This window comes from Ovis canadensis, chromosome 9, assembly GCF_042477335.2.
Source record: "Ovis canadensis isolate MfBH-ARS-UI-01 breed Bighorn chromosome 9, ARS-UI_OviCan_v2, whole genome shotgun sequence".
Taxonomy (NCBI): domain Eukaryota; kingdom Metazoa; phylum Chordata; class Mammalia; order Artiodactyla; family Bovidae; genus Ovis; species Ovis canadensis.
In genome coordinates this window covers 27,747,779-27,891,957 of record NC_091253.1, presented here as the reverse complement: position 1 = coordinate 27,891,957, position 144,179 = coordinate 27,747,779, and the positions used below count along the sequence as shown (strand labels likewise).

At 44.7% G+C, this 144,179-nt stretch overlaps 2 protein-coding genes across 2 annotated transcripts; both read right to left on the bottom strand.

The window, feature by feature from the left end:
- Positions 1–75,445: 75,445 nt before the first annotated feature.
- On the bottom strand, positions 75,446–115,265 carry LOC138446318 (ninein-like protein). The gene is made up of 17 exons (XM_069601191.1): positions 115,080–115,265; positions 109,513–109,609; positions 104,669–104,829; positions 104,116–104,171; positions 101,268–101,469; positions 100,488–100,637; positions 98,903–99,070; positions 97,286–97,422; positions 95,947–96,084; positions 93,623–93,687; positions 92,425–92,764; positions 91,007–91,040; positions 86,698–86,758; positions 86,409–86,608; positions 83,048–83,980; positions 76,821–76,867; positions 75,446–75,687 (listed from the first exon to the last, which is right to left on the bottom strand). The coding sequence occupies exons 1-11, from the start codon at positions 115,263–115,265 to the stop codon at positions 92,685–92,687; spliced, it is 1,440 nt and encodes a 479-aa protein (XP_069457292.1). The 3' UTR covers positions 75,446–75,687; positions 76,821–76,867; positions 83,048–83,980; positions 86,409–86,608; positions 86,698–86,758; positions 91,007–91,040; positions 92,425–92,684.
- LOC138446157 (EH domain-containing protein 1-like) lies at positions 114,092–142,946 on the bottom strand. The gene is made up of 3 exons (XM_069600934.1): positions 142,798–142,946; positions 142,040–142,455; positions 114,092–115,491 (listed from the first exon to the last, which is right to left on the bottom strand). Exons 2-3 carry the CDS (start codon positions 142,430–142,432, stop codon positions 115,396–115,398), a joined length of 489 nt encoding a protein of 162 aa, XP_069457035.1. The 5' UTR covers positions 142,433–142,455; positions 142,798–142,946; the 3' UTR covers positions 114,092–115,395.
- Positions 142,947–144,179: the final 1,233 nt, after the last annotated feature.

Here is a 144,179-nt window from a genome sequence, read left to right as displayed (position 1 = left end):
AAGGCTGAGTACCAAAGAACTGATATTTTCAAACTGTGGTGTTGGAAACTACTCTTGAGAGTCACTTGGACTGCAAGGAGATAAAACCAGTCAATCCTAAAGGAAATCAATCTTGAATATTCATCAGAAGGACTGATGCTGAAGCTGAAACTCCAATCTTTCGGCTACCTGATGTGAAGAGCCACCTCATTGGAAAAGACCCTGATGCTGGGAAAGATTGAAGGCCGGAGGAGAAGGGGATGACAGAGAATGAGATGGCTGGATGGCAACACCGACTCAATGGACATGAGTTTGAGCAAACTCTGGGAGACAGTGCAGGACAGAGGAGCCTGGTGCGCTGCAGTCCATGGGGTCACAAAGAGTCAGACAGGACTTAACAATTGAACAACAATGATAACAAAATGATTTTCACAGTTTTCTCACCTGGCCCTAATTTGGGTTCTCATCATCGGTCTCAGGTACCTTTGGAAATGACATCCCCATTCTAGCAATCCATCAATTAACCTACAGCTTGTACCAGCGGCACTGGAATAACTGGGTGTTTGCTGGGAGGATAGAAGTCCCTCCCCAGACCCATGGGATGTGCAGCAGGTGGCTTTGACTCCTGGTGCTTCGCTCCATTCCCCTTATCTCACTGCACCATATCCTTTGCCTTGAAATGAAAGGTCTCACTTGAATGTTCCCTCTGGAATCTGGTGTCCTTTCAAATATCAGAGCTAGGTTGATCTTTGCAGAGTGTGATTCCCGGCCCCTGTGTTTGATCCCTTGATTAACTTTGGCCAAAGGGATGTTCATAGATGTGATACTAGCAAACTCAAGGAAGATGCTCAAATGGGCATGGCCATTTGAGGTCACTGTCATTTCCGTGAGGGCATAATGGAGCAGTCTGATGGAGGATGAGTGAGAAGAGAGGCAGATTGAGCCAGAGTTGCTGCCGCAGATAAGCACAACTGAGCTTAGAGGACAGGGGGCAGCCAGCCAACCCTGCACTGGTAAGTAAGCAGCACCAGAATCAAGAGTCACCCAGGGAAACCCAGACACAAGAGCAAAAAAAGCCTCTGGTTGAATGCCCTGAGAATCTGAAGCTGTTTGTTACACAGCATTATGATAGCCATAGATAGCATATACACAGGAAGTCTACATCAGCCCATTAGCGTGTCCTGGGAGTGTGACAACATGTGATGGGCCACCAGAAAATTACATCAACGTGGCCAGAGTTGTCTTCAAAATGCAATATGAACAAAAACCCAGCAAGTGAGGCTCTTCGGTGAATTCTAGATCTCTAGGTTTGTAAGCAAAACCTACCTGTGAAATTCCCGGGGCCACCCTAGAGAGAGGTTACCAACCAACTCTGAGTGCTTACTATGTGTCAAGAACTTTTGTAGCCACTTTCATGTATATTTTCCAATTTCTCTCAAGACAGTTTACACGAATTTAGTGCCCAAAATGACCCTGAGCGGCATTTGACAGGTGATATTTTACCCTCCATCGGCACATGGACTCCTTTCATAATCGCCATCACCAGTTTGGCCTTCTGACCCTGGCTACCTCCTGGCTGGACTGAACAATCCCAATCTCTAGCTTAAAATGGAAACAAGAACTGAGGACTTTGTAAAAATAGCTTTTTAATATATAGGTGTCCTCGGGGGTTCCAGAGCATATTTCAAGATAGAAACTGATAAATGATGCTAACAATGGGCAGAGACTTTGCTCATTCAGTGCAGAAATTGAATTTCCCTTGGTCCTTGCACTGTTCCCCAGCCAGGTGTGGAACAGATGAGGCCAGTGACTGTCTTAGAAATAAGGATCGACCGAAATGTGTTGATAATTTGCCTGTCTCTTAGAAGAGAGGTAAACAATTCAAGCCATTACACGGCAATATCTATTTTAAAAACAATCCTTTATTATTTTGAGCAGCCTTGAAAAGTCCCTCAATGCAACCTGGTTTAGCTGAAGAATGACATATTTCATTTTTCATAGGAATAGATGGGACTTAATATTGGACTCATTACACCTCAGTTAGGTGAGCACAGCCTCCATGACCCTTGTGTAAAGACAGAATGCATATCTCTAAATGTTTTGCCAAAACTGTCAACCTTCACTCCTAATAACCATGCACTATTTATTTTTTAATGATAAACATCTACCTGTTTGCATTTGTAGACATATTTGTCCCACAGATAAGATTAGATAAAGAGAGATCACAAGCATGGCACAGGAGAACTCCAGGGGAAATCAGCACATGTCATGATTCCTGTCCCATGAAAGGATTTCAAGGTGCCAGAATCACCTTCCGCTTGCTGAAAGGTGCACCTGCTGGAACCTGTGGCCTTTTGACATCAAACTTGGGTACCATTCCCTCTCTTTTACCCCCGGTCTCTGAGGAAGCAGAGAGGGCCTGGAACTCAGGGATGTGTGTATGACAAAGCATCCAAGCTTTTGCACAAAGCCACCTGCCACTCATGGCACCTGGTCCCATCACTTCATGGGAAATAGATGGGGAAACAGTGGAAACAGTGACAGACTTTACTTTGGGGGGCTCAAAAATCAATGCAGATGGTGACTGCAGCCATGAAATTAAAAGACGTTTACTCCTTGGAAGAAAAGTTATGACCAACCTAGATAGCATATTCAAAAGCAGAGACATTACTTTGCCAACAAAGGTCCGTCTAGTCAAGGCTATGGTTTTTCCAGTGGTCATGTATGGATGTGAGAGGTGGACTGTGAAGAAAATGAGCGCTGAAGAATTGATGCTTTTGAACTGTGGTGTTGGAGAAGACTCTTGAGAGTCCCTTGGACTGCAAGGAGATCCAACCAGTCCATTCTGAAGGAGATCAGCCCTGGGATTTCTTCAGAGGGAATGATGCTGAAGCTGAAACTCCAGTACTTTGGCCACCTCATGGGAAGAGTTGACTCATTGGAAAAGACTCTGATGCTGGGAGGGATTGGGGGCAGGAGGAGAAGGGGACGACAGAGGATGAAATGGCTGGATGGCATCACTGCCTCAATGGATGTGAGTCTGAGTGAACTCCGGGAGTTGGTGATGGACAGGGAGGCCTGGCGTGCTGTGATTCATGGGGTCGCAGAGTCGGACACGACTGAGCGACTGAACTGAACTGAACTGAACCTGCCACTCAGGGTGGATGTTGGTGAGGTGAGAAAGGGGGGTAGGTTTACATCCTTTCTAACATTACTTTTTTCCAGAGAGCAAATCACTTTGGCCAGGTTCTGTCCCTGGAATTGCTGAATTTTCCATCTCATCCTAATCAAAAGAATCAGAGTATGATTTATCCTCCAGAAGAGGAGATATTTTTAATTGTAGGAGAGCTTAAAGCAACCATCTTGCTTTCTTTTTTTCTGGTGGATGGGTAAAGGGGGAATTAATTTGTCTTTTCCTCAGGAAAGTGCCAGCTGCAAAAAGGTATTTCCTAACTCCAGCTCAGAGGTTTTTTTTCCTGCTCTCTTTCTAAAAGGGAAATTCCATTTGTCACTGTTCTCCCTTGACACAGCCAAGCCAAGTTTGTTACTGTGGACATGAAGCAACTTTCAACAACAGAATAAACAGTGAGCCTCAAAAATGAAGCCATGTGAGCAATTAAAGACTAGGAGGGAAAGTTGCTGCCAGTGAGGGAACTTGGGATGCATCCTGTCTAGAGCAGGCTGTGTTTTAGTGTTTCCTTTTGAAGCTGCAGTCTGTCATGTACGTGAAAAAGCAAAGGGTGGGGTGGAGGGATGGGGAGGAGGGAGTTCTGAATGTGTCACCTGTGGAAAGACCACCTTGCTTGTTCACTTCCGTGCCATTTGGAAGAGCTATTACAGGCTCTTCTGGGAGACATTTAAAAACCTCTTCACTAATCTTTCTGAAATTTCCAAAATTTGCCCCAATTAAACTGTCAGAGGGAGAGACGTACCTGACAAATGTCTCTGAGCGGCTGTGATGCTCTGACAGTGCGGAGTTTGGCACCTCCTGGTGCTTGTGGCCTCGAGAAGCAGATGTAAGGGAAGGCGGAGAGGATCCTCAGTCTCGACATCAGATTCTGGAGCCTGAAGAGGTGCATTCTTGGCTAATTGATGCATTCTTCGTCTCGTATCCGGCGATGCCCAGTGAATATCTCTTTAGTTCTCAGCAGACTCTTTATTGGTGGTATCGCAGTTAAGACAAGGGCTCCAGCCTCTCCTGATTTAGCCATGAAATTCACTTATGAACTGTAAACTGCAGAGAAGGACAGTCGTCTCGTAAGACAGCCCTTGGGAGGGTTTAGTGGGACAGTTTGCACCAGGCACAAAATGGGCCCTGCTCCACAGTTTCCCTGAGTCAGAAAGAAAGTGCAGCCTTGAATCCTACTCCTGTGGCTCTCTTTTCCTCTGGCGACCATGCTGTAGGGCAGGTGGCAGTCTGCCCTACTGTAGCAAAGATCCTGAAGATGAACCCAAGTCACTCCAGAAGTGTGTTCCAAAGTTGAGGTTCACTGAAGGTCATGGGAGATTGAGTCTGAACGGATTTCAGACTCCAATCCATTTTCCAGGCAAGAATATTGGAGTAGGTTGCCATTTCCTTCTCCAAATCCAGACAGCCCACTTGATTTCTATCGGGATCTGACTCCTTAGCCAATCCAGGACAGGCTAAGACTTATGGGATTAAGGGGGACTGAATCACTAGCCATCACCAAAACTCCAACTTATGTAGAAGAAGGAGATAGATAAGACATCTAACCTGCCCAAGGGGACCCACTTGGATCCTCAGGGTCCCCTTAGTTTCCCTAATTCAGTAACTCAACCTTTCTTCATTCCTCCTCCTTGACTTCCTCTTTCATTCTGACTACAGCAAAACACGATCTCTTTTCATCAGACATTTATTTTTGCCCTGAGCATGAAGCTACTGTGGTAGATGCAAAAAGGATTATTAAATGGTCTCTCACCAGGAAAGACATTGTAAGTGAGAGAGACAGGGTATAAGCAATGAATAAGCTACAATCTTTTTCAGCAATTACAAGTATAATGTGAGGCACCTCCTGGCTGGTCCAGTGGTTAAGACATCGTGCTTCCACTATGGGGAATAACAGCTTTGAACTCTGGTTGGGGAACTAAGATCACACATGTTCTACTGCATGGCCAATTAAGAAAAGAAAAAAACAAAAAAACAAACCCAAGTATAATGTGAGATATCCTAGACCCAACTCTCACCAACATGTGGCCTTGGGCAGGCTAATTAACTGCTTTGGGAATCCGTGTCATCACCTGATAAATTAATAAGATAGCCCCCTTTCCTGATAGGATTTGAGACTATGGATCTCATTCATGATGTTATCAATGCCACTGTTTTGCGAGACTGAGAGCTTTCTAAAGGAGGGTATTGGGACCGCCAACCCACATGTAGTTCAATCAGCAAGTACTTACACAGAACCAGGCAAGACAGCATGGGTCTGGGCTGGTTGATTTCATAAGAGGTGGCTGATCCTTAAAAGCCTTTAATAAAAGCTACTAAGTGGAGGTTCTTGGAGGAAATGAAATTTGGTTCAGTAAATACAACAACAACAACAACAAAAATACCTGGATTTGAATATTTTGAAAAAGTAGCTGCCATTTCTGTCAGACCTCTCCACCATGACTCGCCCGTCTTGTGTTGCCCCACGGGCATGGCTTAGTTTCATTGCCATAGCTCAGTGAAACTAAGCCATGCCTGTAGGGTAACCCAAGATGGGCGGGTCATGGTGGAAAGGTCTGACAGAATGTGGTCCGCTGGAGAAGGGAATGGCAAGCCACTTCAGTATTCTTGCCTTGACAACCCCATGAACAGTATGAAAAGGCAAAATGATAGGATACTGAAAGCGGAACTCCTCAGGTCAGTGGGTGCCCAATATGCTACTGGAGATCAGTGGAGAAATAACTCCAGAAAGAATGAAGGGATGGAGCCAAAGGAAAAACAATACCCAGTTGTGGATGTGACTGGTGATAGAAGCAAGGTCTGATGCTATAAAGAGCAGTATTGCATAGGAACCTGGAATGTCAGGTCCATGAATCAAGGCAAACTGGAAGTGGTCAAACAAGAGATGGCAAGAGGGGACATCGACATTCTAGGAATCAGCAACCTAAAATGGACTGGAATGGGTGAATTTAACTCAGATGACCATTATATCTACTGCTGCGGGCAGGAATCCCTCAGAAGAAATGGAGTAGCCATCATGGTCAACAAAAGAGTCCAAAATGCAGTACTTGGATGCAATCTCAAAAATGACAGAATGATCTCTGTTCGTTTCCAAGGCAAACCATTCAATATCACGGTAATCCAAGCCTATGCCCGAACCAGTAATGCTGAATAAGCTGAGGTTGAACGGTTTTATGAAGACCTACAAGACCTTTTAGACCTAACATCCAAAAGAGATGTCCTTTTCATTATAGGAGACTGGAATGCAAAAATAGGAAGTCAAGAAACACCTGGAGTAACAGGCAAATTAGGCCTTGGAATGTGGAATGAAGCAGGGCAAAGACTAATAGAGTTTTGCCAAGAAAATGCACTGGTCATAGCAAACACCTTCTTCCAACAACACAAGAGAAGACTCTACACATGGACATCACCAGATGGTCAACACTGAAATCAGATTGATTATATTCTTTGCAGCCAAAAATGGAGAAGCTCTATACAGTCAAAAAAAACAAGACCAGGAGCTGACTGTGGCTCAGATCATGAACTCCTTATTTCCAAATTCAGACTCAAATTGAAGAAAGTAGGGAAAACCACTAGACCATTCAGGTATGACCCAAATCAAATCCCTTATGACTATACAGTGGAAGTGAGAAATAGATTTAAGGGCTTAGATCTGATAGACAGAATGCCTGATGAACTATGGACGGAGGTTCGTGACATTGTACAGGAGACAGGGATCAAGACCATCCCCATGGAAAAGAAATGCAAAAAAGCAAAATGGCTGTCTGGGGAGACCTTGCAAATAGCTGTGAAAACAAGAGAAGCGAAGAGCAAAGGAAAAAAAGAAAGATATAAGCATCTGAATGTACAGTTCCAAAGAATAGCAAGAAGAGATAAGAAAGCCTTCTTTAGCGATCAATGCAAAGAAATAGAGGAAAACAACAGAATGGGAAAGACTAGAGATCTCTTCAAGAAAATTAGAGATACCAAGGGAATATTTCATGCAAAGATGGGCTCAATAAAGGACAGAAATGGTATGGACCTAATAGAAGCAGAAGATATTAAGAAGAGGTGGCAAGAATACACGGAAGAACTATACAAAAAAGATCTTCATGACCCAGATAATCACGATGGTGTGATCACTCACCTAGAGCCAGACATCTTGGAAAGTGAAGTCAAATGGGCCTTAGGAAGCATCACTACGAACAAGCTAGTGGAGGTGATGGAATTCCAATTGAGCTGTTTCAAATCCTGAAAGATGATGCTGTGAAAGAGCTGCACTCAATATGCCAGCAAATTTGGAAAACTCAGCAGTGGCCACAGAACTGGAAAATGTCAGTTTTCATTCCAATCCCAAAGAAAGACAATGCCAAAGAATGTTCAAACTACCGCACAATTGCACTCATCTCACATGCTAGTAAAGTAATGCTCAAAATTCTCCAAGCCAGGCTTCAGCAATACGTGAACCGTGAACTTCCTGATGTTCAAGTTGGTTTTTGAAAAGGCAGAGGAACCAGAGATCACATTGCCAACATCCAATGGATCATGGAAAAAGCAAGAGCGTTCCAGAAAAACATCTATTTCTGCTTTATTGAATAAGCCAAAGCCTTTGACTGTGTGGATCACAATAAACTGTGGACTATTCTGAAAGAGATGGGAATACCAGACCATGTGATCTGCCTCTTGAGAAATCTGTATGCAGGTCAGGAAGCAACAGTTAGAACTTGACATGGAACAACAGACTGGTTCCAAATAGGAAAAGGACTATGTCAAGGCTGTATATTGTCACGCTGTTTATTTAACTTCTATGCAAAGTACATCATGAGAAACGCTGGACTGGATGAAACGCAAGTTGGAATCAAGATTGCCGGGAGAAATATCAATAACCTCAGATATGCAGATGACATCACCCTTATGGCAGAAAGTGAAGAGGAACTAAAAAGCCTCTTGATGAAAGTGAAAGAGGAGAGTGAAAAAGTTGGCCTAAAGCTCAACATTCAGAATACTAAGATCATGGCATCTGGTCCCATCACTTCATGGGAAATAGATAGGGAAACAGTGGAAGCACTGTCAGACTTTCTTTTTCTAGGCTCCAAAATCACTGCAGATGGTGACTGCAGCCATGAAATTAAAAGATGCTTACTCCTTGGAAGAAAAGTTATGACCAACCTAGATAGTATATTCAAAAGCAGAGACATTACTTTGCCGACTAAGATCTGTCTAGTCAAGGCTATGGTTTTTCCAGTGGTCATGTATGGATGTGAGATTTGGACTGTGAAGAAGGCTGAGTGCTGAAGAATCGATGCTTTTGAATTGTGGTGTTGGAGAAGACTCTTGAGAGTCCCTTGGACTGATGGACGTGAGTCTGAGTGAACTCCAGGAGTTGGTGATGGACAGGGAGGCCTGGCGTGCTGCAATTCATGGGGTTGCAAAGAGTCAGACACAACTGAGCGACTGAACTGAACTGAACTGAACTGAGCTGCCATTTGTCAGTGGGAGAATAAAGTCAATAGCAGAGAGGGGATGGATACTCACAATCTCCATTGTTGTGTAAGATCTAAAATCAAGTCTCAGTGTTATGCCTTAATGTTATATTGACATCTAGAGAAACCAAGGGAACTTCAATGACCTAATTGCAAGTTCAATGGCCCCACCCCTGCTCCTGTGGATAACGTCTCACAGACAAACAGCCCTCTCTATCAGAGGGACCAGGCACACCTCTTGCTTACTCCTAAGTAGAAGGCCTTGGTTCTCCGCCAGCCTGTGGAATTATTCAAACAAGCCAATCAGAACCTCCTAAGGGAAAAGGGGGACACCTGCCCCTCCTGATATTGCAAAGCCTGCCTCCCATACCCCGGGATGTTCATTCTGCTCTCCAGCATAAGCTTCCTGGCACACAGTGTGCCCTGACACCCACGTGTTTTCTTCTGTGCTGTCAGTATGCCTGATTAATAACCTGCTCGTGCTGACTCTCACTGACTACATCTCAAACTTCTGCAGCCCAGAGAGGATCACTGCACATGGAGAAAGCCATCAGAGGCAGGAAGGTTCCGCGGAGGAGGCACAAGGGTGAACTTCTAGCGAAGACAGCTGCCTCCAGAAGGACAGAGTAACAAACAACCCCTCGATTTCCATCTTCCTGAAGGTTTTTGGCTCATTCCAGCAAGAACCCTCTCCCCAAATGGTACATGCCTGTCATTTTATAATGGAAACCCCTAGCGAAATCTGATCCATTTTACAGAAGTTTTCTAAGGACCTTTTTAATCCATAAAATAAAGCATAGTGTTCTTTTAAATATGACCCATAAACAGACAATGCATCTACTAAAAGATATTATTTTCTGTGCTGTCTCTATTTTTTGGCTCCAATTATATTGCAAACTATTAAAAGCCAGGAAGCTCAACCTTTCATTTTCAGTGCTCTTCTTTGTGGAATCCACTATATTAACTGCATTAACCCAGCTGACCTTTGGTAAATATTGATTGAATCAAATTAAACTGAAGGACAACCTCTCTCTGAGTGCTATTTCAGAATTACAAACTTGGTATCTACACAGTGAACTTGGGGGCAGACTTCCAGGAACTTAAGAGCATGTGAGACCGATGAACTTTAGTCCCTGAACAGCTGCTGAAGCTGAAGCTCCAATACTTTAGCCACCTGATGGGAAGAGCTGACTCAGTGGAAAAGACCCTGATGTTGGGAAAGATTGAAGGCAGGAGGAGAAGGGGATGACAGAGGGTGAGATGGTTGAATGGCATCATCGACTCAATGGACATGAGTTTGAGCAAGCTCCAGGAGATAATGAAGGACAGGGAAGCCTGGCATGCTGCAGTCCATGAGGTCATAAAGAGTCGGACAAAACTTAGCAACTGAACAACAAAACAGCGTCACTCATCCAGTGCAAGTGAGGGATGTGAAGCAAAGAAGGCTGTGGTCCAAACACGGAGCTTGGAACCAGTCATGGTCTGAGTTGACTGTCACTGGTACCTTTATTCCATCGAAGTTTGAGTGGGACTTGAGACCTGGACATCTCCATGTGGATATGCTCTGGCCGTGTCTTCAGTATGTTCAAAGCTAAGCCTGTTGTCTGTCCCCCCAGGGAATCTCTTTTTCTCTTTACCCTACATTAGCTTACTCTTGGCTGATATTCCCAATAGCCTGTTTCTCCTTCTAACCCATTCTGCTCCATCATTCCATACTCACATCCCAATGCTTAAAAACAAATCAGTAGCTTTTCATGGTCAGTAAGAGGGTCAGTATGGTGATCTATGTATTTACACACACAGATTTGACATTTCTAGGTAGGCATAAGATTTCCTGTTTTGTGTATTAGAGTTGACAGGACTTACCCAGCCTCACAGAAACCACTGTGAGTTGCAAATGAAACCCAGATCTGTTTGATGCTGGGCACAGATTGTTCAAAGAAGTCCCTATCAATAATATTCTCATCTATCATCAATTCCTACATTTTCATCTAGCAATTAAACATTATTGGCCATCCATTGGATTTATTTTGCCACGAGCGCCCTGTTTAAGCAATTAGTGCCATTTAAATCATGATGACCAAACTACTCAACTCAATTAAATATTTATTGAGCACTTAATATGACAAATAAAATCATTAATAAATGTACAAGGACTTCCCTCGTGGTCTAGTGGTTAAGACTTTGCCTTCCAGTGCAGGGGGTATGAGTTAGATCCCTGGTCAGGAAGCTAATTTCCCACATGCCTGGAGGCCAAAAAACCAAAACATAAACAACAGAAGCAATATTGTAACAAAATTCAATGAAGACTTTAAAAATGGTCCACATCAAAAGAATTTTAAAAAGATAAAAACAAATGGATGTAGAAATAAAATGGGAACAGACTGATCCTTCAGGGAAGCAGAAGGCTTGGAGAAGGTGTATCTGTGTTAGTAGCTCAGTCTTATCCGACTCTTTGCGACCCCATGGACTGTAGCCTGACAGGTTTCCTCTGTCCATGGAATTCTTTAGGCAAGAATACCAGAGTGGGTTGCCATTATGAGATAATTTTCAAAGCAATGCATCATTTGAGCTGAGCCTTGGACATTTCTTAGAATTTTGACATGCAGAGTTGAAACAAACTGGTATTGAAGACAGAATATCACCCTGAATACAACTCTAATGTCCCCAGAAGGCAAGTTTGACCAGAGAATTGCCCATGTATTGAGGCCCAAGCACAGGAATTCTAAGTGTAAAGACTGGAAATACAACCTGAGACTGAGTTTGAAGAGCCTCTGCTATGCTCAAAGCTTTGATTACAAGGGCCAGATTCCAAGTGTTATATTTGCATTTTAGAAAGTTTGGTATGCTGGCAGTGTGGCTGATGGATAGAAGGGAAGGGAGAAAGGAGCAGCGAGACTTGTTAGGGGCTGAACTGCCAGTAGGGAACAGGAAAGGGATGAGTGAGGCCCGGTTAGGGTGGTGGTAATAGGACTTCCCTGGTGGCTCAGATGGTAAAGAATTCTCCTGCAGTGCAGGAGACCCAAGTTCGATCCCTGGGTTGGGAAGATCCCCTGGAGAAGAGAATGGCACCCCACTCCAGTATCCTTACCTGGAGAATCCAATGGACAAAGGAGCCCAGTCCATGGGGTTGCAGAATCAGATACAACTGAGTGACTGACACTTAACAATAGGACTTCAGGGAATAAGATCCGTCTAAGAACTGGTTCAGAAACAGAAAGAGGAGTAGATGGAGGAGTCTGGGAGACAATCCCAAAGTTGTGTTTTGGATGATGGATGGATAGTAGTATTGTGGAAAATGTATTATACAAGAGGAGAATATTTAGCAGAGAGGTAACTAGTGTCTGGAGAACTGTCGGACTCAAAGATTGTGTGTGTGTGTGTGTGTGTGTGTGCAGAAAGAGAGAGGGAGGGAAAGGAAAAGAGAGAGAATGATGGAAGTCCACTCTAGAGAAGTCTTCTCAGCTCTCAGCAAGAAGCAGTTTTGCCGCTGAGGGACATTGGGAAATGTCTGGAGACGTTTGGTCTTGGAGGGAGTGCTCCAGACATCTGGTCTAAAGATACCAAAATTCTTCCCCCACACAAGAATGTGTGAGAGCTCTTGCATCCCAGGGCTGTCTAAATTTCCCATGTTAAAACCTTACATTTAATTAGCACCTCTGACTCCAATGGCAGGCAATCTGCCTGCAATGCAGGAGACATGGATTCAATTTCTGGGTTGGAAAGATCCCCTGGAGGTGGGGATGGCAACCCTCTCCAGAATTCTTGGCTGGAGACCACCATGGACAGAGGAACCCGGTGGGCTGCAGTTTATAGGGTCGTAAAATGTCGGACAGGACTGAGCGACTCACACTTCCACTTGTTTTCTATTACCATTTCCTATATACTATAAAACTGGATATATAAACTATTTCCAGTGTTCTTAAGGATGTAGGAGCAGAGAGATATTACTTGGAAATCAGAAGCTACCCAAGAAAATATCTAACCCTCTTGATAACTTTTTTCCCGAGTGTGCGTCAGAGGCCTTGACTCCCATCATGTGATTTTTTTCATCCTATCTATGGGAAGAGAGGATATTAAGAAATGAAGATCACTATTCTTAAGCATGACAGATCAAATTCACAACCATCTTTCCCATAAAATACTTGCCTTTCTGAACAAAGGAAATTTGAGTATTGTTTTAATTTCTCAACTTGTTTGATGTACACATTTTTATACAGTTTAAGAAGAAATGTGTCCCTTTGATTCCAAATAAGACAGAAATAAGTAGAACATGGATTTTCCCATAAACTCACAATTCCCACCTTGAAACGGTGTAGCAGGTAGAATTTTGGTGCCCCAGAGATATCCTGCCTCTAATCCCCAGAACCTATGAAGATGTTATTTTACAGGACAAGGGGGACTTTGCAGGTGTGATTAAGGAACATTAAAATGGAAAGATTATCCTGGATTCTCCAGATGGGCTGATGTCCTCATGATCTTCCCTTAAGCGCTGACAGTCTGTTCTGGATGTGGTCAGAGAGAGATACAACTGCAACGTGGCACTAGTGGTGAGTCTGCCTGCAATGCAGGAGGAACAGGTTCAATCCCTGGGCTGGGAAGATCCCCTGGAGGAGAAAATGGCAACCCACCCCAGCATTCTTGCCTGGGGAATCTCATGGACAGTGGAGCCTGGTGGCCTACAGTCCACGGGGTGCCAAAGAGTCAGATATGACTGATCAACTGAGTGCACACACACACACACACACACACACCAGTGACAGATGAAGTATGCTGAAGATGGAGAAAGGCAACACAAATGATGGAATGCAGGTGGCCCCTAAAAGATCCCAAAGGCAAAGAAATGTGTCTTCCTCTAGAGCTTCCAGCAAGAAGCACGGTCCAGCTGACGCCATGTCATGCTGAGACCCATAACAGAATCCTGAACAACTGTCAGATTTGTGCCATTTCAAACTGCTGAGTTCACAGAAATTTGTTACAGCAGGATATTGGAAACACCGTAGAAGAGTAATAAAAAGAGACCGGGAAGTCCCTCTCTCTGCTGCAAGTAGCTGGGTTGGATGTGTGGTTTCTGGGCTGTTTGGCTGAGGACAAGCCCTGGTTGGTCAACTGCCTGTGATCACCAGGCTTGGGCTGAAATGCACTTCACTGAGCCCAGACGTTCCTCAGAGGCTGAATGCAGGGGTGGGGCTCTCTGATTAAGGAGCACAGAGCAGGAACCCAGTTCATCTCTCTCTCCACTCGGTTTATTGCCAAGAGGCACAGAGAAATGTTTTTCAAAGGACAAAAGCTATTTGGGCAGTTGACCTGTAAAAAGAGGAGGATAAAACTCTTGGACTGATCTCTGTCATCTGATGTCCTGAAATTTGGTCTATTATTTTAAGAAAAAAATCAAAGCATGGTTACAGCCATGAAAAGAGCTTTCTCACCAACCTAACTGATCTCAGAGGTCTACAAATTCAAATTCTGAGATAGTAACTGATTTCCCTGGGGTCATCTAGTAAATTAGGGAGATAAAAGACCAGGAACATAATCCCTTGCCCCTCTACTGTCTGTATTTTACTAGCCTGCAGTGAAAATTGGAAAATCTATTAAAGAGACAGACCCACTACAATACATAGCACAGGAGATCATTTAGAGCCTAAACTAATAATTTCAACACAGCAAGCTAGGTAATAAAAGTTGTGTGTGATGACGGCTTGTGGAACTTTTAGACAAGGTCATGGGTGGCCAATTCATCCCCTAGTCCCTATAGGAGCAGGATCCGTTTCAACAGAGGGGACAAATACACCCATGAATGTACCCATGAAAGTTCATGCCATCACTCTATGAAATTGTAGGGCACCGGAGCCGAAAATAATGTGGGCTCGAAATCTGTAAGGAGAAACAATCAGATCTTGACTTGGCAGCCAATGAATGCTGTAAGGTAGCCTGGCCCAGGAACTTGACCTCTGGAATCCTCAGTGTGCTCATTATAATAGCACAGCCTCTGCAAAGTGATTGTAAGGATTTATTCATTCAGTGACCATGAAATGAAATTACATCAATGCACAAATGTCATACAGTCGTTCAATAAAGAGTTCTTTTTGAATTTTCCCCTAACACTGAAAAGAAAGCTTGATAGAACACACACTGTAGGCTTACATGCTGCGTGCTAAGTCACTTCAGTTGTGTTTGACAATTTAAGAGCCTATGGACAGTAGAACCCGCCAGGCTCCTCTGTCCATGGGAGTCTCCAGGCAAGAATACTGGAGTGGGTTGCCATGCCCTCCTCCAGGAGATCTTCCCAACCCACGGATCAAACCCATGTCTCTTACGTCTCATGCACTGGCAGGCGGGATCTTTACCACTAGTGCCACTTGGGAAACCCCCCAGCCCCCAGGAGACAGGCTTGGAGACCGTTTGTATGGGGTCTTCGTCTGGCTCTTCTTTTCTTGGAATCCCTGTTCATCAAGATTGTGGACTCAGAGCTCCATCTCGTGGGCATCTGTGGACTTTCCCTTTCTTTCTCCAGACTAGAAAGTCTAACAAGGTAAAGGCTTCCTCTCTGCAGAGACGGAAGATACAGAAAACAAAAAACAGCCCCCTGACCTCAAGAAGTAAAATCCTTCTGGGAGAGAAGTCCAGGTCTGTGGCTTGCTAATAGAGAAAGAGAAGCCCAGAAGCCAGGAAAGCTTCAAGAAAAGTATTTCCAACTCACTGGGGAAATGTGTTTAGAGGAGTGATTGAGGCTTCCTGGAGGAGATGGCAGATAATACAGACAACAAGTATTGTGCAGTGCTCTGGCCCCGCATTCTTCTAACTACTTTGCATGTACCAACCCATTTAATCTTCACAAAAATACAGTGAGTACCTAGGGAAAGCTAGTCTTCAAATCCAGGTGGTCTGACTCTCACATTCAACTTCTAAGCACTCAGCAATAAATGGTAGCTTCTACCAACTGCATCAGTTCAGTTCAGTCGCTCAGTCAATGTTCGATTCTTTGCGGCCCCATGGACTATAGCACACCAGGCTTCCCTATCCTTCACCAACTCCTGGAACTTACTCAAACTCATGTCCATCGAGTCAGTGATGCCATTCCACCCTCCCATCCTCTGTTGTCCCCTTCTCCTCCTGCCTTCAATAGTTCCCAGCATCAGGGTCTCTTCAAATGAGTCAATTCTTAGCATGAGGTGGCCAAAGTATTGGAATTTCAGCTTCAGCATTGGCCCTTCCAGTGAATATTCAAGACTGATTTCCCCTAGGATTGACTGGTTTGATCTCCTTGCAGTCCAAGAGACTCTCAAGAGTCTTCTCCAACACCACAGTTAAAAAGCTTCAATTCTTCAGCACTCAGCCTTCTTTATGGTCCAACTGTCACACCTATACATAACTACTGGAAAAATCATAGCCTTGACTAGATGGACCTTTGTTGGCAAAGTAATGTCTCCACTGCACAGTGAAAGTGAAAGTGAAGTCACTCAGTCGTGTCCGACACTGCGATCCCACGGACTGTAGCCTATCAGGCTCCTCCATCCATGGGGATTTTCCAGGCAAGAGTGCTGGAGTGGATTGCCATTTCCTTCTCCAGGGGATCTTCCCAACCCAGGAATCGAACCCGGGTCTCCCGCATTGCAGACGCTTTACCATCTGAGCCACCAGGGAAGCCCACTGCATAGTAGTCTGCATTTCAAATTAAAGATAGAAATTGAGATAAGCTAACATCCAAGTTCTTGACTCCAAATTCCATGATTTCATATGAAAGAAACTACATTTGTTCAACCCAGCCATGGCCAATGGATCAGATCTAAAGATATAATTGTGAGCAGATGAGATGGTGAGATTGGTTTGGAAGTGAAGTTACATTCCATGGGGAGGAAGTGATCTGGGTAAAATATGGCTGTAGAAATAAACAGTGATTGAGGGAAAGGGTGGCTGCTGATGAAGGGTGACCATGTCACTAGGTCCCATGGAGACTGATGTGGCAGGGAGAATGGGAGGCATGTTTGCAGAGTCCTGATGGTCAGGCTCTGCGGGGAGGGGAGAGGCACTGGAGACTGAGGCGTGGATTCAAGGTTGCATATCAGCTTTTCAGGAGCTAGGACCTCAGATAAACTGGGCATTTACCAACTGGGCATCAGAACCCCAAACTCAGACAGTGGCTTCTGACATGGGGAACATCCTGGTGAAATCCAGGAACAGCAGCAAGGAGGAGGTGTTAGAGAAAGAAGCAGGGCCAGGTGGGAAAGGAATGGGAGACGGAACAAACGGACTTCTGTGCCTCAATGTAAGATTTTCATTCTGAATGTGACAGAAAAGCATCCAAATGTTTGGGGTAGGAGAGTGGTGTGGTATGATCTATGTTTTTATAACGGACTTTTGGACTCAGAGGGAGAGGGAGAGGGTGGGATGATTTGGGAGAATGACATTCTAACGTGTATACTATCATGTGAATTGAATCGCCAGTCTATATCTGACGCAGGATGCAGCATGCTTGGGGCTGGTGCATGGGGATGACCCAGAAAGATGTTATGGGGAGGGAGGTGGGAGGGGGGTTCATGTTTGGGAATGCATGTAAGAATTAAAGATTTTAAAATTTAAAAAATAAAAAACTAAAAAATAAAAAAATAAAAAAATAAAAATAAAAAAAAAATAAAAGATTCCACTTACAACAGTATGTCTGAATCTGACAACAACATTGTACAGGGAAGAAAATCACAGCGGCAAAGGTAAGTGCTGAATTCCTTCTTTCCAAGTGGGCATAACTCTTCTTTGCTCTCAGAAGTCAGGGTGCTAGTTGCTGCGGAGAATAGCTGGTGTCTGGCAGGAGCAGGAGGAAGTTTGAGGACCAAGAAGTAGGTTCTCCTTCTTCGTCTGGAAGCTAATTGTAAGAGGTGTTCAATTTGTAAAACTTCATCAAGCTGGGGGCTTGTTGTATGTGTACTCTTTTTGTATTATATGTTAATATGAAGTTCAAAAGGAGATATTCCTCTGGGTCATATGTGGGTAAGAGATGGCAGAGCAATCAGACGGGAAGCCCATTAAGAGGCAAACTCGGTCAGTTTGGTGATAGATGGTGGGGATAGGACTAGGTTTTCTGGCTGCAAGTGATAAAAGAAAAGTGAAAGTGAAGTCACTCAGTTGTATCTGACTCTTTGCAACCTCATGGACTGTAGACCACCAGGCTCCTCCATCCATGGAATTTTCTAGGCAAGAGTAATGGAGTGGGTTGTCATTTCCTTTTCCAGGGGGTCTTCCCAACTCAGGGATTGAACTCTGATCTCCAGCGTTACAGGCAGATGCCTTATCATCTGAGCCACCAGGAAATCGCTAGTGGTAAGAAGCTGTCAAAATCATTCTCCCCACCTCCATCCCCTTCATCACCTATTCCAAGCCACCATCATCAGCCACATACCCTACACACAGCCTTATTGTCAGGAACTTAGAGAAAATCTGAAAACTGCTTCTCTAACCTATATATACCATTTCTAAGTATTTTTAGTGTGAAACCAAGACCACTGGAAAGGAGACATTACTTTTCACAAATGGGCTGGAACTTAAAGAGATGAGAATTTGTCCTAGATATTGGTGTTCTTATAAACCATATCAATGACTCAGAGCTGCAGGCTATAACTATTAGGTTGAATGAATATATCATACTTTCGTATATGTGAAAGCTCCTAATTAGTTCCCAGAATATAGGGAGCAAAACTTCTGGTTCTGAGGATGAAAAGAAAGCCAGTGGACTGAATGATTCAGCAAACTCCTGTGTTGAGTATTTTTCCTCTCACTCTCTTATGAGCAGAGAGCTTGAACGTAGTAAGTACACAGAGCAAGTTATCATTAATCAAAATGAAAGGAAGCTTGTCCTAATGACGATCTCACAAACAGCTCCTAAAGAATGATCATCCATTATACAAATCACAGCCTCTTTCCTCTTGGTAAATGAAACAGGCAAAAGTGAAATAGCCATCTAACAGCAGTCCCTTTTATTTCCACCTAATAAAGTAAGGTCTATGATATGTCTTGTCTTATGATGCATACAATTTAAGCAGTTGTAAGTCTGGGCCCCTGCAATCAAGCTGAATAAATCTAATCTAAGTTTTCCCAAAGTAGCTTAAAAGGGTGTGTTTTGAAAATGGACTCGTTTGGAAAAATGCTAGGTGAGCATAAATTAAAGAGGATTATTATTCCCAGGGTGCTGTGGAGTAAGGCACATTTTGACTCTCCTGATAGCTTAGCTGGTAAAGAATCCACCTGCAATGCAGGAGACCTCAGTTCCATCCCTGGGTTGGGAAGATCCCCTGGAGAAGGGAAAGGCTACCCACTCCAGTATCCTGGCCTGGAGAATTCCATGGACTGCATAGTCCATGGGGTCACAAAGGGTCAGACACAACTGAGTGGCCTTTGCTTTCACTTGCTTTCCAAAGGGAAATGTGTTTTCTTCCCATCACACTGACTATAGGACTTCCAATCCTGTGCGCATCATCTTCTAGAGTTAATGTTTCCTGAAACCCACTAACACTTAGCTCTTTAGACTAGATTTTGTCAGAGACACAAATATCTCTGCTGCTGCTGCTAAGTTGCTTCAGTCGTATCCGACTCCGTGCGACCCCATAGACGGCAGCCCACCAGGCTCCCCCGGCCCTGGGATTCTCCAGGCAAGAACACTGGAGTGGGTTGCCATTTCCTTCTCCAATGCAGGAAAGTAAAAAGTGAAAGCGAAGTCGTTCAGTTGTGTCTGACTCTTAGCGACCCCATGGACTGCAGCCTACCAGGCTCCTCCTTCCATGGGATTTTCCAGGCAAGAGTACTGGAGTGGGGTGCCATTGCCTTCTCCGCAAATATCTCTAATCTCATATTAAAACTAAAATAGTCATTACTAAATGTACTGACCAGCATTTAGTTCCTAGGGCCTGAGATGCAAAGCATGGTAGAAATCATTGCATGTAAACCTTCGCTCTTGCAGATACGGTATGAGCTCCAGGTTAATGCAAGGACTTGTCCACATTCAGCGCTGCTGTGGCAGAGTCCGGCTGGATCCCAAGTTTCCTGTCTGTGGCCAGTAGAATTTCCAACTCCCCAGTTTTGGTGGCATCTTTGAATAGTTCTATATTGAAAAGGACAACAATGCAGAATTAAGGTTCTATAATTTAAAACTGTAAGTCACCTGAACGACAAACTGACCCAATCATTCAAGTGTCAACTTTAGATAAAACATATAAAGTCTCTAAATCAGTTTCTGCATTTATAAAAATGTTGAAAATAATGTTAATAGCCATCTACAAAAGTATGATGAACACTTTTATGAAATGGATATAAGAATATTTGAGTGAAGCATGTGGCACTATCCGACACATAATATGTACCAAAAAATATTCCTTAAAAGTAATAGAGGTAATATTTAAGAACATGATAACATAAAATCTGGTGGATAAAGCTGCTTAAGTGGTTGATAAACCCTATACACACATTTGGAATGAATTTAAGGACAGATCAATAGAATTCAATTTGAAAAATGGAGAGAAAATACACTGGAAAAACAAATGAACAGAATTTCATGGACCTTTGAAATAATAACAAAGGGGCCTAACATTCATATTAGGAGTGTCATAAGGATAGGGGAGAGAGAGACAGAAGGATGAAAATTTATGTAAATAAATATCTTCACCCTTCCGGGAGGAGCTACCCCACGTCTGAGGTCAGGGGCTGCGGCCGGGAGGAGACACTGTGAGTCCGAGGTCGGGGAGGCGGCCGAGAGGAGCTACCCCGCGTCCAAGGTCAGTGGCCACCGGGAGGAAACAACCCGGGTCCGAGGTCAGGGCGGCGGCCAGGAGGAGCTACTCTAAGTCCGAGGCCAGTAGCAGCTGGGAGGAGACACCCCACATCCGAGGTCAGGGGCGGCCGGAAGAAGCCACCTCGTGCCCGAGGCCAGGGACAGTGACCCTGAGGAGCCACCCAAAGCCCGAGGCCAGGGCCAGCAGCTGGGAGGAGCACCCGAGGAGCGGTGGCTGCGCAGGCACAGGACAGCCTAGAGGAGCTATCCCATGCTGAAGGTCAGGAACGGCAGCGGTAAGGAGATACCCCTCATCCAAGGTAAGGAGCAGTGGCTGTGCTTTGCTGGAGCAGCCGTGAAGAGATACCCCACGCCCAAGGTAAGAGAAATGCAAGTAAGATGGTAGGTGTTGCAAGAGGGCATCGAGGGCAGACACACTGAAACCATACTCACAGAAAACCAGTCAATCTAATCACACTAGGACCACAGCCTTGTCTAACACAATGAAACAAAGGCATGCCTGCGGGGCAATCCAAGACGGACAGGTCATGGTGGAGAGGTATGACAGAATGTGGTCCACTGGAGAAGGGAATAGCAAACCACTTCAGTATTCTTGCCTTGACAACCCCATGAACAGTATGAAAAGGCAAAATGATAGGATACCAAAAGAGGAACTGCCCAGGTCATTAGGTGCCCAATATGCTACTGGAGATCAGTGGAGAAATAACTACAGAAAGAATGAAGGGATGGAGTCAAAGCAAAAACAGTACCCACCTGTGGATGTGACTGGTGATAGAAGCAAGGTCTGATGCTGTAAAGAGCAATATTGCATAGGAACCTGGAATGTCAGGTCCATGAATCAAGGCAAAGTGGAAGTGGTCAAACAAGAGATGGCAAGGGTGAATGTCAACATTCTAGGAATCAGTGAACTGAAATGGTCTGGAATGGGTGAATCTAACTCAGATGACCATTATATCTACTACTGCAGGCAGGAATCCCTCAGAAGAAATGGAGTGGCCATCATGGTCAACAAAAGAGTCCGAAATGCAGTACTTGGATGCAATCTCAAAAATGACAGAGTGATCTCTGTTCATTTCCAAGGCAAACCATTCAATATGACAGTAATCCAAGTCTATGCCCCACCAGTAACACTGAAGAAGCTGAAGTTGATCGGTTTTATAAAGACCTACAAGACCTTTTAGAACTAACACCCAAAAAAGATGTCCTTTTCATTAGAGGAGACTGGAATGCAAAAATAGGAAGTCAAGAAACACCTGGAGTAACAGGCAAGTTTGGCCTTGGAATGCGGAATGAAGCAGGGCAAAGACTAACAGAGTTTTGCCAAGAAAATACACTGGTCATAGCAAACACCCTCTTCCAACAACACAAGAGAAGACTCTACACATGGATATCACCAGATGGTCAACACCAAAATCAGATTGATTATATTCTTTGCAGCCAAAGATGGAGAAGCTCTATACAGTCAGAAAAAACAAGACTGGAAGCTGACTGTGGCTCAGATCATGAACTCTTTATTGCCAAATTCAGACTGAAATTGAAGAAAGTGGAGAAAACCACTAGACCATTCAGGTATGACCTAAATCAAAAACCTTATGATTATACAGTGGAAGTGAGAAATAGATTTAAGGGACTAGATCTGGTAGAGAGAGTACCTGATGAACTATGGATGGAGGTTTGTGACATTGTACAGGAGGCAGGGATCAAGACCATCCACGTGGAAAAGAAATGCAAAAAAAAAAAAAAAAAAAATGGCTGCCTGGGGAGGCCTTACAAAAGCTGTGAAAAGAAGAGAAGCAAAAAGCAAAGGAGAAAAGGAAAGATATAAGCATCTGAATGCAGAGTTCCAAAGAATAGCAAGGAGTGATAAGAAAGTCTTCTTTAGCGATCAATGCAAAGAAATAGAGGCAAACAACAGAATGGTGAAGACTAGAGATCTCTTCAGGGAAATTAGAGATACCAAGGGAACATTTCATGCAAAGATGGGCTCAATAAAGGACAGAAATGGTATGAACCTAACAGAAGCAGAAGATATTAAGAAGAGGTGGCAAGAATACACAGAAGAACTGCACAAAAAAGAGCTTCATGACCCAGATAATCACAATGGTGTGATCACTCACTTAGAGCCAGACATCCTGGAATGTGAAGTCAAGTGGGCCTTAGGAAGCATCACTATGAACAAAGCTAATGGCGGTGATGGAATTCCAATTGAGCTATTTCAAATCCTGAAAGATGATGCTGTGAAAGTGTTACACTCAATATGCCAGCAAATTTGGAAAACTCAGCAGTGGCCACAGGACTGGAAAAGGTCAGTTTTCATTCCAAACTCAAAAAAAGGCAATGCTAAAGAATGTTCAAACTACTGCACAATTGCACTCATCTCACACGCTAGTAAAGTAACGCTCAAAATTCTCCAAGCCAGGCTTCAGCAATACGTGAACTGTGAACTCCCAGATGTTCAAGCTGGCTTTAGAAAAGGCAGAGGAACCAGAGATCAAATGGACAACATCCGCTGGATCATGGAAAAAGCAAAAGAGTTCCAGAATAACATCTATTTCTGCTTTATTGTCTATGCCAAAGCCTTTGACTGTGTGGATCACAATAAACTGTCGACAATTCTGAAAGAGACAGGAATACTAGACTACCTGGCCTGCCTCTTGAGAAACCTATATGCAGGTCAGGAAGCAACAGTTAGAACTGGATATGGAACAAGAGACTGGTTCCAAATAGGAAAGAGTATGTCAAGGCTGTATATTGTCACCCTGCTTGTTTAACTTATATGCAGAGTACATCATGAGAAACGGGCTGGAAGAAGCACAGGCTGGAATCAAAATTGCCGGGAGAAATATCAATAACCTCACATATGCAGATGACACCACCCTTTTGACAGAAAGTGAAGAGGAACTAAAAAGCCTCTTGATGAAAGGGAAAGAGGAGAGTGAAAAAGTTGGCCTAAAGCTCAACATTCAGAAAACGAAGATCATGGCATCCGGTCCCATCACTCCATGGGAAATAGATGGGGAAACAGTGGAAACAGTGTCAGACTTTATTTTTTGGGCTCCAAAATCACTGCAGATGGTGACCTCAGCCATGAAATTAAAAGATGCTTACTCCTTGGAAAAAAATTTATGACCAACCTAGATAGCATATTCAAAAGCAGAGACATTACTTTGCCGACTAAGGTCCGTCTAGTCAAGGCTATGGTTTTCCTAGTGGTCATGTATGGATGCAAGAGTTGGACTGTGAAGAAGGCTGAGCACCAAAGAATTGATGCTTTTGAACTGTGGTGTTGGAGAAGACTCTTTTGAGTCCCTTGGACTGCAAGGAGATCCAACCAGTCCATTCTGAAGGAAATCAGCCCTGGGATTTCTTTGGAGGGAATGATGCTAAAGCTGAAACTCCAGTACATTGGCCACCTCATGCGAAGGGTTGACTCATTGGAAAAGACTCTGATGCTGGGAGGGATTGGGGGCAGGAGGAGAAGGGGACGACAGAGGATGAGATGGCTGGATGGCATCAAGGACTCGATGGATGTGAGTCTGAGTGAACTCTGGGAGTTGGTGATGGACAGGGAGGCCTGGCGTGCTGCGATTCATGGGGTCCCAAAGAGTCGGAGACGACTGAGCGACTGAACTGAACTGGGATGTACACTCATACTGTTTATTCTTCCTTCAGTGCATTTCATCCCATTTCTATCTCACAGCATTCCAGTGTGTTAAATTAACAATAGTGTTTCAAACCTAAACAGGCTTCACTCTATCCTAGTCACTAGCGACTTTCTACTCATTGTTTGAAAAAAATCCTGCCAAAGGCCATGCCCATATATTTTGCGCACCTCCATCAGCATGAGATTGAACACAATGGCCAAGGGCTCCCTTCTAGCTCCACCCTCATTTTCAGAACCAATTCCTCAGCTCTTAAGAGTTGTGACATATTTATAAGGTAGCCGACAAAGACTGTGGAGCCTGAATCGGCTTTAAGCATAGTTTACCTCCAACAATGACTAGTCACTACTTTCAGCATGATGAGCACAATGAGGACACAAATGGGTTGAGCACTGATTCTGCAGCGTCCTGTCTCTGGGGGAGCAAGGACAATTTCCTTCTTCTTTTTTAATTCAGCAGTGGATTTTCCAGACATAATTATTTGGTCTCTACTCTGTGCTTTCTGCCAGCAACTCTCAAAATGTGCTCTGTGGGACAGTAGTTCCCTGGCACATATATGTGTGTCATAAGACAGAAAGGTTTCTCAGCCATACTGCCTTGAGAAAGTCTGGGCCAAATAATGATAAGGAGCTTGCTACTGCAGAACTCCTTAGAGCTTTCAATACACTACATATGTATAGTTTACATGTAGAACTTTCAATAAGCTATATATATAGTTTATTATTATATATAGATTATATATAAGTAATATATTATAAATATATTATATATTATAAATTATATTATATATAAAAGAAATTATATAGTTTCTAATTATTATATATGTAGAGATTTTAATAAACCACATATGTAATTTACTCTAGCATTTTATTATATATATAATATACATTTATATAAAATATATGTATATCTTCCTATAAATTCTTGATTCTGTATCTAACTTGAACTATCTATCTGAATATATAAGAAGCATCTTCAACTTTAACATGGAGAAAACATACATTTTGATTCTTCTTTCCGCAATGCTCAATCTTCTTCTTGAGTTCTTCCTTATTGGCAATACCATTTTCCAGGTGCTTAGGTTAAAATCTTTAGTATTATCTTTGACTACCCTCTTTCTGAGATATAAACTCAAAAAATTAAATTTCTGCCATTTCATACATTCAAAATAAACCCCAAATCCACCCCATCTGAATTAGACTAAATTACCATCATTTCTAGCCTGTGCTAGTAAAATAACTTCTAAATGGTCCCGCTACTTCTAGAATTGATATTCTTTTTTTGATTAATTTTTACTGAATATAGTTGACTTTTTACTGGAGTACAGAGGAGAAGGGGATGACAGAAGACAGGATGGTTGGATGGCTTCACCAACTCTATGGACATGAATCTGAGCAACCTCCAGGAGATAGTGAAGGACAGGGAAGCCTGGCACACTGCCATCCATAGGTCACAGAGTCGGACACGACTGAGTGACTGAACAACAGCAGCAAGTTGCTTTGCAATGTTCTGTCAATTTCTGCTGCAGGATGAAGGGAATCAGCTGTATGTTTACATATAGCCCCTGTCTTTGGGGGCTCTGCTTCCCATTTAAGTCACCCCAGAGCATTGAGTAGGGATTGACACACATGCATTGCTGATACTATCTACAACACAGAACTGACTCACTTCCCTGTGTGCTCCGTGTGGGACTTGGAGGGGAGTCCTTTCACAACGTAAGTCAGCTCATTTCTACTCCTCTAATCATAATCTTTCATGGTTTTTTTTCATATTCGGGATAAAATTCAAAACTGTGGCCATAGATTTCAAGGGCTAATATCATTTGGACCCTAGCTATCTCTCTCACCTGATTTCCTGCTAATTTTTTTCCTTCTGTTGCTCCTCTCCTCTTTTTCACACGTGCCAAGGGCTCTGCTATACCAAGGATTTTGTATCTGCTGTATTCTGGGCCTGTGATGTGCCTTTCCTTCCTATTTTTGTGTTTCACTCCCCTTCTTTATTCAAGGTTGCTTATTCACCAGCTTTCCCACCGAGCCTGTCTAGAATCTCATCTTTCCTTACTCTTTACCCCCTTTTACTGATTTAATTTTTCTTTCCTTGGGATTAACTCCTACCATCCATTGTTATTTCTTGTACCTATGCCCAATTTTTGTTTGCTGTACCTTGCCAACTAGAATCTAAGCTCCATGGGAACAATGACTTTGTATTAACAGTCACTTTCCAAGCTCCTAGAAGTAGACCAGAGACATAGTAGGCATTTAATAAATAAGTGCTGAAAAATAAACAAGCCCCACGTGATAATTTGAATTCTTTAACACAACATTTTCTCAGCAAGTTTAAAAGTAATGCCTGCCCTACCCCAGAAGAGCTCTCCCTCCCCCCCACCCGCCCCCTCAGAGATCCTTCTTTTTAATTCTTCTCTAAGTCCTCAGCCTCTGCTTCAAATAAAATTACAGGATGCGTGCTTTGCAGGGAAGCCAATTTTATTACTTTATCTAGAGTGACTGCCTCGGTCCAGCTTTATCTGTCCTACACTGACTTACACCACACATCTTAGGTCTATGTCATCACCAAATGAAGCATAGAATCTTGCTAAGAACAGTCACAGTCCATTTGTTTTTGACGGTCCTTTGTAAGAATGTGATGAATATAAACCTTGAAGAAGGTTGTTAGGTGTACCTTCCTTCTTCTCAGGAAATACTTTAGATTACCAAGGGTTTTTGTTTTTTTTTTAATCTCTTTTGAAATAAAGCGTGGAAATAAATATGGAAATAAATCCATACCGATAGTTCTGCTCTCGCTCAAATGATGGAGACAATCACAGGAAATGGTAATGTGTTAGAGGCTGAGGATTCGGAGAAGTGGAACAGCAAGAGGCGGGGAAGGAAAAGGAACAGAAGGAGGAAGGAGGAAGCAAAGGAGAAGGAGAGAGAAGGAAGGAGGAAGGAAGAAAGGGAAGAAGGAGGGAAGAGACTAAGGCGAGCAGAAGAGAAAAACAGGAGGAAATCTTGAAGGAACTGTGAAGAGCGATGATGAAATAATAATTTTCTAACAATGACAAAAGGAAGAAGAAAGGAGTACATTACCTTGAGAGAGGAGATGATAAGACAGAAAACGGAGGAGAGGTAGAATCTCTTCTTATTCTACAAGGTCCAGCTTCCTACAAAATCATTACAATAGTCCTAACAGACTAACGGCAGTCTCTGAGGAGGGAAATGAAGAGCAGGGGAAGGGCATGTTTCATGGAGGAGAAAGCTAGACTCGAGATGTTCCTCCCACAGTCTGTTGCAGCAGGAGGTGGTTTGAGATAGAATTTGAAGTCAGCTGCCCCCATCTACAAAGCTCCTATTTTCAGTGCTGTATCTACCAGCTTCCTCTCATTTTCACACACAATAATTCCCTTGAGTGTCCAGAAGCTGAATCTGTTATATAGTTAATAGGAAAACAAACAAAAAACAACCACCTTCCAGTGGGAAAAACAGAAAGCGTTCATGGCTGATTTGTCAGAAGGAGGAGACAAAGGAGCCAATGAATCCAGAACCACTAGAGGAAGCGAACAGACAAAAGGGAGGAACCCCAGAGACTACACTGGCAGATGGGTTCATTAAGCAACCCTGCACTGTATGAAAAGGATGCTAATCACTGCAGTATTTCCACTCCAAACGAGGAGAGTGAGTTGCATACTGAGTCCTCTCCACGTGAGCTTTTAGAAAAGGCTGATTCTTCGTAGACACCATCAGAGCTGCCAGCACTCACCCCTGGGAAGCCATGGTCTTCTGCGAGGCAGCCCAAGTCCCAGCTCTGATGCCAGCTGTCACACCAGCGGGTCTGCTTCCTTTCTGGAAAGCTCAGAAAATGCTGGCTGTGCGTCCTGGAGGTGGAGGTGTGAAGAGGATTTTTTCTGCATGGTCACAGCAGGAAATTGGAAGAGGAAGAAGACAAGGGTGAGAGGGAATCTTGTATCAATTACGTTTAAAATATCTAGCACACACCGTACTATTTCCGAGTTGACATTTGTCTATTGCATAGACAATAGACTGCCGGGAGCCAGCGTGAGGAACTCCGCCCGTGGCAAAGGTCATGAGAAAGGAGGCTCAGCATACACAAAGGCGGGATCGAGCCTCAGGAGACCCCCTGTTACAGAGCATCTACCCCCAAAACCAGAGTCTGCCTGCTTTACTGTGTTATGCTTTCCACCTACTCTTCTAACATTAACAGGGGGTTGTTCCCCCACCACCTTTTTCTGGAAAAAGTTAATTTAGAGCTTTTAGATAATAAGTCTCCTGGGCATAATAAGAGTGTTTCAATCCAAAAACCCCTCTGATGGCTTTCTAGCCTGCCTGCTGGACTCTTACAGCTGCACATGTGATTGTTTGTGGCCTCCCGACTGCGAGAGGCACAGGAGGCTTAAAACATCCTAGGAATGTAGGGGCTTCTGAGGAGTCAAAATAATTAGAATAGGACTCATTAAGGGTTTCATTTGTTGAGCCAATACTTCCTGCCAAGTTTTACTATATTTTATTTGTAGATATAGTTGGAATATAGAAAAAACAGGTGGTAGCCCTGGTATTAGCAACATTAGATCTTTGAGTTAAGTACTTTCTTTGTTATAACCCATTGCATCTTTATTCTATAGGAATGTAACTTTATTTAGTATTTTGAGGGTGATGAAGATTAAGGAAAAACACTTCAGGGGGAAATGAGTTTTCTGGTTGATAGACATTTATCTAGGAAGAGAGCCATAAAAATTTTAACAGGCCTCTTGGCCAGAAGATAATGTAAACCACCTGAGACCTTTTGTATACGGGAAGGTATGCAAAAGGAAAGCCTGGTCTCAATAAGCGTCAGGACTGCTGCCCCTGCATAACTCTGCATATTCCATTATTTCTTTAAGTACAACTTGGGGTATATAAGCTGCTTTTGAAAATAGGGTCTTGGGTCTGGCACCAATGCTTGGCTCCCCCATGTTGTTCTTTTCTCCCTTTTGGTTGAATTCCCATCTGGAGCGTGGAGGCTCACTGAGTATACTTATTTGCCCTGGCTTCTAAGACCCACGTGAGAGGGAGCCCAAGGCAGGGCACCCTCCACTATTCAAGTGGGCACCGGTGGCCTACATAGACGGTGCAAGTTCCTTGTCTTGGAACTTTATTGGTTTTCCACATAAACCAACTTATTCAGCCTCTTTTCTCCACTAATTTTCCTACTACACTATTCTTCCCTAATCTCTCTTTATATTTCTAAATAAATGTTTTTCCTCACCAACTCCATCCCCACTTTGAATTCCCTGGATCCACCAGGGCTGGACCCCAGCAAATGTGGTAACAGATCTAGTACCTCTGTCAAGCTAACAAATGAGTAATATAAATATGAATAATCAACTACGTCCTTCGTCCTTCACAGTTATTACTGTCCGGTTTTTGCTTTGAGAGGAGTTGAACTACTCATTGTTAAAGAGAAATTATCCTTTCCTCTCTGAAACGTTTGTGAACCATTCAGTTGGGTGTGGTGAATAAAATACTTAAGGATCTAATACATAAAAATGAAATAGGCAAAGCACATTATTTTTCCACTCCCTTTCTCAAAGGATGGTATATTTTGTATTTGCCCTGATTTTATGTCTTGACTTCATGTACAATTGTATATAGATATTTTTAGTTGAAATAGAGTAGGACTAAAAATATTGATATAATACTAATAAATCATGTTGGTATGTGTGGTTGTCTTCTGCTTCTGTTAGGTCCATACCATTTCTGTCCTTTATCGAGCCCATCTTTGCATGAAATGTCCCCTTGGTATCTCTAATTTTATTGAAGAGATCTCTAGTCTTTCCCATTCTGTTGTTTTCCTCTATTTCTTTTCATTGATTGCTGAAGAAGGCTTTCTTATCTCTCCTTGCTATTCTTTGGAACTCTGCATTCAGATGCTTATATCTTTCCTTTTCTGCTTTGCTTTTCCCCTCTCTTCTCTTCACAGCTATTTGTAAGGCCTCCCCACACAGCCATTTTGCTTTTTTGCATTTCTTTTCCATGGGGATGGTCTTGTTCCCTGTCTCCTGAAATGGTATGGACCTAAAAGAAGCAGGAGAATTTGGAAGAGGTGGCAAGAATACACAGAAGAACTGTACAAAAAAGATCTTCACGACCCAGAGAGTCACGATGATGTGATCACTAAGCTAGAACCAGACATCTTGGAATGTGAAGTCAAGTGGGCCTTAGAAAGCATTACTACGAACAAAGCTAGTAGAGGTGATGTAATTCCAATTGAGCTGTTTCAAATCCTAAAAGATGATGCTGTGAAAGTGTTACACTCAATATGCCAGCAAATTTGGAAAACTCAGCAGTGGCCACAGGACTGGAAAAGGTCAGTTTTCATTCCAATTCCAAAGAAAGGCAATGCCAAAGAATGCTCAAACTACCACACAATTGCACTCATCTCACATGCTAGTAAAGTAATGCTCAAAATTCTTCAAGCCAGGCTTCAGCAATACGTGAACCGTGAACTACCTGACGTTCAAGCTGGTTTTAGAAAAGGCAGAGGAACCAGAGATCAAATTGCCAACATCCGCTGGATTACGGAAAAAGCAAGAGAGTTCCAGAAAAACATCTATTTCTGCTTTATTGACTATGCCAAAGCCTTTGACTGTGTGGATCACAATAAACTGTGGAAAATTCTGAAAGAGATGGGAATACTAGACCACGTGACCTACCTCTTGAGAAACCTGTATGCAGGTCAGGAAGCAACAGTTAGAACTGGACATGGAACAACAGACTGGTTCCAAATACGAAAAAGAGTACGTCAAGGCTGTATATTGTCACCCTGCTTATTTAACTTCTATGCAGAGTACATCATGAGAAATGCTGGGCTGGAAGAAACATAAACCGGAATCGAGATTGCCGGGAGAAATATCAATAACCTCAGAGAGGCAGATGACACCACCCTTATGGCAGAAAGTGAAGAGGCGCTAAAAAGTCTCTTGATGAAAGTCAAAGAGGAGAGTGAAAAAGTTGGCCTAAAGCTCAACATTCAGAAAACGAAGATCATGGCATCTGGTCCCATCACTTCATGGGAAATAGATGGGGAAACAGTGGAAACAGTGTCAGACTTTATTTTTGGGGGCTCCAGAATCACTGCAGATGGTGACTGCAGCCATGAAATTAAGACGCTTACTCCTTGGAAGAAAAGTTATGATCAACCTAGATAGCATATTCAAAAGCAGAGACATTACTTTGCTGACTAAGGTCCGTCTAGTCAAGGCTATGGTTTTTCCTGTGGTCATGTATGGATGTGAGAGTTGGACTGTGAAGAAGGCCGAGTGCCAAAGAATTGATGCTTTTGAACTGTGGTGTTGGAGAAGACTCTTGAGAGTCCCTTGGACTGCAAGGAGATCCAACCAGTCCATTCTGAAGGAGATCAACCCTGGGATTTCTTTGGAGGGAATGATGCTGAAGCTAAAACTCCAGTACTTTGGCCACCTGTGCGAAGAGTTGACTCATTGGAAAAAACTCTGATGCTGGGAGGGATTGGGGACAGGAGGAGAAGGGGACGACAGAGGATGAGATGGCTGGATGGCATCATGGATTCGATAATCTGGGTGAATTCTGGGAGATGGTGATGGACAGGGAGGCCTGGCGTGCTGCAATTCATGGGGTTGCAAAGAGTCGGACATGACTGAGCGACTGAACTGAACTGAACTGAACTGAGCTGTGTGGTTGTCACATAGGATTCACAGGAGATTTAAATTCACCATTGTCAACGTAAAGGATTAATGCTATTTAGCTTCTTCATGAATCTATACCATGAATGAAGAGCTTGTCAACATATTTCACTGAGGGAACTACAAGGATGATAGGCATAATACTATGCTTCAACTCAGGGATTTCTAAGCATTGCTCACAATGCAGATCAGATTTTCAACATCAAGGTTTTTCAGTGTCCTTGAACAGCATTTGTTTTGTTGTTCAGTTCAATTCAGTTCAGTCGCTCGGTCGTGTCCGGCTCTTTGTGACCCCATTGAACCACAGCACGCCAGGCCTTCCTGTCCATCACCAACTCCCAGAGTTTATCCAAACTCGTATCCATTGAGTCGGTGATGCCATCTAACCATCTCATCCTTTGTTGTCCCCTTCTCCTTCTGCCTTCAATCTTTCCCAACACCAGGGTCTTTTCAAATGAGTCAGCTCTTCGCATCAGGTGGCCAAAATGTTGGAGTTTCAGCTTCAACATCATCAGTCCATCCGATGAACACCCAGCACTGATTTCCTTTAGGATGGATTGGCTGGATCTCCTTGCAGTCCAAGGGACTCTCAAGAGTCTTCTCCAACACCACAGTTCAAAAGCATCCATTCTTTTGTGCTCAGCTTTCTTTATAGTCCACCTATCTATTCTGTATAGGGAAGAAAAACACTCATGAGTATAAAACTTGTTCACATAGAACGAGTGTATGAATTGTTATCTTCCTGACCCAGGCATCAAACCCACATCACTTCCATCTCCTGCACTGGTAGGCAGATTATTTACCCACTGTGCCACCTAGGAATCGATATGCATTTCAAGAACCACTGCCATCAGCTTCTCCTGTTCATGACGGATGTAGGAGAAAGAACACTGGAAGAAGTACTCGTAAGTGTGTTATTTAGTCAAGGAACTGTTATGCTGGGTACTCCAGTTATTACTGGGACAAGTCAGTTCCTCCAATGATGATAGGTATACCTGGAAAATTCTGACAAGTTCATGGGATGCGATGTCTACATGATAAACGTGTTCATCTTATGCCACTGCTTCAGGTATGGCTGCTTCAGCATGAAGGACTGCACTTAAAGGGATGCCTACTATTCCAGCTCAAGCAACAGATACTCAAGTGCAGATCATTGTCCTTTGTTGAAAATGATCAGCAGTTTGTCAACATATTTAACGTACCAGAGCAAGCCTTGGGATGCAACTCTAAAAACAGGTTAGGCCCTCTTTTTGCCAAGCCCTGTGATAAAATACAAATCAAAAAAAAAAAAAATAGCAATGATTTTGTCAGGACTTTCCTCACCTTTTCTTTCTGGATGGCAGGAAGCAGACACTGAGGCCAGATGACAACAGCATTTAATTGTGAGCTAACACTGGGTGGGGTGGAAGCTCATCACTCCAGTAAGAATGTGGCTCAGTTAAACCGTTTGACTTTCATTCACTTCATGTACATAGAGTTCTATAATTCTTCATTAAGAAATTCAGTAAGTTATACTTCCTTACACCTTCACAATCTCTTGGTTTACACCAATGTCAATTCCTAGTCCAGCACTTATACAATGAGTGTTACAGGTAGTAATAGTGCATAAATGATGATGAGCAATGATAGGAAGTTTATTTCTTTTCTGTTTGACTTCTTTATTTTTATATAATCAAGCAGTGAAATATACTTATGGATGTGAATATTTTAGTGGCGTGTATAAATAAATGTTGACTAGTGCTATGATAACTCATAGTGTTGGCACAATAATTATCATGGTATTATGTCTTTTTCATATATTCCTTTTGAGATTCTGTTCCATTATATGTTATCATAAGATATTCAATACAGTTTCCTAAACTATACAGTAGGTCCTTGTGGTTTCTTTCATATATAGTACTATGTAGTTGTTAATAATTCAAACAAAAACTGGTACACAAATATTCATAGCGACCTTATTCACAATAGCCCAAAGGTAGAACCCATTCAAGTGTCCATCGGTGGGTGAATGAATATGCAACACAGGGTATATTCAAAAGCTTGAACAGCATTCTACCATACAAAAAGATAAACTGAAATGGTTCTGCCACTGTGCAAGACATTACAGAAATTACTCCAAAACTAACACACGGAATAAACAGATATTTCGATTCCAATTCATGCTATGTACCCAAAGTTTTGGAAAAGGGGCTGAAAAAAATGCATCTTTCTGCAGTCATAGTCACAACAGCACGATTCACACTGGCCAACAAACAGAAGCAATCTTAGTGTCCACGGACAGCCAAGTCCATAAACAAACTGTGGTATGAACACAATGGAATCTGATTCGGCCCTTCAAAGTCGGTAATTCTGACAATGCTACAATGTGGACGAACCTTATGGTCATTATATTGAGTGAAATAAACCAGACCAAAAAAGGACAAACGTTCTGTAATTCCATTAGTATGAGGTATCCAAACAAGTCAAATCCAAAGCCAGAAGAAGCAGAAAGTGATTCCCAGGAATCGAAGACAGTTCATGTTTCATGGAACCCACCCAGTTTGGGAAACTGACTTCCTGTGATATCTCCAAAACCAATTATACAAATAATTGGAAGCGATATCCAGTCAAATGAATGTAGACATAATTTTACAATTTACACCAACCTCACTCAAACTTCTCAACAGACAAAAAGCAAAATGTTTGGGAATGCATGTAAGAATTAAAGATTTTAAAATTTAAAAAATAAAAAACTAAAATTAAAAAAAAAAAAAACTGTATCTATGGTACCTCAGCTTTGCTTAAAACTGTATCCACAGTACCTTAGTTTTGCTTATGAAATTTAACAAGCAAACAAACAAACAAAATCCCAAAACAAAAAACCCCACCAAATTCTATCCAAAAAAGGACCTAAAATATATAACATGAACTTTAAAAAATTATAAATTTAAACTGTGAAAAACCTTATTCACAAAACTTAAACACAAGCCACAGAAAAATATATTTACAAAATACATATTTGATAAAGGATTGTACTCCAACTATACCAAAAAATCTAGAACAACCAACCTCATTTAAAATGTATAAATCTGAACGCCTGGCCAAAGAAAAGATACAGATAGTAAGTTAGCATATCAAAAATACTCAAAATCATATATCATTAGGAAATTACAAGTTAAAACAACAGTGAAGTAGCACTGCACACCTATTAGACACAGTAAACTCAAAAAAGCAGGGGTTGGGGGGAGTGGGGCTTCTCTGGAGGCTCAGTGGTAAAGAATCTGCCTGACTATGCAAGACACTCAAGTTCGATCCCTTACCCAGGAAGATCCCACATGCCAGAGAAACTTAACTGGATTTTTCCACAGCTAAACAAGGCTCACCTGTGACCTGAACACTACATGTCTAGCACTTACTAAACAGCTTTGAAAAAGTGTCCAGACAAAAAGTATCACACAATTATACACAGCAGCTCTACTTGTAACAGCTAAAAACTTTCAAATATCAGGATGTCTTCAGTAGATGACTGTGTAAGCAAATTGGGATACATCCAAAGTGAAGGGGAGCAAATGCTACCCCCAAATATACCTCTTCAGCATGAGAATTAGTGGGACTTAATTAACTTTTTTAAGAGGACACATGATCATCTCTGACACCCAAGTTCAAGACAGCTCTTCTGTGAATCACGTTTACAAGAGAAATCTCATTTTAACGGAATCCTCGGTATATACCAGACAGAAGGATGACAGTCTTGTGAAACTCTTTTTTTTATCAATAGGGAAAGCTAAGACGTAAATCTGTACAACAACCATACCCTTCCTTTCCTTTGGTTTTATTTTTTAAATATTTGCTTGTTTTTTTATTTGGCTGCGCCAGGTCGACCTTCGTTGAGGCAAGCCAGATATTTAGCTACAGCACGCAAACTCCTCGTTGTGGCATGGGAGATCTAGTTCTCGGATCTCGGAAGGAGGCCAGGAACCTGGGCCTCCTTCTTTGGGAGTGTCCAGTCTTAGCCACTGGACCACCAGGAAGCCCATGTTTTCTGTTTTTAGATGAAGATGGTATCTAAGGTGATATCTTGGGCCATTTCAGTCACTGACTCAGTTTCCTGAGTTTCTCTAAAGCACGCACAAGGTACACATTATTAAACTGGTTTGCAAAACATGTAAAGGTAGTTCATACTACAACACTGTATGCTTACAAATATTTAAATGGTGAATGGCATGTTATTTATTTTTAATTACTATGGGGAAAAAAAAGAATGCTGGATTCATATATATTACAACATGAATAAACATTAAAACCATCTTTAGTGAAAAAAATCCATATAGAAAAGGCCACCCAGATCCAATATTCACCATGTCTGCTTTAAATCCATCAAGTTTGTCCAAATAACTGAGAATTTCAGTAACACTCTTTAAAAAAAAAAAAAAGGATGAGGAAAACCATGGGAAGAAAAGATATATTCATACAATTGAACAATTGCTGAAAGGGAAGTGGGGCTGTGGATTACATTATAATGTAAAAACCATATGATTTCCTGATTTTGGAGGTTATGTGCTGGTTCTGCAGGAGAAGGCGCCATATTGGATAAAACACATAGAGTATTTCAATCTGAAATGAAGATCCAATATGACTTGATTACTCAGAGCTTTTGTGTCATAAAGTTTCATTAAAGTATAAAAGAGATAGTGAAAGCTGCTGACCCAGACTTCAGACAGGGGCAGTAAGAGTACCCCCTGCTGGTCTTTCAGTTCAGTTCAGTCGCTCAGTCATGTCTGACTCTTTGCAACCCCATGAATCGCAGCACACCAGGCCTCCCTGTCCATCACCAAATCCTGGAGTTCACTCAGACTCACGTCCATCAAGTCAGTGATGCCATCCAGCCATCTCATCCTCTGTCGTCCCCTTCTCCTCCTGCCCCCAATCCCTCCCAGCATCAGTCGTTTCCAATGAGTCAACTCTTAGCATGAGGTGGCCAAAGTACTGGAGTTTCAGCTTTAGCATCATTCCTTCCAAAGAAATCCCATGGCTGATCTCCTTAGCCAGATGTTATCCAGCCACTAGCAGTCTGCTAAGGAAAGAAAGGCAATGTCTCAGAGAATGGCACCAGGCCTCTCACCCACAACATGCATTGAGATAACATTGGCAGCAGGTGAGTCATCCCAGGCCATAAAATGATTGACATGAATCTTGAAGAAAGGCAGATTTCCAGGCAAATATATTGTTTCATTAACATAGATTAGGAACAAGGTATGAGTAAGACATACTGGTTTGTCAAGTCAGTTCTGAGCCTTTAGGGGGAACTGACCTGAAGACAGAGTCTAGCGGAAATACACAGTATTTAACATAGCTTAAGACAAACATTTCCTTATGAAACAATGCATTGCTTAGCTTAAGGTTTGAGAAAAGTTAAGTTTAGGCGGAGCCAGGAGTCATCATGGCAACACAGAATTTTCAGAGAAACCTCCTTTTAAATTTGTATCGAGAAGGGGAAAAAATGTAACACTAGTTTGTTTCCTCCTGCTGCTTGAGAGAGAAAAAAGTCTGACACTTGCAGCCTATTCCCTCTGTCTGGAGAACCCCCGGCCTTCCTGCCTGTTACCCTCTCTTGGGCCTTTAGGAAGCAATACACAAGCTGACCCTAACATACACGTGGAATGACAAGGGACTCCAAAGAGCCAGAACAATCACGTGAATCTGCAGTTCTAAGGTCCTCTGGTGTGCTGTGTTAAGTCGCTTCAGTCACGTCTGTCAGAGCCCGCCAGGCTCCTCTGTCCATGGGAATTCTCCAGGCAAGAACACTGGAGTGGGTTGCCGTGCCCTCCTCCAGGGGGTCTTCCCAACCCAGGGATCGGATTCCTGCACTGGCAGGGAGGTTCTTTACCACTAGCACCACCGGGGGCAAAAGTGCCTAAACGGAGATCAGGGAAACCCCGTTAGGAGAAGGGACTCAGGGGAAAGGAAGTGAGGGAAGGAGACTCAGTCACACTCAGAGAAGCCCGGCAGGGAGTTCTGCAGGTGGAAGAGGGGAGGAAGCAGGCTGGAGCTGTGTAGAAAATGAAAGAGGCAGCTAACGCAGGGGCCCCCAACCTCGAGGATCTAATGCCTGAGGATCTGAGGTGGAGCTGATGAAATCAGACTAGAAATAAGTGTTCGGTCACTCAGCCGTGTCCAACCCTTTGTAGCCCACCAGGCTCCTCAGTCCTTTGAATTCTTCAGGCAAGAATACTGGAGTGGGCTGTCATTTCCTTCTCCAGGAGATCTTCCCGACCCAGGGACTGAACCCGGGTCTTCCTCACTGCAGGCAGACTCTTTACCAACAGAGCCACCAGGGAACAGAAATACAAACAGAGGCACAATAAATGGACTGCACTGGAAACATCCCCAAACCTTCCCCCACCCATCTGTCAAAAACTTGTCTTCCAAAACAACTCCCGAGGTCAAGGAAGGAACGTCAAGTGTACTCGACTGTCCCAGGTTGCTGGCTTAGGGAGATGCTGAAGCAGGGGTGTCCCAAGAGGTAGAACCTCCCTTGCGTGGGGTCCTCAGCAGACCTCCAATAGCCTTGGTGATGAAGGGAGAGATTTGTTTCATTTTCAAAAATATCCTTGTGAGATAAACTTAAAACTTAGCAATTCTCTTACAGTCTTCCTAATAAAATGTTTTCTTTCGTTACTGATCTGTGAAGTATCAACTGTGACAATCACTGTTCTAATACACCTCACAGTTTTGCTGATGCTATGGATATAATTATGTGGAATTGAACTTATTCAATAAGAATGATGAAGCATCTGCACAGGCCCAGCACTTTCCCAGGGTTGGGGAGCATAATGAAAATACTCCGTAAGATGCACAGCTGGTAGGCACTTTCTTTAAAAAAGCCTTTTACATTTCTACCCATAGTTTATTCTCAATGTCCACACTTGCCAATTGATGACCATGCTGGGTGGGAAGCTCATTAAAAACCCAGGAGCCAGGGTTCCTGGAAGGATATCCCATCTTCCCTTGGACAGTCCTCCACCCTCTGTGGCTCTCAGTTTCCTCCCTGGCAAAATCATGGACAACTGACTGTAATTCATTCCTGGAACCCAAGCCTATTGAGGGGGAGGGGACATATTACTCCAAGACCTGGATGAGAGACCAGATTGAAAGAAAAATATGTCTTCGCTGGTTTTCAGTCAAACAGACAGACACAATGAAGGAAGGAGCCCCTGGCCCTGCAGGGTTTGCCTAGGGGTCTAGTCTGGGAAATTCTTACACATCAGGAGATGGCTCCAAGCTGGATTTCCACCAACAAGAACATCCATACAAAGGACAAGCCTGGAGAGCTCTGTGCCCATCAGCCACAGGAAGAGACTGCCTCCCGACAGCCAGCAGCATTTACAAGTGACCTCATAAAGCCTTTGCCAAACTACAGGGGCACCTCTGGGCTTTCTGTTTCCCTCACTTTTCTGACTCTTTTCTTAAAAAAAAATGCACATTTCTTCATAGAATGCCACAGCGGAAGGAAAATGGGCCTTCAATTTTTAGACCTCAATTTGCAAAAAACTTGGAGCTTTTTTTTTTTTTTAATTAAAGCACCACATAATTTAAAATTTTTACACGTTCTAATTATTCAGTTCCAAAACACCAAACTTACTGCACAGGGTCCCCATGGAAAGGCCCCCTCTCAGCAGGACAGCCCCAGATTCCACCATGAAAGGGCAGCAAGGTGCCCTCATCCCCTCTTTTCTGCCTGGATGGCCACCAGGTGTTTAAATCCATGCACCCTACTAAGTTTCTAGGGTGCAACTCATGGTGGTCAAGGGCCTGCTGGGCTGCACAGTGCCAGAAGCAGGGCTGGACCAGCCTGCCAGAGTAAGGGTTATGAAGTCCCCGCAGGTGAAACCACCAGGCAGGATAAATCCCTTGGACTTCCAGAAGGCACTAGGCTGCTTGGGAAAACCTGCCCAGGTCTGAGCTTTATGCAAAGGGGTAAAGCGGTCAAGGCCTTGACCCCAAAGGCGAGGCCTTTCCGTGACCGCCACGTTAGGGGGCTCCGAGACTGTGCCAACAGAGAGGGCGGAAAACGTGGTTCCCTGCTCCAGCCAGTCCCAGTTCCCTTACCTGAAGCCTGCACCCCTCCTCTCCGCTCACTGGATGCCAATCCATAGAGACCCAGGAGCGCACGAAATGGGCGTTCCCAGCCGCAATAGCGACCCCTGAGAGCACAACTGGGACACCCCGCCTCTGACGCGCTCCTGGTGCGTCCCCTGCCCGCCCGCACCACGCGCTCCTGGTGCGCCCCGCCCCCACACCCACTTCCAGGAGAGGCCCGCGGGCCTCGCTACTGCCGCCAGGTGAAACACAAGGACGAGCAAATCCACCCCACAGAGAAAACCCAAGCTTTTTACCAGCTGATCTGTCTATGATTCAGGGATAAAACTATGACTACAGAAAGGAAAGATGACCTGACCTAGGATGGCCATGATATTCTATAGAGCCAGACAAAATTGGTTACAAGGAAACTTCTTTTTTTCTTGGAAACCGAAAAGCTGGGGTTTTTTTGCATATGCAATTAAAAACAATTAGCTTGTTACAAAGACCTGCCTAGGGCAAGGCTTGAAGTTAATCCTTGCCACAGAATTCAACAATTTCCCTGGTGGCTCAGACAGTAAAGCGTCTGCCTACAATGCGGGAGACCTGGGTTTAATCCCTGGGTCGGGAAGATCTCCTGGAGAAGGGAATGGCAACCCACTCCAGTATTCTTGCCGCCACCTGCCTCCCCCACCCCCAGAAAAAAGCGGCTCAAAGAAATATTTTAAATCTCAGGCGGAAAACTAGAAGATCCCTTGTCTGTCTGTCTGGATTTATGTATGTCTCAGTGTGAGTCTTCTGTTTTTTGATAATATTGCTCAAGTTCTGAGTTCCTATTTAAATGGTCTCAAGAAAAGGAAGCCCTTACAAATCAAACAGTTGGAAATACAAGAAAATATTGACCTAAGTGAATTTCAGATTCATGTGAACTGGGAAATAGTCAATATTAAATATCTAGTATTTTTTTTCACTACTCTACTATAGACATGTCTAAGAGTCATTAACATTAAGCACAAAATTCTCATAGTGTCTAGGTTTATTATAAGTTAAAAATTGCTGTATTGTTATATCTGTCACAAGCTTGTCAACAAGAAAGTGCCTCTGCTGCTGCTGCTAAGTCACTTCAGTCGTGTCCGACTCTGTGCGACCCCATAGACGGCAGCCCACCAGGCTCCCCCGTCCCTGGGATTCTCCAGGCAAAAATGTAAATGTGATATGAGCTTTTAGATAAACTATTAACAATAATTATACTCTAAAATTTGTATTTTTATAAATATATTATTATTATATTCTAAAAGTTTTTCTCAACATTGAAACTCTGGTGTCTAACACAGCAGCTGCCTCATGGCAGTCACTCAACAGTCACTTGCTAAAGACTGGACTCAACAATTCTACAAAATGAGGTGCGTACTGATATAATGTCATACATGTCCACACTCCATGTAATATCCATGGACTGGAAACAGTGTAACTACCTGTCCACAGGGGACTTGATTAAATACACAGCAAGGTATTAATACGATGGAATACGACACAGCTGTTTACACCAACTTACACGTCTAGATATAGCAACTTACATGTCTACTTACACGTACCCACTTGTGAACAAAGCAGGGCACAACCACGTGTGCACACTGCAGTGCCACTGGTACCAAAAGTGTGTGTTAGTCACACAGTCGTGTCTGACTCTTTGTGACCCCATGGACTGAAGCCCGCCAGGCTCCTCTGTCCATGGGATTCTCCAGGCAGGAATATAGGCGTGGGCTGCCATGCCCTTAAAGAAGACAGTGAATCTTGACTGGATTTTTTGTTGGGGGAGAATACTCATTGGAAGCTTACAAAAAACTATTAACAATGGTTATTCGTTTGGATGGTAGGTGGGAACTGGGTGGATGGGTGTCAGAGGTGGGAGAAAAAAACTCTACCAACTACCATTTTATACTTTCAGATTTGGGAATCCACATGAACATGGTTTATAACTCAGTACATGAATTTTTAAGTGCTCTGTGACCAGAACCCAGTAAAGTCTGTTGAATGAATTACAACACACATGAGAGTGTCCCCGTCATCTGTTCCCCTCTCCACCACCTACCCTGGCACCACTGCCCCCACTGCCACTGCCCTGGGGAGGCACCGGAAGCTTTTTAAAAGTTGCATCATCTTTAAGTTTTAAAGCCATACTTTCTAACTATCCATTTATAGTCGTAAACCCCTCCATCACTTTTTACAACTGACAAAGTGCTTTCAAACCTATGATCTAATTGGGTCCTTAGGACAACCTGAGACAGTTTATATGTTTTGAAAGTGAAAGTCACTCAGTGGTGTCCGACTCTTTGTGACCCCATGGACTATACAGTTCATGGAATTCTCCAGGCCAGGATACTGGAGAGGATAGTCTTTCCCTTCTCCAGGGGATTTGCCAACCCAGGATCCAACCCAGGTCTCTTGCACTGCAGGGGGATTCTTTACTAGTTGAGCCACAAGGGAAGCCCAAGAATACTGAAGTGGGTAGCCTATCCCTTCTCCAGCAGATCTTCCTGACCCAGGAATCAAACCGGAGTCTCCTGCATTGTAGGCAGATTTTTTTACCAACTGAGCTATCAGGGAAGGAGAAAACTGAAGTTTTGGGAAATTAAGGGTTCTGCCTGGGGTCACACCTCTGAAAATGGAACAGCCAATCCTGATTGCCTGATGAGGATGGCGCCTCCCTCACCATCCTTCCCAACTCTAAAAAGGGAAAAAAGAAAGATGACAGGAGATCTTCCACAGATTTTATGTCAGTCCCATGACACTCTAGGTCGGATTGATATATGTGTGGGTCAGTCTGGGTCACAGTCCTGAGGGACAGGACTTGCTGAGAGAAGAAAATAGCCAACTTTTGTTTTGATTGTTACACTCACCCAGCAGGGAAGAAAAAAGGAAAGGAAAATGTTCTTGGCTGGCGTGGAGAGAACCCTGCCAGATAAGGGGATGGATGCTCTAACTTGCCAAAGACATCCCCAGAGGCCCCATTAACACCATGATACTGAACCAGAGAGATGCTGAACACTTAGGAGTGCTGCTGATTCCCTGGCAACTTTTGAAAGCAAGCTTATGTTTCCACTGACTGAAGCAAGGGGCGGGGTGGGGGTGGGGGAAGTGCAGTGGGTGGAGGCGGGAGGGGTGGGATGTCTAAGGATGGAATTAGAGAATGGAGGATTTGGCTGCTGAGGTCGGAGTTGCAGGTTGTCCTGGGTATGTATCGCAAAAAGTTTCCCTACATCAGATTTTCCTCTGGTTCCATTTCTTAACCTCTGGACTGACCCTAGAGTCCCAGATTCATGCGATGCTGCAAGAGAATGACAAGCAGGAGATGCACCCTTCACGACCACGATGTAAACACACTGTTCGAGCTGACTGGGGACTTAGGGAAGAGCAGCAGCAACAGTGGAAATGATGAGAATTCATCAGTGTGCCCCCAGAAGTCATCGCCATCTAAGACGCGGCATGTGATATAGGGAAACTGTAATGTGCGCCGTCCAGGGCCATTCATAATGGTCTCAGAACAAATGAAGGGGTCACATGTTCCCATTAGCAAGAGTCTAACTGGAATAAAAAGGTGACCCAAACAAGCTCCTCTGACCCCGTCTAAGATGGAAGACCCATCACCTTAGGAAAAACGGACTGTGTCGTAACATGATTTATTTACCCTGCATAGGAGAGAAAGCAGGATACTCACCTTCACACAGAAAAAGCAGAGAGGACTTCCCTGATGGCACAGTGGATAGGAATCCATCTGCCAAAGCAGGGACATTGGTTCAATCCCTGGTCCAGGAAGATTCCACAAGCTGCAGATCACCTAGGCCCGTGTGCCAAAACTAGAGAGCCCACAACCCACAACTACTGAAGCGCAACTGAACTTTTTTTTTTTTTAAGGCAGATAATTTTTAGTTTTAGTTTAGTTGTTTTTTTTTTTTCAAGAAAGGAGCAAGTAACTGTCCATAACTCTTCATCTAATTCTGACACCTTCAATTCACAACTATTTTAATCACTGCAGAGAAAGTAAAAATTTCTCAAGAAATATCATAAAATATAAATGCTAGTGCCTTAGTTTTATTTTAAACCTAAATTCTCAAATGAACTAGCTAATTTAACTCAGCTCTGACGTGGTACCTTTCAAAGTGGGCAGAAGAAGGAGCCAAAATGTATTACCGACATTCAGTTAAATGACTTCAAAACTTATCAGTAAAGTGCTGTATAATGGAAATTATAAGTGGGTCCGAAATGAGCTAAGGCTTTTTGCTGCCTATAAAGTCTGCAGGGCGCTGGATCCCAGGAAGGTGTCCGCAAGCCTTGGAGAGGAAACTCACAGGAGGGACCTCTGCCAGGCCCTTCCACCCCACTTACCTGTTCATCTTGTCCCTGTCGTTCAGGCCATTCTTTCCCAGCAACAGAATCTGCTGCACTTTTGCTACGTTCCCTACAGTGGCAGCTTTGTGGATCTTTCCGAGGTCCTTGTCTCGGATGAGATACCCGGGCTAGAAGTGGATTCTATGGCCGCCGTCTCTCACCGGACTGATGGAGGAGCCTAAGGGCGGCTCGCCTTTCTTACTCCCGAAGCCAAAAATCTTCACCACAGAACCCAGAACCCGCGGGCTTCAAACACACCTCACCTCTCCCTCGGCTCTTCACTGTCCCCGAAACCCAATACTAATGCTACAGATAAGCCTAAGCAGTTCCCCCACAATATCCCAGTTGGGAAGCTCCGTGGTTTTCCAATCTTTCAGCCTGGAAGAGTCGTAGCTAAGCGACGCCGCTAAACACAGTGTGCCTGCGCCCCTCGGAAGCGGGCGTTCCCGCGTGCAAGCACAGAGACCTGTCGGGCCATACTGCCCAGGATGCATGTGCTAGGCCCCGCGGCTCCAGTCTGAGATTGCCTGTGGGCGGTGCTAGGCACATTTCAATCAACTGTGCCAGTTGGCTAAGCGTTTCCGGATGCTTAACAAAAGGTAGAGCAGGCGAGAAAGGCATCTTTGCTGGAGCGGCGAGGAGCTTCAGGATGCTGAAAGCCTGTCCCCCAGAGCTTTTTTAGGGCTCTTCTAAACAACAACAACAACTCTAAATCTACTTATCCCTCAGCTTATTCCTCTCCACATCCCTCTTGGACCAGCGAAATTTAGCAAGTGTAACTACAGAAAACTGTTTTCATGGTTCCAGAAATTGTGGTAACAGGTATTATCGAGTGCAAATTGAGGGGAAACCAACTCAGGTTCTCCAGACGGAACGAACCCGCGTTTCCGCATCCTTCTGATCTTCCCATGGCCCAGCCGCCATCTACACATTTTCTTCATTTTAATTTTTTGCTGTAATTTTCCCCAAATCTTTAATCAGCCTGTCAGGCGAGTGTATGCTCCTCGGTTCTTAGTCTCCTCACAACAAAGGTTTGGAGTGACAGACATTAAGGCCCCCTCGGAGTGTCACAGCTCTCTGCCCTTGGCTCTTCTTATGTTTTTTTCTTCCCCCTGGGCCTGCCCTATGCAAATTGGGCTTAGTCAGGAGTGCTGTTCTACCTGAAGTCCTCACCCCGGTCCTCGGACCTTCCTTTGACCTTCCTCTGTTCTATTTTCACGGGCTTTTCCGTTGTCTTTTAGCCACCGCCATTTTGGGCTCCTTTTCCCTATTCTAACTAGCTAACAAAGCCAAGATTTATTTTGGGGCATAGTGTAACACTTGAGAACTTTTTTTAAAAAAAATGATCATTCACGTGTCTGAAATAATCCATCTTTTCTCATGTAGTTTAAAATACCACTTTTTAACTCTGATATTCTGTTTCTGGGGTTTCCATTCTGTTCCATTGAATGGTCTGCTGCTTCTAGCATAGGTAGTATATAAAGTATATTTTAATATCTTTTATAGGTCCAAAGTTCCTCCCCTTATTTGTCCTTTCCAGCATTCTCTTGGCAATGTTTATTTCTACATTATTTGCGATGACTTTTTAATTACCATGCCAGTTAAATTCTCAGTGAAATTTGTCTTAATTAGGTTAAGAGAAGTAATTTTAACTTGACAATCACTTGTATCAGTATATCCAGGTAGTTGTTATGTCTCTGTCCTATTTTATGTCTTTCATTAACCTTTGGAAGCTTTTTTTTTTTTAATGAAAATCCGATACCCTTCTTGATGTATTTATATCTGGGCTTTAACAATTTTTTACTGTGATGGTACATGATTTTTCATTATAATTTATGAATGATTACTGTTTTGATATCTGGGTATACTTTTAACAACCAGAATGAAGAACTTTTAAAATTATAATCTTGTTGAAGGAAGAAAGAGTTGAGTTTCTGGTGGTACTTAAGGAAGGCACAAACTGTTGGTATAGATTTCACCAGAAAGATGTAATACTGATAATATGCAAGATTGTAAAAAATCAAGCAAATGCAAACAAGATAGGCTTTTTAAAAAACTGAAGTGTAAGACCATTGCTACAAATTAAAAAACATTTAATATAGCTAAACTTCACTAAAATCCTACTGGCCAGATTTTTCAGTAATTTGCTAACTAATGTGTGTGTGCACGCGCTCAGCTGTGTCTGACTCTAGGGACATCTTTTTTGTTTCCTCTTAATAGTCTCTTTGTTCATTTGCTTTATTCACCCAGATCTATTTCCCACTCCAAAGTGTGTGTAACCATCATAATGGCCTTGCAGAATATTATCAACTCCATTTTTATGAGGCATCTTATGCTCTATACTTGTTCCATCCTCTTTAACATTTCCCAAACTTTAAATAATCTTTTCCCTTGTTTCCATTTGTCTGCAACGTGTGTGTTTCCATCTTTATTCCATTTCTTAGGAATAAAGCAAAACAGGTTGAATCCATACTGGCATAAACAGGTGAGTATATACCGAAACTTCTTTTAATGTAGTTATTGATCCAGTAGTTACAGTTGGACTAAACCTAGTATTGTGGGTGAAGCAGAAGCAGGCTCACAAGTTAACAGAAAACAGGCTAACCCAAAACTCGCCAAGTTCCTGTTCCATTTGTTAATGATTTGAAGTTAATGACTTTAAGACTTTTGATTTACCAAATTCAAAAGGAACAGATACCTCCATTGCACGAGATGCACCAGCAAAGTCTGAATGTATGGCAGCCTTATTTTACAGCAAGACAAATTAATTTACATACTTATTCTTCAGAGGCCATTTAATGACATTTTGTTCTTTGTAGACTGAATGAATTGACAGCAGATTTTTGGGATTCGTGACTCAGAAGCCAAGTGTCCAGACCTTCAGCAGAAATTGCTGCTGGAATGCACCAAAGAACTCTGAAGAGAGGCTGGGCCCCTGTTGAAGTGATGTCTGGTTCCAGGACAGCGTTTTCACTGATGAAAGAACAATGAACAAAAATGAAAACAAAAAAAATATTTCTCAGAGCTATCCGGCATCATGGACTCGACGGACGTGAGTCTGAGTGAACTCCAGGAGATGGTGATGAACAGGGAGGCCTGGCATGATGCGATTCATGGGGTTGCAAAGAGTCGGACACGACTGAGCGACTGAACTGAACTGAACTGATCCAGCTTAGCTACACCAAGTAGTTTTGGTGTGTGTGACTGGTATCAATTCTTGATCACCAAGCATTTGCTTCCTACAATAGCCGAACCAAAAAATTATCTTTTGTCTTCTGCCTTCACAGTATTCTCCAGGGTGACCTATGAGACCAGTAAAAACCATAGTGATATCTGAAAAAGACTCTTGACACCTCCTGAAGCAGCCTGGAATGAGGGTCAAAGCCACTACCAAGCTGCAGGGAGATTAGAACTACACACCAGGACTTCAGGTAGTTTGTCAAGATTCGGATATCAGCAGCAGCAGCAGCAGCAGTGTTTTTGTATGGACCAAGATACTCAAGGAGTCTTCATTAGGTCATCTCTAAACTTCTGTATTTCCTTCGTCAAATGCTGTCTGGATCCCCAAGCAATGGAAACCTAAGATTTCCCATTCCCAATTTCTATGGAAACAGATGCCCTCTAGAAAGTTGTTGCCTTGAATACCCACAACTAAGACTCCTACTAAGCCTATCTAAGATTCAAATAATGCCCTGGTGGTGAATAAGCATATTACTGGAAAACAATATAGAGGTGAGAACTTATTAATATAACAAAAACTGCACAAATCAATGAGAAATGATATGGATTATTAATAAATGGTTTGGGAAAAATCAATTACTGATAAGAAGTAACTACACATCTCAAGGTATCACCAAAATAAACTCCAGGTTAGTACATCTTTAGTCTTTTTAATAAAAACCATTAAATATTTTAGAAGAAAATATGGATGAGTGGTATTATTTATGTTTAGAATATCTTTCCCAAAAAATGAAAATTAGGAAATATCAGTACATTTGGCCACATAAAACTTGAGACCAAAAAATTTAGTATAAATCCAAATATAGAAAAGGAACTACTTTTTTTTTTTTTTTTTAATGATCGAAGGATACCGTTGGTTCACAAATTAACTATGGGTACCAGAAATTTTCTACTCTTACTTGACATGGATAGCAGTTCAATTTCATCATCTTGCCTCAAGACATTTGCTCTTCAGTTCTGTGATAATTTAATCCACTGGGATCTTGATATTCTCACAGCCTTACAGCTCATCAAATTTACCCATTAAGTGGATGACTTCATACTGATGGTACTAGGTGCATAAGAAATAGGATATAGTTTGAAAGTCCAGGTAAAAATTTATGTGAGAATTTATGTTAACCCACTTTAAAAAAACAAACCAGCATTATCCATTTAAAGAAATACCCCCCCCCCAAATTAAGCACAAATCTAAACTATCACCTTGGCATCACAAATTTTTATAAACTATATATTTACAAAATATAATGTTAACAGTATAATCAATTCTAACAGTGACCAACAGCTTTGGTGGATAAATGAACTTTGTGATTTAGGATAGTGAGAAGCATAGTAACAACTCACTTTTCTTAAAAAAAAAAAAAAAGGTTTATTTTTAAAAGGTCTATTTTTTTTTAATAAAATCTAACCAAAGGAGATATTTTATTTTTTATATATTCCTCCAACAACTGTTTCTTCAAATTATGTATGAGGATTTGAGATTTTATGACACCAAGAAGCAGCATGAACTTAAGAATCTTAAAATCTAACAAGGATGAAAAAGCATACAGAAAGTGGAACCAAGCCACAGCACAGGCGAGCACTTCCCCATCTGTCAACTTCTCAAACAGGGGGAAAAAAAATCACATTGCAAGTGAGTGTTAGTCGTGCAGTCATGTCTGATTCTTGCAACTCCATGGATTGTAGCTTACCAGGCTCCTCTGTCCATGGAATTCTCCAGGCAAAAATACTGAAGTGGGTAACCTTTCCCTTCTCCAGGGGATCTTCCCAACCCAGCGGTCAAACCCAGGTCTCCTGCATTGCAGGCAAATTCTTTACCATCTGAGCCACCAGGGAAGGCCAAAGTTTTGCTAAAGTTTAAAGTTAGTTTCCTTTATGCTATAACAGTATAAAACACTATCTTTCACCAAAGTTAAAAATTAAAAATTGTGAACCTTTTCACCCCGCATTGTTAATACTGACAACATGCTTCTACCTGGAAGGTGCTATGCTTTCTCCCCACCAGGGAACATTGCAACAGGCTTTGCAAAGTTTGAGTCACAAATTTCTTTATATCATTCAGTTATTTCGTATTTTTTATTATAGTGGATTTAGGTTTCTTTTTGAACAATGATGCTTATTTCCTAATAATATAAAGAGTCTCTTTGGTTCTTCCTGAAAGTCTTTAGCAGCCGTCTTCTTCAATCCTGTTTTGTCTTCTTCCTCCATCTTCTCCAGCCTCTGCGTCCTTCATCACCTAGTTCAGAATTTCTAGGAGAGCTACACAGACATCACTAACATCTCAAGTTTACTAACAACTGGTCTTTAACATGTGAAAGGAGGAACCTGGTTGATAAAAGATGAAATACCTCTTGTGTGAAATCAACCCATAATACCTTAAGGAATTTCACATGCTACAGGTCTTGAAGTTATCGTTTTATCCACTTAACAGATCCTTCTATGTACAAGATACTGTTAGCCTGGCAATCCTACCTTGCATATTTTATCTTCTACTACTATGTATAAAATAAATAAGGACTTACTGTATAGCACAGGGAATTATACTGTATCTGGTAGTAACGTATAATGGAAAGGAAGCTGAAAAAGAATATAGGTATATATATAACTGAATCACTTTGCTGTACACTTGAAACTAATACATTATAAATTAACTATACTTTGTAAATTATTTTACATTGTAAATTAACTATACTTCAACAAAAACTTAGAAAGTACAAACAGCAGAAGCTTTATTAGTTTTTCACACATGTATCCCATACATGATTATGAATGGAAACTACAAATAGTTTGATCCTGAAAAATCTTATGAATTGTATCACCCAAAAGTGTTCAAACAAAAATCTGTTAATATATGTAATCACTATTTTTGACTCATGGAATATAATTAGAAGGTAACACTCTCTTCCACTACCCTTTGAAATTTTCACAGAGGTTATTCTCCCAACCCAGGTTGAAAAACCTTACCCTCAAATAATAAAAAGTCCAGAATTGCTTTCACTCACAAAGTACTTAATAATAATTTCCAGTCTCTAACTATAAAAACACCAAGTCAGGCTTAACCAGCTCAGGCAAACTGCAGGATGCCCACGTGCAGTAAGGGTGGAAGGCAGGCATGGTCCTCTTTAGCTTTCCTGCCTAATTCCATTCTTCCTCCTTTCAGTTCAGTTCAGTTCAGTCGCTCAGTCATGTCCGACTCTTTGCGACCCCATGAATCGCAGCACGCCAGGCCTCCCTGTTCATCACCAACTCCTAGAGTTCACTCAGACTCATGTCCATCGAGTCCGTGATGCCATCCAGCCATCTCATCCTCTGTGGTCCCCTTCTCCTCCTGCCCCTCTTCCCTCCCAGCATCAGAGTTTTTTCCAATGAGTCAACTCTTCTCATGAGGTGGCTTGAGAGTTTCAGCTTTAGCATCATTCCTTCCAAAGAAATCCCAGGGCTGATCTCCTTCAAAATGGACTGGTTGGATCTCCTTGCAGTCCAAGGGACTCTCAAGAGTCTTCTCCAACACCACAGTTCAAAAGCATCAATTCTTCAGTGCTCAGCCTTCTTCACAGTCCAACTCTCACATCCATACATGACTACTGGAAAAACCATAGCCTTGACTAGACGGACCTTAGTCGGCAAAGTAATGTCTCTGCTTTTGAATATGCTATCTAGGTTGGTCATAACTTTTCTTCCAAGAAGTGTCTTTTAATTTCATGGCTGCAGTCACCATATACAGTGATTTTGGAGCCCCCCAAAATAAAGTCTGACACTGTTTCCACTGTTTCCCCATCTATTTCCCATGGAGTGATGGGACCGCATGCCATGATCTTCGTTTTCTGAATGTTGAGCTTTAGGCCAACTTTTTTGCTCTCCTCTTTCACTTTCATCAAGAGGCTCTTTAGCTCCTCTTCACTTTCTGCCATAAGGGTGGTGTCATCTGCATATCTGAGGTTATTGATATTTCTCCTGGCAAACTTCATTCCAGCTTGTGTTTCTTCCAGTCCAGCGTTTCTCATGATGCACTCTGCATAGAAGTTAAATAAGCAGGGTGACAATATACAGCCTTGACGTTCTTCTTTTCCTATTTGGAACCAGTCTGTTGTTCCATGTCCAGTTCTAACTGTTGTTTCCTGACCTGCATACAGGTTTCTCAAGAGGCAGGTCAGGTGGTCTGGTATTCCCATCTCTTTCAGAATTGTCCACAGTTTATTGTGATCCACACAGTCAAAGGCTTTGGCATACTCAATAAAGCAGAAATAGATGTTTTTCTGGAACTCTCTTGCTTTTTCCATGATCCAGCGGATGTTGGCAATTTGATCTCTGGTTCCTCTGCCTTTTCAAACACCAGCTTGAACGTCAGGGAGTTCACAGTTCACGTATTGCTGAAGCCTGGCTTGGAGAATTTTGAGCATGACTTTACTAGCATGTGCGATGAGTGCAATTGTGCAGTAGTTTGAGCATTCTGTGGCATTGCCTTTCTTTGGAATTGGAATGAAAACTGACCTTTTCCAGTCCTGTGGCCACTGCTGAGTTTTCCAAATTTGCTGGCATATTGAGTGCAGCACTTTCACAGCATCATCTTTCAGGATTTGAAACAGCTCCACTGGAATTCCGTCACCTCCACTAGCTTTGTTTGTAGTGATGCTTTCTAAGGCCCACTTGACTTTACATTCCAAGATGTCTGGCTCTAGATTAGTGATCACATCATCATGACTATCTGGGTCGTGAAGATCTTTTTTGTACAGTTCTTCTGTGTATTCTTGCCACCTCTTCTTAATGTCTTCTGCTTCTGTTAGGTCTGTACCATTTCTGTCCTTTATCGAGCCCATCTTTGCATGAAATGTTCCCTTGGTATCTCTAATTTTCTTGAAGAGATCTCTAGTCTTTCCAATTCTGTTGTTTTCCTCTATTTCTTTGTATTGATCACTGAGGAAGGCTTTCTTATCTCTTCTTGCTATTTTTTGGAACTCTGCATTTAGATGCCTATATCTTTCTTTTCTCCTTTGCTTTCGCCTCTCTTCTCTTCACAGCTATTTGTAAGGCCTCCCCAGACAGCCATTTTGCTTTTTTGCATTTCTTTTCCATGGGGATGGTCTTGATCCCTGTCTCCTGTACAATGTCACGAACCTCCGCCCATAGTTCATCAGGCACTCTATCTATCAGATCTAGGCCATTAAATCTATTTCTCACTTCCACTGTATAATCATAAGGGATTTGACTTAGGCCATACCTGAATGGTCTAGCGGTTTCCCGTACTTTCTTCAATTTAAGTCTGAATTTGGTAATAAGGAGTTCACGATCTGAGCCACAGTCAGCTCCTGGTCTTGTTTGTTTTTGTTGACTGTATAGAGCTTCTCCATCTTTGGCTGCATAGAATATAATCAATCTGATTTCGGTGTTGACCATCTGGTGATGTCCATGTGTAGAGTCTTCTCTTGTGTTGTTGGAAGAGGGTGTTTGCTATGACCAGTGTATTTTCTTGGCAAAACTCTGTTAGCCTTTGCCCTGCTTCATTCTGTACTCCAAGGCCAAACTTGCCTGTTACTCCAGGTGTTTCTTGACTTCCTACTTTTGCATTCCAGTCCCCTATAACGAAAAGGACATCTTTTTTGGGTGTTAGTTCTAAAAGGTCTTGTAGGTCTTCATAAAACCTTTCAACTTCAGCTTCCTCAGAATTACTGCTTGGGGCATAGTCTTGGATAACTGTGATATTGAATGGCTTGCCTTGGAAACGAACAGAGATCATTCTGTCGTTTTTGAGATTGCATCCAAGTACTGCATTTCGGACTCTTTTGTTGACCATGATGGCTACTCCATTTCTTCTGAGGGATTCCTGCCTGCAGTAGTAGATATAATGGTCATCTGCGTTAAATTCACCCATTCCAGTCCATTTTAGTTGGCTGATTCCTAGAATGTCGACGTTCACCCTTGCCATCTCTTGTTTGACCACTTCCACTTTGCCTTGATTCATGGACCTGACATTCCAGGTTCCTATGCAATATTGCTCTTTACAGCATCAGATCTTGCTTCTATCACTAGTCACATCCAAAACTGGGTATTGTTTTTCCTTTGGCTCCATCCCTTCATTCTTTCTGGAGTTATTTCTCCTCTGATCTCCAGTAGCATATTGGGCACCTGCTGACCTGGGGAGTTCCTCTTTCAGTATCCTATCATTTTGCCTTTTCATACTGCTCATGGGGTTCTCAAGGCAAGAATACTGAAGTGGTTTGCCATTCCCTTCTCCAGTGGACCACATTCTGTCAGACCTCTCCACCATAACCCACCCGTCTTGGGTTGCCCCGCAGGCATGGCTTGGTTTCATTTAGTTAGATAAGGCTGTGGTCCTAGTATGATTAGATTGACTAGTTTTCTGTGAGTATGGTTTCAGTGTGTCTGCCCTCTTGCAACACCTACCATCTTACTTGGTTTCTCTTACCTTGGACGTGGGGGTATCTCTTCACGTCTGCTCCAGCAAAGCACAGCTGCTGCTCCTTATCTTGGATAAGGGTTAGATGGCAGTTTATGGTTTCCGACCCACCGGGATCAAAACTGCAGAAGTAGCAGAGTTATGGGAGATGGTTTTGAGCAGTCTGTGCCCACAGCTTTCTCACCTGTAACTCCATTGACCTAAGTGTATGTAATCCACTCTGGTGACTTTTCTTCTTAGCTCTTAAGGAATCCAGAGCACCATTTCAGATTATCCTTTTCTGGGGCCCATCCACACCTCTAAGTGCCCTTCTGTATAGTATCTAACGTGGGTCCCCCAACATGGCTCACTTTCTCTCTAGACCAACATTTGGTCCTCCGTAAGCATTCAAAAGGAATCTGTCAAAGCAAATGCAGAAAATGCAGAACAGTCTCAATACAACCAGTTCTTCTCCCATCCTGAGCCAGGGTTATAAGCTTCTTTAGATTCCAGGCTCCCTGGGCATGTTACACCTGCTTCCAGAACTGCAGAAAATTAGATTCCTAACAAGCTCCCCAAACTAGGTTTTACATCCTCTCTCTCTCTGTAGCCCTCCCTCTTTGGCAGCTCTGTAACTTTTTTTCATGAAATGCATTCTCAAATTTATAACAGATTAGCCACCCATTATATTCTTGTTTGAAGCACTGATACATAACTAAAGTAAGTTTCTATTTTAAAAGACAGGAGGGGGTATAAGGGAATTACATTCTTGCCTAAAAGAACAGGGATTAGTGTGACAGAATAGGAGGCAGGGGAGAATTTGCATAGAAATAAACAGCTCAGTTCAAACGTATCAACTCTCCAAAGTTTATGTCCATGACTAAGTGTTGTTTCTTTCAATCCAAAGATCAAGCCTACATTCCAACATATTTTATTAAAATATTACATAATTATATTAAAAAATATGCTTATAACTAGGCAGATTGAAATAACTCAGTATTTACTTTTGGGATGAGTATGAACAAATACAAATAATATCTAAAAATAAAACCCATATCAATTATCAAAAGTAGGTATAGGTTACTTGTAAAACTCTGGCACTATGGTAGCTTTGAACAGATAGCTTTGAAATGTTTGAGTCCTCTTGAAGTCTATCCTTATGAAGTTAATTTGGGTGGAATGTGATTCAGAATAAGATGGAAAATTCACGTTGGAGACTGATGAATCAGCTCAAAAAAAGCAGCTAGAAATCTGGACAAACTGTTGAATAAAATAGCCATCTCAGCACTCTGGAAATGAACTGAATATCTACAACAAACTAAGAAGTGCTTACTCCTGACAACCAGTTCAGGAAAGAACCTGTGAGCCTGTGGGCTTCCTGCGCTGCCGCATCCTGGACCTTCGCGGGCAGCAGTTCAACCAGGGTGATGGCAGATCCTGGGAACAAGGCCTGCTGCCACTGCCAGAAGGGACTCACCTGACCTGATGTGCTGTAAAACAGTGAGCTCGAGTTGTAAGCAAACAGGGTTCACTGAGGTGATAGTCCTATGTGGGGCAAAAAACAGAGTAGCGAGGGATTTCACTGGAAGTTTCTGGGAGGGAAGACAGCCATCTGGGTCTGATAAGGACTTCCAAATACTCTGGATTTACAGGCATGCAAAGCGGAAACTGAGGCCATCCACATACTCACAGTTGCCCAAACCTGCACACATGCACAAGGGAGAAGGAAAAAGCCCACCAGAAAGCAAAGACCAGACGAGACTTGCAAATGAGCAAGTGGAAACATGCTCAAGTGGAAAGGCTGAGCAGAGACCAACAACTTAAAAGACATTCTTCCCATTATATCATATTTCCCAGTTGTATGGTGCCTGTCTTGGAGGTTCTCAATGTGCTATGTAAATATTAAATCAGTCTTCTTTCTGTCCCCTTGGGAGGCAGGAAGCCAGTATTATTTCACAGACAAAGAAGCTGAGTCCCAAGGGTTAAACGCTTTGCTCTGGTCACAGAACTACAGGCAGTTAGGGGTGCTGGGAATGGGGCTTGGGGTTAGGAATCCCTGCCTGGGGTCCCTTGGCTCCCAAACAGTGCCTTCCTTAAAGATAATTCTGTGTTCAAACTCTGTGGGAATCTTGTTCTATAACAGGGAAGTTATGGGACTGCTGACATGCCACATACATTGTCCTTCCCTTGCCTGTTCATATAGAGTACATTTTCAGAAGGCAGGCTTAGGACATGTAGGCATCCAATCTGGGGACCAATATTTAGCCTAAACCACCATTCTGGTGCTGAATCCATGGCAATTCTATCAGGAGAAGGTAGAAACAAGAGGGATGGACTCTTGATAGACATCTCACTCTATAGTTTCCTAAGTCTGCTTTTCAGAAAAAGAAGGAGCTAAGAGTGGAGTTGACAAGCACCTCGCAGGAACGCATCACTCTCTTAGGTGATAAACACCGTGCTTGAATTTTTTCCTCCCTCTGTCACAGTGAAGACTTGGCCAGACCCCTTTTCACAGTTGGCAAAACAGAAACAGGGGGACTCGTTGGTTTTTCCAGAAGCTGAGCTGAGGGTCTTTCCTGTTGTCATTTTAAGTCTATCGAACCAAATCTCCACCATCCTCTCGTGTAAGTTTCTAGATGCCAAATGGAAGTGGTTAGGCATAGATTGAGCATCTTGACACTGTTGTCAATGACATGAACGTTTCAACAAATAACTTGCGCCATTTCCCTTTCAACTGCCATGTGTCAGGCACTATTCTAGGCTCTGGGGATACCAAAGTGAATAAAACAGAGCACCCTCCTTCTGGGGGGAATATCCACCAAAAGTCAAATTGGTGCCATCAACAGGTTGGGGAGAGAAAGTCTTGCCTTGGAAGACACAGCCTTTACCTGGGGAAGAATGGCTTGAGAACCTTGTTCAACGTCCTCTGAAACACCTTCACTTAAATAAAGTCCACTGACCACGGTTAAGATTTAGCATGGGTGGGGCTCAGATGGGTCTCTAAGGAACCAAGTTCCCCCTTATATTTCAGAGCATAACCAACCCTCAGACTGAGAGCAAGGTGGGTTTCATTGACATCAATATCGCATTGTTCCCTTTCACATCAGTGTCCTTGGAAGCAAGTGGAAATAAGCCACAGTTGAGAAGTGGAGAGAGGGTATCTGTGTGATTATTCTAATGCTGCTCTGACTTTCCCTGAGGTATTATCAATGAGTGGTTCTTTCCCACAGGAAGTGAAGTCTCCCAGGGAAGTAGGAGAGGCCGCGGCAGGCTGAATGGGACACAGTTCTTCAAAGGGAAGAGCCCTCCTGCTAAAGAGAAGACCCACAGCTGGGTCCACTCTCTAGACTGTGAATTCACACACTGTGTTTCCTGGACCAATTCTCACCTCTGAGCACATGCCTGATTCCTCAGCTCTTCAGTACCTGTCCTGAGAATGTTTGAAGCTGACTGAATAGCACACGTGGGAAATTTCATTAAGACCCAAGCATACATACCACTGTGCGTTCTCAATTTGCTGGTTCAATGTTTAGGCTAGCTGCACAGAAGAGTTAAAATCCTGTTAGAAAGCTTGCTGAGAAACAGGCTCTTATTCCGGAGGAAGGATCTCACAGGATTTTTGGCTTGATGGGACACTGTGATGACTGTTGAGAAATGAACAGAAAAGTTGGAAGCAGTTCCGCGATTCTTACGTTTACTGTGAAAGCATTGGAATAACAGGGTTAATAAATATAACTGAAACATAAATAATACTAGACTGCAGCCCCTTTTCTGGCATCAGGAAAAAGTCCCACAGGTTCATTTATAGCAAAACTCCAAAGGCATCACAATTAGAATGTTTTTTTTTCCTGATTTTTGTTTTTTCAGTTGCCTTCAGCACGTATTAACCTTTCTATCTGTGCTCTCATTGCAAAGGCATAATGTGGTCAGTATTTCAGCAACTTCTACCTCTAAGATAAAGTACATTGCAGAAGAATATCTTTTTTTTTTCCAAATTTTCCATTACTTTTTTCCATTTAAAAATTCTATGACTTACTGCCAGTGACACTTCTTTACCCATTACAGCCTTTAAAAAAAAGCTTTCTAAATCTGCATTAATAATATGAACACTACATGTAATGACAAGCAGTGAGCAGGCGCTGAATAATTGTTAAATGAATGGACAAATATATATGTTCTGTATCTATAAATGTACAAGCTCAGCTGAACATTTATCCAACACTGAAACAATTTATTCAGTTTAAATGTCATCTTTTCATGTATTAAATTTGTATGTTCAAACTAAAAACAATGCGGGCTTTGGGAGTAGATTATAACTGTAATATAATATAGCTATACATGTTCTATTCTTTATTTACAAAAAGGAGTGCTTTGTGGAAATACCTAAGCTTAACGCTCAGCAATAGAAGCAGGTAACTCTTCTGGAATAACTCTTTTAAAGAAATCCACTTGAAGTACAATACGTTCCTTTGGATCTCTCTCCTCTTCTCAATCTCAGCTTAATCTGACACGAATCTTTAGATCTTCACTCCAGAGCTTCTCATTCCACTTCAATCCTTTCCTGGAGTCAATTCCCTCCTGTTTCTAGTAACAGAGTTTGGGTAAAATGGGCTTTTAAAAACCCTTACGGCTTTTTTTTTAGCAATAACTTCTGAACTTCAACTTGGAGGAGAGCTCAGTCCTGTAACCAGCTTCTATCACAGTTGCTAAAGCAATGCTGCCCAGAAGTGTGGCTTCCTTTGCTCAGTTCTCTTATCTCCTCTCCAAAGGGGAAACGTGAGAGCGAAATATAGAGGGATCTGCCCTCTGAGTACAATACCTACCTCCTTTCACTGCTTTCTGACCAACCAGCTTCCCATCACCTAATGGATGGATTCTCTCCAGTATGACAGACCCTGTAGAGACAGGAGATTCTTTTCTCCTCTTTTCCTGCTTTACTATTTCTTAACCCACTCCTTCTTCTATCTTCCCACAAGAGATGACGATGTACTGATTGTATTGCCCAGCGCCCAGGACGTGCCTCAGGTCACACTTGCCAGGAGCAGGCTCATGGTGCCTTGGAGGATTACACGGATGGGGAGAGCTTTCTTGTCAGCCTCCTCCTGCACACTGTGCAGAAGCTGTCTTCACAGAGCATTCATTTCTCTTCTCCACCTCTTCCACACTTTACAATGGCATGCTAAGTGGGCCAGACTTCTCTCTAGTTCTCTCCCACCCCAAAGTTACATCTGAGTGGGTTGCACCAAGATTCAGGGTGAAAAAAAAGAAGGTCCCCTTAGACGGTGAGCCTGAATCACATACTTCAACTCAGCTTCTACCAGAATATTAAGCCCTGTCTGGTCCTAGGCTCTGTTCAGTTATAAATTGAGTGGTACCGGAATGCCTCTCATTATATGAGAATCCAATGTCTGGGTTGTTTAAAAGAAGCAAAACTTCTTAAAGAAAAATCATTCATTAATAAACTATGTATGAAATTGATGTCTAACTGAAGACCCATTCTTTCAAGACATTAGTATCCATCCTACCAACATTATAGCAGATAATAAATTCAAGGACAGTGAAAGTGAAGAGAAATTGTAAATATTGCAAAAGGTATAGGATTTCATGAAGTTGATGAAAGCAATATCATAGAACTACTTGAAATATGTCAAGCCAATAATAAATGAGAATAGACACAGCTTGCGAAGGTGGTGGTTTAATCCCTAAGTCGTGTCCGACTCTTGCAACCCCACGGACTGTAGTCTGCCAGGCTCCTCTGTCCATGAGATTCTCCAAGCAAGAATACCGGAGTGGGTTGCCATTTCCTTCTCCGGGATATCTTCCCAACCTAGGGATCGAACCCGGGTCTCCTGCATTGTAGGCAGATTCTTTACCAACTGAGCTTACAAGGGAAGCCCTTATAACTTGACCAGTTAACAATTTAAGAAGAGGAAATAAAGATGCTGACAAAGATACAGAGCATGTGGGTAAAAATTAAAATTTTGAATATTTTTGCAAAAGTAGCCCTTTTCTGACTATATGGCAAAAGTCAAACGTGAAGTCAAAAATGTTTTATCCTACCATTATCCAAGTGCATCTAAAACCATTAGTGGCCAGTTTGGCTGGTCTACTGCTGCATAAGAAACCACCCGTATACTTAAAGACTTAATAACAAGGTAACGTTTCTCCCAGCTCCTCTGGATGATCTGGTAGTTCTGCTTTACATGGTACCTTTAAGATTCTTATAAGTTTTCTTCTTTAGCTGAGAGGACCACGAGATACTCTTTAAATCTTGCTCACGTTTTAACACAGACGTTGACCCTGAGGTCATGTTTTACTAACAGCACTCCGGATTTCATCTTCAAACCAAGGCCATTTTTCACTTTGAGAAAATTTCCTTGGAGAGATGAACGCAATTTTATCATCAAACCCACAGGGTCTGGTGCCTTTTTAGTTCTAAGTGAAAGTGAAAGTGAAGTCGTTCAGTCGTGTCCGACTCTTTGCGACCCATGGACTGTAGCCCATCAAGCTCCTCCGTCCATAGGATTCTCCAGGCAAGAATACTGGAGTGGGTTGCCATTTCCTTCTCCAGGGGATCTTTCCGACCCAGGGATCAAACCCAGGTCTCCCACATTGCAGGCAGACGCTTTAACCTTTGCACCACCAGGGAAACCCCTTTTTAGTTCTAAATTTGCTTGAAATCTAAACATTTCCTTCTTTAGCTCAAGAAGCTCCTCCTGGACTTTACCACAGGTGTCTAAAAGGAGGCAGATGACACTTTCAGCATCCTGTCCAGGAATCTCCTTAGCCAGACCCCAAGTTCATGAGGCGCCTCTTCTTGTTCCCATATTTCCACCAGCATAGTTCTGGTAACTGTTCTGCGGCTATATGACTCAAGTTCTCTTTCCTGCAGCTTCCCGTAGGACAGCCTCCACTGCGTTTCAGCCTGCCCCAAACAGTCTCTTCGTCATTCCTCCAAACTTCTCCACTTTTCCACCAGACACAAAATCAATGCCGCCTGTGGTGGCAGGACTCCACATGGCTGTTTTAGCTATTGACTGCTGTATAACACATCACCCCAAATTTAATGGCTTCTCACAACTTCTTATTCCTTCCTACAGCTCTGGGGTTGACCACAAGGTTACCAGGCTTCAAGAATGTTGCTGGCTTTGAGCTGGATGTCTAGAAGATCTAAAATGGACTCGTACAGATGGATGGAAATCAGTACTGGCTGCAGGCTGGGAGCCCAGTTGGGAGCCGGCTTAAGGCCTCCATCCTCCTCCAAGAGGGCTTCTCCACATGGCTGCTTATGTGTCTTCACAGCACGGCAGGTGGACTCCAAGAAAACAGAGCCCAATGTGCAAGGACTTACCAGGCTTTCACTTGCATCGCTCTTGCTAACGCGCCGCTGGTCAAAGCTCGTCACATGGCCAAGTCCAGAATCAGCGTGTGAGGGGACGCCCGGGTACACGTTAAAAACAAGCCAGAATACTGAAGTGGGTAGCCTTTCCCTTCTCCAGGGCATCTTCCCAACCCAGGGACTGAACCCAGGTCTCCCGCATTGCAGGCCGACTATTTACCAGCTGAGCCACCAGGGAAGCCCACAGTGTATATGAACCCTCTACCACGGACTTTATCATTTAACCATTGCAGCACTATAAGGTAGATATTATTAGCCTCATTTATTGATAATGAACTAAAGCAATAGTTTAGGGAGGTTCTATTAACTCGCTTAAGTTCTCAGGGTCGTACTGCTAGTAAAGGCTGGAGCCAGCATTTAAACCTTCTATTCTATCTTCTCAATTAGTGATGGAAACCAAGGTTAATATTCCTCTTAGGGAAATACCATAGTTCTGCAGTGGAATGCTGACCACATTTTTGACCAGGACCCCCCCTGCTTTACAAGGGGACTTCCCTGGTGGCTCAGACGGTAAAGCGTCTGTCTACAATGCGGGAGACCCGGATTCAATCCCTGAGTTGGGAAGATCCCCTGGAGAAGGAAATGGCAATCCACTCCAGTACTATTGCCTGGAAAATCCCATGGACAGAGGAGCCTGGTAGGCTACAGTCCATGGGGTCACAAAGAGTCGGACACGGCTGAGCGACTTCACTTTCACCTTCCCCTGCTTTACAAAGGCCAGGTCGACATAAGACATGGTGTCTCAGTGTCGACAGTCAATGGAATATCTCAGAACAGAATTGGGAATACATGTGACCCAGACATCCAAACAACCTCACTGGGATTTCTAATTTATTTGTCAACTTTTTTCTAATTCACAGTTCCTAGAGCACTCCCAGATGACAGAGCAGTACCCAAACTTGAGGGATTTAGTGGATTATGCTACTTCACTCATCAAAAAAAAAAAGGGGGGGCGGGGTATTGGAGCCAACTTGTGGACTACTGCTGGTTTCTTAGACTACTACACAACCGGTCTGAGTTGGAGTCCTAGGAGGACAAATTGATGCAAAAACACAAATACAGAAAATACAAGGACAGTAAAGTGTAAAGGGTACTATCTCTTTTCCTGACGATCAAATCTACCAAAACCAGGTTTCTGCCTCCTTATAAATGAGGTATTACTTCAGACGTTGCTCAACTATAAGTGCCACAACGACAGGAAGCATGGTGTCCCAGTCCCGGCTACATCGCTGCACCCTGAAAAGTCGTGGCCACACTGTCAGCGCTCAACAGTGAATGGGTCATTGTGTGATCTAACGATGCATGGAATTTCCTGCTGATTTAGAGTAACCTGTTCTAAACAAGGCATGTGGTGTGTGAGCAAGGATGAGAGTGGAGGCTTGTAAGCCTCTCCCCCGGGCTCCTGCTGTGGGCTCTGACACCACTGCCCGCACTGGGGATCCACTTCTAAGTCTCACACTTCTGGAAATGTTTGTGACGTGAGGAAAGCTGCTTTGATGCTGCCTGAGGAACCAGTTTCATCCTGTCCATTTGAGTTACAGGTAGAAGAGACTGGAGGAACTCTCTGTGACACGCAGCTCTAGGGTTGTTTCAGGACATCCAAGTGGAGCGCACCATGGCTCTCTCTATTTCTGGGTGGCAATCTTACACGGGACTTTACCAGGTGGAAGTGGCCTCTGCAAGCTTCAGTGCTTTTTGCTCCTGTTTTGCTCCAGCTGTCTTATGTTAATTTTCTACTAGCTTCCAGAAAGTCAGATAAAAGAAACTTGCACCTTTGGGCATGACACTATGATGGGTTTTATAGCACAGCAGCTAAACAATTGGTATTAGGCACAAAAAAAAAAAAAAAAACAAAAAAAGAGAGAGAGAGAGAGAAAGAAAACGAGTACCACCAAAACTTAATGGATGGAGAAAAAGAAGTTCTCAGAGGGAAGTTTATAACAATAAATGTGTACATTATGAAAAAAGAGCGCTCTCAGATAATCAACCTAATAAGGAACCAGAACAATAAGAACATACCAAGCCCAAAGTTAATATAAGGAAGGCAAAGAACAGAATGGAAATAAATAAAATAGAAACTAAAAAAATAACATAAAATCAATGAAACTAATACACCCTGTTTTTTAAAAAAATATAAACAAATCTTTAGCTAGCAAGAAAAAGAAAGGACTGAAATAAAATTCTAAATGAAGGAGAAGACATTACAAATGATAAGATACAAGAACAAAGGATTGTTAGAGACTTCGATGAACAATTATATACCCCCAAAATCAGGTAACCTAGCAGATACAGACAAATTCCTATTTGTTCTCATATATCCAAAAGTTCCTCAAATACCTAAAACACTCTTACTGCAGGCTTCTTTGAGACACTATGTAAGGTGATTATTACATGACTTAGGTCTCTTTTCATTTCTTTCACATTAGAACACTCCCCTTCCTTTCCTATGTCACTGAGTAGCTTGAAAAAACTGGGCTCAGAATCCTGAAGGACTTGCCACACTCTGAATAAGTTACAAAGCCATTTCTTAAGCTGTGAACCACCCCCTGGCCAGCTAGGATTTCCAGAGGTGTATCTTTTGATATTGTGGACAATCTGCATTGTCTCACTTAATAAAACTGGTGCATGTATCATCTGTGCCCACACCACCCAACTCCTCCCCTGAATCCACTTAGAACCCCAAGCAATAGCTTTCCTCTCTAGGAGGTCTCTAACAGCTTTCCTTGGAAAGCTGAAAAGGAGAGTAGTGTTTCCACAATCCAGAGAAACAGAAGCCTAGGGCTGTGTAGGCGCTCTGCTGGGAAAGAACACAAGTTGATTGTCTCAGGAAAACAAACAGCCAACAGGATCTGTGTTCTGGAAGAGGAAGCTCCTATCACAAACACATGTAGAGGACTTGCCGAGGCTCAGCAGCAGAGCTGCCGCATCTCTTCTTGGAAGGGAGGCAGCGAGCAGCAGGCTGGGGGGCTCAGGTGGATTTGCATGTGAACCCAAGTCGCTCCTTTCCTTGTACTTACACGCAGCCTGCATCAGCAGGTTAGAAACAGTAATACGGATGAAGCGCCCGCGGCTCCAGCTCAGAGCACCTGGGAGCCAGCACCTTGCTCTGGATGCTAAGGCTCCTGGGCTGGGGGACTGGTGAGCTGGCCAGGGGGCCTCTTCTACACACCAGCCCAGCAGCACTGGCAGCTCGTCCTGGCCACATCTTGCATGGCTGCTTCAAGGTTCTGAACTTCAAGGCAAGAACTCACGGCTTCTGAGTTCCCACTCACCTGGGCTACTTTCAGGGTCCAATTTCCTCCCAATAATGCAGGGAAGCCTGATAGGAACCCCTGGAAGAATCAGAAATGAAAAACTCTAAGATACTCCTTCGGATGAGCTAACAGAGCAGCTCAAATGCAGACATGCACGTGCTTCAGTCTGGATGAACACACGCTGGCTGGCTGTCAGCTTTGAGCCAGGCTTGGTGCTTGGCACTGGGGCATATGGAGAGTATTCCAGACTACTCCAGACTGGAATATCCCACTCCTCCCAAAGCTGTCAGTCTGGGCACGGTAGTGTTCTATTCATCCCTGATCTTTTTTTTTTTTTTTCAAGTATTTTCAGAATGGATTCTTCTTAAATTTTTCTTCCATAGCTTATACTCCTCTTGCTACTGCCTTACACTATAAACAGATATCAAATCATACTAATTAAATACCATTAGCATCTTTGAAGCCTTTTCAGGTGGCAGAGTGGTAAAGAATCTGCCTGCCAATGCAGGAAATGCAGGAGAGCTTGGGATGATGCCCTAGAGGAGAGAATGGCAACCCACTATTCCAGTATTCTTGCCTGGAAATTCGCATGGGCAGAAGAACCTGGTGGTCTACAGTCCATGGGGTCTCAGAGAGTTGGACAAACCTTAGCAACTGAGTACTCACATAAGTATCTTGTCCTGTGCACAGGACATTACAACACTTCACAAACACTGGCCATGAGTGCTACATTAATCTGTAAATTGATTCCAAATTCACAGATGGATAGTAGTAGGCGGGTGTGTAGAGTCGACAGATATCAGAAAAAATTCTGACTTACCATTAATAACTTGCATTATGATCTCAGCAAGCCCCTCCACCTCCCTGGAGCCCTGTGTCCTCTCTGTATGCAGCACTGGCAGCTGAAAATAAAATGATCCTTTGTATTTGAAACTCTGGGAGAGGTGACTTTTATTCATCCTAATAATAGTAGCAGAAGCATTATTGATATATAGACACCAGGGGTCTGGATGCTGTTTCTCCTGTACAGCAAAGTTTCACAGAAATAGATTTTCCTGCCCCAAATGCCAGGGGAGGTCATTTACACTGGTCTCTTTCACCCTTCCCTGCTGGACAATCTACGCACGTTGGCCACTGACAATGAGCCTGACTACTCAGCAAGTTGAGCTATGCTCAGAAGGAAACTGGAGAAGGCAATGGCACCCCACACCAGTGCTCTTGCCTGGAAAATCCCATGGATGGAGGAGCCTGGTAGGCTGCAGTCGGTGGGGTCGCTAGGAGTCAGACACGACTGACAGACTTCACTTTCATTTTTCACTTTCATGCATTGGAGAGGGAAATGGCAACCCACTCCAGTGTTCTTGCCTGGAGAATCGCAGGGATGGGGGAGCCTGGTGGGCTGCTGTCTATGGGGTCGCACAGAGTTGGACACTACTGAAGCAACTTAGCAGCAGCAGCAGCAGAAGGAAACAGCTGGAGCCAATCGATGAGGACAGGTCAAATAATTCCAGGTTGCTGAACTCCTGGCCATGTGCACACCTGAAATTCCAGGTAGTCTTGGAGAGCAACCTTCAGCTGTTTATAATGCCACAGTCCTTTCTTTAGTAAATGACGTCCTGTGTGTGCTAAGTGAACTAAAATTATTCAAGTGTTTCTGACTTACAGATCGACTCCTTAAAGTCCTAAGGAATCAATCACTCTGTTGTTCAATTGTTGTTTAGTCCCTAAGTTGTGTCTGAATTTTTGTGACCCTAAATGCCAACTAACTTTACAACATTCTTAAGGGCTGTCTCAAATGAAATACCTCACATTGAAGAATAAAATATAAAGCTACAAAGTCGGAGTAATGTTTTTTTTTAAACTATGTCTGAATGCACTTGGAAAAAAAAAAAAGGTATCCTCAAAAGTTTTCCAAAAAATGACACAAAAGCATAGGTGAAGTCAACTTAGTCAGAAATAACTATAAATTTGGGCACTTTGAGGTAAGTTGAAACAGGTTTAGTATTTCTCTTGGTTTCTAAGTCAGTGTCTTTAATTAAAAATAAAACTAAAGTTAGATGACTGGTGTTTTGACAGCCAACCAAGTTTTATTTCCGGTACAACTATCCAGACTTAAACACCACTCGCAGCAAAACTTGCCCATTTTTATGTGAATGTTTGTTTATACTCAGCTCTCTTAGCTCCACATCATCATGTCCTGTTGTGTCCCACGTACATGGAAGTACACTTACGTGTTCATTTCGCCTTGCTGTAAGTCCTTTCCAAATGTCTGACAGAGATCCTGGATGAAGTGTGAAGGCCCCAGACGGTAGCCATCAGACAAGGACCACGTGCAAACACCCACCACACTCTCTAGGGTTATATGGTCAGTAAGGTTTCTGAGTGGGCCACCCCAGACTCCAAAGATTCCAGTCGGTTTTCTTTGACCTTGGACTTGCCCGTGACGTCGTGCATAAGGCAAAGAGTCTGAAGACAGGCGACCTGCTTCCAGATACTGACTCCACCATTTCTTGCTGCGTCATCACAGGCAAACCATTTAAATCCTCTGAGCCCCCGTTTCTTCTTTCTACCTACCTGTCCATCCATCCATCCATCCATCCATCTTCTACCTTCATCGATCACGGCAGGTTGTGGTAAAGAGGAAAAGAGGAAGCATAAAGAGGGAGGCACTTTGAAAACTGCAAATGCACAAATTAATAGCAATCGTTCAGATGATGATAGATGGACAAGGGCTGAGGGCCTAGGCCTCAACTTGGGCTTTCTATTATCTGAGAGTTTCTGGGATTTGAGGCAAGAGTGAGGCAGGGAGCGTGGGCCATGGGATGATGACTCCCCAGATAGTTCCATGAGGTGGTCCCAGGGCCAAGTCAACATGATTGTCATTAAGTGTGAAAGAAATGAGTGTCACACATGGGAGGAGGAGAGCAGTGGTAACGTGGAATATTAAGCTGGGAGCTGAGGACCTGTTAGACCTGGGTCCTGCACTAGAAGGAGGGCAGTGGGAGGAAGTGTGGGAAGAGCCTGAACCCGACCACATGGAGCCCTTTCTGGACCCTGTTTCTCCATTCTCCTTATGTGCTGCTGGATATAGAGACCTTCCACTTCCTGCTTGGTCACCCCTCAAAGTAGCTCTTTAAACTGTGTGTCTCTTCAAATTATTCATTTGTGCATCTTTCAAAATGCACAGTGACACTATCATTTGACAAAAAAACAAAAACCACTATATGTCTCTTCACATGTGCTGAAGTTAACATCTAAACCATTTCTTCATCAACTTAAATCGTTGCAAAGGATATAATCTCTGGTGAATCAGAAATAGGAAATTTTAAAAATAAAATCCTAATATGACTTCTTCACTGTTTCCAGGACAATCTAATAGCACAGCAATTTGATATCTACCATAATTCATTTTAATACACACCTACAAGCTCATCTTTAGTAGGCAAAAATTATTTCACTTACTCCTTAAACTGGTATTTCCACTCTACTTTCTTCACATAATTTTGTTAATGTGATACATTTTACGCCTAAAACCCTTTCATTGATCATAATTATCTGCAGCAAAAATATGTATAAACTTGAATTCAATTTTGTACATTTTAATTTGAAGGTAGTGTTTAAATCCTGTAGCCAAATAGCTCTAGATATTAAAGGAATGATTCTAAACTGAATTATCACTATAGATACTATTAATATGTGATTTATCACACAGGATTTTATTAATATTAAATATAAAAAGTAAATTTTTATTGGAAAAAAGTTTTCATCAGACTTACTAAATTAAGATGCATCTATTTCCTAAAATAGATGGCAATCCTCACCAACATCAACCTCATTTTACAATTATTGTTCTTACGTGTGTTGTACACACTATGAAACATTTTTCATGGAAATGAACAAGGAAATGAAAGGAACTTTATCATAGCAATGTCCGTTACCGAGCTCCCTCTGATAGGGGGGTCTATCATCAAGATGATTTTTAATGATCTAATTTCTGATGGCTCAATTAGGTCTTCCCTCAATTTTCATGAAAGCAAAGTATTAGAAATCATCTGAGTTGCAAAAAGATTTAATACTAAATCAACAGACTCTTTCACTTTCTCAAAAAAAAACACATTTTATCTAGCACCTGGGGTATGTCTGGGCCCTGGAGAAACTTAGCATAGTAAGCAGAGAGAGAGAGGCAGGTCTCACCTTTATGGAGAGGTCTTTGTGGAAAGCAAGACCCTCCGCCCACCTGGGACCACTCACTGCCCCTCAGCTCTCGGCAGAGCAATCTTTGGAAAGGGCGCACAGGCAGGCTGTGGATCTTCAAATTTTATTTAATCCACGTATTGATGTAACCTTAGCAAGCATTCACATACCGCCAAGCATGTGGGGGTCCAATTGCAAAGGCCCTCCACCCGCAGACTGTCTGGGAGCTGATTCCCACTGACCTGGGAGCTGAGTCTCCGCAGAGCTGGAAACCCTGAACAGCGGGGATTCCCTGACCTCTCCAGCTGCCATTCTCCAAACTGGGTTGGGGCAGGGGTGGGGGTGGAGGGGCATTTGTGTGCATTGAAATGTGAGTGATTCTCAGTGAAGATGGAATCTAAGTTGAAAAACATTTGGGAAAAGCTCCCTTTTACTTTCCCTCTTAGAGATTTGCAATCAAACCAGAATATTAAAGGCTAAAGAAAGCTGTTTAACTTTCTTTAGTGCAGAATTTTGAAATCAGTTTGCTGCCCCACCCCAATCTTTTCTCCCAAAGAACACACAGTTATATAGAAAGAGACTTTAAATCATCTGCTCTGATCCCCAGAGCGCCAGACTGAGTCTCCTATGAGATCTATGTGGTCTGACCTGTTTGTGACAGCTACAGGCCTCCCTAGTTTCCAGGGGATGACCTGAGATTGGTTGGTTTTCAAGGGCTGTTAACCTGCTAGGGCAGTGTTACCCTCTGCCCCAGTCTTCCGACTGATGTTACCCATGTTTAGATGGACGTTCTGGTACAGCAGGAAGGTTTCTGTGCTGCTGGTGTAGGGGCAGCACCCACTGCAGCCATGAACTGGAAGCCTGATGACCAGCTCTCAAATAACCAGCAGTGGAGGGTCAGTTTGGTGCCTCCCTAGCTGTCTTTCTGTGCCCCATGGTCCATGATGGTGTGGGCCAAGTCAAGAGAGGAGTATAAGCAGATGCAGAGTACAATTAAAATCAAACATATATGAGTGGAATGTGTGTGTGAGAGAGCCTGTGTCTCATCATATGACTGTCTTTATTACATCCAGAGCCACGTGCATTACAATCATGTGGTTTGAACTGTCCATCTTTTCACTGCCAAGCACGAAGAGTTTTGGTGTGTTTCTTCTTGTCCTCTACTTGTATGACAGTCATCTGAAATTCAACTATTATTAGAACTGCAAGAAAGAGAGGACCAGGATCTTGCCTCCTGGAGCTCCCATGGCAGTTCTTTTATCCACCTTCCCTGGTCTCACGCCCCCTTGAGCTCTCCTTTCTCTCTTTCCCCCTCTTTCATGACCCACTTTTTTATTCTTTGTATAGGTTTTTCTACAATATTTTCTCTTTACCTTTTTTTTAAAAGTATGTTTCATCACTTCCATTCTTTACTGTTTAATCTTTCTCAGAAGCACAAGTACACACACACACACACACACACACACACACAAGTTCCCATACAAGCTCTGTGTTTAGGTGCTGTCTGACTGGGCTGTCCGTGTTTGACTCACTTTTTCATATTCCACAACATAACCACATGCCAGGAGATGCAACCTTTTCCTGTCTGCTTCTCCTTTTGACCCACATTACACTAAAATGAAGCAAAAGGAAGGGTCGCAGACAGACCACTGAATGCTTTAAGATGCTGGCCTTTCAGAATTACATCTCAGGTTTTCCAAAGCATCAGAGCCCTGGCCAGTCATTTGGCGCCTTCTGCAGGACACAAAAAGACACAGGCTGGGAAAATCACATCTGATTTAATGAATCTGATTGAATCTGATTGAATTCAAGGTGGCCACCACATACCTAGACCACTCTGAATAAACCGTTTCCTGCTGTCAAAAATAACTATACTAACCAAAGCAATCTACAGATTCGGTGCAATTTGTATCAAATTACAAATGGTGTTTCTTGCAGAACTAGAACAAAAAATTTTACAGTGTGTATTGAAATACAAAACACCCTAAAGAGCCAAAACAATCTTGAGAAAGAAGAGCAGGAGCTGAAAGGATCAGGCTCCCTGACTTCAGAGTATACCATACGCTATAGTAATCAAAACAGTGGTACTGGCACAAAAATCAAAATATATTGCATAGATCAATGGGATAGGATAGGAAGCCCAGAGAGAAACTCATGCACCTGTGGTCAGTTAATCCAGGACAAAGGAAGCAAGACTGTACAATGGAGAAAAGACAGCCTCCTCAATAAGCAGTGCTGAGAAAACTGGACAGCTACATGTATAAGAATGAAATCAGAACACTCCCTAACACCATCCACAAAAATAAACTTAAAATGGATTAAAGATCAAACTGTAAGGATAGACATTATAAAACTCTTAAAGGAGAACATAGGCAGAACACTCTCTGCCACAAATTATAGTGATATCTTTTTTGACCCACCTCTTAAGTGTAATGAAAATAAAAACAAAAATAAGCACATGAGACGTCATTAAACTTACAAGCTTTTGTACAGCACAGGATATCATAAACAAGAGAGAAGACAACCCACAGAATGGGGGACAATATTTGCAAATGATGCAACTGACAGATTAATCTGCAAACTATTCAAGCTTTCCAGGAGTCATGTGCGAGCTGGACCATAAAGAAGGCTGAGCGCTGAAGAACTGATGCTTTCGAACTGTGGTGCTGGAGAAGACTCTTGAGAGCCCCTTGGACAGCAAGGAGAACAAACCAATCAATCTTAAAAGAAATCAACCCTGAATATTCGTTGGAAAGACTGATGCTGAAGCTCCAATACTTCGGCCACTTGATGCAAAGAATCAACTTATTGTAAAAGACCCGGATGCTGTGAAAGACTAAGGGCCAGAATGAAGGGGGTGACAGAGGATGAGATGATTAGAAGGCACGTTTGATTAGATGGATGTGAGTTTAAGCAAACTCTGGGAGATGGTGAAGGACAGGGAAGCAAGGCGTGTTGCAGTCCATGGGGTCACAAAGAGTTGGACACGACTGAGTAATGAAACAATAACATGCAGAGGTTCACAAAGAAATGTGACTGTAAGGGGTGACTACAACTAGGGGTTGATTATCGGTCAGTTCAGTTCAGTAGCTCAGTCATGTCCGACTCTTTGCGACCGTATGGACGGTGGCACACCAGTCTTCCCTGTCCATCACTAACTCCCGGAACTTATTCAAACTCATGTCCATCGAGTCAGTGATGCCATCTAACCATCTCATCTCTGTCATCCCCTTTTCCTCTCACCTTCAATCTTTCCCAGCATCAGGGTCTTTTCCAGTTAGTCAGTTCTTCAAATCAGGTGGCCAAAGTATTGGAGTTTCAGCTTCAGCATCAGTCCTTCCAATGAATATTCAGGACTGATTTCCTTTAGGATTGATTTGTTGGATCTCTTTGCAGTCCAAGGAACTCTCAAGAGTCTTCTCCAACACCACCGTTCAAAAGCATCAATACTTCGGTGCTCAGCTTTCTTTTTAGTCCAACTCTCACATACATACATGACCACTGGAAAAACCATAGCTTTGATCAGACAGACATTTGTCGGCTATGTCTCTGCTTTCTAATATGATATCGAGGTTGGTCATATATTTTTCTTCCAAGGAGCAAGCATCTTTTACTTTCAAGGCTGCAGTCACCATTTGCAGAGATTTTAGAGCCCAGAAAAATAAAGTTTCTTACTGTTCCCATTGTTTTGCCATCTATTTGCAGTGAAGTGATGGGACCAGATGCCATGATCTTAGGTTTCTGAATGTTGAGTTTTAAGCCAACTTTTTCACTCTCATCTTTCACTTTCATTAAGAGGCTCTTTAGTTTTTCTTCACTTTCCGCCATAAGGGCGGTATCATATGCATATCTGAGATTATTGATATCTTCCCAGCAATCTTGATTCCAGCTTGTGCTTCATCCAGCCCAGCATTTTGCATGATGTACTCTGCATATAAGTTAAATAAGCAGGGTGACAATATAAAGCCTTGACGTACTCCTTTCCCGACTTGGAACCAGTCTGTTGTTCCATGTCCAGTTATTGCTTCTTGACCTGCATACAGATTTCTTAGATGCACGTCAGGTGATCTAATATTCTCATCTCTTTCAGAATTTTCCAGAGTTTTTTTGTGATCCACACAGTCAAACGCTTTGGTGTAGTCAATAAAGCAGATGTTTTTTCTGGAACTCTCTTGTTTTTTCGATGATCCACTGAATGTTGGCAATTTGACCTCTAGTTTCTCTGCTTTTTCTAAATCCAGCTTGAACATCTGGAAGTTCAAGGTTCACATACTATTGAAACCTGGCTTAGAGAATTTGAGCACTACTTTGCTAGTGTGTGAGATGAGTTCAATTTTGTGGTAGTTCGAACATGTTTTGGCATTGCCTTTCTTTGGGATTGGAATGAAAATGGACATTTTCCAGTCCTGTGGCCACTGCTGAGTTTTCCAAATTTGCTGACATGCTGAGTGCATCACTGTAATAGCATCATCTTTTAGGATTTGAAATAGCTCAACTGGAACTTCATCACCTTTACTAGCTTTGTTTGTAGTGATGCTTCCTAAGGCCGTGACTTCACATTCCAGGATGTCTGGCTCTAGAGGAGTGATCACACTTTTGTGGTTATCTGGGTCATGAAGACCTTTTTTGTACAGTTCTTCTGTGTATTCTTGCCACCTCTTCTTAATATCTTCTGCTTCTGTTAGGTCCATATCATTTCTGTCCTTTATTGCACCCATCTTTGCATGAAATGTTCCCTTGGTATCTCTAATTCTCTTGAAGAGATCTCTAGTCTTTCCCATTCTATTGTTTTCCTCTATTTCTTTGTATTGATCACTGAGGAAGGCTTTCTTATCTCTCCTTGCTATTCTTTGGAACTCGGTATTGAGGCGGGTATATCTTTCCTTTTTTCCTTTGCCTTTCACTTCTCTTCTTTTCACAGCTATTTGTAAGCCTTCTCAGACAACCATTTTGCCTTTTTGCATTTCTTTTTCTTGGGGATGTTGTTGATCACTGCCTCCTGTACAGTATCATGAACCTCCATCCATAGTTCTTCAGGCACTCTATCGGATCTAATCACTTAAATCTACTTGTCACTTCTACTGTATAATCATAAGGGATTTGATTTAGGTCATACCTGAATGGCTGCAAAGAATGTAATCAATCTGATTTCAGTATTGACCAGCTGGTGATGTCCATGTGTAGAGTCTTGTCTTGTGTAGGTGGAAGAGGGTGTTTGCCATGACCAGTGCGTTCCCTTGGAAAACTCTGTTAGCCTTTTCCCTGCTTCGTTTTGGACTCCAAGGCCAAATTTGCCTGTTACTCCAGGTATCTCGTGACTTCCTACTTATTCATTCCATTCCCCTACAATGAAAAGGACATCTCTTTTGGGTGCTAGTTCCAGAAGGTCTTGTAGTTCTTCACAGAATGTTTAACGTCAGCTTCTTCAGCATTAATGGAATTCCTGGGAGTTGACATACTACTTAATAAATGATAGGGAGTAGGAGAAAAAGGCATCTTCTAAATAACAGGTGACTTGGGCGAGGCACTTATGGGAGAACAAATAACATTTAGGAAGGATAAATGGTACCTTAGGAGGATATATGGGAGTTAGGGGAGTTTTGTGATAATGTCTGTTTGTCTGGTGCTTTCTCCAAAAAAAAAGTCTTCTAAGACTTTTTCCAAAAAGCAAAGCAAAAATAGATAGATTGGTAGACAGGTAAAGATAAGGTGAAAAGTCTTAGGCATATCTTATTTATCCAGAGGAACTTTCTCTAATTTTAACACTGTCTCCAAAAGTAAACCAAAAGTCAACTAAAACTGACTCAAATGCATTCTTTTCTATAGTTGAATAATACACAGCTTCTTTATCCATTCATCTGTTGATGGACATCTAGGTTACTTCCATGTCCTAGCTACTGTAAGTAGTGCTGCAATGAACACTGGGGTACATGTATCTTTTTGGAATTTGCTGTATGATGCAGGGAACCCAACGTTGGTGCTTAGTGATAACCTAGAGGGGTCGAATGGGGAGGGAGGTTCAAGAGGGAGGGGCCACACGCATACCTATGGCCAGTTCAAGTCAATGTTTGGCAGAAACCATCACAATATCGTAAAGTAATTATCCTCTAAGAATAAAAATTATAAAAAGTTAATTCATTTAAAAGGCAAAAACTCAGGCAAATCTTATTTCTCCATGAGGAAAGGCCTATGAATCTGTGTTTAAAGTTACATATAGTAAGTTTATGCCACTATTAACAACTGTAACACATCAAAACATTGACAGAAGCCGTAACAGCAGTATCTAAATATCTAGGTAGTGATAAAAACTGGAAAGTACAAAAATGCTATCAATCAACACCACTAAATATGAATGACAAGTCTGCCTGTTTGGGTGCTGTTTAAATAGCTGGTATTAGAGCTCAGTCTGAGTTTGTAAAGGGCGTCCCTGGTGGCACAAATGGCAGAATCCACCTGCAATGCAGGTGACCTTGGTTTGATCCCAGGATCTGGAAGATCCCTTGGAGAAGGGAATGGTTCCCCACTCCAGTATTCTTGCCTGGAGAATACCATTGACAGATGAACCTGGTGGGCTACAGTCCATGGGGTCACACAGAGTCAGACACAATGGAGTGACTAATACTAACACTTAGAATCTGGAAAACTCAACAGTGCTGATGTTTAAATCTGCTAAAAAGTTAAGTTAGATGCAGAGAAACATCACTTAAAACGCTATATAAATTTCCATCACATACACATAATACAGAGATATTTTCCTTTAATAAGGATTTTCTCATTATGTATAATGGGAAACAATGAAATGTCATGGAAACGGTCCAGTAGAGAAACTTTTCCTATTTATCTTTCTAAATCCTGTATTTTTCCTTTCAACTCTGTATATCTTGTTCTTCTGTTTACAAAAGTAGGTCATCACACACATTTGACCCATCTGTAGATCCTCGAGAAGACACTCTAAAGGCATCAGACGCAAACTGGGCATCAACTGAAAGAAAAGGAAAGAATTATATTCTTTACCTAAAATACTTGGGTTAACTGAGATTAGTAAAACAAACAAACAAACAAAAAACCTGAGACCTTTCCTAGGATTCTGAAAAATGAAATATATCTATAGATGACACAACATAAAATACTAATCAAGATTACAATTTTATCATCTGCTTATGGTTGCAGTGGGGCTGAGTATCAGAGCTCCTGTTTTCTCATTCTTCATTCATGTACTCATGCAATTGAGTGAACTGATGAATACTCATGTATTCATGCAAAGGTTCTGTGACAAGCACTGGAATTACAAGATGAAGGTGACCCAGTCCACCCTGAAAAATGATATGCCCTAAACTGGAAAAAACAAACAGGCAATGTCCGTACAGAGTCACAAATACTAAGATATAAAAGACGGCACAAGGAACACTCAGGAGGGGAAGCCAGCTTTGTGTCAATACTGCCAGCTTTTTGGTGGAGGTGACATGTATGTAGCCACCTGAAGGACAGGAAAAAGCACAAGAGACAGAGGGGAGAGGCACGTACAGAGAGCGGAGGTGAGCAGGCGACTCTGTGGGTCCTACACAGCCCGGCTGGTTAGACGCAGAGCTAAGCTAGTTAAACGGCAGAGTAAGCTGGTAAAGAGATAAGGCCAACTACTTTGGCAGGACCCAAACGTGGGTGTTTGGAGCATTTCTTGAGGGTAAAAGAGAAACTGGTGATGTACCAAGTGACAGCTACACAAACATGACTGCTTGAGTCTGGGTTTCCTAGCCTTAACCACTACCAGACACTTGGGAAGTTGATGAACGCCACGTTTTCTGAGAATAGTGTCGGGGTGGAGGAAGACAGCTCCACAGGGATGGAGGAAGAAGAAGAAGGATACAGCTAGAAATAAAAAGAAATACACAGACCTTCAGAGACTGTTTTTCAAGCCATGGTACATGATGAATACATGAAGAAGGATATTTTTCACTATGACTGCTCATGTTTTCACATTTTTCATTAGCTATGTATAAAAAAAAAATTTTAACATAGCATCTGTTATCCAAACAATGGAAAGAGATGCCATTTATTTTTTACAATGTATTTCAGAAATCAATGTCTAAATTTAATTCACACATTTTGGCAACATACCTTCTCTTTGTTCTCCAGCTATGCTCCTGGTCCAACTCCCGTTGGATCTGAAATAAGTCAAATATTTATCTTTAAGATAAACAAGTTATATGTTTATAACTTATTAAATGTGACTTTTAAATAAAACTTTTGGAGACTAGACCTAACCTGACGATTACCTCAGTAGAAAAAGAAAATCACATAAAAAAAAAGAAAATGAATTTCTACTTATTCTGCTTATAGATAACAGAGAACATATATATGGAATGCTATTTAATCTGATGAAAGTACAATAAATATCAGTCTATCAAGTACACATAATTTCAGAGAATTAGGGAATGACCCACAATCCTCGGAATGACCCACAAGATGACTATCTTTTCCCCTAAAAGCTCCTGGCCTAAATATGTACTTCTGAGACTTTATTTTGATTTTTAGGTGAGGATCCTGTTCGAATGGAGGAAGTAGTTTGAGTCGAATGTTAATAAGGAGAACACATCTGTGATTTTCTTTAAACTTTTCCATATAACGAAAACACAGAAAGGTGAGAAAATTATATACAAGAAAACAATGTGCCAGCAAGATTTAATTCTGAAAATGTTTAGCGAGAAGGATTCTCTCATAAGTGTTAGTTTCCAAACTACGTCCCATAGAAGGGGAAAATTGAACAAGACGACTTAAGAATAATTCAAGAGGATGGTACCAGTTTTAAAACACAGTGTTTTCTTTTCTTCATAATGGTCTTTTTACCAATTGGTCTTATAAGTAAAAGGATTCTCTAGTGAGAATCATTCTGAAAGGTCAATTTAGTGATAACTGTGATGGAAACTGAAATATTTAAAGGGAAAACAAGTGCCCCCTTCCTTCCAGAAATCTACAAAACTACCTGCTCTAAGGGAGGTAGAGGACACACATAAGCTGTATAGATCCAAAATGTAATGTGCAGTGAAAGTGAGTTCAAGCAGATGAGAGATCAGCAAATGAACCTGCAGACATAGGCTGCCTTCCTTCCACTTCTCTGCGAGCTCCCAGCTCACGCTGTCTGCAGGCTCCTGCTGATGCTGCTCTGCTTGCCTGTGCTCCACCATATCCATTTCTACGTGGCTTCTGAGGGTCACTGCTTCTTGCTCCAACTTCTTTTTCTTCTCTCTAGTTTTTTACATTTCTTTGGCATTAGTTTCATAGATAACAACTCCTGTTGAAAAACTTGATTTTTTTGCATCCAGGTGCACATTTTGAAGACGCAGTTTCCAGCTCTGCTGGAAAATCATTAGTCTTCAAGAATAAAATGATACTGTGTGCTAATGAAGAAAGGGGACTGAGCACAGCCTAACTCAAACCCAGGATCAAATAAATATGATGCTATCTGTATTGTAGACTGTAGGACCAGGGATTACTCAGAGAATCAAGAAAGAAGTTCAAACCACCAAGAGTCACAAAATATATTCTTCACTGCCATCTTTGTCACACAACAATTGCACTTGATTTTAGACTTTTATTGTTCTACAATAATACTTTTCTATCTTTCCTCATAAAAGGACTACAAGTCACCTCTTAGTAGAATGGCTCTTAATTGCCCCCCATCTTAATGTCCCAGGATTTTAAAGAAGTTTGAGGGATACTATATTGAGTTATCTAGGGCTAAGTTAATAAGCCCCTCCCAAAAGAAGACTGTGATAATAAGACTCTAATTAATAAATCTTATAAATATGGATTCTAATCCCATAAACCTTTTTTCTGAAGTACAAAGACTCTTTGCTAATTTGAATTGCATTCCAAAGGGAATTATTTGCAAAGTTAAAGAAATCCCATTTCCTAACAGTTTACAGCGATGATCCACACATTTTTCTGAACAGTAACAACAAAAATTGCCTCATTCTTGTAATCCTTTGTTACTGTCCATTTATGCAAGACAAGTGCTGTGCATATCAATAAATATTCCCTGTTACACCAATGTATACTTAGCCAAGATTCCCCCTCATGGAAGAAATGTCAACAGTGTAAAATTAGGGGCTAAACTGTTCCTCAGAGACTAGGTAACAAGCACTGGTGTGAAAAGGCTCCAAGAGCTGGACAGTCACGAAAGCTCCATGAAGGAGGAGAGACTGGGCGCCAGGTCTGAAATGATGAAGGACCACCCAAGAGGAAAAGAGACTGTAAAGACAGAAACGACAGTCTGAGCAAGGGCCTAGAAAAAGGGGAAATCAGCCAGCTAACTCTGAGGATAAGATCCCACCACAGGGAAACAAAAACGTGCACACAGAATCCTGGAAATCAATGTTCACAACAGCATTATTAATAGTCCCAAAGCGGAAACAACCCAGAGCTCCATCAAGTGATGATGGATACATGGCTTAGTTTACTGTTCACAACCCACAGAAATGGAAGACCTGATACTTGTTATCACACGGATGAACTGTGAAAACATGACATCAAATGAGCAAAGCTAATCCCAAAGGAGCATATTGCATGATTCCATTTATATAAAGTACTGAGGACAGGATTGTCTAGAGAGACAGATATTAGACTTGGGGTTTCCTAGGGCTGAGGGAGATGGGAGGCCACGGTTGGTGGCTAAGGGATGCAGGGTTTCTTTTAGGGGGTGATGGAAATGCTCTAAAATTGACCGTAGTCACTGGTTACACCTCTCTAGACTGAGAGACACTGAACTACACATGTTGAGTGGGTAAATTCTATGATACATCAATTATATCTCAATAGCTTTTTTAAAAAGTCCAATGGCAGGATTCAGATAATCTTCTTAATTCTCTAGTTTGGATGTATGTATTCTACACCATCTGAGTACCTCCATGCTTTTACAATATCCTTAAAATGAAGAGGAAAGAAGGCAATGCCTAAATTTCAACTGGTTTGTGTAATATCCTTTCTGCACAAGTCATTCTGAAATCCATGACATAAATATATACAGAACTCTACAGCCATTCACAAAAGGCAAGATGAGAAATGATAATTTTCTGAACATTCCATTAAACTAATATTATCCTCTGATTTTAACCTGGCTTGCCTCATCATGGTAATACAGCGATCACTTTAGAAAGTATTAAAAAAGGCTCTCAACTTCTGTGAATAATGAGGCACAATTCTCAACTTTCCTAAGGGTAAATAATATAAGAAAAAAGTAATATAATGCAAATGGCGGGATGAAAGTCAGAGTTTAAGAAACGAGTGCATTATAAAGATAAGAAAATTGTAGTAAGTTACTTGTAACAAAAATACAGAAGAAAGCTGACCATGAAAATGAGTGTCCTAAAACACTTTATCCTACATATTAACTGTTAACATGTTCAATTTCATACATATGCGACTTGTGAGTTGATGTAGCTGTAGTAGTTCACAATTGTTCTTCAAATCCTGTGCCTCAGCTTCTAACTTAGCACAACATGACATGACTTTCAGTGAAGCCTCCAACATAGACTGCTTTTTTACAGCGTCATCCAGTTCTTGTTGAAGTTGTCTCACAACTGCCTAATAAGATGCTCTGTCACTGAGTTTATCAAATCACTTTACTATTATGTTAATAATAGATAACTCCAACATATGGACTTTGAAAACTATCACCACAGACAGCAACTCACCTTCTTTTTCCTCCTCACTGAATCTGGTTACAGACACAGAAGGGGCCACCTTCCAGCCTTCCTGATATTAAGTTACTCAGACAAAGGATGTGGCCCCACTGTCCATGCCCTGCCCTCCCAATAAATCTGCAGAGCTTCACCACCTCAAGTCCAGAAAGAAATGAGTGTGTAGGTGAGAAAAGTGATGGAAAATTCCACACTGTGGAAACATTTTCCTTTCCTTTTTTATTAGAAGCTTTGATTAACTCAGAGATCTTCACATATTCCAACCAGCGCTCAGATCTTTCCAATAGATTCCTACCTCAGCAGAAAAATGAGGCCATTCCCTTGTGGCTTATCTATTTTATACCTAGTAGTACATCTATGTTAATCCCAAACTCCTAATTTATCCCTCCTCCCCACCTTTGCCCTTGGCTAACCACTCTACTCAATATTCTGTAGACACCTACCTGGGAAAAGGAACTGAAAAAGAATGGATATATGTACACCTATAACTGAATCAATCTGCTGTACATTTGAAACTAAGACAAAGTTGTAAACCAACCATATTCCAATATAAAAGAAAAATGAAATTTAAAAAATGAGGTTGCTCCCATGGCCTTCAAGGAGCCTCGATAACCTGGCCTCCACCCGTCTCCAAACCGCAGCCCCTACAACCCTCCCCATGACTCACTCCATTCCTGCTACTCACGAGTCCTGCCATCCTTCATTTTTAGAGGACAAGCTGTATTCAGATGATAGTAACTGATACTTAAAACGAGCATTATGAGCAAATGGTCTGTAAGAATGTTAAGTAAATCATAAATAGCAGTGGGAAGATCAAATCAAGAATAGTTTTGCTAAAGCTCACCACCTGAGTCCCAAATTATGATTTGATGATAAGTAGATGCATTGATCAAATTGCCAACATCCGCTGGATCATGGGAAAAGCAAGAGAGTTCCAGAAAAACATCTATTTCTGCTTTCTTGACCATGCCAAAGCCTTTGACTGTATGGATCACAAGAAACTGTGGAAAATTCTGAAAGAGATGGGAATACCAGACCACCTGACCTGCCTCTTGAGAAATCTGTATGCAGGCCAGGAAGCAACAGTTAGAACTGGACATGGAACAACAGACTGGTTCCAAATAGGAAAAGGACTATGTCAAGGCTGTATACTGTCACCCTGCTTAAAATAACTTCTATGCAGAGTACATCATGAGAAACGCTGGACTGGAAGAAACACAAGCTGGAATTCAGATTGCCGGGAGAAATATCAATAACCTCACATATGCAGATGACACCACCCTTATGGCAGAAAGTGAAGAGGAACTAAAAAGCCTCTTGATGAAAGTCAAAGAGGAGAGTGAAAAAGTTGGCTTAAAGCTCAACATTCAGAAAACGAAGATCATGGCATCTGGTCCCATCACTTCATGGGAAATAGATGGGGAAACAGTAGAAATAGTGTCAGACTTTATTTTTTGGGCTCCAAAATCACTGCAGATGGTAAATGCAGCCATGAAATTAAAAGATGCTTACTCCTTGGAAGAAAAGTTATGACCAACCTAGACAGCATATTCGAAAGCAAAGACATTACTTTGCCAACTAAGGTCCATCTAGTCAAGGCTATGATTTTTCCAGTGGTCATGTATGGATGTGAGAGTTGGACTGTGAAGAAGGCTGAGTGCCGAAGAATTGCTGCTTTTGATCTGTGGTGTTGGAGAAGACTCTTGAGAGTCCCTTGGCCTGCAAGGAGATCCAACCAGTCCATTCTGAAGGAGATCAGCCCTGGGATTTCTTTGGAAGGAATGATGCTAAAGCTGAAACTCCAGTACTTTGGCCACCTCATGAGAAGAGTTGATTCATTGGAAAGGATTCTGATGCTGGGAGGGATTGGGGGCAGGAGGAGAAGGGGACGACAGAGGATGAGATGGCTGGATGGCATCACCGACTCGATGGACGTGAGTTTGAGTGAACTCCGGGAGTTGGTGATGGACAGGGAGGCCTGGTGTGCTGTGATTCATGGGGTCGCAAAGTGGGACACGACTGAGCAACTGAACTGAACTGAACTGAACTGAGATGCATTTGAAGAGTTGAGAGGCTTTAAGAATAAATGATTCAAGGCTAAAATGTTTCCCATATTAACTCAAACTGACATGAATAAAAATAAAATTGTACCAACAAATATAACAAAAAGCTATGACAAGCTACTGAAGCCAAAGTAAAATATATAAAATATAGCCTCTGGGAAACCTGGAATTGACTATCAAGATAATCCATGTAACTGAAGCTTCATTTCGAAATATTCATTTCAGGTTTGACCATTTCATTTATCTGCTTCATCATGATAGTGAAATGTGGTAACATAAAGATTAAAATTAATACCTTAATAGTAAGAGTAAATTACTAGTACCTGTCTAGGTTAATAATTTAGAACTAAATCTCTTAACATTTCATAAACAACACAATGTCCCTACTCAAAGTAAAGCATTTCTTCAGTCTAATTGTTATTTGCTGAATACAAGGTATGCTTTCAGGCTGGTTTAGAGACCATAGATTCACAGCCTGTGTGTTTTTTATACTCAACTAGATTCAACATTTAGCCAGAATCAAGAATCACTGTGAACTTTCTTTCAGGAAGTCTGAGAATTATTTCTCCTTCTGGATACTCACTTCTCTTTCTGCTTTCTCTTTTTGGTACTGACACATTCTCTCTTTAAAACGATTACACTCCTTGATGAACTGCTTGTTTCTTTCCTCCATCAGACCTCGCTTCTCACGTTCGGCCTGCAGTTCTCTCGCGATCTGCTGCAGCTGGTCTTGGACGCTCATGACTGTCTTCTCTCTACTGTCAGCTCTGCTTTGTGCGTCGTCCAGCTGCTGTCGGAGCAACACGTTTTCACTCTGGAGCTGAGATAATCTCTTTTCTAAGGATTCTTGCTTTCCAAGGTATGTATTCACTTTGGCGTGTTCGTTCTGATACATGTGTTCAATTTCCTGCTTTTGACACTCTGATTGGCTTCGGTCTCTCTGGACACGTTCTAACATCGAAGTCTTTTCTCTAAGATCATCTCTCACGTGCTGCAGCTTGATTTTCAGCTTATTGAGTTTACTTTCCGCTATAGATAGTTGCTGGGAAAATGTCTCGGCCTTATCTTTTAGATTAGTCATATGGGACTTCATTTTGTCTTCTGCTCTCTGGAAGGCAAGTTCCAGGTCTCTTTGTGATGTCTGACCTTGATCACGATCGCGTGAGGCAGCAGCCAGTCTAGAACTGTAGGATTCCACCTCCCTTTCCAGTCTTTGTTTGCTTTCTTCTTCGTTCTCCAGCTTGGAGGTTAGCATTCTATTCTCGGCTGTCAGAGCGTTCAGCTGGCATGTATAGTGGGATACAGTCTTTGTTAACATTTCCTCACTCAGTTTTCTTGCCCTTTGAAGATTATCATTCTTTACTTTGAGAATTTCCACGTCCTCACAATAGTTCTCTTCCTTTTCCCAGTGCTGACGTTTCAGTGCATCTGTCTCCAGTCTCAGGATGGCAAGTTCATCCTGCAGCATTTGGATTTCACGCAACAGGTCTTGTGCTTCTTCCCAACTATCAGAAACCTGAGTGAAACAAAGGAGACTTTTAGCTAGTACTCAATAAAGTGACATGCCATGATTTCCTCTGAAATGAAAGACTAACCTCTATGTTTATACAATGAAAAGACTGCACCAAGTGTGTCTCCAACAGGGAAAAATAAGGTTCAATACAATCCTCAGACTTTATACAAGCAGACATTCCCAAAGGTTCAAACATTTAATGGAAGACAATGAATCCACGAAAGTCAAAAAGAAATCCCAAGAGACTTTTCAAGAAGCTCAGGACTGGAAAGGCTTCTCTCTGAACTACAACAAACCCAGGAGGCTTAAAATAAAAGATTCATAGATCTGACTACACTTAAAAATTGCATCTGATGTGGAATATTTACACCATGGAAAACTAGTAAGCCATAAAAAGAAGGAAATAATGCTATTTCCAGCAACAGGGATGGACCTAGGCATTCTCACCCTAAGTGATATAAGTCAGACCAAGACAAGTATTATACCATACTGCTTATACGTACAATCTAAAATGAACTTATTCACACAACAGAAAGACTCATGGACACAGAAAACAAACTTACGGTGACCACAGGGGAAAACGGGGTAGGGGAAGGGATTAATTAGGATGTTGGGATTAACATATACCCACCAGTAGATATAAAATAACCAACAGAAATCTACTGTACAACATAAGGAACTACACTTACTATTCTGCAAGAAGAATCTCAAATGGAATATGTGTGTACATGTGAGTGTGTGTGTGAGTGAGTGTATATGTGTATTAGTCACTCGGTCATATCCAACTCTTTGCGAGCCCATAGACTATAGCCTGCCAGACTCCTCTGTCCATGGAATTTCCCAAGCAAGAATACTGGAGTGGGTAGCCATTTCCTTCTCCAGGCTGCTGCTGCTGCTGCTAAGTCCCTTCAGTCGTGTCCAACTCTGTGTGACCCCAGAGATGGAAGCCCACCAGGCTCCCCCGTCCCTGGGATTCTCCAGGCAAGAACGCTGGAGTGGGTTGCCATTTCCTTCTCCAATGCATGAAAGTGAAAAGTGAAAGTGAAGTCGCTCAGTCGTGTCTGACTCTTAGTGACCCCATGGACTGCAGCCTACCAGGCTCCTCCACCCATGGGATTTTCCAGGCAAGAGTACTGGAGTGGGGTGCCATTGCCTTCTCTACCTTCTCCAGGAGATCTTCCCAACCCAAGGATTGAACCCAGGTCTCCTGCATTGCAGGCAGATTCTTCACAGTCTGAGCCAGCAGGGAAGCCCCATTTATATAATATACACACATACATACACATATATATCTGAATCACTGTGCTGTATACCTGAAACAGAATATTGTTAATCAACTATAATTCAATAAACACCACCACTTGCTAGGTTTATAAACACTGCATTTGATACCTCCTATACATCTGCTTCACAGTATTTCTTCTTTATTTGCAGAAAGATCTAAAACACCCACCAAGGTTATAGCAAACAGTAAGATAAATTAGATAAGTACGTTAAGTATTTAGCATCGGACACGACTGAGTGACTGAACTGAAGTTAGAAACCACAAGAAACAGAAGGGCCATAAATTCTTAATTCATAATACATCTCCAAAGGCCTAAAACAAGGCTCATCTTGAATTGCCTCTAAACGAAAGTTTTGCTAGATTAAATAGAAAACATCGCTTCATTAATTTCAAAGTGAGAATTTTTTTTAAAAAAGAAATCACTTCAAATTTAAATGAACTTCCAGAGGGAACTATATTCAATATATATAAATATATATGTATATACATATATATATACACATACACAAGTATAAACAAATCACATTGCTGTACACCTGAAACTTACACAGTATTTTAAACTGATTACACCTCAATTCAACGAAAAAACAAGAACCACCACCAACCTTGGAAACAACCACCAAAAAAAATAAGGAACACATATTTTTTAGTTCTTCATAAAAATCAGCTATATGTCATTCAAAAGAGTGTGATCATTGTTTTTTTACAACCTCCCTTTCTCTTCCTAAGTTGAATTTGAAATAACTTCTCGCATATTTCTAATATAGAGTTCCTGGTCTGGCTGACCCCCACGATTTCTGTTGTGTTTATATAATATCTGTCTCATCTTCACCCTCATTCCATCTTATATTCATCTTGTCCTTCTTAAAGGAATCCTTCCCCTCATCCTCCTGCCCATCTTCATACTCATCTAGTTGTTTCTCCCCAGTGCTCTGTGATTCTCTTCTTTCGGAACGGCCCAGTTAGTATGCCAGTATTTATAAATCTGAATCACGCACATGTACGGCTCTTATTATCACACCATTTCGTATCGTGACTTTGAAGGCTTCTATTTCTGTGGTGGGATCCTTTTTGTCACCATAAGGATCAGGGGACTGGCTTGTGAACACACACAGGGAAAGAAGAGTTACAGACAGAACACCTTACCTTTGCACGACCGAGGCCTGCTGCAGACTTGGGAAGCTCTGAAACAGGCTCAGGCGCTGGGAAGGCAGGACGGCAGATGCCCTTCAACCAGGGAGATGGTTTGGGAAATGTTCCAACCACATCTTCAACGTTACTGTCAGAATTACTGTCCTCTGACAAAGTTGTACTCTCTGGTCTCAAAATGCTACATGTTGCTTCTACTGCAGTGAAAACAGGAGAGAGCTCATGAGAACGTGTGTCATTTCAAATCAAGGAATAACACCAGGAGGACAGTCTTCAAATAACTTACTGTTTCTCTTGGATTGCTGAGAAGCCTTCATTAGCTTCAGTAACTTTGATTTCAGGACATGCTGGAGAAGAAAATAGAGCTTGAAGAATATAACAAGTATCAACCTGAATAAAGAATTATAACAGCCCCCATTCCTCTATGATCTAACACAAAGAGCACAGGCTCTGGAGTCATTCAGATGTGGATTCAAATCCCAGTTCTGTCACTGACTGACCTGCTCATGGGGCAAGGATTATGACAGATGACGTCAGAAGCCCCAGATGTTCCTCCCCTTACCCCTAACTGACTGCTATACAAACACTAGGCCACCCGCTAGACTACTTTCTCTTCCAAAATGTTCTAGAGTAATCATTTATCCTCGGCAGTTTAGAGCACTATTGAAAAACTAAGACATTCGAATTAATTGCTATATTTTGAAATTCGCTTCCATGACTAATATATACATACATTATCACTTGTGAAGGGAAATATGGAAGTTTAGGTTTTAACAGAACCTTATTTAGATGGGCTAGAACTGCAAACAGGATAAGCTACTTCTATTCTGTTTGTCCAACAGCTAGAGACCAATGAAACAGGGGAAAAAAATCAGCTACTTCTATGAAACAGGGAAAAAACAAGGTTAAACCTGTAGGGCAATGATCATGAATGAAAGCCACACTCTAAATAGAAAGCCATAAGCAAATATGTTCACAATAGAGACAGAGAGAGATGGACTGAAAGAACAGACACTGAAGAAATGTGTTCTGCAAAGAAAAATTAGGTTAACAGTAAAAATTTAAAAAAAAAATAAGGTAGAGGAGGAAGAAGAAAGGAAAAAGTGAGACATTTCTAGTCAAGAAAAAACTTTACGGAAAGAAAAACAAGTATAATAAGGTATGTGGAGAAACACATTTAGAATTTATATACAATAGATCAGTAAGATATCAGTGTTCTTAAGGATATACTATGAGCAAAGCCTGTTTCATATGATTTTATTAATATATTTTTATGCATCTACGCTGTTCTTCAAATTTTATGAAAATATCAACATGAGTTCAGCTCAGTTCAGTTGCTCAGTTGTGTGCGACTCTTTGCGATCCCATGGACTGCAGCACACCAGACTTCCCTGTTCACCAACTCCCAGAGGTTTTACAAACTCTTGTCCATTGAGTCGGTGATGCCATCCAACCATCTCATCCTCTGTCGTCCCCTTCTCCTCCTGCCTTCAAACTTTCCCAGAATCGGTATTTTCCAATGAGTCGGTTCTTTGCATCAGATGACCAAACTATTGGAGTTTCAGCTTCAGCATCAGTCCTTTCAATGAATATTCAGGATTGATTTCCTTTAGAATGGACTGATTGCATCTCCTTGCAGTCCAAGGGACTCTGAAGAGTCTTCTCCAATACCACAGTTCAAAAGCAGCAATTATTTGGCGCTCAGCCTGTTTTATAGTCCAACTCTCACATCCGTACATGACTACTAGAAAAACCATAGCTTAGACTAGACAGAACTTTGCTGGGAAAGTAATGTCCCTGGCTTTTCAATCTGCTGTCTAGGTTGGGCATAGCTTTTCATCCAAGGAGCTTTTAATTTCATGGCTGCAGTCACCATCTGCAGTGATTTTGAAGCCCCCAAAAAGAAGTCTGTCACTGTTTCCATTGTTTCCCCATCTATTTGCCATGAAGTGATGGGACCAGATGCCATGATCTTAGTTTTCTGAATGTTGAGTTGTAAGTCAACTTTTTCCTCCCCTCTTTCACTTTCATCAAGAGGCTCTTTAGTTCTTCTTCCATTTCTGCCATCATGGTGGTGTCATCTGCGTATCTGAGGCTATTGATATTTCTTCTAGCTATCTAGATTCCAGCTTCTGCTTCATCCAGCCCGGCATTTCTCATGATGTACTCTGCATATAAGTTAAATAAGCAGGGTGACAATTTACATCCTTGAGGTACTCCTTTCCTGATCTGAAACCAGTCTATTGTTCCATATCCAGTTCTAACTGTTGCTTCTTGTCCTGTATACAGATTTCTCCAGAGGCAGGTCAGATGGTCTGGTATTCCCCTCTCTTGAAGAATTTTCTACACTTTGTTGTGATCCACAGAGTCAAATGGTTTAGCACAGTCAATAAAACAGAAGTAGATGCATTTCTGGAACTCACTTGCTTTTTCTATGATCCAGAGGATGTTGACAATTTGATCTCTGGTTCCTCTGCCTTTTCTTAATCCAGCTTGAACATCTGAAGTTCATGGTTCACGTACTCTTGAAGCCTGGCTTGGAAAACTTTGAGCATTACTTTGCTAGCATGTGAGATGTGTGCCATTATGCAGTAGTTTCAACATTCTTCGGCACTGCCTTTCTTTGGGACTGGAATGAAAACTGACCTTTTCCTGTGGCTACTGATGAGATTTCCAGACTTGCTGGCATATTCAGTGTAGCACTTTCACAGCATCACAGCATTCTTGAGGATTTGAAATAGCTCAACTGCAATTCCATCATCTCCACTAGCTTTGTTCATAGTGATGCTTCTTAAGGCTTACTTGACTTCACATTCCAGGATGTTTGGCTCTAGGTGAGTGATCACACCATCCTAGTTATCTGTGTCATAAAGATCTTTTCTGTAGAGTTCTGTGTATTCTTGCCACCTCATCTTAATATCTTCTGCTTCTGTTAGGTCCATACCATTTCGTCCTTTATGGTGTCCATCTTTGCATGAAATGTTCCCATGGTATCTCTAATTTTCTTGAAGAGATCTCTAGCCTTTCCCATTCTATTGTTTCCTCTATTTCTTTGCATTCACCACTGAGAAAGGCTTTCTTATCTCTCCTTGCTATTCTTTGGAACTCTGCATTCAAATGGGTATATCTTTCCATGTCTCCTTTGCCTTTTGCTTCTCTTCTTTCCTCAGCTATCTGGAAGGCCTCCTCAGGCAACCATTTTGCCTCTTTGCTTTTCTTTTTCTTGGGGATGGTCTTGAGAACTACCTCGTGTACAATGTCACAAATCTCCATCCATAGTTCTTCAGGCACTCTATTTATCAGATCTAATCCCTTGAATCTATTTGTCACTTTCACTGTCTAATCATAAGAGTAAATACTACATGAAACTAATTTCAAAGCAGGAAAACTAATTTCACAACAGAACACTTCACCTTGGTTTTAAAATCTAAGACTTCGTTGTTTGATGTAGGCCCTAAATCAATGCCAGGTTTGTTGGGAAAACTTTAAAGCAAAAACATACAATAAAAATGAGTGAGCTCATGTCCTTGAACAAAAGAAAAAAAAAGCGAAAGTTTGTCTATATATTAAATGAACTTTCTTGACATGAATAAAATTTGGCCTGTTTGAAAACAGCTCTTTTTTAAAAAATTTTTTAAATATTTCTTGATGTGGACCACTTTTAAAGTCTTTACTGAATTAGTTCCAATGGTGCTTCTATTTTATGTTTTGGCTGTCTGATCCTGGGTCATGTGAGAGCTTAGCTTCCCTGACCGAGTATCAAACCCACACTGCCTACATTGGAAGATGTCTTACTAACCATCTTAACCACTGCACCCCCAGGGAAGTCTCCAAAAAAGTTCTTCCTTACCTATTTCTGCATCCATCTCTCCCAACCTATGAAATATCTAGTTAACACTCATTCTTAGTTTCCATAACAGACAGTGATAGCCAATGTACTGGCAGATCCTAAAAATAATTTGTTTTTACCAAAAGTCCTAATAGCTGAACTGAAAATCCCACTGATGGACTGAAATAATTCTTGCTTGTCCAAACTGGAGTAAACCTGATGACTTAAAACAAAGCGGAAGAATAGGCTTTTCCTTCTCCATTGTCTGTTCAAGGTTCAGAGACGAATCTGAGTCCGTCCAAAATGGGACTCTTGGTCCGTCAGCAGGGATACCACTTACTGAGATGGCACCACTTCTCTCCTTTACTCTAAGGGAGTACAGGGAGTTTCCCCACAATGTCAAAACTTAAAATGTACTCAAGTCAAAGAACTAATTTATATCTTTAACTTATATGCTACATGGGTACTTCTCAGTCTCTGCTGAGGCCATGGGAGTGGAAGTGGGAGCCAGCAAGGCCAATTGTCAAATCACAGGTCAGCTCATTTTAACCAGGGTCAATTCACTAACCTCCTGAAACCACAGTTGCCTAATTAAGCAAAAATAGGACACAGCTACTTTACAAAGCTGCTGTGATGGCTCTATGAGGTCACAAATGTTAAGCACGTAATGCAGTGTCTAACCCAGAGTAGAACACTCAACAAACTTTAGTTTCTCTTCTCCATGTTCCCTTTAAACATATAATTTTAAACATCCATAAAATCCTACCTCCTTGATGAGTCCTCTTCAGAACTTTCAACCACTATTAAAGAAAAAAGCAAGATACATTTTAAATCAATGGAAGAAAAATACAGAATATTAAAACCTTAAGACTGAGGCTCTGTTTAAAAGTATTCCTTTTAAACCACACCTGGAGGCCACACTAGAGGAAGGGAACAGCCACTAATGCCTAAGAACCACTCTTCCCCTTTATAGTCATCAAATGCAAAACAAAACAACAAAGAAAAGAACTGCTCTTCACAACAACCATAATCCTAACCAAACTCCAGGAGACTGACAGAAAATGATACTATACCATTAACACAATCAGTACTATAAGCTGACAAGAGCACGCCTAAACAGCACAGTGTTTCTGATCTCTATCGCCTGGAGCACTGAGCAGAGACTATAGGGACACGACGACTTCTCTGGCTCTTCAGGTCACAGAGAAGACACCCTGTCACAGGGAAGCCTGGTCAAAGGCACTGAGCCTCAGAGCAAGGGAAAACATCAGAAACAGAAGTCTTCTCTTCCTGGCCTTCTTTCCAAAGGCAAGAGAAGTATGAAAGATGTAGTGATTCCAGGTTTAGAAAGGATAATCTCTTGAAAGGCAGGTGGGGGAGGGCAAACGGGTAAAGGGGTTCAACTCAGTGGTGAGAATGGGGACTAGACTTGTAGTGGTGAGCAGGAAGTAGGGTACACAGAAGCTGAACTTTTTAAAAGGTTCTCTCTCTCTCTCAATATATATAGTTCCCTATATATATAGAGAGAAATATATATGTGTATAACTTCTTTAAAAAAGTTCAGCTTCTGTGCATATATATATACACTAACATGTTTAAAAAGAATCTCTTGAGACTATCTCCTTCCATTGCTCAAGAGTATCTGGACCACACAGAGCAGGATGGTCCAAAGAGTGCTGTGTACTAGTGAGGGACATCATTATATCAGTCCTTCCCATTATACGTCAAATGTTTATAGAAATCATGCTTTTTCAGCCTGGAAGGCATATATCATCACATCCTAAGCTGATGAACAAGGGGAGGGAGGGAAGGATGGAGGGAGCCACAGACTCTGGTGCTGTTGGACAACATTTCCCAGGGCTGTCATGATCTGATGCTGGAGGGATGACTCACACGCAGTGACTCCACGGGGAGAGGAGTCACTGCAAGCTTGAGCAAGGAGAGATGGCGCAGTTATTTTTCAATGTTTGCACCCTGTGACATCAGCACAATGCTTAGTACAGAAGAGACACTTGAAAGTTATCCGTTCAGTGAACAAATGAACAAATATGTAAGCATGTTTTCTTCGAAAATTTTCTTTAGAAAAATACAGAAATTAACCAGAGAGAACTCTATTCTGAGCGTATTGAAGACCAAGACACTGTCATCTGTGTCTCCTCTGACTAGTGTAATAAACCAACCTACCGTTTCTGTTGTTCAGTCACCAAATCGTGTCTGACTCTTGTGACCCCATGGACGACAGCTCCCCAGGCCCTTCTGTCCATGGGATTTCCCAGGCAAGAGTACCAGAGTGGGTTGCCCTTTTCTTCTCCAGGGGATCTTCCCAACACAGGGATCAAACAGTATCTCCTGCATTGGCGGGTGGATTCTTTACTACTGAGCCACCTGGGAAGCCTCCTTTGATTAGATCGCGAAGAGTCGGACACGACTGAGTGGCTTCACTTTCACTTCACTCGGTTAAAGGAGTCCTTGGGTACCCTGTACAATGCGCTAGATGCCACATCCAGTGGACCTAATGCTGTTTCTGTTAATGCAAAGTATTTTTGTGCTTTTATTAGAAACTGCAGAGTCCCACGTTGTTCTATTTGAATATCTATTATGATAATCTTTTAACTGATGGCAAGAGAACATCTCGTTCTTACAAAACTATACTCTCATGACAATTGTCCAACACACCAAAGAAAATATCTGATCCTAATGAAGTCAACCTATCTCACTCTCTTGGGATCTGTAAGGAATGGAGTTGGTAATCTAGACCTGCTTGGTACAATAGGCAAAACAACTGGTTCTCAACCAGGCATTGCTTTTCTGCCTTCTGCACAATTGGTAGGTATCTTTCAGAAATAATCTCTCACGACTATGCTGCACACTGGCTCAGCTTTGCAGTTACTGTTAATCATTTCTTCTCTTACCAGGAAGGGATTATTCAAGTTCCCAGTTTTAATGATGGTAACTATTTTAGTGAGACTAATCATTACACAGTAACTACTAACTATTCACTCACTAAATACAAACCATTTCTAACAATGAAAGTTCACTTTCCTAAGACGTCCCATCTGCGATACTATGACTACAGATGAAATGTACAGCATACTCACTTAAATTTTTTTTTTTTCTGATTTACACAGAGATCTAAGGACTTTAGGGGCCATATTAAACAGATGGATTTCTTTTCAGACAATACTGCCTTTGATGTTAAATCACCTACAGTTAACTTCTTAAAGAATCTTGAATACTACAGTATAAAGAAATTAATTAAAAAAATAAAATACACGTGCAATTTACATTAATTTTTTCACAGTTCTTTCATTATTGAAACTTCCTCATTCCTACTTTATCTATGGTAAAATCACCAAGAGTAATTCGGTATCAGACGACATACCTGTGTTGCTATTTGCAGAAGTTTCAGATGTCTTTTTCTTATACGCAGAAATCAGTTGGCGAAACCTATGTATTAAAAATGCGATAAATAATATTTTAACACTGATATGAAAAACAACTACCAAATTCTTAGATCATTTCAGACAATGTTAGAGATAATATCAAAACTTCAATTGTTGCATACATTTCAAGTTTCTAGGTTCTATAAACTTTTATTTAGCATGTAGTAAAGGAGAAAGTAAAGGTATACTGTCACCCTGCTTATTTAACTTCTATGCAGAGCACATTATGAGAAACACTGGGCTGGATGAAGCACAAGCTGGAATCAAGATTGCCGGGAGAAATATCAATAACCTCACATATGCAGATGACACCACCCTTATGGCAGAAAGTGAAGAGGAACTAAAAAGCCTCTTGATGAAAGTGAAAGAGGAGAGTGAAAAAGTTTGCCTAAAGCTCAACATTCAGAAAACAAAGATCATGGCATCCGGTCCCATCACTTCATGGGAAATAGATGGGGAAACAGTAGAAACAGTGTCAGACTTTATTTTTTGGGCTCCAAAATCACTGCAGATGGTGACTGCAGCCATGAAATTAAATGATGCTTGATCCTTGTAAGAAAAACTATGACCAACCTAGACAGCATGTTATCAAGCAGAGATATCACTTTGCCGACAAAGGTCCATCTAGTCAAAGCTATGGTTTTTCCAGCAGTAATGCATGGATGTGAGATTTGGACCATAAAGAAAGCTGAGCACCGAAGAATTGATGCTTTTGAACTGTGGTGTCGGGAGACGACTCTTGAGAGTCCCTTGAACTGCAAGGAGATCAAACCATCATAAAGGAAATCAGTCCTGAATATTCACTGGAGGGACTGATGCTGAAGCTGAAACTCCAGTACTTTGGCCACCTGATGCAAAGAACTGACTGATTGGAAAAGAACCTGATGCTGGGAAAGATTGAAAGCAGGAGGAGAAGCGGACGACAGAGGACAAGACGGTTGATGGCATCACTGACTCAATGGGCCTGAGTTTGAGCAGGCTCCGGGAGATGGTGGAGGACAGGGAATCCTTGTGCCCTGCAGTCCATGGGGTCACAAAGAGTCGGACATGACTGAGTGACTGAACAACATCACTAAAACAGTTGCTTAACAGGATTCTCAAACCCAGTATATCCAGAGTGAAGCTGAGTGGAAACTCTTATTTCGGCAGAGCCTGGCTGGGTTCGCATTCAATTGACTGTGGTCGAAACCAGAAATGATTGGCTCAGCCTCCCTCAGACTCACCGCAGAGCTTTGGGGCACAAGGGCAGCTGTCATTCAGGGAAACAGTTTGATGTGCGTGGTTAACCTAACAGCCTGCAGATCTTGGGGCGAGTTTTACAAACGTGATCATACCACTTCCCTCTTTAAAGGGGAAAGGTACAGTAACATATGGCAGAGCCTCATGACGGATGCTCAGAAAGGATATGCAACATTACAGCAGCGACACCTCTGAAAGCGACCACGTGCACAGGAAGAAGCGAGGGACGCATGGAAAGGGTCAGGAGCGATAACCTCTGTGGATGTGAAATGTTCGCTTTTATTTTTCCTTGTGTGTGCATTTTCTAAGTTTTCTACAATGAACATGTATCCCTTAACACTTTTTGCTGTTAGAATAACCCAACACAACTGCAAACGCTATTTCTAAAAATGTACCAATGACACCGTGCTACTCATGCAGCAAAATCCAAACACTCACATGGCCCTCGAGGCCTTGTGTCCCCCAACCAGATTCTTGGATAGAGTTAACGAGGCTCCGGTTCTCTGACTCAGAGAGAACTTCACGGTGTCCCTTTGGGATGGTCGGGAGAATCAGGTCAACCAGGCTGAGACCAACGCAAATCCATTCTCAGCTCCCCGACTGATGGCCTGAAGTCAGTCGCCGTCGGCTTGTGGGCACTTGGGGAGGGCAGCGCTGGCCGCAGAGGAAGAGCGTGTGCAGTCAGGCTGCCCCCCAGGGGGAGCCCCATGAGCCCCATGTGCATCCAGGGGATACCCGGCACCTCCCCTGTCTGGGATGAAGCCGAACGCAGCCACAGCAAAGAACAGGGAGGCAGGTGACACATCGAGAGAGAGGGAAAGGCTTTCATAAAGGCCAGAAATGCTTTCCTCTCTTCTGTCCGCCACCAGCCGGGCTGACTCTGCGGGAGTCTGCTCAGCCCGCTGCATGGGTGATGCCTGGTCTGCGGGATCCCTGCTGAGGGCTCAGGTGAGACAGCAGGGCCTCAGCTGGCAGCAGCCTGGGTCCACCATCCGCCCTGGCCCAGGACCCCGGCAGGACCTACCTGACCTCCTCTGCGAGCTGCTCCAGAGCAGAGTGCAGGTTGTCCGTCTTCTTCACAAACTCCAGGTTCCTCTGCTCAGCTTTCTCCAGGTCTTGCCTTGCCTTATCTCGCTCCCTGGCCATCTGCTCCACCTGCTCCCTGCAGAAAGGAGGGAAGGATCACTGGGGACACTGCTCTGGGCCTCGCGAGCTGGTCTGAAGGAACAAACTCAGCTGGCCTAAGAGTGCTGAGCAGTGGCCAGCGCTGGGCTCTGACCCACCTCCTGTGCATGCGTGCCAAGTCGCTGCAGTCATGTCCGACTCTATGCAATCCTATGGACTGTAGCCCTCCAGGCTCCTCTGTCCATGGCATTCTCCAGGCAAGAATACTAGACTGGGCTGTCATGCCCTCCTCCAGGGGATCTTCCTAACACAGGGATGGAACTCACATCTCTCACGCCTCTTGCATTGGCAAGCGGGTTCTTTACAACTAGCGCCACCTGGGAAGCCTGACCCTCCTCCTACCAGGATGGTTTCTGCAGTTATTGAGTCTGTTTTACAGAAGTACATACAGCAAGAAGCCAACTGGCTTGCAGTGGGGTTTCTAGCAGGTTTCTGAACCAAGAGGTTTGAGCCCGGGGCGTGCAGTGTTCACCCCTCCAGACGGCCTTAGAAGAGGTGGGAAATTATCCACGCTCCCTCTTGCCTGCAGCTGGGCCTCAGGCCCCAGGAATCCCCAGCACCTAACCTGAGACTGGATGCATGAAGGGGAGAAGGCTGGCCACCCATTATTCTGCCTGGTCACAGCCTTGCCAACTGTAGCCTGGCACCTAAGTGCCAGGCACTTGCCCAGAGCAGAGGAGACTCCTCTCTCTGTCCGCTCACCCCAGGCCCTGCCTGAGGCTCAGTGCACCGGCTATCCTGATGCCTGTTTCTCCCACTGGAGAGACACCAAGCTTGTCTCCCTTCCTCATCCTCCCAAAGCAGTCTTCCTTTGGGCCCCTCTGCAGAGTTGCCTGACGTCAGAGGTCTCATCTGTTGGTACCTACGTACCTAACGAGATGCAAAGTCGTGGGGATGGAGATTGGAATTACTGCCAACCTTTTCTGTAGCTTCAGCACATCAATAAAGATACAATAACAATCTCTGTGCCAACAGGCTCAGTAGACGGATGGCCTGAATATCCAGCTCAGCTGGAGCCAAACCCAGTTAAAAAGGATCGCATTCTGGGCCCAATCTCCATGCCGTGCTTTGTGACCATGCTGGAAGCACCCTTTCTCCTCCCGCAGGCTGCCCGTGTCCTGGGCGAGGAGGCCAGCCTGGCCAGCAGCCCCACATGCCCCCCACAGTGGGGCTCTTACTGGCAGAAGCTTAGCTCCTGGCGGTAGCAGGCCAAGGCTGCCTGCTGGGCGGCCCCGCCCACCATCATGAGCTCGTTCTCCAGGGCCCAGGTCAGCTCCAAAAGGTTCACCTTCTCGTCCACGCTGAAGTCAAGGCTCTGAAAACAGAAAGGCCCATCAGGCAGGCAGGGTGAGTGGGTCTTCAGACATTTGCTGGCCCAGACCTCACTGTCCCAGTACCATCCTTTTCTGTCTGCAAAGTCTCCACCTCTTGAATGGCACCTCTCCCCTGCTCCCATCCCTCTGGGGTACCTCTCCCCAGGTCCCTGTCAACACTGATGTCCCCCTCCCACTGTCAGCATACAGATCCTCCCCTCTCTGTCCCTGCCTCAGAGGCAGGCATGACCCAGGCTGGACAGAGTCCCCTTCTTGGACTAAGGGACAGACACAGAAGGGGGGGCATATGCAAGCAAAGGACTTTGGGGATTGATAGGGAGGCTGGAGAAGGGCTTTTCCTCTGTCCAATCAAGTGTTGTAGAGACCACGAGGTCCTGGGGAGCCATGCAAGGGTGCTAGACCTGAAGCCAAGACCCAGAGCCCAGGAGAGTCCTGACAACCCCCAGAGCTGGGACCCCCAAGTCTAGACATCCTCCTTCTTCCACAGCTGGTCACAAAGATGTCCTCCTCTTGCCAAGTTTGAGTTGAGTTCTTGCCATTTCAGACACAAAGAATCCTTAATGTATCTCTAAACAGCACGAACAGACATAGGAACAATGTGGGTTCTGCTGGTGGAAACGGTTGATAGCCAAGCATTTCTGAGAGTCACAACCATTCCCCCTCAGGATCAGGAAAGGTAAAGTTAAAAGAACAGGAAAACTGTGCTTTCTGAATTCTACCACAGTAAGGAAGAGTAGGCTGGGAACGCCTGTGCACCTGCCGGCGGCCTAGTGATAACACTGGTGCCGTGGCTGCTCTCTCAGTGACTGGTGCTTGTGACTACAAGTTGCAGACACAGGGGTGGGGCAGGCACATGGCAGGGCCCACGGGGAAGCCCTTCCTGTAAAGCGGGAGAGGGGACTTGAATCTCCACGCTTCTCCACGGCCCTGAGGGCTTCTGGGAGAAAAATGACAGGACGCTAAAGCGTGCGGAGCGACCGGGAAGCTGCCGCCACGACATGCTGAGAGCACGCTTCTCAGCAATGAAATCACTGCGGGAGCAGAGGACAAAGAGGTCTGGGCAGCAGCTTCCAGATTAGAAAAACCGCACGACACGTGTGGGCGGCGCCTCCTGGTGTCCACGCCCACGTGCTGCAGTCAGTCAGAGGCCCTCTAGCCCTCCAGGACCGAGGATCGGCTCGGAGGCCGACAGGCACTGCAGGGTGAGTCTGAGACGCTGAAACCTACCTCTAAAGGATTTGTTTCAGGCTGTGGGCTTTTTCTGTTTACGTATTATGTTTCTAAGTTAGGAGGTCCTACATATCGATATCAAAAAATAAAGCAAAAAGTGATGACGACGGGCCTTCCCTCCATGAGGCCTGTGTCTGAGGTTCTCTGTCCAGCCTCCCTCATGGGCAGCATCTTCCCCCAATCCTCCCACCCAGACACCTCTGCTAGGGCAGCCACGTGACAGGCCCACACCTGCAAGACCTCCGTGCCATTGTGAACGCCTTCCTGGGCCCACAAGGAGATGACCTGCTCCAGGAAGGCGAAGCCGCTGCCGTCATCCACACAGCAGAAGAGGCGGGGGCCCGAGCACACGGACACGAGGGACGACATGGTGGTCTGGCCAACACTCTCCTCCAGGACCTGCACACGGGGACCAGCGCTGTGAGGGCCGCGGGCCTCCCCGCGCACCTTCCGTGACATCACCACCTGTGCTCGGCAGGCGCGGCCTCCCCGATTCCTGCTGCAGGGAACAGGGTGCTCGGAGGACCTGTGGGAACTGCAGGCTCCACGGAGGCGACCCAAGCCCAGGGCTCAGGGCCGTCTGCCTGAGGCCGTGCGGGGGGATGCCCCAGCACCTGCAGGGCCCCCCGAGGTAACTTCTCTCTGAACAAGGTGGCTTCCCGCCTGTCCTCCCAAGAGGAAGAGCCTGGGAAGGCACAAACCAGCCGAGGGAAACCCAGCCTATGCAGAGAAACCCAAGATGGGCTTCAGAAGAGGCGGAGCGGCCCCAGCAGAGGGCACGTGTCCTCAGGATTCAGGGCTGGAGACAAGGGCAGAAAAATCCCTCGGCCGGAAAGCTGACGGGGGAGGCTGAGGTGCGGCCAGGAAGCTGTGCTTCCCACCCCAGGGAGGGCATTGGCTGTTGGGACCAGAACAAGGAGGAGCAGCGGGCCCCTCCTCTCTGAGGTTGGTGTCCCCAGCCCACCGGACCCAGGGGCTCCCCTGACGGAGCAGGAGAACCTCAGTCTGCTGCGTGAGGCCCCACACCCGCAGCCCGGCCACACCGGTGTCCGCACGCACAGGACGTGGCCCCGGGGCCATGTCAGCGCTTCCTGGGCAGGAACGAGGGGCCGAGGCCCCTGGGAGGAGCCCTCCTCCGCGGGCTGTGGGCACGACTGCAGTCCCTGCCCTCAGGTGGCCGGGCACTGTCTCACTACCCCGACTCCTTCCCCATCTCAGTGGCTTCGGGGGCAGAAACGTGATTTTCGGACGTGCCCAGCCCAGCAGAGAACAAGGCCACTCTTCCTGCACCACCTCCCACCAACTGCGGGATCAACCATGGTGCCAAAGAGGCGGCAGCAAGACTCCCCAGGACAACCATGCCCCGTGGTGGGAGAAGGAGCCCTGACCACCCCGAGACAGAGATGAACCAAACGCATTGGCCAACATCACAGTGTAAATAAAGTCTGCTTGACTCCAGCTGGCCTCGTGCAGGATGAAAAATGAGGACACAGCTCCAGGAGAGCCTGGAGGGCTCAAGGGAGGAGTGACCGGGCGCTGTTGGTGCAACGCAGTGTACCCCAGGGAATCCACATAAGACCCCTATGAGGTGTGTCCACTTTACAGATGAGGAACCTGAGGCTCAGAGAAGGCAAGCAGCTCACCAGTGGCGCATAGCCAGGCAGAAGCAATGTCAGGTCAGGTCAGGTCAGGTCAGGTCACTCCAACCACCTCCTGGGCACCCACTCCCCACTCTGGGGACCAGGCAGAGAGCTCAGGCCTTCAGAAGAGTGATGGCAGTCACCCCAGGCTTCAGGAGTTAATCGCCCCACCTTACCTGGTAATGAGACCAGGACCCGCTGGGTTTGACAAGCGGGGCCGGTTCCAGCGGTCGAGGGGACCCATGATGGAACAGGCCAAGCTGGAGCTCCTCCAGACTCACTCCACCATCCCCGTCTTGGTCCAGCTTGTTGAACAGGTCTTCAAGCTCATAAACAAAAGCGCCTCAGGCGTCTGCTCAGAAGCTCCTCCCGAGTAGCCTTGACCACCCCGCCCAGGCCCGGCCCCCACCCCACCAAGCAGGCGGCTTGCTATCCCAGCACTGGCTTCCTGGCTGGGGCTTGTGAAATCCACACGCCTGGTCAGTTTCCACCCAGCTGAGCATCCCGCATCTCCCAAACACCCACCCGAGTCTGCTGTGAGGGAGTCTGCTGGACAGTGGGACATGTATGTGTGGGACACGTGTGTACGGAATCCCAGCGGTTCAGGGTCAGCAAGGCGGGGCCCATCCCATCACACTACCCCCTCCTCCCTGGGTCCCGAAGGAGGGAAGGGCTGAACACAGCTGCCGGGGTCACAGCCAGATGCTATGGGCACCACCTTTGGGCTGGGCCATAGGCCTAGGGAGACCAGAGGCGGGAGAGAACTCCAGGCAGAGGAGCATCCTGCGCGAAGGTGGCCCGAGACGGACCCTCAGCACAAGCCCTGGGAGTCAGCACAGGATTTTAGGCCAGACAGTGACGACTGAATCTGTGTCTGAGGGTGAAGGGGTTTTCCAGGCCTGGCACCAACCACAAAGACCCAGCCCTCTGAGGCAGTACGTCCCATCGCCTCTCACCTCCTTCGCCAGGCCCTGGAGCCCGATGCTCTGGCAGACCAGGAGCAGCTCCTCCTCTGTGAGGTGGCCGCTGCTGCCCACACCCAGCTCTTCCCAGAGGCCCCAGACCTGGCTCTCAGCGGTGTCGAAGGAGTCGCTGCGGGGCTTCTGGGGGCTCCTGAAGACCTCAGAACCCCAGGTTGGCAGCTGGCCTGAAGCAGGGGAAAAACACCAAGGCGGTACTTTACCCTGAAATCAGATGGACTGACAGATGGGCAGAGGGACACATGTGAGAGTCAAGCTTCCGATGCTGGCTACACTGGGCTCACTGTGCAATTCTTCCAACTTAATTCTATGCAAAATTTCACAACAAAAGGGGTATTCTGCTGCACGTGGGGAAGGCATTCTCTGAAGGGAGCCTACAGAAGCTGTGGTACTAGGAGCATACCTGCAAGCTTTGCACTTAGAATAAAAAGCCCAGGTTTAAAGAATTAACGTCTAGAAGGCCTCCAAACCTGCCCAAAGCAAATAGCACAGTCCAACAATGACCCTGTCCCTTGGGCAGCCTCTCGCCCTGGTTTCATCTACCCGTTTGTTCTTGCCCGTATATATATATGTATATATATTGTTTTTTTGGTAATATTTATTTGGCTACTCTGGGTCTTGGTTGCTGCACGTGAGATCTTTTTAGTTGTGGCATGCAAAATCTTAGTTAAGGCATGGAGGCTCTAGTTCTCAGACAAGGGATGGAACCCGGGGCCCCTGCAATGGGAGTGCAGAGTCCTAGACAATGAATCACCACAGAGGTCCCTGGCCCAAGAATTTGAAGGCAAATCCCAGCTGCCGTGTTCTCACCCGAGTGTTTCGTATGCACTCCTGACCCCAGTGCGACGATGGCCCTACAACCTAACAACGATGTACCAGTTCTCTCCCAAGTCTCCCGATAGCTGATTTCTTCAACTCAGCATCAACACAGAATCCTCCCTGTGTGTGTGGTTACTCCCCCAGAGTCACTGGGTCACCTCCCACCCACCCCCTCACCGCCCCCCAGCCTCCTGCCCTCCATCCTTAACATCTCCTGTAAACTGGAACTTAGCACCAAAGGCTAGTTTGCATGCAGGTTGAGTGTTATCTTTTTTTTTCTCCCCCAGTAAAAAACGCTCCAAGGTGGGCTGTTTTCCATACCACCTCACATCAGGAGCCACAGGGGTCTTTGAGATGCAGACTCAGCAGCGAGTCCAGGTGACAGCTGGCCAGGTTTCATAGCCTTTCTACGTTAGCCAGGTGGCTTACTGAGATTTCTGAAGCTTTGCCAGAGAAACACCCTTTGGGAGAGGACAGACCCTGGGGTGCCCACAAAGAGCTCTCTTTAGATAAGCAAGGCTTCAAAGCAGAGCTCCTTCCACGCCCAGACTGCACCACCCTGCCCGACACAGGACGAGGGCCACCTGCACCTGACCAGACCCCGGCTCCCGGTCAGTGGGCTGGAGCTCTCCAGAGAGAAGTCATCTTGGCGTTTACTGTGATAACCCAACTAATAATCAGAAAGTCCTTTCCTGAGGAAAGCTAGGCCTCCATGCTCAGGAATGATGCTGTATATCAGGTTGAGGAAAACACAAGGAAAGGGCCACTTCCAAGACCCCTTCCAGCTGAAAACATCTGAAAGTTCTATGGAAAAATGGAAAAACAGGGACTTCTCTGATGATCCCGTGGTTAAGAATCCACCTTGTGATGCAGGGGACTCGGGTTCGATCCTTGGTCAGGAAACTAAGATCCCACGTGCCATGGAGCAACTAAGCCTGTGCCCTCAACTAGACAGACGCCTGTGCACCGGAATGAAAGGTCCCAAATGACGTATGAAGCTCCTGCATGCTGCCACTGAGACCTGACATAGGCAAATAAATAAATTTTAAATTAAAAAGTAAATAAATAAAGGCAGGAACCAAAAAAGGGGGAAAGCAGTTCTGACACCAGGGTGTGTTCTCAGGGCTGGCAGAGAACGTCAGTCCTGTGCGGTCTGACGTTAGTGTTTGTGCACGAGTGTCAGTTCTAACCTGGATGGAAAGAAGCACCCAACTTGTCTCTGGGCAGAGAGCCCAAAATCACTCAGTGAATAACCTCCCTGGAGCCCTTCCTCTTGTCCCCTAGATTTACTCTGAGTCCAGGGGATGGAGGAAGTGATTTTCGGACACAAAGAGGTCCATCTGCTTCATCCAGTAGCGCTGACACTTGGTTCACTCGCCTGACGTCCCGACGCTCAGCACTGAGCCAGCAACAGCCTCAGCCCCTGAGGACCACAGTCTGGACGGTGCTCAGCACCAGCGCAGACCTCTCACTCAGGAGAAGCTCCAGGTCAGTTCTGGTCTCCCACTGGAGCCATGGTCCTGCACATTCTGCCCTGTGACACACGCTGGTGAGAGGCGTCCTTAAGGAACCCGCACACCCACATGCTGATGCACCAAGCTTTGCTAAGCACACCTGTGACTGCCTTCCGGGTGCTCCACCAGGTTCCCAGGACCAGAGCCACGTCTCGCCCTCCACAGGGGCACAGTCAGGACCTGTGGTGGGTGGGGAGGCTGCTGGCCCAGGCCTAGCACCTTAGGAAGGAGTCCCCTGGCCCATGCCTGCCGGTCAGGAGATCACTGTGACCCTAACCAACTGGCTGCTCTCTTAGCCAGCAGCTCCTGCCCAAGGGTCTGATTAAGAATCTCAGAGCTGGGACCCCTCCCAGGAAGAAAGGCACCCTAAAGAGACCACCCACACTGGGCACCTCCCAGGAAATTCTCTTTTGCTGGCAGCCTGCTGCCTGACAGCCCAGCACTGACCAAAGGGGGCATTCACCACAAAGCCAGGCTTTACCTTGGGCTTTAACAATTCATTCTGAGGCTCCTTCGTGCTGTCGGCTTCTTCATCAGACTTGAGACTCTGTGGAAAAAACAGAAAGAGAAAGACATCAGCCATGATTAACCCGCACGGGTGGATCTGCCCCATGGATAGACTTTCTGACACGGAGGCCTGAAGGCTCCCGCAGTGGACAGCTCAAGGAGTCTCACTGGGGGCCCCGGAGGCATCCATCACGAGCCCGCCAAGTCGTACAGGGTGAGCCTTGGTCTGAGTGCTGGATGGGGGTAACCGTAGCTATGGCACAGCTGCCCTTTCTACCCTCAGCCAATTAACCTTTCCCTCCACCTGCAGGGGCCAGGGGAGGGTGGGGATGCTCCGAGACCCCCGTTTCTGAAGGAGGATGCTCTGTGGCCAGAGCTGCCCTGCAGACAGTGAGACCCAGAGACACCTTAAAACCAAATGTACGTCCCCAAATAGCCCCTCTTCCAGTGATGAGATGCCCTCTCCCGTCCTCCTGTGTCATGTCATGTGAGCAGTGATGGGGGTGGGGGGGAGGTGCCAAGGCAGGCTCCACCAACCTCCACGCGGAGTGGCCGAAGCTGGCTCCTCACACTGGGTCTGGCCGGCTGCTCCAGTAAACCTGGGGCTCCACCTGCAGTGCCACAGGGCTCAGGCTGGCTCCGACGGCAGTACCACTTAGAGCCACTCACGTACTTCGGGGGCACAGACCGGGAGGCAACTGGAAAGCAAATGGGAGGTGTGTGGGGCTCCTTAAAACAGCCTCTGGGCCCACTTGTGCTTACGAAGATGCAGACTCGGAGGTGCGATGTGGCTCTCGGGGACAGACAGAGGGAACGCCAGAACACAGGGAGTGGCTAGTGTGGGGCTGGGGCTGAGACAACTGGGCTCGGAGACAGGACTTCCACCCTAAACTCTCGGTGTTTCCAAGCAAAATATGCTTGTGTTATGTGACAGAAAACTAGTTTAAAATCTAGCTTTTTACACAAGGAAATAACCTTCCAATAATCCAAGCGCTCTAGAGACCAGAAGGTCATTTCCCACCCACCCGACCCCACCTCAATACAGGACCCCGCCTGGACAGGACACAGAGGGCAAGGACCTCAGCAGAGCCAGGAAGGCTCAGACTCCGCATGAGTCTAAAGTCGGGGGCAGAGGCAGGTGTGGACTTCAGCTAGGGATTCATGAGGCTCCCTTAAGCCCTGATACACCCCTGCACTTCCGTCTTCCCTCCTTACCTGCCCACATCTGCGGAGCAATGGGGACTCCGCAGGAGAAGAAATGACACTGCCTCGGCAGGAAGCTGCGTGGCCAGAGAGACCGGGGAGTGGGGGTGCGGCCTGGGCTGTGACCAGGAGAAGAACACAGGTTCAAAGGGAAGGAACCGGAAGGGGCCAGTGGGAGAGAAAGGCCTAGGGTCCCAGGAAGCAAGGCCAGGCCAGGAAAACGGACTGTTTCACACAGGTGGGTCATGCTCCCAGGGACCAAGTACCACCTCCCTTCTCTCCCCCTCCCCCGAAACTGGCCCGCAGACCCTGACCGCGGGAGCATCAGAAGAGGAGGCTGGGTCCAGCCGGGCCTCCAGAGGAAACAGTGATGCCGGCGACCCACAGAGACTGAGGACAAGGCAGGAGTCTGGGGGCAGAAGATGCTGAGTCCCATGTGACAAGGACATCTAGGGCAAGCTGACCATGTTCCTGGGCCCTGTGAGGTTATCATGGGCAGGGTCTGGCCCTGTAAACTCTCCCTATGTGGGAACTCCTGGGGCTGCTGGAGAGGAGGGGGCGTTCTCCCTGACAGGGAGGAACCTGAGGCTTGAGCACCCCATGCAGGGAGCAGGGGCCTGCATGCAGGCTCCGCACCTGCTCTGGTTTCTGTCTGCACACAGGCTGTGGCTGGTTGCTGAGCGGGGAGCAGCGGGAAGAGAAAGGCCGTGTCAGGTGGGAGTGGGTGGCGGGGACACACTCGGGAAACCAGGTGCGCCTGACAGCACGCGGACCCCCGCCTGGGGCCCTGCACTCGCCGCTCACCGGAGGTCGTGAGCCAGCACCACACCGGCGCCCTTGGCCTGGCTGGGCTTCTGCCTCTCCCCTCCTGAGATCCCCCGGTCCGTGTCCAGAGGCCCACCTGCCCTTGATGTGGTCCCCCCTTTCTTCATTGTTTCGGCTGTTCAGCACTTTCCTCAGAGCAACGAGACGCCCAGAAATCACACACATTAGGACCAGTTCATAAATGTTCTCTGAAAGTGTCACCTCCTCCCTCCACCAGGGGGAAATGCGTCTCCAGGAACGTGTCCACGCGGCAAATCAGGCCAGGAGGGGGCAGCGTCTCACCACCCACAGCACAGAGCTGCGGCCTCTCAGTGGGAAGCTCTGGGGGCCAGTCCCCACCCGCTGCCCAGACGGCCGGCAGACCACAAGGTCAGCCGCACCCTGTGCCTCCTGTGTGTGCGTATTTATTCCTAAGAGCAGAATGCCAAACTCTACAAGTTAAAAATACATTGGATTAGGATCTCCCTGGTGGTCCAGTGGTTAGGACTCTGCACTGCCAATGCTGGGGGCAAAGGTTCAATCCCCAGTCAGGGAACTGATATCTTACCATGCTGAGTGGCATGGCCAAGAGATTAAACAAGCAAAAAAATTAAAACCAAGAAAAATATTTTGATTATGTGTTCTGTGACGGCCTTCACTGAAAGAACAGAACTACTGAGAAGCAGAATGTTCTTCCAAAACCCTAGGCATTTGGCCCCAGGGTGCCATGCACGTCCCTGGAGCATCAAAGCACACGTTTCTAATCATGTGGCGTGAGCTGGTGGGAAGGACCAGCAGGCAGATTAGAAAGCCATAGAGGGATTCTGTGGGCTGGCCGGCGAAGCAGGGATGACGCCCACGGGGGAGACCGGGAGGGTGGCCCTCCTGGGAAGCACACCGCCTGGAGGGCGGGGGCAGGGCTCGCGGGGCTCTCCCAGCAGGGGCCGCCTGTGTGCACCAGCCCTGGCCGAGCCACCTCGGGCAGGCCTGCGACTGACCCACCAACTGACTGGGTAACTGAGGAAAGCTCTGAAAATTTAAAGAAGAGAAAAACAACACAAAACAAAACCGGGCTTGGTACAGAAAAGCACCAGTCACGAAGAGGACACAAGTTGTAGACGCACAGGAGGTTCCAGCACAGAAAAGGGAGCGATGACGAGAGCATGGCCCTTCTCAGGCACCTTCATGCCCGGGGTCACGCGATCACACCCCAAGTCAGGAAACGCGAGTGGCCTTCTTCCCACCTCATGGAAGAGAAACGTGAGACAAAGCAACCTGACCCTTCAGGTCCCAGGGCAGCCGCTGACAAGCTGGCTCCTCCCCGAGTCAGACTCCACTCCCTTCAGGCTCCTCCCCTACCAGACTCCACCCCATCAGGCTCCTACCCCATCAGACACCACCCCCTTATCAGACTCCTCCCCCCAACCAGACTCCACCCCTTACCAGACTCCAACCCATCAGGCTCCTCTCCCCCAGGTCAGGGCTCCCACGTGGCTCCAGCAGGAGGCGGTGGGACACCAACCGATTTCAGCCCCAGGGGAGGCCGCAAGTGCTTCCCCAAGGGCCTAGCTCTAGACTAGAAAACCTCACCTGAGTAACGGGTACGATCAGCCACAGGATTCCGGGGGTTGGGGGTGGGTTGGGTGGGCTGACTGCAATCTAAATGAAAGGTACATAACCCCCAAACCTCGCAATGGCACCCACTGCCCCAGTCATGCACCTGCTCCCGACCCGGGGTGTGCGAGCAGACCAGGGGCCTGTGTGGGGCAGACGCCTCGAACCCCTGCCCCGTGGGGAAGGAGGGACTCGCTGGCCACTGCACTCTCCCTCCCAGCACTCCTCAGATGCAGCCCCGACCGGTCATCCGGCCAGAGCACGGCAGGCGCTGCCAGCCAAGGAGTTGGCCCATCTTCTAAGGAGTACGTCCGCCATCACCTTCCCACTGGACCCACAGTCCATACCTCCGAGCAGGCCTCCCCCCAGAATTCTCCCTCCACCTCCTGACCAGTTTCAAAGCCCCTCTTCACTTCTTTGGAACTATTACCTCTGTTCCACTGGCCCCACTGGAAACTAGGATTCTAACAAGTCCCAGGAGCACAGAGCACTATGGCCTGAGACAGAAGACCGGCGGAGGACTGCCTCAGCGGGCGCATTCTGCTTGTTCCACAAGCCTCCCAGCCTGGCCAGCACCTTACACCTGCCCTGCGCTTTTGATGATCAAATTCTTCCACTCCTCCACACACACTTTATCTTCTTCACACCCTTTGCTGTAAGGACAGCACTTGATATTTCTTGGTATTTGTGAGATTGTGACTTATAATAAATATGAATTTGGTCTTAAATTCTTCCACTCCTCCACACACACTTTATCTCCTTCACACCCTTTGCTGTAAGGACAGCACTTGATATTACTTGGTATTTGTGAGACTGTGACTTATAATAAATATGAATTTGGTCTTCCTCCCATCCCTTGCACAGCTTCTAAAGCCCTCGGAATTTCCTAAGTGATGAGAGCAACCACACCCAAGTTTATGCTGATGAAGTGACTTTGAGAACCACACCTTGAGATGGGCTGGTTTCCAGGGAAACCAAGGATGTGATTAGAGGCTAGAACTTTCCGCCCTACCCCTGACCTCTAGGGAGGTCAGAGGCTGGATGTTGAGTTCAATCACTGATGCCCCATCACTGGATCAGTCATGATTGTGTAATGAAGCCTCCATAAACCCCAAAAGGACGGTATTCAGAGAGTTTCTGAGTTGGTGAACACGGGGAGACTGGGGAAGTGAGGGCTGGAGAGGGCGTGGGGGCTCTGAGCCTCTTCCCACAAGCCCATGCATCGCTCACCCTAAGTTACATCCTTTTGTAGTAAACAGCTGATCCAGTAATGGGTTTCCCTGCATCCCATGAGCTGCTCTAGCAAATTAACTGAACCTAAGGAGGCTGTGGGCACCGCCGATCTTTAGCTAGTGGATCAGAAGCACAAGGTGACAAGCTGGACTTGAGATTGCTGTCTGAAGGCAGTGTAGTCTTAGCCTGTGGGGTCTGCAGCTGTGTCCAGGGAGACGGTGTCAGAATGGAGTTGCAGGACACTAGCTGGTGTTGCAAAATGGCCTGATGCAGGGGAAACTACAGAGATCTAGTGACCAGAGGTGCCAGGGTATGCAAAGGATTTTGTGCAGAGGAAAACACAAGACTTTTCCCTTACAGAACCATTTAACAAATAAGGAAGCCAAAGAAGAAAAAAACCCAGGTGCTGGTCCCAGTCCATGCAGCTGGAGAACACAGACCTGCTGAGTTGTTCAGGTACAACATCATACTCCAGAAGTCACAGAATCATGGAAAGAAACATAAAGAAGACCAGAAAGGCCTCTTACCTGACTCCAAAGATCCACTGTCTTCATCTGAGGAGGCAAGACCAGCCTGTGATGACAACACAGCCACAAAACCATCCTTAAATTCCTCAAAGTTAACCTGTGAATTTGAGAAAAGCAGTCAACACTGCTTTCTACAGGCCGCATACGTAACACACTGGCCTTTGGGGTTTTCTTAGATGGAAGATCTTATATTGCCTTCAGCACTGAGGACATTTATTTTTTCGAATATTTCAGTTCAGTTCAGTTGCTCAGTCGTGTCCGACTCTTTGCAACCCCATGAATCGCAGCACGCCAGGCCTCCCTGTCCATCACCAACTCCCGGAATTCACTCAGACTCACATCCATCAAGTCAGTGATGCCATCCAGCCATCTCATCTTCTGTCGCCCCCTTCTCCTCCTGCTCCCAATTCCCTCCCAGCATCAGAGTCTTCTCCAATGAGTCAACTCTTCCCATGAGGTGGCCGAAGTACTGGAGTTTCAGCTTTAGCATCATTCCTTCCAAAGAACACCCAGGACCGATCTCCTTTAGAATGGACTGGTTGGATCTCCTTGCAAGTATTTACTTAAGGTTTTAAAAAACTGAAGATACAGTAAGGCAATTAAGAGTGAATCGTAAGCCCTTCACCAAAACACACTATTGACAGCTCCATAAAAGGAAATTAGATAACATAGTGAGAAAAAATGTGTAGGAAAGAGGTGTCTGATGACCAGAAACATTAACACATAAAGAAATATCCATGCCTTCACTACCCACCAAGAAAGAGAACATGCCAGCACCTAGGCTAGTCCTCCCTCAAGGTTCCTTTCCTGATTAAATCCCCCGCCCCTACACCGGGGGGAAAAAAAGCTCTGAACAGTCACACATCTGTGCTAAGAGTTTCTCTGGAGTATACGCACCTAAGAATGGGATTGCTGGGTCACAGAATATACATTTATATCCTCTCGGTAAATTCAATCTTTTGTCATTATACAATGCTGACCCTCTTCAGTTCAGTAATGCTTTTTACCCTAGAGACTAGCTTTCTTATGGAGCTTAAAAGTTTCATATTAACCAGTTTTACCCTCTTCAGGGACAACACAAAGCCTGCCCAATACTTTTGTGCCTTTGTTATTTATTTTAACTCCTTACAAAATATTTTTGTTTTATATAGTCAATGTTCATTTAGAATTATTCAAATATTTGCCACTTTGCTTTTCATTTCTTCCTTCATTTCCGACCTTCTGCCTGGGATAGTTTTCCGTCTGTTTGAAATAGATCTTTGAGACTTACGTGTTTTCTTAAGTATGCTGGTGCTAAGCTCTTTTAGTGTGATTGCCTGAAATGCTTTAACTTCACTTTCATTCTTTTTTCAGCAAAAACATAATTTATTAAAATAATATTGGAAATGATCTAAAGAAAATGGGTAAATAAACTGTGATTCAGTCAGACAATGAAAGATGACAGGCGGGGAAAAAAAACACTGACAGAGATGACATACTGACCCTGCCCTGCACTATCTGAATACAGACTGCAGACGCAACACTGAGCGAAAGGACCAGAGGACACACTGAGCATGCGCTGTATATATCCACCTGTGTGAAGGTCAGAAATAGGCGAACAAATCGATGCTGTTCTTATCAAGACAGTGGTAACTGCTGGGGCCAGAGGGACCACGGGGGCACCTGAGGAGGGATGCAGGATGCTGGGGGCCCAGGTATGCTCGGAATGGATGTTCACTGAGCTGCACACTTCCCAACTCTCTTCTCTACCTGTGCTTCACCTGAAGTCACACAGAACAAAATCAACGCAAGAGACACTTGGAGGTCAAAATGTCACCGGTATGTGCTAGAAAAGCAGGCCTGGGGCTGTAGGTCCAAGCATGCTTCCCACACCTGGCACAAAACTTCAATGAGCACATTCCTATTGCTGCCTCTGAGCACTAAACGCAGCTGTTGGCTGTGGAATGTCTAGGCCTGGGTTACACATGTCAGACTTGAAGGTGGACTACTTACATGTGTGTTTATTTTCTGGCTCCTCAACTAGCACGTAGTCTCATGGCTGACACGTTGTAAATACTCAACAAATGTCTATCAGATGTATTGGTCTCTACATCCTTTCAAAAATGAGCAGAATTCACCTTCTCAAGGAAACATTCTTTCACGTTTCTTTTTTTAAAAAAATGTCCTGTTGGTTTATTTTTGGCTGTGCTGGGTCTTCGTTGCTGCAGGCAGGCTTTCTCCATGTGTGGCGAGTGGGGCTACCCTTCCCGTTGGTGTATGGACTTACCATTCTAGTAGCCCTCACTGGAATGTGGGCGTGAATTTGCTGCTAATATGACAGCGTCTGAAGCCTCTTCTCTCTTCTTTAGGACAATGCATCAGTTTCATCAGGTGTATCTATTGATTTATTGTTGCTCAGTCACAACTCATGTCCAACTCTTTGCGACCCCATGGGCTGCAACACACCAGGCTTCCCTTGTCCCTCACCACCTCCCAGAGTTTGCCCAAGTTCATGTCATGTCAGTGATGCCATCCAACTATCTCATTCTCTGTTGTCCCCTTCTCCTCCCTACCCTTAATCTTTCCCAGCATCAGAGTCTTTTCCAATGAGTTGGCTCTTCCCATCAGTGGCCAGAGTATTAGAGCTTCAGCTTCAGCATCAGGCCTTCCAATGAATATTCCAGGTTGATTTCCTTTAGGATTGACTGGTTTGATCTCCTTTTGATTCAAAATCTTCTCCAACACCATAATTCAAAAGCATCAATTGTTTGGCACTCAGCCTTCTTTATGATTCAACTCTCACATCCATACATGACTGCTGGAAAAACCACTGCTTTGACTATATGGACCTTAACGAATCTCATATTGAAAGGGCTGTGTCCAGACTTTTGCCATGTGGATCAATACTAGAAAGAATATTCTTGCATAGCTTTCATCTCACAGAGATATTGTACTGCTTTCATTTTACACTCCTAGCTTCGAGATGCTGCCCAGCACATAATAAGTGCTCAAAAATACTTGTTGAGGGACTTCCCTGGTCGTCCAGTGGCTAAGACTCCAAGCTCCCAATGCAGGGGACCCAGCTCCCAGCTCCACTGCTGGTCAGGGAACCAGATCTCACATGCCGCAGCTAAGAGTTCGAATGCCCCAACTAAAGAGCCCACTTGTTGCAGGGAAGACTGGTGCAGCTAAATAAATAAATAAATATTTTTTTAAAAAAACACCTTGTTGACTACATGGGAGCAGAATGAAACGGCCATTTTGTTTGATCCAATCTCAGATTTCTCTTGTGTCTTTGATAATACTTATCAGCTTTCTTCTGAGCCATCAAACAGGAGGGGATTTGGGAATTCTCTGGTGGTTCAGTGGTTAGGACTCTGCCCTCTCAGAGCCGAGAGCCCCAGTTCAATCCCTGGTTGGGGAACTAAGATCCCACAAGCTGTGTAGCATTACCAAAAAAAAAAAACCAGGAGGGAATCTGATGGCTGAGTGTGCTGCTGTTTTATCTGATACCATCTGACTGTGTTTCTGTGTCCTCTCCCATCATAGCTCACAAAAGGAGGAAGGGCCAGGATAAAAAACATCAAGGAAACCAGATAACTTGTTTACGCTGTTTTAACCAGTGTTGATTTTCACAAATGTGCCTTTTGCTCACTTAGCCCTCGAATACAATTCCAGGTGATATCAAGAGAGGCTAGGCCATGAGAGATCAAAATCACATCCGTTTTTTTTTTTCTGGCCACCCCGCAAATGGCACGTGGCGTCTCAGTTCACCAGCCAGGGGTGGAACAAGCTCCCCCTGCAGTGGAAGCGCGGAGTCTTAACCACTGGACCACGAGGGAAGTTCCCACACCCGAGTCTTAAGTCCATATAAAGCAGTAGAGGGGAAAGTGACCGAGCAGGGTGAGGTGGGTGTGTGAGGCAGAGTCCTACTCACTGCAGCAGCAGCTCTGCTGACAGCACCGGCCACACGGGCTCTGGGGAAAGTAACAGGAGTCAGATTCACCTAGAAGCTCCCCCTGGGCCAGCAGGGAGGCGTTTCAGGTTGTTCTTCATTTGTTTCTGCCCAAGAGCCAACTCAGGAAATCTTTCCAGGCTAGAATTTTTTTTCTCATTCAAAATGAGACCAGTTTTATTGAGTTCTGTGGGGGAAAAAAATACTCTTCCTTCAAACGTAAGATGACCAACACGACTACAGGCACTGCTTTTTTGTTTCTGTTTTGTTTTTTTTTTGCAGTCTGTGGGATCTCAATTTCCAAACCAGGAATTGAACCCAGGCCCCTGGCAGTGAAAGCCCAGATTCCTAATTACTGGACCACTAGGAAATTCCCAGGCACTGTTTTTAAAATGAACATGTGTACCTCCCTGGTGGTCTAGTGGTTAAGAATCCGCCTGCCAAGGGAATGGACGTGGGGTTCGATCCCTGGTCTGAGTAGAGCCCTCATGCTGCAGAGCAACTAAGCCCAAGCACCACAACTACTGAGCCTGCACTCTCGAGCCAGGGCTCTGCAACAGGAGAAGCCACTGTGATGAGGAACGAAGAACAGCCCCCACTTGCTGCAACTGGAGAAAAGCCTACATGCAGCAACGACTCAGGGCAGCCAAAAAAAAAATTCATTTATTACAAGTATAAAATGAACATGCTACATCTGGACACATTTAAGAAACAGGAACACTAAGAAGCTTCTCAGTGTTCCCGTCAGGAAAGCAAGGCGTGGTCCAGGCTTCAGATGACCTTTCTCAGATCAGATCAGTTCAGTCACTCAGTCGTGTCTGACTCTTTGCGACCCCATGAATCACAGCACGCCAGGCCTCCCTGTCCATCACCAACTCCTGGAGTTCACTCAGACTCACGTCCATTGAGTCAGTGATGCCATCCAGCCATCTCATCCTCTGTTGTCCCCTTCTCCTCCTGCCCCCAATCCCTCCCAGCATCAGAGTCTTTTCCAATGAGTCAACTCTTCACATGAGGTGGCCAAAGTACTGGAGTTTCAGCTTTAGCATCATTCCTTCCAAAGAAACCCCAGGGCTGATCTCCTTGCAGACCTTTCTAGGGGACCTTGAACTTCCTAGAGAAAAGAATTCCACGCACTTTCTTTCTATCTGGGACAGATACATTCAGAGGGCACCTCTGAAGGCAGGGAGCCTTCATTCTTGCAACAGCAACGCAAGATGTTTTGTACAGCTACTGGACAAATTTCACGCTGGGCAATTTTATGAGACAATCTGCCTTCGAGGTACTTTGAAGCTGCCTCTGAATGACCCAGCACGTGAGCTGCACACAGATCACTGTGTTTTGTGAACCATCCATACCAACCTTCCACTCCCCAGATAAATCAGCCGTTAAACATCTTTCTGGAAAAACGGAACAAAAACAAATCTCTGGAAGTTACTACACTTAAAAGAGGGCAATTTTAAGAAACCTCTTTCTACAACACAAGAGTTCCATAAAAGGAAAAACAGCATCCCATTTCCTCCTAGCTTTCCTTTGATGAGTATCTCTAGTCAACTGGTGTTTCTCAGACGCCCACAGCTGTCACCACAGGCTCTCCATGCTTTTCTCTGCGAGAGTGAAGCCCAGTACCCACTCTGGCAGACTGTTGTTTCCGAGAAGTGTGTGCGGAAGGACAGGCAGCCGTTTTTCCAGATGGAGCTTCAGGCAGAGCTGGGTGAGCTCCTCCGGTCCAGGAAGCCTGTCCCCGTGGTGTCACAGCTGCTGTAGATGTCCCGAAGTTGCGAAACGTAGTGGTTCTCTTCCTCTTTGTCCACCCCATCGCAGGCCGCGTGCAGGACAGGAAGACGCCATGCTATCGGACTGACCCTCACCTCCCTCCACCGTCCCGGGGCACCAGGCAGTGTGGTCCAGGGCAGGGTAGGAGCTGGGGTGTGGGCACCAGGGTCCACTCAGGGTGCGCGAGGCTGGAGGAGGTCAGTGAGGCTAGGAACGTGTTCGCAGGGAATCCGTCCTCTACTGGCTTGAAAAACCAGAATTACTTTGTTCTGTTTAAAAAAAAAAAAAAAAAAGTACCTAATACAGAATAATCAGAAAGAAAACAGGTAAGTATAAAGACCAAAATCATCCAAAATTTCATCACCTAAAAAAATATCATTATTACTATTTTGGCAAATATTCACTCTATGTTTTTCCCTATGCACTTACACACAGGACCTGCTGGGCGCCTGGCACTCCTGCCCTAGGATTCCAGTCGGGCAGAACTCTGGTGTGGGGCTGGGGGTCAGAGGGCACCGAAGGCCCTCTCAAGAGCAGTGACGAGCCAGCCCCATCCTGAGGGGGCTTGCTGGACCGTGGCCCCCTCCCAATTCCACTCAAGGGCTGATTCAGGGGCGAGGGCCCCAACCCTTGGCCCACTGTCACCCCGGTCATGCCAGCTTTGCATATCACAGTTGAGTCCTGGCCATTCAGAAACTTCAGAGGAGCCTGGCATGCTACATACAGCCCAAGGTGTCGCAAAGAGTCAGACACAACTGAAGTGACTTAAGCACAGCACAATACTGCTTTCAAAACGCTGGGGAAAATATTGGCAGAAAGGAGTCGCTGCTTCCGGTCACGAGAGCCCTCCTTCTGCCCCAGGATGCAGGTCTTTTTTCAGCCAAGATTCAACATGGCAAACCTCAGCACTGAGATGGGCCAGGAAGGTTTGGAAAAACTGAGAGGGTGCCTCTACCCGGTATATATGCCAGGGCTCAGGTCTGTACCACAACCACACTGATGTCCCTGGCCTCCCCGGGACTCGAGAGTCCTAGAAAAGGGCTGGACAAGTCACTGGACATTCTAAACACCTCGGAACTATGACATCTTTTCTACTGTGCTCATCACACCACGAATCACAGCAGAATCACCATCCGGGACATGGGTCCCCAGGTTCCCAGCTGCTCAAATCCTATTTCCAGAAATGTTTCCTCTCCCTCCCTCCTGATAGGGAAAAGCAATCAACCCAAACACAGAACAAGAAGGTGAGAAGAAGGGCTTTACCCTGTCCCTCCCAGCAGGGAGCCAGGAGTATATTACTCCGACTCTGTTCAGACTCCCCAGCCTGTGTATGGGGTCAAAGAACACTGTCCCCTAGAATCCCCACGCAGGACCCTGGAAGGGAGATAGAGGGGACCCTCAGGGGGGGTCCAGTGTCCTGCACTGCCCACGCCTGGCACCCAGGCCTACTCACCCGTGAAGCGCAGGCCTCGCAGCCAAGTGGTCCTTATAAATAATAGAACGTCCAAGGCCCTCTTCAGTTTCTCTCTTCACCCAAACTAAATTATTTAATCCTTTCTGGATTCTACAAATACATAAAGGTCCACACATGGAAACCACCAGAAAGCCCAGCCATATTAAACATTCCAGATAGAGGAGCCCTTGGCTTATCCCGGTTTGATTATTTTGAAGTTGGGAGCTGTAGATTCTCAGCAATTTGAATGCTATAAAACTTTATTTAAAATTAGAGCATACACTTTGCTACCAGGTGAGGCAAAAACCCTGTTTTCATCCTGGGGAGAAAAACCTGCCCTCAAACAAACTGAATACCAGTTAAGAAACAACGGTTGACCAGCACTCTGCAGGACCACGCAGCCCTCTGGAGGCCATGAGGGAAGGTGTAGGTTTCCATTTAATTGGAGCATAGCAATGAAGGAATTTAATCCATGGCTCTGGAAACCTGCTGGGTATCAAGACAGGGAGGACTATGGCCTCTCACAAGCAGCTGGGTGTGCTGTGTGGAACCAGAGCATTGCAACCCAGAACAACTCCAAACAAGGTCCTCCAAACAACCTTGTAAAAGCGTGCTGACCCAGAACAAGCAGCACCAAGGTCGCATTCTAGATGGCATGGTCTGTATCTGGAGAGATGTTACAACTCTGATTAAATATTGAAGCCCAGCCTTGGGTTCCAGAAGAGCAGGTCTGGGCACCATGTCAAATAGCCTTGGGATTGGTAATCAAACTTCACACTTCAGCACTTCTGAGCTTTAACGATTAATCTCTGCATTAGCTGTTTTCATGGCTTTTTTTCTTATTTTTCAAAACTTATACTATTCACTTACTTTGCCAAGGTCAGCCCTATCTCAGTGATAAAGCTTGAGAGGCCATCACTTTCATCAAAGGGATTTTCCAATCCCAATAATATAAAAATAAGCTGATCCATCATTTAATTGGCAATTAATAATATAGTCTTTGCTCTTCCTACAAAGTAGGTATTTAGACTGGGCAAAAACTACACACTTCCTAAAGTTTTTTTTCTTTTTCTTTTTTTTTTAATTTATTTGGCTGCACCAGGTATTAGTTGTGGCACGTGGGAATTTTTAGTTGCAGCATTTGGGATCTGGTTCCCTGACCAGGGATCGAACTCAGGCACCCTGGAACTGGGAGCAGAGAGTCCTGGCCACTGGACCATCAGGGAAGTCTCCCTAAAGATTTTTATAATCACATGTACTTATATTCGTGCTGTAGACCCAGTGGTTACAAAACATCTATATAATCAGTTGGTTGTATACATGAGGTTATCCACATAAGGTTCTACGTATAAAAATGTGTTTCTCTATGTGAATCACTACATGATGCAAATACAGAAAACCTTACTCTCAGTTTCAATATCAGCTTCTACATTAAATTCAGCTAGAAAATTCTACCATAAAGAAAGCAAGTTTCTCTTCTTTACTAAAAGTAGCCAGTAACAGTGTGGAAGAAATGACAGAACTGGAATACTACAATTTTGAATCCCTAGTGTCATAGCTGATAGGGTACAGATCATCAGTGTATGAGTAAAAACAGCGGGGGCGGGGGGCGGGGGGAGACTTCCCTGGTGGTCCAGGGGTTAAGACTCCTAATGCAGGGGGCACATGTCACATTGCAAGGCCAAAAAATTTTTTCCAATGAGAAACAGCGGGGAACGGTGACGTCATGCAAAGTGGCACGGGAGGAAACTCCACCAGAGCAAAACTGAGCCATAAAGAGGGACTGGAAGGAACTATTTGAAACTCTAGAACCAGATCAGACATAGCAAGGTGGTGAAAACAGGCTGCTGATCTTTGTAAGAGAGCGGTGAGCAGGAGCCAGTCACTACCCTCGACGCTGTGGGGACCAGAGCTGTGAGGACAGCGGCCCAAAGTCCTTTGGCTGGAGCCAGAGCGGGCAATCTGGACCATGTCACCCAAGCCCTGGGACTGTGTGTTTCGTTGGTGACTGAGGACCTGGAGCAGACTCTGGCCTTGGGGTCAGCTTCCTTGGGCTGCAGGAGCTTCCCTCAGAGTATCTCTGTTATTGCTGTTTAGTCACTCAGTCATGTCTGACTCTTTGTGATCCCATGGACTGTAGTCTGCCAGGCTCTTCTGCACGTGGGACTTTACTGGCAAGAGTACTAGAGTGGGTTGCTGTTTCCCTCTCCAGGGGCTCTTCCTGACCCAGGGAGCCTGCGTCTCCTGCGCTGGCAGGCGGGCTCTTTATCACTGAGTCACAAGGGAAGCCCTCGGAGCATCCAGGAGACAGCTAAGACGAACAGGAAGGCTCTGCGGGGCAGGCCTTTGTCAGGTCACTGACTGGCTGCACACAGTGCAGAATGGGAATGGCAGTCACCACCCACAAGGAACACACTTTGCAAAAATAGCTTAGAAAAGTCACAAAGACAACTGTAGTCCTCAACTAATAAAAATATTCATGTCTGAGGTGTGGGAGAACCAGAATGTCCAGATTTCAACAAAAACTTAGAGAGCATACAAAGACACACACATACTGGAGTCTTTTTACAGTAGAATTTCTTTTTTATTTCAGGCAGTGTGGTCCATTTAATTTAATTTAGTTTTGTCTGCACTTCACGGCTTGTGAGATCTTAGGTCCCTGACCAGGGCTAGAACCTGATCCCACTGCAATGGAAGCACAGAGTCCTAACTGCCAGACTGTCAGGGAATTCCCTCTACTAGAATTTCTAAATTTAACTCCCTGCACTTCTACCCAAATATAAAACAGCAGTTGCATGGAATAAGCCGTGATACATTTTCCTTCTGAAGGAACCACAGTGAGTGCAATGGAAGGGCATTTGCTAAAACAGACTTCTGATTCTAAAGACCCCCAAAATAACTTTTACACAGTTTAATCATTGCTGCCCAATCTCCCTCAACATGGTGACTTTTTTCAAGGTTTAAAAAAAAATTATTTCTTTTAATTGGAGGATTTACAATATTGTCGTGGTTTTGCCATACATAGACATCAATCAGCCATGGGTGCACATGTGTCCTCCATCCTGAATCCCAATCCCAGCTCCCTCCCCACCCCACCCCTCTAGCTTGTCCCAGAGCACTGGCTCTGAGTGCCCTGCTTCACGCAGCAAACTTGATCTGGTCATCTGTTTTACATATGGTAATGCACGTTTCAATGCTATTCTCTCAAGTCATCCCACCCTCACCTTTTCTCACATAGTTCAAAAGTCTGTTGTTTAATCTGTGTCTCTTTGGCTGCCTTGCCCAGTACTCTTGCCTGGAAAAATCCCATGGATGGAGGAGCCTGGAAGGCTGCAGTCCATGGGGTCGCTAAGTCGGACATCACTGAGCAACTTCACTTTCACTTTTCACTTTCATGCACTGGAGAAGGAAATGGCAACCCACTCCAGTGTTCTTGCCTGGAGGATCCCAGGGACCGGGGAGCCTGGTGGGCTGCCATCAGTGGGGTCACACAGAGCCAGACATGACTGAAGTGACTTAGCAATAGCAATAGCAATACTGTATTGCTGTTTCCCTGACTTACTTCACTCTGTATAATGGGCTCCAGTTTTATCTGCCTCATTAGAACTGACTCTAATGTGCTCCTTTTTATAGCTAAGTAATATTCCATTGTGTCTATGTACCACAACTTCCTTGTCCATTCATCTGCTGATGGACATGTAGGTTGCTTCCACGTCCGAGTTATTGTAAACACTGCTGCGATGAACACTGGGGCACATGTGTCTCTTTCAGTTCTGGTTTCCTCAGTGTGTATCCCCAGCAGTGGCATTGCTGGGTCATATGACAGTTCATTACAATGAATTTTTAAAGAAATCTGTCATCTAGCTGCATTTGTTATAGCAGATGGACATTAAACCAATGTAGTATGTAACAGCTCATGATCTCAATGAGTATAAACCTGAATTTTCAACCCCGAGCAGGTCTGGCAGGCACGGTCCACCCTTGCTGTCCTCCTCACGTGGACTCTTATTGGCTGTTTTATAAGTGATTTCTGTAACCTTGTTATTCAATCCAGATTTCCCAAGGATAACCTACTTTGCCTGTGATCCTCAATCTGAGAATAATATTACAGAATATCAGAGTCAGAAAAGGGTGGTCCTGAAGGGTGCCATTCAAACACCCCATTTCACACATGAGGACCGGATATTATACAATTAAGAACAGAGATAGATTTCCTCAGTCAGCTGAAGAACGTGGATGGAGCGGACAAGCACGAAGGCAGGCTGGGAAGGGAACCTCTCCTGCCACTCCAAGTGTGTGGTGCTTCCTTAGCCTCGAGGTGAGACCCTCTATCAGGGAAATCCCTGCCGACGCTTGTAACTGTATACACTGTATACAGCTCAGTGACCAAGGAGCAGCCCCATGGACTCCCCATGATCTTCTTCTCCTGTCTTAGATTTCGATGGCTTTCAAGATGTACCAATGAGGTCAACCCAGGCAGCTGGAGCTGCTCATGCTGACCATTCACAGCTCCGTCCTCTGTCTCAATGGCATCAAGTTAGTAGGTTAAAATCTGCTCTGGGAGGACTATTTACACCAAAGCCATTGGAAAATGCTTCAAACTAGGACTCTGGGGGACAGTGGGAAAGCTTTGTAACTATATCACATCACTGGCTAAAATGTAAAGACTGATCATATCAAGTTTGGATAGAGACGTGGAGCAACTGGAATGCTCAGAACTTGTTAGTAGGGGTATGACTGGCACAACAGCTCTAAAAACCTGCTCAGTTTTATCTTCCTAAGCTAAACATATACCCACCCTGCTGCTGCTGCTGCTAAGTCACTTCAGTCGTGCCTGACTCTGTGCGACCCCACAGACTGCAGCACAATAGGTTCCTCTGTCCCTGGGACTCTCCAGGCAAGAATACTGGAGTGGGTTGCCATTTCCTTCACCAATGCACAAAAGTGAAAAGTGAAAGTGAAGCCGCTCAGTCTTAGCGACCCCATGGGCTGGAGCCTACCAGGCTCCTCCATCCATGGGATTTTCCAGGCAAGAGTACTGGAGTGGGGTGCTATTGCCTTCTCCGCATACCCACCCTACAACATGGCAATTCAACACCGAGGTTCCAACTCCATAGAAACCATAGATTTGTGCACCAAAAGACATGCTTTCTTAAGCAACATTATTCATTGTACCTTAAACTAGAAGCAATCCAAATATCCATCAATAGTAAAAATATAAGTGGAGACGTCCCTGGTAGTCCAGTGGTTAGGACTCTGTGCTTCCACTGCAGGGGCCGTGGGTTCAATCCCTGGTTGAGGAACTAGGGTTCTGCAAGCCATGTGGCCAAAAACAAACAAAAGTAAAAGTAAGTAATTTGAGGCATATTCTGGGAAACTGTAAAGCCATGGAAAGGAATGAGCTACCTAACAGCCCGAATCTTATAAACACGACGGAAGAAGCAGTATTGCAAGATTCCACTTGCATTAAGTTCCAAAGAAGAACAAATTAACCTGCAGTGTTACAAGTTAAGACAGCGAGACTTCCTTGGTAGTCCAGTGGTTAAGAATCCGCCTGACAATGCAGGGGACATGGGTTAGGTTCCTCATCTAGGAAGATTCCACATGTCATGGGGCAACTAAGCCCCTGCATCACAACTACTGAGCCCACGTGCTCTAGAGCCCATAATCCGCAACAAGAAGAGGCACCACAGTGAGAAAGCTGAGCACTGAAACTAGAGAGCACAGCCCCCACTCACAACTAGAGAAAGCCCACCAGCAGCAATGAAAACTCGGCGCTGACTGAAAAAAACAAAGGAAAAAGAAAACGCTATCCAAAAAATTTATTAGCCATATTTTTTTAAAAAAAAAAGAATACCCATCTCATTCTTTTCAGCAAATTCCAGAAGATTCAGAAATTTTAACCAAAAAAAAAAAAAAAAGTAATCTATGAAACACCTAGAATGAAATACAACTTCTTCGTCATCCTTAAAAGAGTGGGAAGTGTGGGGAGTTTGCTTAAAAGTCAAAATTTCTATGAACAAAAGAATACAGTCAGAAGATAAATACCAAACGACAACAACAACAAAAACCAACAACAAAGTATTATGCACTGGGTGACTTAAAACAACAGAAATGGGTTTTCTCACAGTCCTGAAGCTAGAAGTCCAGGATCAAGGTGCTGGCAGAGCTGGGTTCTTCTGGGATGTCTGTCCTTCTTGCTGTGTCCTCATGTGGGCGTCCCTCTGTGTATGTGTCTGGATCCTAATCTCCTTTTCTTACAAGGACACAGTCACACCTGACCAGGGCCACCTGCTGGGCTGCACCTGGAGGCCAACAAGCCCTGTAGCTCAGCTGTGGGACCAAAGAAAGACCGCGGATACAATGACGGAGACATCCACAGTTTATCAGACAGAGGACCTTTCAAGTCCAAAGCACAAGGTCCTCAGGAGTTCTGCTGCCACTCTTGGGATGACCCAGCTAGTAGGCCTGGTCATGAAGCAGCTGTAAGGCAACAGTTAAAGTGCTTCAGCTCTTGCAGCCTGGGCTTCCTGAGACATCAAACAAGGAGGCCAAACCTCACAGCCCAAGGCACCTTCATCCTCTGACATTCTGGTTCTCTCAGGTCCATCACAACATCTTTGGGCTCCATTCATCACTGAGCAGGAGTCCAGGGAATGAGGTCTCAGGGACACAGGCCTCAGGGGCCACGCTTCTTACACCTAGAACCCTGGAACCAGTCTCACCACAGACACTGTCTCCTGTCTCCCTCTGGCCTTTGCACAGAGTCTGGGTCCACATCTGCTCAGGCTCCCATTCTCTTTCCCTCTCTTTTTCTGGACTGGAGAGAAGGCAATATGAATTTGTTCTTTGACATCCACACAAACGTTGGCAGAAGTACATTATGCACCATTAGCAGCAAACCAATTAGGTAACCAGAGGCACTGGAGCCCAGTGCACGGTGGCCAAACAGACCTGTCTTAAACACCAACAGGGAAACGCCCTGACACTTCAGAGCTCCAGAGGCGCCTGTTCAACTGCATTTGTGCCATTCTTTCCACCCAACTTCAGTGTCCTAAATGCGCTGAAATGATTTTAAAATGTGCCTACATGGAAAATGTTGAAAGCCAGGTCAGTCTCAGGACACAAATGACAGTATCTATAAGACTCTGGCCCAGCTCACTGTACACATGGCCATCCACAAACACGTAGCCAAAGATGAAAATGACGTGGATCAGAAATGGAATCAAAGCTGATACAACAGTGAAAAAGAACATATATTAATAAACAATCCAACGTAATGTAACAGAGGGCACTGGTCTCTCTTTTCCAAACACTTTGGATCATATCACATTTACTCAAAAGAAAAGAGTAAAATGTAATGTGTAATCCTCTGGGTTTGTAAGACTGACTGCTCCTTTACCCTACTAATCAAACACTGAAGTGGATTCCAGAGATTTTATTCCAGCTGGGTTGGCACAACTCAAGAGAGACACCATCTGTCCACAATCTTCTGTGGGAGTCAGGCCTCCACGCCCAGCCACAGCCTTTGGGTTGGAGCCTACTCAGCCAGGCCTGGAAACGCCCCCTCAGAAGACTGAAAGAGGCCTCCCTGGAAAAAATCTACGCCCAAGAGAGATGAACAGGGGACAAGCAGGTCCTGGGAAAAGGAAGGAGACACAGAGGAATTCAACCAGTTCTCTGGTCGATCCTCACAGCTTTGACGGCAGGTTCGGGAAGGGCCCACTGGTGCACTGTTAGCCTGGGGACCCAGCAAATGAGCAACTTCACCTCTGACAAGAGTCCCCTGAAACAGGGCAGCCCCACACTGACTGATCTCCCCACTCTGCATGGGAGGATGCGGGCCTTGGGGACCTGCCGTGCCTTCCTGCTGTCGGATGTTATCTCCCATCCTTGACTTATGTTAGAATCTCTTTTTTAAATTATTATTATTATTTTTTAATTTTGCATTTGGCTGTGCTGGGTCTTAGTTGAGGCACATGGGATCTTCGGTCTTCATTGCGGCACTCAGGATCTTTAGTTGCGGCATGTGGGATCTAGTTCCCTGACCAGGGATCGAACCTGGGCCCCCTGTATTGGAAGCTCAGATTCTTAGCCACTAGACCACCTGGGAAGTCCCTACGCGAGAAACTGGCCTCAGAGGTACTTTGGGAAAAGAAGTGCTGGATCTAAAGCACAGGCTGGAGGAATGGCATTTTAAAGGGAGCCATGCACTGATGGCCACGGGTGTCCCGACTTCTCTGAGCATCTGTGTCCCTAACCGGTGGCCTGTGGGCAACAACAGGGAAGGTATTTTCTCACCGCCTTTACAATGAAAGACACTTTGTATATAACTGATTAATAGCTGGGCTGGGTTTTCGATGCCGCGCACAGGCTTTCTCTTTGTGGCAACCAGGGGCTACTCTTCACTGCGGGGGGGGGGGGGGGGGTGGGCTGCTCCTGTTGCAGAGCCCAGGCTCCGGGTGTGCGGGTTTCAGCAGTTACAGCTTGCAGGCTTAGTTGCCCCTTGGCATGTGGGATTCTCCAGGACCAGGAATCAAACTTGTGTCCCCTGCAATGGCAGGCAGATTCTCATCCACTGTACCACCAGGGAAGTCCATTTAGAGACAACTTTGGAGAAAAGAATCATCCCATGGCAAAGCTACTTCCCTCTGATTCAGTGGCGGTGCAGACTGGCCTCAAGTAAATCCAGCTGGGTTCGCACGGAAACATGGGTCATGAGGAAAGCCAGGATAAGGCCTCAATCTTTTAAAGAAAAACACAGGCTGTGCACCCCAGATTGTGTGCCTGGGTGGAGAAGGGCTGGATGTTTTAGGCCAGAACCTAATGTTCTTCTCATTGGTGCCTATTCTACTCACTCTAAACATACCACTAAGTTAATGTTAATTACTACAGCTTTTATTTCTATAATTAATTCTTTTATAAGCTATGACAACCTTGTAACTATTAATAGTTTAGCTTGCTGACAACATCCTAAGTCAAAACCACAGGCTGAGATGAATACAAATGTTGTTTGGTTCCCAAGAAGGCCAATTTGTTCCAGTTCACTCACATACCAGGTGGAGCAGTTAAATCTTTGATAGAAAGAAACAGTTTTGATAGCTTGCCAAGTTTGGGGCAACCACAGCAACTGAAAAATGAGTGAGGAATCCTGAAAAAAAAAAAGAGAAGGAAAGACAGAAAGCCCCAAATTCTGCAAATGCTCCCTAATTCACCAGACAACCCAACTACGCGTGTGTGGAGCAGCCTCCGAGCAGCGAAGCCAAGAATAAAAGAACTGACGGACTTCCTTGGTGGGCCAGGAGTGAAGAGTCCTCCTTCTGACGCAGGGGACTTGGGTTCAATCCCTGGTTGGGGAACCAGATCCCACATGCCATGGGCAACTCAGGGTGCGTGCCACAGTGAAAGATCCTGCATGCCACAACTAAGACCAACACAGCCAAATAAATAAATACTTTTTAACAAAAAGAATACAAGAACTGAAATGAGATTTGAGCTGCTGCCCAGAGGCAGAATTTTCAGTATGAAGCCAACAGCACTGCCTACTACAACAAACACAAATGAACACTCTTCAGAGGAATAGAACAGAAACTTCCTTCTCCATGATACACCTTCACAATGTCCAGGACATAGTCCAAAATTACTCACAAAAATGAAGAACCAGGAAAGAGTGAGATGTTGGAATTAGCTGCCTTAAAATCCTTTGCCAGCTTAATTATACTCAAGGATGTGAAAGAAAAGATTCTCCTAATGAGTGCACATATTGAAAACCTCAGCAGAGAAATAGAAACAATAAAACAGCCAAATGGAAATTTGAGGACTAAAAAAACCCGTAATATCTGAAATTTTAAAATTCAAATAAAGGGCTTAATAGCAGAATGGATATGATAGAAGGAAAAAGTCAGAGAACTTGAAGACAGATGAATAGAAATCATCCAATCTTAAGAATAGAGAAAAGGAAATAATTTAAAGATTAGCCTCCGGATTAAAAAGATAATTTTCACAAGTCTAGCATACATCCTAGGAGGAGAAGAGAGGGAATTAGGCAGAAAAACGGACTGAAGAACAAATGGCAAAGATTATCCCAAATTTGGTGAAAAACAAAAATGTACAGATTCAAGAAACTCAGTAAACTCCATTTAGCGTAAAAGTTAACAAAACTACACCCAGGCACATCAGAGCCAAACTGATGAAAAGCAACGTAAGGAGAAAATCTTGAAAACATCCAGAGAAAAACAACACATCACATATAAGGACACAATAATTCAAAACGATTGCTGACTTCTCAGAAATAATGGGCTCCAGAGGACTGTGTAACTTCACCTTTCACATGCTTAAAAACAACAACAAGAAAACTCTGTCCAACTATAATTCTGTACACCAAAAATATCCTTCAAGGGATCTTGTCTTCTTTGCGGCATGCGAACTCTTAGCTGTGACATGTGAGATGCAGTTCCCTGACCAGGGATGGAACCCAGGGCCCCTGCATTGGGAGCACAGAGCTTCAGACTCTGGAACACCAGGGAGGCCCCCAAACGCATTTTCAATTAAAAACACAAACTGAGAGAAATGCCAATAGCCCTGTGCTAAAAGAAATGCTTTAGCTGAAGAGAAATTATGCCAGATGGAAACTTATATTTTTAGAAAGGAACAAACAGAATCCAAAAAAACAAATGTCTGATTAAAATCAAAGAAAAAAGTTATAAACTTGGAAAAAATACAATTAAAGTTAAAAAAATATACCATTGTCTTGTGAAATTTGTAAGATATGTACATGTAATACATATAACATCTAGACTATCACAGTGGGTGAGATGGGGGTACACATTCGCAGGATTTCTATATTACATGTGAAGTGGCAGAATATTAATTCCAAATAAATTATGAAAAGTGAAGTCCACAAAAACACCTGCACACAAATGTTTAGAGCAGCTCAATTCATAATTGCCAAAACTTGTTGGTAACCAAAATATCCTCCAATAAGTGAATAGAGGGACTTCTCTGGCAGTACGGTGGTTCAGATTCCATGCTCCTGATGCAAGGGACATGGGTTCAATCCCTGGCTGGGGAACCAAGATCCAGTATGCCACACAGCATGGCCAAAACAAAAGATAAATTGGAGTACATCCATACAATGGAATATTATCCACCACTTTTTAAAAATGAGCTAGCAAACGTAAAAAGGCTCGGAAGAACTTTAAATGCACATTACTAAGTGAAATAAGACAGTCTAAAGAGGCCACATAGTATAGAATTCCAAATATATGATATTCTGGGAAAAGCAACACTGTTGAGACAGTAAAAACGATCAGTGGTTGTCAGGGGTGGGGAGAGGGCATGGATGAACAGACAGAGCACAGGGGATTTAAGGAAATGAAACTCCTCTGCATGATACTGTAAAGGTACAAACATGTTATTCTACATGTCCAAAACCCATAAGGCGTAAAACAGGGAGTGAGCCCTAGTGTAAACTCTGGACTCTGGGTGACCATGGTGTCAGTGTAGATTTGTCAACTATAACCACAGTGGTGAGGGATGGTGGTGGTGGAAGCTATGGGGTGGGAGAAGTATTGGGTTGGCTAAAGAAGTTTGTTTGGGTTTTTCCATAAGATATTACAGAAAAACATGAACGCACTTGTTGGCTAACCCAATATATGGGAGCTCTCTGCACCGTCTAGTCAATTTTGCTGCAAACCTAAAAGTGCTCTAAAAAATAAAGTCTATTTTTTTTTTTTAAAGAAAACAGAAACAATGGTTGGATAAAATACTGAAACATGCTATAACACTTAGGACCCTTGAGAACATTATATCAAGTGAAAGAAGCCAGTCATAAAAACCACACATAGTATGATTTCATGCATATGAAATGTCTAGAAGAGGCAAATGTATAGAGACAGAAAATAAATTAGTGGCTGCCCCGGGCTCATGGGGGTGGGGAGTCTGAATGAAACAGGGAATGAGTGCTAACATGGGATTCTTTCGAGATGAGGAAAATGTTCTGAGAGTTGCCATGGCCACGGCTGCACAACCCTGTGAATCTACTAACCACTGAACTATACATATTAAGTGGGTGAACTGATGCTGTGTGAACTGTATCTCAATAAAACTGTCATTTTCTTAAGTAAAGCTGCAGATATTTTAAGTAACTGGTTAGAACCCATAGCATGCATACTTTAAACATTAGAATGCTGAAGAATACTGAAGAAGTCTCTAGACTTCTAGAGATAGAAGATAGACTTCTCATAGTGATAATTCAGCAGGAAGGCATGTCATAAATATCCACATGCCTAACAACAGAGCCTCAAAACAAACCAAGCAGGAACTGAAGGAACCAAAGCTAGAAACAGATGGAAATTTTAGTTTCTGAACAGGTAACAGAAGTAAATTCAAAGTGTGTGTGGGGGGGGCGGGTATTAAAACTGTACACAATACCATCAACCACCTCGTCTAAAATAAATATGTTGAGGATTGACACATGTACACTACTGACATATAAGAGAGAGAATTAACGAGAACATACTGTATAGCTCAGGGAACTCTACCCAATGCTCTGTGCTGACTTAAGTAGGAAAAGAAATCTAAAAAAGAGGGGATATGTGTATACATATAACTGATCCACTTTGCTGTACAGCAGAAACTAAAGTAAGACTGCAAAGCAACTCTACTCCAATAAAAATTAATTTTAGAATATGTTGAGTATAACAAGCAGGGGTTAAGCATTCACTTCATAATAATTTTTTGTCTCCTTGGAACCCCTAAGGATCTTTCAGTGGTCCGAGATATTTCTTTAAGATTTCCTATGATCTTCCTTCCTCTTATCATTTATGTATTTACTCCGGGTTGGGCCAGGTCTCCGCGGCCGCACAGGAGCCTTCTCTGGCTGCAGCAAGGGGGTGCCGCTCTCTGGTTGCGGGGTGCGGGCTTCTCGCTGCGGGGGCCTCTCTGGCTGCGGCAAGGGGGCACCGCTCTCTGGTTGCGGGATGCAGGCTTCTCGCTGCGGGGGCTTCTCTAGCTGCGCAGCACTGGCTCTAGGCTGCGTGGGCTTCAGGCGCTGCGGCCTGCAGGCTCCGGAGCACAGGCTCAGGGGTATGGTACACAGGCTTCGTTGCCCTGCAGCATATAGAACATTCCTGGACCAGGAATGGAACCTGTGTCATTGGCAGATTCTTAACCACTAGACGAACCATCAAGGAGGTTTTCTGAAAGGAGGTGACCAAAGTAATTTGCACAGATGCCTTTTTCCTTAACACCCTTTCCAAACACGAAGACTTATTCAAAACCATCCCATTTTCCCCAAGACACAATCCCTGTATTCTTTCCTCTTAGATGTTTCCTCTACTGCCTGGAACCCAGGTGGTTTTGACAAGAAGCCCTGCTCCCCTGCAGAAGTGAGCTGGGGGCCAATCACAAGCCGTCAGCCAGAGATAGACAGCAGCCAGGCAGGTGGGTCTGGAGTGCTGCAAACGGCACAGCAAAGGAAACGGACCTGGGCTGCACCCCCGTCTCATCACACAGCAGTGGCACCTGGCAGGCCACTTTCATTTCCTATCAGCAAGCAGCAAAGGCGAGGCGCGAGCTGGAGCCTCCTGCTTTTCCCAGGAGGCGGTTGCACTGCCAACGCCTTGTGATGCTCTCCAGGGTCTTAGGCTCCATAGCACGGTTGCTTTTCAGCACTTACCTGCCAGTTTCTGACTCATGAGACCTGTACAACCTCCTTCAACAGACTGTGCTTAGTCACTCAGTCGTGTCCGACTCTTTGCGACCCCGTGGACTGTAGCCCACCAGGCTCCTCTGTCCGTGGGGATTCTCCAGGCAAGAATACTGGAGTGGGTCGCCATGCCCTCCTCCAGGGGATCTTCCTGACCCAGGGATCGAAGCTGGGGCTCTTATGTTTCCTGCCTTGGCAAGCAGGTTCTTTACCACCAGCGCCACCTGGGAAGCCCGGGTAGCAGAGGGAACATGAAAAGAGAGGAGGTGCCCGGTGTGGTTATGTACACCATGGGAGGATGTCAGGGACAACTTCTTTGTAAACAGAAAGAAAATCAAGTTGCAAAACTGTGTTCCTTCATCCAAGAAATATTTACTGAGGGAATTCCCTGGCAGTCCAGTGGTTAGGACTCCATGCTTTCACTGCTGAGGGCCTGGGTTCAATCTCTGATCAGGGAACTAAGATCCCACAAGCCGTGCAGCAAGGTAAAAAATATATAGATATATATATATTTACTGAGCATGCACCATTTTAGGCACTTCAGTTCAGTTCAGTCGCTTAGTCGCATCCAACTCTTTTCGACTCCATGAATCGCAGCATGCCAGGCCTCCCTGTCCATCACCAACTCCCAGAGTTCCTTCAGACTCACGTCCATCGAGTCAGTGATGCCATCCAGCCATCTCATCCTCTGTCGTCCCCTTCTCCTCCTGCCCCCAATCCCTCCCAGCATCAGAGTCTTTTCCAATGAGTCAACTCTTCGCATGAGGTGGCCAAAGCACTGGAGTTTCAGCTTTAGCATCATTCCTTCCAAAGAAATCCCAGGGTTGATCTCCTTCAGAATGGACTGGCTGGATCTCTTTGCAGTCCAAGGGACTCTCAAGAGTCTTCTCCAATACCACAGTTCAAAAGCATCAATTCTTCAGTGCTCAGCTTCCTTCACAGTCCAACTCTCACATCCATACATGGCTACTGGAAAAACCACAGCCTTGACTAGACGGACCTTTGTTGGCAAAGGCAACACTAGGCACTTAGGACACTGCAACTAATGAGACAGACAAACCTGGCAAATAAGCGATCCCTGTCTTAAACGGTGATAAGTAACATGAGAGAAACAGAGCAGGAGGAGGTGGGGTATCGTCGACTCACAGCCTTAAATGGGGCGGATGGCGAAGGCCTTCCTGAGAAGGGGACCTTTCTGCGTGTCTGAAGGTCATGTATCTTGGTCTGCATACATATGCCTGGTGCTTCCCTAGTGTTTCAGTGGTGAAGATCTGCCTTGCAATGCAGAGAACAAAGGTTCAATTCCTGGTTGGGGAACTAAGATCCCACACTAAGCCAACAACTAGAGAGTCCACAACGAAGATCCCACATGTCGAAACTAGGACCTGACGTAACCAAATAGATAAATAAATATTAAATATTTTTGAAAAGCCAGCCTGGCCTAAAATGATTTCAAGAGATCCCTAAACCCCCCAGTATTCCCCTGCCTTCTTCTAAAGCCTGAAATTTCTTTAATGAGGGGGGAAAGAAACCTATTTAATTCCATTTAATTCTATTAAATTCCTATTTAATCCTGTACTACCAAAAAGAAACATCTGATGGTTTTGGGAAAGCTGGCGCACAACACTCCCATGTCACCAGGTGACCGTGGAAGCGCATGGGTGAGGCCTGGACTTTGCTCCATCACAACGGAAGGGGAGCACAAACCTCGAGAATGCGGGTCACTGAGTGAGAAGGCGCGAAGGCGGCCGTCAGACGGCACTCGTCCCGGCTCAGCTGCCTCTGCCTGTTTGGCGCAGGACAGGGCAGCTGTCTGCCGTGTGGCAAGCATGTCCTGTGACTGAAACCAGGCAATTCCAGTATGCTAACCATGACGTTCACACAAGGCAGTTTAGCAGTGACCAGGCACCCTGGACACTCACTGATCAGCAGCGCTACGCTGGATCCTTACCTCCTGTACCATCTGCACTAAAGCGAGGAGGGAGCTCTCTAGCAGACCCACTCTGAAAGAAAGGCTGAAGGAAATTCTTCAGATTCAAAGAGAAAAATACCAGAGGGAAACACATTTCCAGAATAAAGGAAGAGCACTAGAAATGGCATGTAGTACTAGAAATAACTATGTAAGTATGAGACTTGTGGTTTTTCGGTCTATGCCATCCAACGTGTGGGATCTTGGTTCCCCGACCAGGGGTGGAACCCTTGCCCACGGCAGTGGGCACTCCTAGCCTTAATCGCTGGACAGCCAGGGCGTCCCTAATTGTAGAGACGTGGCCAAAGCAGCCAGCTTTTCACACTTCTTATTTAAGAAATATGTATTTTTATGTATTTATGTAGCTGTGGCACTTGGGACCTTCCATCTTCACTGCAGCAGGGGGGATGTAGTTCCCTGACCAGGGATCAAACCCAGGCCCCGTGCACTGGGAGCCCAGAGGCCTAGCCACTGGACCACCAGGGAAGTGCCAAGACTATTCTGTATGCATATACGTATGACAGCAGAAACCAGGATTTCCAACACTGTCTGAAGCAGTTTCTGATGCACGAAGATGTAGCACTAAGTGGTGGTGTGGCTTCCATGTTCCCCTTGACATGGGACAATCTTATTTCCAAGCAGACAGAGAAAAGCTAAATATGAATACTATAATCTCCAGAGCAAACACTAAAATACAGAGATACATGGTGAAAAACATCAATAAAAATGATTAAAATGGAACACTAAGAATGTAATCAACAATACAGTCGATAATAATGTAGGGGAGTATAGTCAGTAATAAAGTAATACCTTTCGTGCTGACAGATGATAACTAGATTTACGGCGATCATTTTGAAATGTATAGAAATGTCTGATCACTATGCTGTGCACCGGGGAACTAACAGAGTGCTATAGTCAATTATACTCCAAAAATAAACAAGTTCATAGAAAAAGAGATCGGATTTGTCATTACTGGAAGTACCCAGAGGGGTGTTGGGAGGGGAATTGGAACAATCTGGTCAAAGGGTACAAACTTTCAGAGCACCACCCAGCCGGGTCAGGTAGCCGGCCGAGGAGACCCGGCCCTCCCGGCCTCTGCCCCCGGACCCAGATCTAGAAGGAGCCCCGGGGCCGAAACACCCTCTGCATGCCCGCCACCGGCCTACCAGAGCCACGAGCCCGAAACACCGAGGGGTGCCCGGCCAGCCCGGCTCCCGCCGCCCGCCCGCCACCCGGCCCGTGTCCAGGTGCATCCTCCCGTCCACAGGCTTGCTGGAGACATGCACTCCGGCAGGCATCGATTGGAGCGCTCCAGAAGGGCACACGCCTGCTGCTAAGACAGACCCCCTTCTGCTGCCTGCAACTCTCTCATCCAACCAGCCTCCCATCCCTTCCCCTGCCCTGAGAGACTGTCTCCTCCTCTCCCACCACAGCTGCCCAGACCAGGAGAGCTGTGCCCGCCGTCTCTAAGGCCCCTGGAGCCGACATCAGCCATCAGTTAGGTCCCAAGAGTAAGCACCAGGACTCGCAGAGAGAGTCTATCTTCTCCTGAGTCTCCTTCTCCTCTCCACTCCTCCCCCCATCCCCGGTCCTTCACCAGCAAGAGAAATACCTGTTAAATTCACTCGTGGCGTGGACTTCAGTTGGCAAACCCAGGCCCTGTTGGCCCTGCAAGAGGCCGCAGAAGCGTTTCCAGTTCATCTCTTCCAGGATGCCTGTCTCCTCTCCTCACACGCTGGCCGTGTCATGCTCTCCTCAAAGGATGCTCAGCTGGCCTGGAGGATCAGAGGCCAGGATAAGAGACTGCCAGGGAAATAGGAAGTGCCACCAGAAGACTTTTGATATTGTGTGTGATGAAAATGATTAGTGAGGGTGGATATTAATAATGGTGCAGTCAGCCAACTGAATTCAAACTACATGGAAGGACCAAGTTCTGCTGTTTGATACATTTTAACCCTTTGGAAAAATCTTTTCCTGTTCTACATCAACTCATTTTTATGTAAACACTGGAATAAACCTTATCTATGAATACATTTTTTTTAAAAGGTACAAACTTTCAGTAGTAAGATAAATAAGTACTAGGGATATAATCTACAACACAATAAATAACAATTAATAAACACTGTTCTATGTTATATATGAAAATTATTAAAGAGGAGAGTGAAAAGGTTGACTTAAAGCTCAGCATTCAGAAAACGAAGATCATGGCATCTGGTCCCATCACTTCATGGGAAATAGATGGGGAAACAGTGGAAAGAGTGTCAGACTTTATTTTTGGGGGCTCCAAAATCACTGCAGATGATGACTGCAGCCATGAAATTAAAAGACGCTTACTCCTTGGAAGGAATGTGATGACCAACCTAGATAGCATGTTCAAAAGCAGAGACATTACTTTGCCAACAAAGGTCCCTCTAGTCAAGGCTATGGTTTTTCCAGTGGTCATGTATGGATGTGAGAGTTGGACTGTGAATAAAGCTGAGTGCCGAAGAATTGCTGCCTTTGAACTATGGTATTGGAGAAGACTCTTGAGAGTCCCTTGGACTGCAAGGAGATCCAACCAGTCCATTCTAAAGGAGATCAGCCCTGGGATTTCTTTGGAAGGAATGATGCTAAAGCTGAAACTCCAGTACTTTGGCCACCTCATGTGAAGAGTTGTCTCATTCGAGAAGACTCTGATGCTGGGAGGGATTGGGGGCAGGAGGAAAAGGGGACAACAGAGGATGAGATGGATGGATGGCATCACCGACTCGATGGACGTAAGTCTGAGTAAACTCCGGGAGTTGGTGATGGACAGGGAGGACTGGCGTGCTGCAATTCATGGGGTCACAAAGAGTCGGACACGACTGAGTGACTGAACTGAACTGAACTGAAGACAGTAAATCTCAACAGTTCTAATAAGGAAAAATACTATTTTTCTTTTTTTCATTTTGCATCTATATGAAATGATAAGTGTTCACTAAACCTACTGTGGTAACCATTTCAAGATGTATGTAAGTCAAGTCATTCTGTAGACCTTAAACTTATACAGTGTTATATGTCAATTCTATCTCAATAAAACTGGAAGAAAAAAATGAAACAGAAGGAAAAAAAAGGAACACTGAGCAACATTCAAGTAATCCAGGAAAGGAAAAAAAATAGAAATAAAAATATAGAGGATAGTTATATGTCAACTATACCTCAATAAACACACACAGGGGACAAACAGAAAACAAATAATAAAATGATAGACTTACACTCAAATATATTAAAGGTCACATTAAATGTAAATGGTCTCATTACATGTAAATGGTCTAAATGCACAGACTAAAAGAGAGGGACTATCAGACCCAAATCCATGCTCTCTTCAGGAAATCTACTTCGTGTTTTAGTAGAAGGATGGGTGAAACAAGCCATACAAACAATATTTCTTTCTGTAGAGTGACTATATTAACACCAGAAGAAGCAGACTTTGGAGGAAGGAAATTACCAGAGATAAAGGGGGGCATTAAATGATTTCAAAATGTCCACTCACCAAGAAGATATAATAAGCCTAAATGTAGATATACCTAAGGAGTATGTCAAGGCTGTATATTGTCACTCTGCTTATTTAACTTATATGCAAAGTACACTATGCAAAATGCCAGGCTAAATGAACTGCAAGCTGGAATCAAGATTACCAGGAGAAATATAAATAACCTCAGATATGCACATGACACCACCCTTATGGCAGAAAGCAAAAAACTAAAGAGCCTCTTGATGAAAGTGAAAGAGGAGAGTGAAAAAGTTGGATTAAAACTCAACATTCAAAACACTAAGATTATGGCATCCGGTCCCATCACTTCATGGCGAATAGATGGGGTAACCATGGAAACAGTGAGAGATTTTATTTTCTTGGGCTCCAAAATCCCTGCAGATCCCAAATCCCATTTGGGCTCCATAATGACTGCAGCCATGAAATTAAAAGACGCTTGCTCCTTGGAAGAAAAGCTATGACCAACCTAGACGGCATATTAAAAAGCAGAGACATTACTTTACCAACAAAGGTCTGTCTAGTCAAAGCTATGATTTTTCCAGTGGTCATGTATGGATGTGAGAGTTGGAGCATAAAGAAGGCTGAGTGCCAAAGAACTGATACCCTGTGGTGTTGATGTTGATAACCGATAAACTGTGGTGCTAGAGAAGACTCTTCAGAGTCCCCTGGACTGCAAGGAGATCTAACCAGTCCATCCATAAAAGAAATCAGTCCTGAATATTTATTGGAAAGACTCATGCTGAAGTTGAAGCTCCAATACTTTGGCCACCTGATGCAAAGAACTGACTCACTGGAAAAGACCCTGATGCTGGGAAAGATTGAAGGCAGGAAGAGAAGGGGACAACAGTGGATGAGATGGTTGGATGGCATCACTGACCCAATGGACATGAGTTTGAGCAGCCTCCAGGAGTTGGTGATGGACAAGGAAGCCTGGCGTGCTGCAGTCCATGGAGTCACAAAGAGTTAGATATGACTCAGTGACTGAATTGAACTCAGATATACCTAAAAATAGTCCAACAAAAAACACGAAGCAAAAATGAACAGAACAACAGCTTTTTCGCTTTCACAGCTTTCCTGGGGCAGAATCCTCCAAAAGCCAGTAACTGGTAGAACCACATAAACAGTAGTTGACAAATGCTGGAGGCTAGAGGTGGCGAGATGAAACTTAAAACTCCTGAGCTAGGGGGAGGGAAGGGGGATGACACGCTTACATGAGTTTTATTTCCAGGAGCCCCATGGGGTCTTCATGATAAAGACTTGAGAAAAAAAAATTACACTATTTAGACAGGGAAGAGAAGAAAACTAACAGTTTAGAAATGTACCCAGAGAAAAATAACCATTTTCAAAAACATCCACACCAAAGGGTGTTTCTTCCCTCAGAATAAACTATTTTATCAGACAGAGCCTTATCAGACATGGGGGAAGGTCAAAGAGCACCTTGACAACTGGAACCTCTTCTAGCCTTCCTGTCTTACAACTGGGATGAAAAAAAAAAAAAAAAAAAGGATGGGTGGGAGCTAAGAAACTTCTGAAGGGCACAGTCGAGAACCTCATGACCACAAAAACAGTCTAACTCATAGGAATGCCTCCCTCACCCAGCATCTCTCCACCACATGCTCGGGGCTCTGGTAGAAAAGCCAGGCATTATTTCACGGTCGCTGCCAGACACAGACTCCGTTTCAGATAGAGTTTCTGGGAAAACCCAGAGACAACAGGGAGACAACAGAAGACACCTGAAGCCTCTGAAGGCTCTGACATCTACCACAAGTCCAGCTTTCCACACAAAGTTACAAGTCAAACTAAGGGCAAGAAAAAGCAGACCTTGAGGAGGCCTGAGAAAAAGCAGGCATGAAAACTTGGCTCAGGTATGGCAAAGATTTTGCAATTATTAGACTGAGAGTTTTACTATGATTAACGTGCTAGGGGCTGTAAAGGGAAAAAAGTGGACAACCTACTAAAAAACCGATGGGTAATATAAACAGGGGCTTCCTCGGAAGCTCAGTGGTAAAGAATTCACCTGCAATGCAGAAGATACAGGTTTGACCTGAGAAAATCCCATGGACAGAGGAGCCTGGCAGGCTATATAGTCTATGGGGTTGCAGAGTCAGACATGACTGAAGCAACTGAGCATGCATGCAATATAAGCTGAGATACGGGAACTCTAATAAAGAAGCAAAAATAAATGCCAGAAATCAAAAATACAGTAACAGAAATAAAGAATGCCTTTGATACATTCATCACTAGACGGGACATAGCTGAGGAAAGAATTCAGTAAGCATTAATTTATATTATAGAAACGTCTCCAACTAAAAAACAAAGAGAAAAACTAACGGGGAGGGGGAGAAAAGGAATAGAATATCCAAGAATTGTGAGACAATTACAAAAGGTGTAATATACGCATAATTGAAACATGAGACGATGAACCAAAGAAATGAACAGAAGAAACATCTGAAGTCACAATGGCTGAGAATTTTCCAAAATTAATGGCAGATCCCAGAGGACACATCCAGGAATTTCAGAGATCAATCAGGACATATCACCAAAGGACTACACCCAGGCACATCATATTCAAACTGCAGAAAACCAAAGACAAATCCTTAAGGAAAGCCCGAGGGGGGAAACCACCTCACTCGTAGAGGAACAAAGTAAAGAATCACATCTGTCTTGTCAGAAACCACGAGCAAGAGAACGAAGTAACACGTCTGAAGAGGTGAATGAATAAGCCACCCACCTATGGCTGTATATCCAAAGAAATTATTCTTCATAAGTGAAGAAGAAATAAAGACTTCCTCAGACAAAAACTGAAGGAATGCATTGCCAGGAGACCTGCCTTGCAAAAACTTTGTTCTTCAGAGAAAAGGAAAATCATATATACTAATAGGTCAGAGATTCAGATCAACATTTAAAAAGGGAAAGCATTAGAGAAAGAATAAATGAAGGTAAAAGAAAGCATTTCATTCTTTTTTCTTTTCTTTTTTGTTTTTGGCGACGCCTCGTGGCTTGTGGGATCCTCGCTCCCGGACCAGGGATTGAATCCACACCCTCAGCATTGAGAGCATAGAGCCCTAACCCCCAGTCCACTGGCAAATTCCCTCATGTTTTCTATTATTAACTGATTCAATATATAACTGTTCAAAATAAAAACAGCAACAAGGTGCTGGTGATCATAGCTTATGAATGAGTGAAATGAACAACTGCAACGTTATTAGGAACAGGAAGGAGGAACTGAGAACACTCTGTTAAGGGGTACTTGCACTATCTGTAAAGTGAAACAGAGTTATTTGAAAGTGGACATAGATTAGCTGCAAATGTATATTGCAAACTCCAGGCCAACCATAATTTTTTTTTCAAAAGAAGAATTGATATGCTAAGAGAAGAGAGAAAATGAAATCATATAAAATGCTCATTAAAGTCAGAGAAGACAAGAAAAAAGAGTGGAGTATATTTTAAAAAGGTAACAAAGAATAAGTGCAATGAATGGAAGGTTCCTTTACAAACAGAGTAGAGATTAATCCAACTGTATCAATAATCATCTTCAATGTGAATGGTCTAAATACACCAATCAAGAGTCTGTTAGAGTGGATTAAAAAAATATGACCCAACTATATGTAGTCTACAAGAAACGCATTTTCATTAAAAAAGAAATTAATTGCAGCATGCAGGATTTAGTTCCCTGACCAGGGATCAAACCCTGGCCTCCTGCATTGGGAGTTTGGAGTGTTAAATGCTGGTCTACCCAGGAAGTCCCCCAGGGGGTTATATTACAGGGCCAAAGGCAGAAGTTTTTTAAAAATGACCTCTCTCTCCCTTTAAAAAAAAAAAAAAACTGCTTACACAAAAATTGACCCATGTGTGCATGCATATATATGGTTCCAAGAGTTTTAACAGGCACAGATGTGTGTAATTGTCACCACAAAGAGAACACAGAAGAGTTCCATCACCAAAACACACGCTGACCTCAAACAGTCCTAACACTGGCCATGTTTGCTGATCCCACAGTCCTGCCTTTTCCAGAATGGCATATAAATGGATCCTTACAGCACATGGCCTTTCTGAACTGACTCTCTCTTTCAGCATCGGCGCGGCTGCACGGATGGTTGTCGTTTCACAGAGGGCAGTGCTCCAGGTGAGGGTTGCCACGGTGGGTCCAGTCATTCACCTGATGGACGATGTTAGGATTGTCTTTCTAAAGACAATCTTTTTGATCTTTCTCAAGAGCCCCCAGGCTGCAACTAAAACTCAGTGCAGCCAAATTAAACAAGCAAACAACTCCATCCTTTGATCCCAATTTTTAAAAAAAATCCTGGAGGCAAGGGAACACCAAGATCTGGTACCATCTTCGAATGGAAAAAACAGAAGAAATACATATTGAATTTCAAAACATTATCCTGCGGCAGGTTTATAAATGCTAAGGCATATACAGCTACTTTGATCAAACAGAATCACTTCAACTCACTTCGGAGGGTCTGTCATTGACTTCCCAAGGAGTCTCAGGCTTCCCCCCACCTGAGCAACACAAGCGTGCAATGTGAAGCTGCAGCTCCCTTTTGTCCCACATGCAGCCTGCAACAGTTTCTGAGGCACTGGAGCGGGACAAGCCCCAGGAAACGGAGGTGGGCGGGGCACCTCCTCCCCGGACGCCACTGTGGAGGACAGATGTGGGTGCAGACACGTTTCCAAAAACAAATGAGGAACCTACATTTCTCTATCTGAAGTAAGAGGCGAGAGCACGCTGCAGCCAGCAGCGAGGAAGGCAGGGCAGACCCAAGGGTGCAGGTCCCGCAACACTTGTCATTACAGAAATGTTATCACTGGTCACAGAACCGGCTAGTTTGATCAGTGTTTTGATTCTCTACCGAAGCTAGAAATCCCAGAAGAGACTTCACATAAACCTTTTTGTTTCATTTCCAAAATGTCTGAGATCCCAGTGTTAATGAGTGGGTATTAGTGTGACGCCTCCTTGCTCACACGTGAGTCCAAGAACAGACCAGGTCGGCACAAAGTACCCCTGCTGCTGTCTGCAGGGCTCCACACCTGCCAGAGCAATGTCCTCAGGATACCCAGGAAGAGGGGCTGATTCTGACAGGCATGAGCTTGCTTTCTTCATCAAATAAGTAAACCCTTAACAGACACAGTCTTACTAATATCAACTTACAAAACAGTCACAACCTAAAAGTTGAGAGTTACAGGTTTTTGGTGGGAATTTTTAGGACTTCAAGCTTAAAGTAATCTCAAGTAACCCTGGGGAAGGGGGTGAGGGTGTCAGGTCATATAGGTTTGCAACAAAGCACAAGTAGTCTGAACATCAAAAGTTATTTTTGTGAATTAACGAAAACCAGATATCTCAAGGAATTTAGCACTTTTCTACATATGGGAAGATGCAAGAGTCTGGACCCACTAAAATCATTTCTCTCACACGCATCTCAGCTATCTGGGGTCAGTATCCTACGTTTTTTCACATCCTGAGTTTCCTCAGTGCTCACGGTAAGGAATGGTGCAACCTCATGGCTGCCTTATTGCAGGCGCTGTTCTTCCCGGGTGCCCTCGGAGTTCAGAAATCCACATTTGGAGGGCTGGAACTGCTGATGGCTCTGACAGCCTTGTTTACTGATATGGCAGGAAATACTCCATCTCTCACTAATCACTAAAGAAACCGGACTGAAACAACTCAAGCAACAGGTTTCCATCGGTTTCAGATCTCCCCGGTCCTTCCTCCACAAACCACCGGTCTCCTGGGAAGCACAACACACCAGCAAAGTGAATGGCTAAAAGTTTCACTGTATTTTTCCAGGATACTTAAGAAACAGACCCTTGAAGGGAGGGGTGAGGGGGGTTGGTCTGAATGAATTAGGTGCGCCCAGCCTTAGGGAAGGAGGTGGCAACCAAGACTATCTGAGGGATGTGAGGAGCCTGGGATCTGCCACGGTGGGGGGTTGGGAGTTAACCTGGGAAATTCGGGGGGCGGGGGAGACAGAGCCGCGGGAGCCGGCGACACCTACTCGCAGACGCCCTTGGTAAGGGTTTGCTTTGGAAAAGTGGCAGGGGACCCAGTTCCGGGGAGTGGTCGCTGAGGGGTCTCGCGGAGGCTTCGGACAAAGAACAGCGGGGACAGCAGTCACTGGAAGGTCGGGACCCCGGCGGCCCCTCCCCCCCACCCCGGGTCGAGAGGTGGCTACCTGTTGAGGAAGGCGTTGCCGAAGGCCTTGAGCTTGCGGAAGGGCCGCCGCGGGTCGACGACGAGCGCGTTGCCAGGCACCACGCCCCTCGTGGGGCCGTGCATGACCGCGATGGTGGGCTCGGGCCCGATGCGCATCCCCGGGAAGTCCTGCTCCCATCGGGTGCCGGATGAAGGTGGTCTTGCCCGTGCTGTACTGGCCCACGAGGAGCACCATGGGCTTGTTGTCGAAGTCGGCGTCCTCCAGCGCGGCCGAGTGGAACTCATGGAAGCGGCAGTGCTCCTCCAGGGGCAGCAGCTTCTGCGCGTACAGCTGCCGCAGCCCCTCGGACACCGTCTGGAAGAGCTCCGGCTCCTTCTTGCGGCGGGCATCCTTGCTGACCCAGCTGAACATGCTGCTGGACACCGGGCTGGCTGCTGCAGGGTAAAGGGGCGGCTGAGAGCCGAGCGAGGACTCGGGGCCGAGGCTGGGCCCGGCGGGCCGGCTGAGGGGGCGGTGGGGTGGGGCGGGGGGGCGGGGAGCGGCCCGCACTGCGCAGGCGCACGGCACGGCCGGCCGAGTGCCCTTCTGCACAGTGAAACGCGCGCCTAGCCGTGCGCTCTTCAGAAGGCCCGGCCGCGCGTTTGAGCGCGCGCGCCGCCGCCACTGGGGGCCGCTGGGAACTGGGAGAGGAAAGGAGGAGCCCCGCCCGGTAGTTCCGCGGCAGTCCCCCCCCCCCCCCAGCCCCCGCCCAGGCCCGGGTGCCGTGGCAACCGCACCTGTTTCGCCCCGCCCCTTGGGGGGTGGCTCGCGGAAGTGCTGCGGTCGCGAAGGCGGCTGGCCCGAGTGCGGCGCGCGGAGGTCCCAGGGTCTGCACGTCTTCCTCCCCTGCGAGATTCTAGCTGGACGCCCCACCGCAGCTCCCTCAGTGGGCGGCCCTCCGCCTCCCACTCAGAATCCCCAGAAGCAGGGGAGAACCCCGGGTGCCGTGCGCCCCCTGTCTGCACTGCCCTTCCTCGCCTCCTCTCGCCCCTGCTTCCCTGACACTGCTTCTCATCCCCTCGTCTTCTATCTGCTCTGGGAGAAGGAGAGGCAGGAACGAGGTAGTGGAGAAAGCTGAGAGAGTAGACCATCCGAGGCGGGGTGGTGACCGGGGAAATAAAAATGGGAAGGGAGGAGGCTGGTGGGGAGAGTCTGAGCCGTCGCAAGAGACCTGAGCGCCCCACAGGCCAGGAATTGGGAGCTGGACACTAGCAGTGGAGGACACATATGACACAGGACACGTGAGGGAGAAGAGACCGCCTCCCTCAAGAGGCTGCTTCTGAGGGTGGGGAAGTGGGGTGAAGAGGAAGTTAGGCCCTCTGGCACTTCGAGTTTTGAGGAAGTTAATCAGAAATTCCCTATGTAGGGTGGAGGGGAAACGTGGGGCAACAGTGAAATCTTGTGGGAACTCGGGGAATTAAAAAACCCAAATCCTTCCGCCTTCCTCTCTGGGTCACCACCAGTTACCATGCTGTACTCTGACCTGTGCCCCCTGCCCTTACCGGTTCCTGGCTCTTCCTCTAGGCTCATTCCCCCGCCATCATCCCGGGCCACACACAGGTCCCCTTGGCTGTCCAGGCTGGTGAGAACCTTCAGTGGGTGATGTCAGAGCTCTGGGGACTGTGGCTGTTATGTAACCGGTATCAGGACACCAAATTGGTGGTGAGGGGGGCGCTCCTGGATAGGTCTAAAATGCACCTGGGAGCGTGAAGGCCTCCCATCCAACTTTCTGGCTGCTGGGAAATGTGGGAACCTGGAGGGCTGGGTGCCCGTTATCAGGCACCTGTTATCAGGGAAGAGAGCAGGCTGGCAGGCTAAAAGGACAGATGCAGGAACTCACATCTGAGAATCAGCAGAATATCAGGGGAGCTGAGTCAAGTGGGAACCAGAGGGGGCCAGATGGGAGGTTTGCTCACCCACCCCTTGTAGGATCAGGTCTCAGTGTCTTCTGAGGGAATAAACCACATTAAATTGCCTTCCCTCCACCCCCACCTCACCCCATTAGAGAGCAGCTGAGTAATTCCAGCCCTGTCTGCAATCTTAGCTCTCTGACTTAACTGCTTTTATTTGGGACTTCATTAGCATTCTTTTCATCAATCACAGTCAAACACAGAAACCA

What these genes read in the sequence shown, in the direction of transcription:
- LOC138446157 (XM_069600934.1), bottom strand. Translation starts at nt 142,432, where the DNA reads ATGTTCAGCTGGGTCAGCAAGGATGCCCGCCGCAAGAAGGAGCCGGAG. An exon ending in GGCAACGCCTTCCTCAACAG is followed by an intron (nt 115,492 to 142,039) that starts GTAGCCACCTCT and finishes TTTTTTAAACAG; the next exon opens with AACAAAGTAATTCTGGTTTT.
- LOC138446318 (XM_069601191.1), bottom strand. Translation starts at nt 115,265, where the DNA reads ATGGGGTGGACAAAGAGGAAGAGAACCACTACGTTTCGCAACTTCGGG. An exon ending in ATGGCACGGAGGTCTTGCAG is followed by an intron (nt 97,423 to 98,902) that starts GTGTGGGCCTGT and finishes TTCTGTTTTCAG; the next exon opens with AGCCTTGACTTCAGCGTGGA. An exon ending in CAGGAGCTAAGCTTCTGCCA is followed by an intron (nt 96,085 to 97,285) that starts GTAAGAGCCCCA and finishes TCCTTTCTGCAG; the next exon opens with GGAGCAGGTGGAGCAGATGG.